At 43.9% G+C, this 144,179-nt stretch overlaps 2 protein-coding genes across 5 annotated transcripts in view; one reads left to right on the top strand and one right to left on the bottom strand.

Moving 5' to 3' along the window:
* Positions 1-45,585, top strand: part of LOC110534810 (multidrug and toxin extrusion protein 1) — a 69,589-nt gene extending 24,004 nt beyond the window's left edge. Inside the window, exons 8-17 of the mRNA XM_036989479.2 lie at positions 1,085-1,182; positions 1,285-1,398; positions 1,984-2,051; positions 3,588-3,696; positions 6,419-6,494; positions 8,836-8,905; positions 9,440-9,572; positions 41,176-41,270; positions 43,641-43,754; positions 44,310-45,585. Of these exons, the coding sequence (XP_036845374.2) occupies positions 1,085-1,182; positions 1,285-1,398; positions 1,984-2,051; positions 3,588-3,696; positions 6,419-6,494; positions 8,836-8,905; positions 9,440-9,572; positions 41,176-41,270; positions 43,641-43,754; positions 44,310-44,621 (1,189 nt within the window). The 3' untranslated portion in view covers positions 44,622-45,585. The remainder of the gene's footprint in view (positions 1-1,084; positions 1,183-1,284; positions 1,399-1,983; positions 2,052-3,587; positions 3,697-6,418; positions 6,495-8,835; positions 8,906-9,439; positions 9,573-41,175; positions 41,271-43,640; positions 43,755-44,309) is intronic.
* Positions 45,586-71,775: 26,190 nt separating this feature from the next.
* Positions 71,776-126,980, bottom strand: LOC110514419 (multidrug and toxin extrusion protein 1). 4 transcript variants are annotated; one of them, XM_090188751.1, is made up of 17 exons: positions 126,593-126,980; positions 126,243-126,344; positions 121,413-121,481; positions 121,039-121,187; positions 117,487-117,529; positions 117,198-117,242; positions 115,687-115,784; positions 111,491-111,588; positions 99,546-99,659; positions 97,228-97,295; positions 93,127-93,235; positions 92,613-92,688; positions 91,806-91,875; positions 83,541-83,673; positions 83,298-83,392; positions 82,917-82,983; positions 71,776-76,670 (listed from the first exon to the last, which is right to left on the bottom strand). In XM_090188751.1, exons 1-17 carry the CDS (start codon positions 126,785-126,787, stop codon positions 76,420-76,422), a joined length of 1,782 nt encoding a protein of 593 aa, XP_090044877.1. In that variant the 5' UTR covers positions 126,788-126,980; the 3' UTR covers positions 71,776-76,419. The 4 variants fall into 4 exon arrangements, with proteins under 4 accessions (XP_090044877.1, XP_090044876.1, XP_090044879.1 ...); XM_090188753.1 differs by lacking the exon at positions 126,243-126,344 and having other exon boundaries at positions 76,293-76,670; positions 126,593-126,966; XM_090188750.1 differs by lacking the exon at positions 126,593-126,980 and having other exon boundaries at positions 75,813-76,670; positions 121,413-126,344.
* Positions 126,981-144,179: the final 17,199 nt, after the last annotated feature.

Raw genomic sequence — 144,179 nt, 5'->3', positions numbered from 1 at the left:
TCTTCCTCTCCTGCTCTTATCCTCTTCTTCCTTTCCTGCTCCTATCCTCTCCTGCTCCTATCCTCTTCTTCCTCTCCTGCACCTATCCTCTCTTGCTCCTATCCTCTTCTTCCTCTCCTGCTCCTATCCTCTCCTGCTCCTATCCTCTTCTTCCTCTCCTGCTCCTATCCTCTTCTTCCTCTCCTGCTCCTATCCCCTCCTGCTCCTATCCTCTTCTTCCTCTCCTGCTCCTATCCTCTCTCTCCCTTCTCTCTCTCTACTCCTCCTCTATTCTCTTTTCCTCCGCCTTTCCCTCTCCTCCTTCTCTCCTCTTACTTCTCTTCCTCTCCTCCTTCTCTTCCCCTCTTCCTCCTTCTCCCCTCCTCCTTCTCTTCCTCCCCTCCTCCTTCTATTCCTCCCCTCCTCCTTTTCTTCCTCCCCTCCCCTTCTCTTCTTCCCCTCCTCCTTCTCTTCCTTCTCTTCCTCTCCTTCTCATTCTCTTCCTCTCCTCCTTCTCGTCCTCCTATCCTCCTTCTCTTCATCCTCTCCTCCTTCTCTTCCTCCCCTCCTCCTTCTATTCATCCCCTCCTCCTTTTCTTCCTCCTCTCCCCCTTCTCTTCTTCCCCTCCTCCTTCTCTTCCTTCTCTTCCTCCTATCCTCCTCTTCATCCTCTCCTCCTTCTCTTCCCCCCCTCCTCCTTCTCTTCCTCCCATCCTCCTTCACTCCCCTCTTCCTTCTCTTCCTCTCCTCCTTCTCTTCCTCCTATCCTCCTTCTCTTCCTCCTATCCCCCTTCTCTTCCTCCCCTCCTCCTTCTCTTGCTCCCCTCCTTCACTCCCCTCTTCCTTCTCTTCCTCCTCTCCTCCTTCTCTTCCTCCTATCCCCCTTCTCTCCCTCCCCTCCTCCTTCTCTTGCTCCCCTCCTTCACTCCCCTCTTCCTTCTCTCCCCTCCTTCTCTCACCCTCCTCCTCCTTCTCATTTCCTCCTCCTTCTCTCCCCTTCCTCCTCTCAATTACTGTAAATGTGTTGTTGTGTGTTATAATTTCTGAGTGTGTGTGTGTGTGTGTGTGTTTATTGATCCTGTGCCTGTGTTGTTGTGTTGTGTAGAGGCTCTGCTATAGCAAACAGCCTGTCTCAGATCACCATCAGTCTGCTCCTCTACTTATATATCTGTTGGAGAGGCCTCCACAAGAACACCTGGGCAGGTCAGAAACATACTCTCTGTCCCTCCCCCTGCTGGCCATATGTGGTTATGGATGTCTATAGATACGTATTTCGCGATGACTGATGTGTGGGTGCTCCTCCAGGCTGGTCCAGTGAGGCCCTCCAGGAGTGGGGTTCCTACATGCAGCTGGCCATCCCCAGTACCCTGATGGTCTGCTTCGAGTGGTGGGTCTGGGAGATAGGAGGCTTCCTCGCTGGTCAGTGTGTGTGTGTGTGTGTGTGTGTGTGTGTCACAGGGTTAATTCCGTGTGGTTACAGGGTTAATTCCGTGTGGTTACAGGGTTAATTCTCCATGGTCACAGGGTTAATTCCGTGTGGTTACAGGGTTAATTCTCCATGGTTAAAGGGTTAATTCTCCATGGTTACAAGGTTAAAACAGAAACAACAGCTTAGGCATTCATTCTGAGTGGTTAAGGTTAGGGCTATGGTTTGGGGAAGACTTTAAAAAGACGCGCTATTACCATCAGGTCTATTTCTAGTCATCAGGCTGCTCTCTCCCCACACCATAGAATCTAAAAGAGTTCTATCTGGAATCTAAAAAGGTTCTTCGGCCGTCCCTGTGGGAGAACCTTTTGAAGAACCCTTTTTGGTTCCAGGTAGAACCCTTTTGAGTTCCATGTTGAACCCTTTCCACAAAGGATCTAAAAGGGTTCTACCTGGAAGCACAAAGGGTTATCCTACAGGGACAGCCAAATAACCCTTTTTTTCTAGTAGTGCACATCAATCTCTCTAGCTCACTAGCTCTCTCGCTCTCTTTCTCTCTCTTTTGTTTATCTCTCTAGGTATGCTAGGAGAGGTAGATCTTGCAGCACAGCATGTGCTGTTGGAGATAGGAGCCATTACCTACATGGTGAGAAACACACCTACCTAGTTACCTCTTCCCCATAACTCTCCTCACCCCTTCCTCACTCTGAACTTCAAGATCACCTTCTCCCCATTCACCCACCTCCCACTGTCTTTCTGTCTCAGTGTGAATCAGCAGGGATAGTATGCACTAGGGATAGTATACACCAGGGATACACCAGGGATCGTATACACCAGGGATAGTATACACCAGGGATAGTATACACTAGGGATAGTATACACCAGGGATACACCAGGGATACACCAGGGATCGTATACACCAGGGATAGTATACACCAGGGATACACCAGGGATAGTATACACCAGGGATAGTATACACCAGGGATACACCAGGGATAGTATACACCAGGGATAGTATACACCAGGGATAGTATACACCAGGTATATTATACACCAGGGATATTATGCACCAGGGATAGTATACACCAGGGATAGTATACACCAGGGATAGTATACACCAGGGATATTATACACCAGGGATAGTATGCACTAGGGATAGTATACACCAGGGATACACCAGGGATACACCAGGGATCGTATACACCAGGGATAGTATACACCAGGGATACACCAGGGATAGTATACACCAGGGATAGTATACACCAGGGATACACCAGGGATACACCAGGGATACACCAGGGATCGTATACACCAGGGATAGTATACACCAGGGATACACCAGGGATAGTATACACCAGGGATAATATACACCAGGGATACACCAGGGATAGTATACACCAGGGATAGTATACACCAGGGATACACCAGGGATAGTATACACCAGGGATAGTATACACCAGGGATAGTATACACCAGGGATAGTATACACCAGGGATAGTATACACCAGGCATAGTATACACCAGGGATAGTATACACCAGGGATAGTATACACCAGGGATAGTATACACCAGGGATAGTATACACCAGGCATAGTATACACCAGGGATAGTATACACCAGGGATAGTATACACCAGGGATAGTATACACCAGGGATATTATACACCAGGGATATTATGCACCAGGGATATTATGCACCAGGGATAGTATACACCAGGGATGGGCAATGCTGAAGGCAGCGTTGAGCCGTCACCACGCATGTATTGTACTCGCAGAAAATGGTTGGATGGAAACCTGGTTCCACTCACTAATTGATATGTTGTGTTTTTCATCAACTTTTCTAAACACTGCCATGTTGCACTGAGCCTTTCCAATGGAAAACCACATCAGTGTCCTACTTCTGTCTATTGCAGATAATCTTCACTCGACTTCATTCGGTTGCTTTTGTTTTACCATTAAAACAAGCCCTATGTCTCTAGAGCAACAGTGGGGTCCTTGTCCAGTTCCCTCTAGGTGTCCATGCCGATGCCTGTGTGGTAACTAACTGTGGGGTCCTTGTCCAGTTCCCTCTAGGTGTCCATGTGACAACCTGTGTGGTAACTAACTGTGGGGTCCATGCCTGTGTGGTAACTAACTGTGGGGTCCTTGCCTGTGTGGTAACTAACTGTGGGATCCTTGTCCAGTTCCCTCTAGGTGTCCATGCCGCTGCCTGTGTACGGGTGGGGAACGCTCTGGGAGCAGGAGACACCTCCAGGGCTCTACTCACCTGCAAAGTAGCCCTGGTGCTCTCAGGTAAATCCATGCTTAGCATTGTATTGTTAATTTGCTGGATATAATTTTTTTAAATTACCTTTAATTTATTTAGTTTTTTCTCATCTCTTTTTCAAGAGAGACCTGGTCCAAAAGCAGCAGGGGGAACAAAGTTTCAGACAAAACAATTTACATACTTTACTAACACAACATTAAACAAAACTATAGACACACATATAGTACAACAATTACATATTACGTTAAAAACACACGAATGTCATGACTTAAAAACAGCTGCCCTAAAGACACTCTTCTATGATATTTACATCCATCAAGTGCTTAAACTTCAACATGTTCAGGAGAGAATCCCAGGACCACAGAGCTGAGTAACTAAAATGATTTCTACCATGACCTGTTGTAATTCTTGACACTGTTAGAAGCAAATATTGGCGGGAACTGGAACACGCTGTCGTATACCCGTTGATCCAGAGCATTCCAAACATGCTCAAAGAGATGTCTGCTCAGTATGCAGACCATGGAAGAACTGGGACATTTTCAGCTTCCAGGAATTGTGTCCAGATCCTTGTGACATGTATCATGCTGAAACATGGACATACTAAGAACCTCTCTAAAACAACTTTGGAAGCGGCTTATGGTAGTGAAGTTAACGTTTAATTCTCTGGCAACAGCCAGACATTCCTGCAGTCAGTATGCCAACTGCACGCTCTCTCAAATCTGGAGACATCTGTGGCAATGTCTTGTGTGACAAAACTGCACATTTTAAAGTGGCCTTGTATTGTCCCCAGCACAAAACAGTTTTTGTGTTGACTGACCATGTCTTAAAGTAATGATGGACTGTCGTTTCTCTTTGCTTATTTGAGCTGTTCTTGCCAGGATATGGAATTTGTCTTTTATCAAATAGAGCTATCTTCTGTATACCACCTCTACCTTGTCACAACACAACTGATTGGCTCAAATACATTAACCTCTCTGGGATCGTTCGGGATGCTAGCGTCCCACCTCGCCAACAGCCAGTGAAAGTGCAGGAAAGAGCCAAATTCAAAACAACAGAAATGTCATAATTAAAATTCCTTAAACATACAAGTATTTTACACCATTTTGAAGATAAACTTCTCGTTAATCCAACCACAGTGTCCGATTTCAAAAAGGCTTTTCGGCGAAAGCAGAACATATTGTTAGGTCAGCAACTAGTCACAGAAAGCATTCAGCCATTTTCCAATCAAAGAGAGGTGTCACAAAAAGCAGAAATATAGATTAAATGAATCACTAACCTCTGACAATCTTCATCAGATGACACTCCCAGGACTCAATGTTACACAATACATGTACGTTTTGTTCGATCAAGTTCATATTTATATCCAAAAAACCTCAGTTTACATTGGCGCCATGTTCAGAAATGCCTCCAAAAACATCCGGAGAAATTGCAGAGAGCCACATCAAATAACAAAAATACTCATCATAAACTTTGATGAAAGATACATGTTTTACATAGAATTAAAGATAAACTTGTTCTTAATGCAACCGCTACGGCAAAAGCACAATGTTCAATAATCTGAGAACAGCGTTCAGCCACAAAAGCAAGCCATACAGTTACCTGCCAAATTGTGGAGTCAACAAAAGTCATAAATAGCATTATAAATCTTCACTTACCTTTGCTGATCTTCGTCGGAATGCACTCCCAGGACTCCTGCAAGAAATGTTTGTTTTGTTCGATTACGACCATATTTATGTCCAAATACCTCCGTTTTGTTCGTGCATTTAGTTCACTATTCCAAAGGCAGAATGCGTGAGCACAAACTCCAGACGAAAAGTCAAAAGATCTCCGTTACAGTTTGTAGAAACATGTCAAACGATGTTTACAATCAATCCTTAGGGTCGTTTTATAATAAATCTTCAATAATATTCCATCCGGACCATAGCGTATTCATTACAGAGGAAAAAGGAATGGTGTGCCCATGTGACCGCGCAGTAAACAACTGATTGGCCACAGCCTAGTCCACTTGTTGAAACAGCTCTTATTCGACCACCTTCCACAATAGAAGCCTCAAACAACTTTCTAAAGACTGTTGACATCTGCTGCAAGCCTTGGGAAGTGCAATCTGGCCCCATAGACACAGCATACTTAAATGAAACTACAAACCTCAGATTTCCCACTTCCTGGTTGGATTTGTCTCAGGTTTTCGCCTGCTATATGAGTTCTGTTATACTCACAGATATCATTCAAACAGTTTTAGAAACTGCAGAGTGTTTTCTATCGAATACTACTAATAATATGCATATATTCGCATCTGGCACAGAGTAGCAGGCAGTTTACTCTGGGCACCTTATTCATCCAAGCTACTCAATACTGCCCCCCTGTCACCAAGAAGTTTTAAGAAGTAAAGAAATTGCACATATTAACTTTTAGCACCTGTGAATTGAAATGCATTCCAAGTGACTACCTCATGAAGCTGGTTGAGAGAATGCAAAGAGTGTGCAAAGCTGTCATCAAGGCAAAGGGTGGCTACTTTGAAGAATCTAAAATCTAAAAATATATTTTGATTTGTTTAACACTGTTTTGGTTACAAAATGATTTCATATGTGTTATTTCATGTCTTCACTTATATTCCACAATGTGGAAAATAGTAAAAAAATAAATTTAAAAAAACTTTGAAAGTGTGTCCAAACCTTTGACTGGTACTGTATATTGTTTAATATATTGTTGTATATATTATTAATATAGTTTGTGTTGTTTGTGGTGCAGGAGTGCTGGCTGTGTTCCAGGGTATTGCCATCGGTAACTCCAGGCATGTGTTAGGCTACATCTTCACCTCAGATCAGTGAGTGTTAGACAATATATCATTTATTATTAATAGACCAGTGTGGTCTGAAATGATTGAAACCCTTGTGAGTAGACGAGTAAAAAGTATTGTAATGAATATAGAATTCATGTACATAGCACATATTATGTATACACCAAAAAATTGAGAGATTATATTATTTTCAAATCAAATGTTATTAATCACATGATTGATAAATAACAGGTGTAAACATACAGTGAAGTGCTTACAGCCCTTCCCAACAATGCAGAGAGAGAGAAAATAATATGTAAATAGTGGCATGAGGAATATGTGGATGTGAAGGTCTACAGGGTAATGGAGATACGCACATATCGGCAGGGATAAAGGATAGATAATAGACAGTAACAGCAGTATACTGTAGGTAGGGATAAAGGATAGATAATAGACAGTAACAGCAGTATACTGTAGGTAGGGATAAAGGATAGATAATAGACAGTAACAGCAGTATACTGTAGGTAGGGGTAAAGGATAGATAATAGACAGTAACAGCAGTATACTGTAGGTAGGGGTAAAGGATAGATAATAGACAGTAACAGGAGTATACTGTAGGTAGGGGTAAAGGATAGATAATAGACAGTAACAGGAGTATACTGTAGGTAGGGGTAAATGATAGATAATAGACAGTAACAGCAGTATACTGTAGGTAGGGGTAAAGGATAGATAATAGACAGTAACAGCAGTATACTGTAGGTAGGGGTAAAGGATAGATAATAGACAGTAACAGCAGTATACTGTAGGTAGGGGTAAATGATAGATAATAGACAGTAACAGCAGTATACTGTAGGTAGGGGTAAATGATAGATAATAGACAGTAACAGCAGTATACTGTAGGTAGGGGTAAAGGATAGATAATAGACAGCAACAGCAGTATACTGTAGGTAGGGGTAAAGGATAGATAATAGACAGTAACAGCAGTATACTGTAGGTAGGGGTAAAAGATAGATAATAGACAGTAACATTAGTATACTGTAGGTAGGGGGTAAATGATAGATAATAGACAGTAACAGCAGTATACTGTAGGTAGGGGTAAAGGATAGATAATAGACAGTAACAGGAGTATACTGTAGGTAGGGGTAAAATATAGATAATAGACAGTAACATTAGTATACTGTAGGTAGGGGGTAAATGATAGATAATAGACAGTAACATTAGTATACTGTAGGTAGGGGGTAAATGATAGATAATAGACAGTAACAGCAGTATACTGTAGGTAGGGGTAAAGGATAGATAATAGACAGTAACAGCAGTATACTGTAGGTAGGGGTAAAGGATATATAATAGACAGTAACAGCAGTATACTGTAGGTAGGGGTAAAGGATATATAATAGACAGTAACAGCAGTATACTGTAGGTAGGGGTAAAGGATGGATAATAGACAGTAACAGCAGTATACTGTAGGTAGGGGTAAAGGATAGATAATAGACAGTAACAGCAGTATACTGTAGGTAGGGGTAAAGGATAGATAATAGACAGTAACAGCAGTAGACTGTAGGTGGGGGTAAAGGATAGATAACAGACAGTAACAGCAGAGCAGCAGTATACTGTAGGTAGGGGTAAAGGATAGATAATAGACAGTAACAGCAGTAGACTGTAGGTAGGGGTAAAGGATATATAATAGACAGTAACAGCAGTATACTGTAGGTAGGGGTAAAGGATATATAATAGACAGTAACAGCAGTAGACTGTAGGTGGGGGTAAAGGATAGATAACAGACAGTAACAGCAGAGCAGCAGTATACTGTAGGTAGGGGTAAAGGATAGATAATAGACAGTAACAGCAGTATACTATAGGTAGGGGTAAATGATAGATAATAGACAGTAACAGCAGTAGACTGTAGGTGGGGGTAAAGTGACTAGACAACAGGATAGATAATAGACAGTAACAGCAGTAGACTGTAGGTGGGGGTAAAGGATAGATAACAGACAGTAACAGCAGAGCAGCAGTATACTGTAGGTAGGGGTAAAGGATAGATAATAGACAGTAACAGCAGTAGACTGTAGGTGGGGGTAAAGTGACTAGACAACAGGATCGATAATAGACAGTAGACTTGTGGGAGGAGTGCTGATGAGCTTTTGGTACTCTGATTGTGTCCAGTCTGAGAAGAAATCTGCACACAATGCATCCCTAACCAGCTTCTGAAGTGGTCTGCAGATCTGAACACAATCAGACCACAAAGGGACTTTTGACCCGTCTTTTAAATGTGATCTTTATGTTCTGATAGCTGAAGTTGCATGTAAGTGTCAAGTGTAGACAGACAGGACCTAAGTGATCTCTCAGTAGTTAATAGTCCCCCTCCTGAGTCCTGTCCTGTCCTCTCCAGAGCCATAGTGGACAACGTGTCAGTGAACCTGGGGCTCTACACCTTCATACAGTTCTTTGATGCTCTACTGGTGAGTACCTTTACTGGTGAGTACCTTTAATGGTGAGTACCTCTACTGGTGAGTACCTTTACTGGTGAGTACCTTTACTGGTGAGTACCTCTACTGGCGAGTACCTTTACTGGTGAGTACCTTTACTGGTGAGTACCTCTACTGGTGAGTACCTGGGTCCCTACACCATTCATACAGTTATCTCTACTGGTGAGTACCTGGGTCCCTACACCATTCATACAGTTATCTCTACTGGTGAGTACCTGGGTCCCTACACCATTCATACAGTTATCTCTACTGGTGAGTACCTGGGTCCCTACACCATTCATACAGTTATCTCTACTGGTGAGTACCTGGGTCCATACACCATTCATACAGTTATCTCTACTGGTGAGTACCTGGGTCCCTACACCATTCATACAGTTATCTCTACTGGTGAGTACCTGGGTCCCTACACCATTCATACAGTTATCTCTACCGGTGAGTACCTGGGTCCCTACACCATTCATACAGTTGTCTCTACTGGTGAGTCTAACCAGTTGTGTGTGTGTGTAGTGTGTGTGCTCAGGTATCCTGGTTGGAGCAGGAAAACAGAAGATAGCTGCGCTGTCTAACCTGGTCTCATACTATTGCATTGGGCTTCCGGTCGGCATCGCTTTGATGTTCGCTGCTAAGCTCAGGATACTAGGTATTCTTCCTCTACTACGTCTATCCTGACCTCTACCTCTACCACAACCTCTATCTCTAAATCTACCTCTACCACTACCACAACCTCTATCTCTACTACGTCTATCCTGACCTCTACCACAACCTCTATCTCTAAATCTACCTCTACCTCTACCTCAACCTCTATCTCTACTACGTCTATCCTGACCTCTATCTCTAAATCTACCTCTACCACAACCTCTATCTCTAAATCTACCTCTACCACAACCTCTATCCTGAACTCAACCTCTATCTCTACTACGTCTATACTGACCTCTATTTCTAAATATACCACTACCTCTACCACAACCTCTATCTCTAAATCTAGCTCTACCACAAGCACTATCTCTACTACGTCTATCCTGACCTCTACCTCTAAATCTACCTCTACCTCTACCACAACCTCTATCTCTAAATCTACCTCTACCACTACCACAACCTCTATCTCTACTACGTCTATCCTGACCGCTACCACAAACTCTATCTCTAAATCTACCTCTACCTCTACATCAACCTCTATCTCTACAATGTCTATCCTGACCTCTACCTCTAAATCTACCTCTACCTCTACCACAACCTCTATCTCTACAACGTCTATCCTGACTTCTACCTCTACCTCTATCTCTAAATCTACCTCTACCTCAACCTCTATCTCTACAATGTCTATCCTGACCTCTACCTCTAAATCTACCTCTACCACTACCACAACCTCTATCTCTACTACGTCTATCCTGACCTCTACCTCTAAATCTACCACTACCTCTACCACAACCTCTATCTCTAAATCTACCTCTACCACAACCTCGATCTCTACCACGTCTAGCCTGACCTCTATCTCTAAATCTACCTCTACCTCTACCACAACCTCTATCTCTACTACGTCTATCCTGACCTCTACCTCTACCACAACCTCTATCTCTACTACGTCTATCCTGACCTCTACCTCTAAATCTACCACTACCACTACCTCTAAATCTATTACGTCTATCCTGACCTCTACCTCTAAATATACCACTACCACAACCTCTATCTCTAAATCTACCTCTACCACTACCACTATCTCTACTACGTCTATCCTGACCTCTACCTCTAAATCTACCTCGACCTCTACCACAACCTCTCTCTAAATCTACCTCTACCACTACTATGTCTATCCTGACCTCTACCTCTAAATCTACCTCTAACTCTACCTCTATCTCTAAATCTACCTCTACCACTACCACAACCTCTATCTCTACTACGTCTATCCTGACCTCTACCTCTAAATCTACCACTACCTCTACCACAACCTCTATCTCTAAATCTACCTCTACCACTACCACAACCTCTATCTCTACTATGTCTATCCCGACCTCTACTTCTAAATCTACCACTACCTCTACCTCTATCTCTAAATCTACCTCTACCACTACCACAACCTCTATCTCTACTACGTATATCCTGACCTCTACCTCTAAATCTACCTCTACCTCTACCACAACCTCTATCTCTAAATCTACCACTACCACTACTACTACCTCTAAATCTATTACGTCTATCCTGACCTCTACCTCTAAATATACCACTACCACAACCTCTATCTCTAAATCTACCTCTACCTCTACCACAACCTCTATCTCTAAATCTACCTCTACCACTACCACTACTATGTCTATCCTGACCCCTACCTCTAAATCTACCTCTACCTCTACCTCTATCTCTAAATCTACCTCTACCACTACCACAACCTCTCTCTACTACGTCTATCCTGACCTCTACCTCTAAATCTACCACTACCTCTACCACAACCTCTATCTCTAAATCTACCTCTACCACTACCACAACCTCTATCTCTACTACGTCTATCCCAACCTCTACCTCTAAATCTACCTCTACCGCAACCTCTATCTCGACTACGTCTATCCTGACATCTACCTCTTCCTCTACCTCTACCACAACCTCTATCTCTACTACGTCTATCCTGACCTCTACCTCTAAATCTACCACTACCTCTACCACAACCTCTATCTCTAAATCTACCTCTACCACTACCTCTATCTCTACTACGTCTATCCTGACCTCTACCTCTAAATCTACCTCTATCTCTACCACTACCTCTACCTCTACCACTACCTCTACCTCTACCACGTCTATCCTGACCTCTACCTCTAAATCTACCTCTACCACAACCTCTATCTCTAAATCTACCACTACCACTACTACTACCTCTAAATCTATTACGTCTATCCTGACCTCTACCTCTAAATATACCACTACCACAACCTCTATCTCTAATTCTACCTCTACCACTATCTCTACTATGTCTATCCTGACCTCTACCTCTAAATCTACCTCGACCTCTACCACAACCTCTCTCTAAATCTACCTCTACCACTACCACTACTTTGTCTATCCTGACCTCTACCTCTAAATCTACCTCTACCTCTACCTCTATCTCTAAATCTACCTCTACCACTACCACAACCTCTATCTCTACTACGTCTATCCTGACCTCTACCTCTAAATCTACCACTACCTCTACCACAACCTCTATCTCTAAATCTACCTCTACCACTACCACTACTATGTCTATCCTGACCTCTACCTCTAAATCTACCTCTACCTCTACCTCTATCTCTAAATCTACCTCTACCACTACCACAACCTCTCTCTACTACGTCTATCCTGACCTCTACCTCTAAATCTACCACTACCTCTACCACAACCTCTATCTCTAAATCTACCTCTACCACTACCACAACCTCTATCTCTACTACGTCTATCCCGACCTCTACCTCTAAATCTACCACGACCACAACCTCTATCTCTAAATCTACCTCTACCGCAACCTCTATCTCGACTACGTCTATCCTGACATCTACCTCTTCCTCTACCTCTACCACAACCTCTATCTCTACTACGTCTATCCTGACCTCTACCTCTAAATCTACCACTACCTCTACCACAACCTCTATCTCTAAATCTACCTCTACCACTACCTCTATCTCTACTACGTCTATCCTGACCTCTACCTCTAAATCTACCTCTATCTCTACCACAACCTCTATCTCTAAATCTACCTCTACCACGTCTATCCTGACCTCTACCTCTAAATCTACCTCTACCACAACCTCTATCTCTAAATCTACCACTACCACTACTACTACCTCTAAATCTATTACGTCTATCCTGACCTCTACCTCTAAATATACCACTACCACAACCTCTATCTCTAAATCTACCTCTACCACTATCTCTACTACGTCTATCCTGACCTCTACCTCTAAATCTACCTCGACCTCTACCACAACCTCTCTCTAAATCTACCTCTACCACTACCACTACTATGTCTATCCTGACCTCTACCTCTAAATCTACCTCTACCTCTACCTCTATCTCTAAATCTACCTCTACCACTACCACAACCTCTATCTCTACTACGTCTATCCTGACCTCTACCTCTAAATCTACCACTACCTCTACCACAACCTCTATCTCTAAATCTTCCTCTACCACTACCACAACCTCTATCTCTACTACGTCTATCCCGACCTCTACCTCTAAATCTACCACGACCACAACCTCTATCTCTAAATCTACCTCTACCACAACCTCTATCTCTACTACGTCTATCCTGACCTCTACCTCTAAATCTACCACTACATCTACCACAACCTCTATCTCTAAATCTACCTCTACCACAACCTCTATCTCTACTATGTCTATCCTGACCTCTATCTCTAAATCTACCTCTAAGTCTACCACAACCTCTACCTCTAAATCTACCTCTACCACAACCTCTATCTCTACTACATCTATCCTGACCTCTACCTCTAAATCTACCTCTACCTCTACCACAACCTCTATCTCTAAATCTACCTCTACCACTACCACAACCTCTATCTCTACTATGTCTATCCTGACCTCTACCTCTAAATCTACCACTACATCTACCACAACCTCTATCTCTAAATCTACCTCTACCACAACCTCTATCTCTAAATCTACCTCTACCACTACCACTACCACAACCTCTATCTCTACTACGTCTATCCTGACCTCTACGTCTAAATCTACCACTACCTCTACCACAACCTCTATTTCTAAATCTACCTCTACCACTACCACAACCTCTATCTCTACTACGTCTATCCTGACCTCTACCTCTAAATCTACCTCTACCACTACCTCTATCTCTAAATCTACCTCTACCACTACCACAACCTCTATTTCTACTACACCTCTCCTGACCTCTACCTCTACCACAACATCTCTCTCTACTACGACTGTCCTGACATCTACCTCTACCTCTACCACAACCTCTATCTCTACTACGTCTATCCTGACCTCTACCTCTACCTCTAAATCTACCTCTACCACAACCTCTATCTCTAATACTTCTATCCTGACCTCTACCTCTAAATCTACCTATACCTATACCTCTACCGCTACCTCTACCTCTAAATCTACCTCTACCTCTACCACAACCTCTATCTCTATATCGTCTATCCTGACCTCTACCTCTAAATCTACCTCTACCACAACCTCTATCTCTACCTCTAAATCTACCTCTACCACTATCTCTACTACTTCTATCCTGACCTCTATCTCTACCTCTACCTCTAAATCTACATCTACCACCACATCTCTATACCTCCTACTCTACCTCTATCTCTGCCTCAAAATCTCTACCTCAACATCTCTAACCTCTATCTCTATCTCAACCTGTATCTCTAGCTCTACTTCAACATCTCAACCTCTATCTCTACCTCTACATCTCTAACCTCTATATCTATCTATCTCAACCTCTATCTCTACCTCTACTTCAACAACTCTAACCTCTATCTCAACCTCTACTTCAACATCTCAACCTCTATCTCAACTTCTTTCTCTACCTCTACTTCAACATCTCAACATCTATCTCTATCCTCTATCTATATCTCTACCTCTATCTCTACCTCTACTTTCAAATGTCAACCTCTATCTCTGTCTCTACCTCTACTACTTCTATCTCTACAATGTCTATCCTGACCTCTACCTCTAAATCTACCTCTACCTCTACCACAACCTCTATCTCTACAACGTCTATCCTGACTTCTACCTCTACCTCTATCTCTAAATCTACCTCTACCTCAACCTCTATCTCTACAATGTCTATCCTGACCTCTACCTCTAAATCTACCTCTACCACTACCACTACTATGTCTATCCTGACCTCTACCTCTATATCTACCTCTACCACTACCACGACCTCTATCTCTACTACGTCTATCCTGACCTCTACCTCTAAATCTACCACTACCTCTACCACAACCTCTATCTCTAAATCTACCTCTACCACTACCACAACCTCTATCTCTACTATGTCTATCCCGACCTCTACCTCTAAATCTACCACTACCTCTACCTCTATCTCTAAATCTACCTCTACCACTACCACAACCTCTATCTCTACTACGTATATCCTGACCTCTACTTCTAAATCTACCTCTACCTCTACCACAACCTGTATCTCTAAATCTACCACTACCACTACTACTACCTCTAAATCTATTACGTCTATCCTGACCTCTACCTCTAAATATACCACTACCACAACCTCTATCTCTAAATCTACCTCTACCTCTACCACAACCTCTATCTCTAAATCTACCTCTACCACTACCACTACTATGTCTATCCTGACCTCTACCTCTAAATCTACCTCTACCTCTACCTCTATCTCTAAATCTACCTCTACCACTACCACAACCTCTCTCTACTACGTCTATCCTGACCTCTACCTCTAAATCTACCACTACCTCTACCACAACCTCGATCTCTAAATCTACCTCTACCACTACCACAACCTCTATCTCTACTACGTCTATCCCGACCTCTACCTCTAAATCTACCACGACCACAAGCTCTATCTCTAAATCTACCTCTACCGCAACATCTATCTCGACTACGTCTATCCTGACATCTACCTCTTCCTCTACCTCTACCACAACCTCTATCTCTACTACGTCTATCCTGAACTCTACCTCTAAATCTACCACTACCTCTACCACAACCTCTATCTCTAAATCTACCTCTACCACTACCTCTATCTCTACTACGTCTATCCTGACCTCTACCTCTAAATCTACCTCTATCTCTACCACAACCTCTATCTCTAAATCTACCTCTACCACGTCTATCCTGACCTCTACCTCTAAATCTACCTCTACCACAACCTCTATCTCTAAATCTACCACTACCACTACTACTACCTCTAAATCTATTACGTCTATCCTGACCTCTACCTCTAAATATACCACTACCACAACCTCTATCTCTAAATCTACCTCTACCACTATCTCTACTACGTCTATCCTGACCTCTACCTCTAAATCTACCTCGACCTCTACCACAACCTCTCTCTAAATCTACCTCTACCACTACCACTACTATGTCTATCCTGACCTCTACCTCTAAATCTACCTCTACCTCTACCTCTATCTCTAAATCTACCTCTACCACTACCACAACCTCTATCTCTACTACGTCTATCCTGACCTCTACCTCTAAATCTACCACTACCTCTACCACAACCTCTATCTCTAAATCTTCCTCTACCACTACCACAACCTCTATCTCTACTACGTCTATCCCGACCTCTACCTCTAAATCTACCACGACCACAACCTCTATCTCTAAATCTACCTCTACTGCAACCTCTATCTCGACTACATCTATCCTGACATCTACCTCTTCCTCTACCTCTACCACAACCTCTATCTCTACTACGTCTATCCTGACCTCTACCTCTAAATCTACCACTACCTCTACAACAACCTCTATCTCTAAATCTACCTCTACTACTACCACAACCTCTATCTCTACTATGTCTATCCTGACCTCTACCTCTAAATCTACCACTACATCTACCACAACCTCTATCTCTAAATCTACCTCTACCACAACCTCTATCTCTACTATGTCTATCCTGACCTCTATCTCTAAATCTACCTCTAAGTCTACCACAACCTCTACCTCTAAATCTACCTCTACCACAACCTCTATCTCTACTACATCTATCCTGACCTCTACCTCTAAATCTACCTCTACCTCTACCACAACCTCTATCTCTAAATCTACCTCTACCACTACCACAACCTCTATCTCTACTATGTCTATCCTGACCTCTACCTCTAAATCTTCCACTACATCTACCACAACCTCTATCTCTAAATCTACCTCTACCACAACCTCTATCTCTAAATCTACCTCTACCACTACCACAACCTCTATCTCTACTACGTCTATCCTGACCTCTACCTCTAAATCTACCACTACCTCTACCACAACCTCTATCTCTACCTCTAAATCTACATCTACCACCACATCTCTATACCTCCTACTCTACCTCTATCTCTGCCTCAAAATCTCTACCTCTCTACTTCAACAGCTCAACCTCTATCTCTACCTCTACATCTCTAACCTCTATATCTATCTCAACCTCTATCTCTACCTCTACTTCAACAACTCTAACCTCTATCTCAACCTCTACTTCAACATCTCAACCTCTATCTCAACATCTTTCTCTACCTCTACTTCAACATCTCAACATCTATCTCTATCCTCTATCTATATCTCTACCTCTATCTCTACCTCTACTTTCAAATGTCAACCTCTATCTCTGTCTCTACCTCTACTTCAAAATCTCTATATCTATCTCTCTCTACCTTTATCTCTACCTCTTCGTCTTCCTCAACCTCTACCTCCAATTCTACCTCAACCTCCATATGTATCTCTACCTCTAAATCTACCTCTACCACTACCTCTACTCCCTCTATCCTGACCTCAACTTCTACCTCTAAATCTACCTCTACCACTACCTCTACAACTACGTCTATCCTGACCTCAACCTCTACCTATAAATCTACCTCTACCACTATCTCTACTACGTCTATCCTGACCTCTATCTCTACCTCTAAATCTACCTCCACCACTACCTCTATCTATATCTCTATACCTCTGCCTCAAAATATCTACCTCAACATCTCTAACCTCTATCTCTATCTCTACTTCAACATCTCTACCTCTATCTCTACCTCTACATCTCAACCTCAATCTCTATCTCTATCTCTATCTCTACCTCTACCTTTACCTCTCTACCTTTATCAACTCTACCTCTAAATCTACCACGACCACAACCTCTATCTCTAAATCTACCTCTACCGCAACCTCTATCTCGACTACGTCTATCCTGACATCTACCTCTTCCTCTACCTCTACCACAACCTCTATCTCTACTACGTCTATCCTGACCTCTACCTCTAAATCTACCACTACCTCTACCACAACCTCTATCTCTAAATCTACCTCTACCACTACCTCTATCTCTACTACGTCTATGCTGACCTCTACCTCTAAATATACCTCTACCTCTACCACAACCTCTATCTCTAAATCTACCTCTACCACTACCACTACTATGTCTATCCTGACCTCTACCTCTAAATCTACCTCTACCTCTACCTCTATCTCTAAATCTACCTCTACCACTACCACAACCTCTATCTCTACTACGTCTATCCTGACCTCTACCTCTAAATCTACCACTACCTCTACCACAACCTCTATCTCTAAATCTACCTCTACCACTACCACAACCTCTATCTCTACTACGTCTATCCCGACCTCTACCTCTAAATCTACCACGACCACAACCTCTATCTCTAAATCTACCTCTACCGCAACCTCTATCTTGACTACGTCTATCCTGACATCTACCTCTTCCTCTACCTCTACCACAACCTCTATCTCTACTACGTCTATCCTGACCTCTACCTCTAAATCTACCACTACCTCTACCACAACCTCTATCTCTAAATCTACCTCTACCACTACCACAACCTCTATCTCTACTACGTCTATCCCGACCTCTACCTCTAAATCTACCACGACCACAACCTCTATCTCTAAATCTACCTCTACCGCAACCTCTATCTCGACTACGTCTATCCTGACATCTACCTCTTCCTCTACCACAACCTCTATCTCTACTACGTCTATCCTGACCTCTACCTCTAAATCTACCACTACCTCTACCACAACCTCTATCTCTAAATCTACCTCTACCACTACTACAACCTCTATCTCTACTACGTCTATCCCGACCTCTACCTCTAAATCTACCACGACCACAACCTCTATCTCTAAATCTACCTCTACCGCAACCTCTATCTCGACTACGTCTATCCTGACATCTACCTCTTCCTCTACCACAACCTCTATCTCTACTACGTCTATCCTGACCTCTACCTCTAAATCTACCACTACCTCTACCACAACCTCTATCTCTAAATCTACCTCTACCACTACCTCTATCTCTACTACGTCTATCCTGACGTCTACCTCTAAATCTACCTCTACCTCTACCTCTATCTCTAAATCTACCTCTACCACTACCACAACCTCTATCTCTACTACGTCTATCCTGACCTCTACCTCTAAATCTACCACTACCTCTACCACAACCTCTATCTCTAAATCTACCTCTACCACTACCACAACCTCTATCTCTACTACGTCGATCCCGACCTCTACCTCTAAATCTACCACGACCACAACCTCTATCTCTAAATCTACCTCTACCGCAACCTCTATCTTGACTACGTCTATCCTGACATCTACCTCTTCCTCTACCTCTACCACTACCTCTATCTCTACTACGTCTATCCTGACGTCTACCTCTAAATCTACCTCTACCTCTACCTCTAAATCTACCTCTACCACTACCACAACCTCTATCTCTACTACGTCTATCCTGACCTCTACCTCTAAATCTACCACTACCTCTACCACAACCTCTATCTCTAAATCTACCTCTACCACTACCTCTATCTCTACTACGTCTATCCTGACGTCTACCTCTAAATCTACCTCTACCTCTACCTCTATCTCTAAATCTACCTCTACCACTACCACAACCTCTATCTCTACTACGTCTATCCTGACCTCTACCTCTAAATCTACCACTACCTCTACCACAACCTCTATCTCTAAATCTACCTCTACCACTACCACAACCTCTATCTCTACTACGTCGATCCCGACCTCTACCTCTAAATCTACCACGACCACAACCTCTATCTCTAAATCTACCTCTACCGCAACCTCTATCTTGACTACGTCTATCCTGACATCTACCTCTTCCTCTACCTCTACCACTACCTCTATCTCTACTACGTCTATCCTGACGTCTACCTCTAAATCTACCTCTACCTCTACCTCTAAATCTACCTCTACCACTACCACAACCTCTATCTCTACTACGTCTATCCTGACCTCTACCTCTAAATCTACCACTACCTCTACCACAACCTCTATCTCTAAATCTACCTCTACCACTAACCCAACCTCTATCTCTACTACGTCTATCCCGACCTCTACCTCTAAATCTACCACGACCACAACCTCTATCTCTAAATCTACCTCTACCGCAACCTCTATCTCGACTACGTCTATCCTGACATCTACCTCTTCCTCTACCACAACCTCTATCTCTACTACGTCTATCCTGACCTCTACCTCTAAATCTACCACTACCTCTACCACAACCTCTATCTCTAAATCTACCTCTACCACTACCTCTATCTCTACTACGTCTATCCTGACGTCTACCTCTAAATCTACCTCTACCTCTACCACAACCTCTTTCTCTAAATCTACCTCTACCACATCTATCCTGACCTCTACCTCTAAATCTATCTCTAGCTCTACCACAACCTCTATCTCTAAATCTACCACTACCACTACTACTACCTCTAAATCTATTACGTCTATCCTGACCTCTACCTCTAAATATACCTCTACCACAACCTCTATCTCTAAATCTACCTCTACCACGTCTATCCTGACCTCTACCTCTAAATCTACCTCTACCTCTACCACAACCTCTCTCTAAATCTACCTCTACCACTACCACTACTATGTCTATCCTGACCTCTACCTCTAAATCTACCTCTACCTCTACCTCTATCTCTATATTTACCTCTACCACTACCACAACCTCTATCTCTACTACGTCTATCCTGACCTCTACCTCTAAATCTACCACTACCTCTATCACAACCTCTACCTATAAATCTACCTCTACCACTATCTCTACTACGTCTATCCTGACCTCTATCTCTACCTCTAAATCTACCTCCACCACTACCTCTATCTATATCTCTATACCTCTGCCTCAAAATATCTACCTCAACATCTCTAACCTCTATCTCTATCTCTACTTCAACATCTCTACCTCTATCTCTACCTCTACTTCAACATCTCAACCTCTATCTCAATCTCTATCTCAATCTCAATCTCTATCTCTATCTCTATATCTATTTCTATCTCTACCTCTACCTCTACCTATCTACCTTTATCAACTCTAACTCTAAATCTACCACGACCACAACCTCTATCTCTAAATCTACCTCTACCGCAACCTCTATCTCGACTACGTCTATCCTGACATCTACCTCTTCCTCTACCTCTACCACAACCTCTATCTCTATTACGGTTATCCTGACCTCTACCTCTAAATCTACCACTACCTTCACCACAACCTCTATCTCTAAATCTTCCTCTACCACTACCACAACCTCTATCTCTACTACGTCTATCCCGACCTCTACCTCTAAATCTACCACGACCACAACCTCTATCTCTAAATCTACCTCTACCGCAACCTCTATCTCGACTACATCTATCCTGACATCTACCTCTTCCTCTACCTCTACCACAACCTATATCTCTACTACGTCTATCCTGACCTCTACCTCTAAATCTACCACTACCTCTACCACAACCTCTATCTCTAAATCTACCTCTACCACTACCACAACCTCTATCTCTACTACGTCTATCCTGACCTCTACCTCTACCTCTAAGTCTACCACAACCTCTACCTCTAAATCTACCTCTACCACTACCACAACCTCTATCTCTACTATGTCTATCCTGACCTCTACCTCTAAATCTACCACTACATCTACCACAACCTCTATCTCTAAATCTACCTCTACCACAACCTCTATCTCTACTATGTCTATCCTGACCTCTATCTCTAAATCTACCTCTACCACTACCACAACCTCTATCTCTACTACGTCTATCCTGACCTCTACCTCTAAATCTACCACTACCTCTACCACAACCTCTATCTCTAAATCTACCTCTACCACTACCACAACCTTTATCTCTACTACGTCTATCCTGACCTCTACCTCTAAATCTACCTCTACCACTACCTCTATCTCTAAATCTACCTCTACCACTACCACAACCTCTATCTCTACTAAACCTCTCTTGACCTCTACCTCTACCACAACCTCTCTCTCTACTACGTCTGTCCTGACATCTACCTCTACCTCTACCACAACCTCTATCTCTACTACGTCTATCCTGACCTCTACCTCTACCTCTAAATCTACCTCTACCACAACCTCTATCTCTAATACTTCTATCCTGACCTCTACCTCTAAATCTACCTATACCTCTACCGCTACCTCTACCTCAAAATCTACCTCTACCTCTACCACTATCTCTATATCGTCTATCCTGACCTCTACCTCTAAATCTACCTCTACCACTACCACAACCTCTATCTCTACCTCTAAATCTACCTCTACCACTATCTCTACTACTTCTATCCTGACCTCTATCTCTACCTCTAAATCTACATCTACCACCACATCTCTATACCTCCTACTCTACCTCTATCTCTGCCTCAAAATCTCTACCTCAACATCTCTAACCTCTATCTCTATCTCAACCTGTATCTCTAGCTCTACTTCAACATCTCAAACTCTATCTCTACCTCTACTTCAACATCTCTAACCTCTATATCTATCTCAACCTCTATCTCTACCTCTACTTCAACAACTCTAACCTCTATCTCAACCTCTACTTCAACATCTCAACATCTATCTCTATCCTCTATCTATATCTCTACCACAACCTCTACCTCTACTTCAAAATGTCAACCTCTATCTCTGTCTCTACCTCTACTTCAAAATCTCTATATCTATCTCTCTCTACCTTTATCTCTACCTCTTCGTCTTCCTCAACCTCTACCTCCAATTCTACCTCAACCTCCATATGTATCTCTACCTCTAAATCTACCTCTACCACTACCTCTACTCCCTCTATCCTGACCTCAACTTCTACCTCTAAATCTACCTCTACCACTACCTCTACAACTACGTCTATCCTGACCTCAACCTCTACCTATAAATCTACCTCTACCACTATCTCTACTACGTCTATCCTGACCTCTATCTCTACCTCTAAATCTACCTCCACCACTACCTCTATCTATATCTCTATACCTCTGCCTCAAAATATCTACCTCAACATCTCTAACCTCTATCTCTATCTCTACTTCAACATCTCTACCTCTATCTCTACCTCTACATCTCAACCTCTATCTCAATCTCTATCTCTATCTCTATCTCTACCTCTACCTCTACCTCTCTACCTTTATCAACTCTACCACGACCACAACCTCTATCTCTAAATCTACCTCTACCGCAACCTCTATCTCGACTACGTCTATCCTGACATCTACCTCTTCCTCTACCTCTACCACAACCTCTATCTCTACTACGTCTATCTTGACCTCTACCTCTAAATCTACCACTACCTCTACCACAACCTCTATCTCTAAATCTACCTCTACCACTACCTCTATCTCTACTACGTCTATCCTGACCTCTACCTCTAAATCTACCTCTACCTCTACCACAACCTCTATCTCTAAATCTACCTCTACCACTACCACTACTATGTCTATCCTGACCTCTACCTCTAAATCTACCTCTACCTCTACCTCTATCTCTAAATCTACCTCTACCACTACCACAACCTCTATCTCTACTACGTCTATCCTGACCTCTACCTCTAAATCTACCACTACCTCTACCACAACCTCTATCTCTAAATCTACCTCTACCACTACCACAACCTCTATCTCTACTACGTCTATCCCGACCTCTACCTCTAAATCTACCACGACCACAACCTCTATCTCTAAATCTACCTCTACCGCAACCTCTATCTTGACTACGTCTATCCTGACATCTACCTCTTCCTCTACCTCTACCACAACCTCTATCTCTACTACATCTATCCTGACCTCTACCTCTAAATCTACCACTACCTCTACCACAACCTCTATCTCTAAATCTACCTCTACCACTACCACAACCTCTATCTCTACTACGTCTATCCCGACCTCTACCTCTAAATCTACCACGACCACAACCTCTATCTCTAAATCTACCTCTACCGCAACCTCTATCTCGACTACGTCTATCCTGACATCTACCTCTTCCTCTACCACAACCTCTATCTCTACTACGTCTATCCTGAACTCTACCTCTAAATCTACCACTACCTCTACCACAACCTCTATCTCTAAATCTACCTCTACCACTACTACAACCTCTATCTCTACTACGTCTATCCCGACCTCTACCTCTAAATCTACCACGACCACAACCTCTATCTCTAAATCTACCTCTACCGCAACCTCTATCTCGACTACGTCTATCCTGACATCTACCTCTTCCTCTACCACAACCTCTATCTCTAAATCTACCTCTACCACTACCTCTATCTCTACTACGTCTATCCTGACGTCTACCTCTAAATCTACCTCTACCTCTACCTCTATCTCTAAATCTACCTCTACCACTACCACAACCTCTATCTCTACTACGTCTATCCTGACCTCTACCTCTAAATCTACCACTACCTCTACCACAACCTCTATCTCTAAATCTACCTCTACCACTACCACAACCTCTATCTCTACTACGTCTATCCCGACCTCTACCTCTAAATCTACCACGACCACAACCTCTATCTCTAAATCTACCTCTACCGCAACCTCTATCTTGACTACGTCTATCCTGACATCTACCTCTTCCTCTACCTCTACCACAACCTCTATCTCTACTACGTCTATCCTGACCTCTACCTCTAAATCTACCACTACCTCTACCACAACCTCTATCTCTAAATCTACCTCTACCACTACCACAACCTCTATCTCTACTACGTCTATCCCGACCTCTACCTCTAAATCTACCACGACCACAACCTCTATCTCTAAATCTACCTCTACCGCAACCTCTATCTCGACTACGTCTATCCTGACATCTACCTCTTCCTCTACCACAACCTCTATCTCTACTACGTCTATCCTGACCTCTACCTCTAAATCTACCACTACCTCTACCACAACCTCTATCTCTAAATCTACCTCTACCACTACCTCTATCTCTACTACGTCTATCCTGACGTCTACCTCTAAATCTACCACTACCACTACTACTACCTCTAAATCTATTACGTCTATCCTGACCTCTACCTCTAAATATACCTCTACCACAACCTCTATCTCTAAATCTACCTCTACCACGTCTATCCTGACCTCTACCTCTAAATCTACCTCTACCTCTACCACAACCTCTATCTCTAAATCTACCACTACCACTACCACTATCTCTACTACGTCTATCCTGACCTCTACCTCTAAATCTACCTCTACCTCTACCACAACCTCTCTCTAAATCTACCTCTACCACTACCACTACTATGTCTATCCTGACCTCTACCTCTAAATCTACCTCTACCTCTACCTCTATCTCTATATTTACCTCTACCACTACCACAACCTCTATCTCTACTACGTCTATCCTGACCTCTACCTCTAAATCTACCACTACCTCTATCACAACCTCTACCTATAAATCTACCTCTACCACTATCTCTACTACGTCTATCCTGACCTCTATCTCTACCTCTAAATCTACCTCCACCACTACCTCTATCTATATCTCTATACCTCTGCCTCAAAATATCTACCTCAACATCTCTAACCTCTATCTCTATCTCTACTTCAACATCTCTACCTCTATCTCTACCTCTACTTCAACATCTCAACCTCTATCTCAATCTCTATCTCAATCTCAATCTCTATCTCTATCTCTATTTCTATCTCTACCTCTACCTCTACCTATCTATCTTTATCAACTCTAACTCTAAATCTACCACGACCACAACCTCTATCTCTAAATCTACCTCTACCGCAACCTCTATCTCGACTACGTCTATCCTGACATCTACCTCTTCCTCTACCTCTACCACAACCTCTATCTCTATTACGTCTATCCTGACCTCTACCTCTAAATCTACCACTACCTTCACCACAACCTCTATCTCTAAATCTTCCTCTACCACTACCACAACCTCTATCTCTACTACGTCTATCCCGACCTCTACCTCTAAATCTACCACGACCACAACCTCTATCTCTAAATCTACCTCTACCGCAACCTCTATCTCGACTACATCTATCCTGACATCTACCTCTTCCTCTACCTCTACCACAACCTATATCTCTACTACGTCTATCCTGACCTCTACCTCTAAATCTACCACTACCTCTACCACAACCTCTATCTCTAAATCTACCTCTACCACTACCACAACCTCTATCTCTACTACGTCTATCCTGACGTCTACCTCTAAATCTACCTCTACCTCTACCACAACCTCTTTCTCTAAATCTACCTCTACCACATCTATCCTGACCTCTACCTCTAAATCTATCTCTAGCTCTACCACAACCTCTATCTCTAAATCTACCACTACCACTACTACTACCTCTAAATCTATTATGTCTATCCTGACCTCTACCTCTAAATATACCTCTACCACAACCTCTATCTCTAAATCTACCTCTACCACGTCTATCCTGACCTCTACCTCTAAATCTACCTCTACCTCTACCACAGCCTCTATCTCTAAATCTACCACTACCACTACCACTATCTCTACTACGTCTATCCTGACCTCTACCTCTAAATCTACCTCTACCTCTACCACAACCTCTCTCTAAATCTACCTCTACCACTACCACTACTATGTCTATCCTGACCTCTACCTCTAAATCTACCTCTACCTCTACCTCTATCTCTATATTTACCTCTACCACTACCACAACCTCTATCTCTACTACGTCTATCCTGATCTCTACCTCTAAATCTACCACTACCTCTATCACAACCTCTACCTATAAATCTACCTCTACCACTATCTCTACTACGTCTATCCTGACCTCTATCTCTACCTCTAAATCTACCTCCACCACTACCTCTATCTATATCTCTATACCTCTGCCTCAAAATATCTACCTCAACATCTCTAACCTCTATCTCTATCTCTACTTCAACATCTCTACCTCTATCTCTACCTCTACTTCAACATCTCAACCTCTATCTCAATCTCTATCTCAATCTCAATCTCTATCTCTATCTCTATTTCTATCTCTACCTCTACCTCTACCTATCTATCTTTATCAACTCTAACTCTAAATCTACCACGACCACAACCTCTATCTCTAAATCTACCTCTACCGCAACCTCTATCTCGACTACATCTATCCTGACATCTACCTCTTCCTCTACCTCTACCACAACCTATATCTCTACTACGTCTATCCTGACCTCTACCTCTAAATCTACCACTACCTCTACCACAACCTCTATCTCTAAATCTACCTCTACCACTACCACAACCTCTATCTCTACTACGTCTATCCTGACGTCTACCTCTAAATCTACCTCTACCTCTACCACAACCTCTTTCTCTAAATCTACCTCTACCACATCTATCCTGACCTCTACCTCTAAATCTATCTCTAGCTCTACCACAACCTCTATCTCTAAATCTACCACTACCACTACTACTACCTCTAAATCTATTACGTCTATCCTGACCTCTACCTCTAAATATACCTCTACCACAACCTCTATCTCTAAATCTACCTCTACCACGTCTATCCTGACCTCTACCTCTAAATCTACCTCTACCTCTACCACAGCCTCTATCTCTAAATCTACCACTACCACTACCACTATCTCTACTACGTCTATCCTGACCTCTACCTCTAAATCTACCTCTACCTCTACCACAACCTCTCTCTAAATCTACCTCTACCACTACCACTACTATGTCTATCCTGACCTCTACCTCTAAATCTACCTCTACCTCTACCTCTATCTCTATATTTACCTCTACCACTACCACAACCTCTATCTCTACTACGTCTATCCTGACCTCTACCTCTAAATCTACCACTACCTCTATCACAACCTCTACCTATAAATCTACCTCTACCACTATCTCTACTACGTCTATCCTGACCTCTATCTCTACCTCTAAATCTACCTCCACCACTACCTCTATCTATATCTCTATACCTCTGCCTCAAAATATCTACCTCAACATCTCTAACCTCTATCTCTATCTCTACTTCAACATCTCTACCTCTATCTCTACCTCTACTTCAACATCTCAACCTCTATCTCAATCTCTATCTCAATCTCAATCTCTATCTCTATCTCTATTTCTATCTCTACCTCTACCTCTACCTATCTATCTTTATCAACTCTAACTCTAAATCTACCACGACCACAACCTCTATCTCTAAATCTACCTCTACCGCAACCTCTATCTCGACTACGTCTATCCTGACATCTACCTCTTCCTCTACCTCTACCACAACCTCTATCTCTATTACGTCTATCCTGACCTCTACCTCTAAATCTACCACTACCTTCACCACAACCTCTATCTCTAAATCTTCCTCTACCACTACCACAACCTCTATCTCTACTACGTCTATCCCGACCTCTACCTCTAAATCTACCACGACCACAACCTCTATCTCTAAATCTACCTCTACCGCAACCTCTATCTCGACTACATCTATCCTGACATCTACCTCTTCCTCTACCTCTACCACAACCTATATCTCTACTACGTCTATCCTGACCTCTACCTCTAAATCTACCACTACCTCTACCACAACCTCTATCTCTAAATCTACCTCTACCACTACCACAACCTCTATCTCTACTACGTCTATCCTGACGTCTACCTCTAAATCTACCTCTACCTCTACCACAACCTCTTTCTCTAAATCTACCTCTACCACATCTATCCTGACCTCTACCTCTAAATCTATCTCTAGCTCTACCACAACCTCTATCTCTAAATCTACCACTACCACTACTACTACCTCTAAATCTATTACGTCTATCCTGACCTCTACCTCTAAATATACCTCTACCACAACCTCTATCTCTAAATCTACCTCTACCACGTCTATCCTGACCTCTACCTCTAAATCTACCTCTACCTCTACCACAGCCTCTATCTCTAAATCTACCACTACCACTACCACTATCTCTACTACGTCTATCCTGACCTCTACCTCTAAATCTACCTCTACCTCTACCACAACCTCTCTCTAAATCTACCTCTACCACTACCACTACTATGTCTATCCTGACCTCTACCTCTAAATCTACCTCTACCTCTACCTCTATCTCTATATTTACCTCTACCACTACCACAACCTCTATCTCTACTACGTCTATCCTGACCTCTACCTCTAAATCTACCACTACCTCTATCACAACCTCTACCTATAAATCTACCTCTACCACTATCTCTACTACGTCTATCCTGACCTCTATCTCTACCTCTAAATCTACCTCCACCACTACCTCTATCTATATCTCTATACCTCTGCCTCAAAATATCTACCTCAACATCTCTAACCTCTATCTCTATCTCTACTTCAACATCTCTACCTCTATCTCTACCTCTACTTCAACATCTCAACCTCTATCTCAATCTCTATCTCAATCTCAATCTCTATCTCTATCTCTATTTCTATCTCTACCTCTACCTCTACCTATCTATCTTTATCAACTCTAACTCTAAATCTACCACGACCACAACCTCTATCTCTAAATCTACCTCTACCGCAACCTCTATCTCGACTACGTCTATCCTGACATCTACCTCTTCCTCTACCTCTACCACAACCTCTATCTCTATTACGTCTATCCTGACCTCTACCTCTAAATCTACCACTACCTTCACCACAACCTCTATCTCTAAATCTTCCTCTACCACTACCACAACCTCTATCTCTACTACGTCTATCCCGACCTCTACCTCTAAATCTACCACGACCACAACCTCTATCTCTAAATCTACCTCTACCGCAACCTCTATCTCGACTACATCTATCCTGACATCTACCTCTTCCTCTACCTCTACCACAACCTATATCTCTACTACGTCTATCCTGACCTCTACCTCTAAATCTACCACTACCTCTACCACAACCTCTATCTCTAAATCTACCTCTACCACTACCACAACCTCTATCTCTACTACGTCTATCCTGACGTCTACCTCTAAATCTACCTCTACCTCTACCACAACCTCTTTCTCTAAATCTACCTCTACCACATCTATCCTGACCTCTACCTCTAAATCTATCTCTAGCTCTACCACAACCTCTATCTCTAAATCTACCACTACCACTACTACTACCTCTAAATCTATTACGTCTATCCTGACCTCTACCTCTAAATATACCTCTACCACAACCTCTATCTCTAAATCTACCTCTACCACGTCTATCCTGACCTCTACCTCTAAATCTACCTCTACCTCTACCACAGCCTCTATCTCTAAATCTACCACTACCACTACCACTATCTCTACTACGTCTATCCTGACCTCTACCTCTAAATCTACCTCTACCTCTACCACAACCTCTCTCTAAATCTACCTCTACCACTACCACTACTATGTCTATCCTGACCTCTACCTCTAAATCTACCTCTACCTCTACCTCTATCTCTATATTTACCTCTACCACTACCACAACCTCTATCTCTACTACGTCTATCCTGACCTCTACCTCTAAATCTACAACTACCTCTATCACAACCTCTACCTATAAATCTACCTCTACCACTATCTCTACTACGTCTATCCTGACCTCTATCTCTACCTCTAAATCTACCTCCACCACTACCTCTATCTATATCTCTATACCTCTGCCTCAAAATATCTACCTCAACATCTCTAACCTCTATCTCTATCTCTACTTCAACATCTCTACCTCTATCTCTACCTCTACTTCAACATCTCAACCTCTATCTCAATCTCTATCTCAATCTCAATCTCTATCTCTATCTCTATCTCTATTTCTATCTCTATCTCTACCTATCTACCTTTATCAACTCTAACTCTAAATCTACCACGACCACAACCTCTATCTCTAAATCTACCTCTACCGCAACCTCTATCTCGACTACGTCTATCCTGACATCTACCTCTTCCTCTACCTCTACCACAACCTCTATCTCTATTACGTCTATCCTGACCTCTACCTCTAAATCTACCACTACCTTCACCACAACCTCTATCTCTAAATCTTCCTCTACCACTACCACAACCTCTATCTCTACTACGTCTATCCCGACCTCTACCTCTAAATCTACCACGACCACAACCTCTATCTCTAAATCCACCTCTACCGCAACCTCTATCTCGACTACATCTATTCTGACATCTACCTCTTCCTCTACCTCTACCACAACCTATATCTCTACTACGTCTATCCTGACCTCTACCTCTAAATCTACCACTACCTCTACCACAACCTCTATCTCTAAATCTACCTCTACCACTACCACAACCTCTATCTCTACTACGTCTATCCTGACCTCTACCTCTACCTCTAAGTCTACCACAACCTCTACCTCTAAATCTACCTCTACCACTACCACAACCTCTATCTCTACTATGTCTATCCTGACCTCTACCTCTAAATCTACCATTACATCTACCACAACCTCTATCTCTAAATCTACCTCTACCACAACCTCTATCTCTACTATGTCTATCCTGACCTCTATCTCTAAATCTACCTCTACCACTACCACAACCTCTATCTCTACTACGTCTATCCTGACCTCTACCTCTAAATCTACCACTACCTCTACCACAACCTCTATCTCTAAATCTACCTCTACCACTACCACAACCTTTATCTCTACTACGTCTATCCTGACCTCTACCTCTAAATCTACCTCTACCACTACCTCTATCTCTAAATCTACCTCTACCACTACCACAACCTCTATCTCTACTAAACCTCTCTTGACCTCTACCTCTACCACAACCTCTCTCTCTACTACGTCTGTCCTGACATCTACCTCTACCTCTACCACAACCTCTATCTCTACTACGTCTATCCTGACCTCTACCTCTACCTCTAAATCTACCTCTACCACAACCTCTATCTCTAATACTTCTATCCTGACCTCTACCTCTAAATCTACCTATACCTCTACCGCTACCTCTATCTCAAAATCTACCTCTACCTCTACCACAACCTCTATCTCTATATCGTCTATCCTGACCTCTACCTCTAAATCTACCTCTACCACTACCACAACCTCTATCTCTACCTCTAAATCTACCTCTACCACTATCTCTACTACTTCTATCCTGACCTCTATCTCTACCTCTAAATCTACATCTACCACCACATCTCTATACCTCCTACTCTACCTCTATCTCTGCCTCAAAATCTCTACCTCAACATCTCTAACCTCTATCTCTATCTCAACCTGTATCTCTAGCTCTACTTCAACATCTCAAACTCTATCTCTACCTCTACTTCAACATCTCTAACCTCTATATCTATCTCAACCTCTATCTCTACCTCTACTTCAACAACTCTAACCTCTATCTCAACCTCTACTTCAACATCTCAACCTCTATCTCAACCTCTATCTCTACCTCTACTTCAACAACTCTAACCTCTATCTCAACCTCTACTTCAACATCTCAACATCTATCTCTATCCTCTATCTATATCTCTACCACAACCTCTACCTCTACTTCAAAATGTCAACCTCTATCTCTGTCTCTACCTCTACTTCAAAATCTCTATATCTATCTCTCTCTACCTTTATCTCTACCTCTTCGTCTTCCTCAACCTCTACCTCCAATTCTACCTCAACCTCCATATGTATCTCTACCTCTAAATCTACCTCTACCACTACCTCTACTCCCTCTATCCTGACCTCAACTTCTACCTCTAAATCTACCTCTACCACTACCTCTACAACTACGTCTATCCTGACCTCAACCTCTACCTATAAATCTACCTCTACCACTATCTCTACTACGTCTATCCTGACCTCTATCTCTACCTCTAAATCTACCTCCACCACTACCTCTATCTATATCTCTATACCTCTGCCTCAAAATATCTACCTCAACATCTCTAACCTCTATCTCTATCTCTACTTCAACATCTCTACCTCTATCTCTACCTCTACATCTCAACCTCTATCTCAATCTCTATCTCTATCTCTATCTCTACCTCTACCTCTACCTCTCTACCTTTATCAACTCTACCTCTAAATCTACCACGACCACAACCTCTATCTCTAAATCTACCTCTACCGCAACCTCTATCTCGACTACGTCTATCCTGACATCTACCTCTTCCTCTACCTCTACCACAACCTATATCTCTACTACGTCTATCCTGACCTCTACCTCTAAATCTACCACTACCTCTACCACAACCTCTATCTCTAAATCTACCTCTACCACTACCTCTATCTCTACTACGTCTATCCTGACCTCTACCTCTAAATCTACCTCTACCTCTACCACAACCTCTATCTCTAAATCTACCTCTACCACTACCACTACTATGTCTATCCTGACCTCTACCTCTAAATCTACCTCTACCTCTACCTCTATCTCTAAATCTACCTCTACCACTACCACAACCTCTATCTCTACTACGTCTATCCTGACCTCTACCTCTAAATCTACCACTACCTCTACCACAACCTCTATCTCTAAATCTACCTCTACCACTACCACAACCTCTATCTCTACTACGTCTATCCCGACCTCTACCTCTAAATCTACCACGACCACAACCTCTATCTCTAAATCTACCTCTACCGCAACCTCTATCTTGACTACGTCTATCCTGACATCTACCTCTTCCTCTACCTCTACCACAACCTCTATCTCTACTACGTCTATCCTGACCTCTACCTCTAAATCTACCACTACCTCTACCACAACCTCTATCTCTAAATCTACTTCTACCACTACCACAACCTCTATCTCTACTACGTCTATCCCGACCTCTACCTCTAAATCTACCACGACCACAACCTCTATCTCTAAATCTACCTCTACCGCAACCTCTATCTCGACTACGTCTATCCTGACATCTACCTCTTCCTCTACCACAACCTCTATCTCTACTACGTCTATCCTGACCTCTACCTCTAAATCTACCACTACCTCTACCACAACCTCTATCTCTAAATCTACCTCTACCACTACTACAACCTCTATCTCTACTACGTCTATCCCGACCTCTACCTCTAAATCTACCACGACCACAACCTCTATCTCTAAATCTACCTCTACCGCAACCTCTATCTCGACTACGTCTATCCTGACATCTACCTCTTCCTCTACCACAACCTCTATCTCTACTACGTCTATCCTGACCTCTACCTCTAAATCTACCACTACCTCTACCACAACCTCTATCTCTAAATCTACCTCTACCACTACCTCTATCTCTACTACGTCTATCCTGACGTCTACCTCTAAATCTACCTCTACCTCTACCTCTATCTCTAAATCTACCTCTACCACTACCACAACCTCTATCTCTACTACGTCTATCCTGACCTCTACCTCTAAATCTACCACTACCTCTACCACAACCTCTATCTCTAAATCTACCTCTACCACTACCACAACCTCTATCTCTACTACGTCTATCCCGACCTCTACCTCTAAATCTACCACGACCACAACCTCGATCTCTAAATCTACCTCTACCGCAACCTCTATCTTGACTACGTCTATCCTGACATCTACCTCTTCCTCTACCTCTACCACAACCTCTATCTCTACTACGTCTATCCTGACCTCTACCTCTAAATCTACCACTACCTCTACCACAACCTCTATCTCTAAATCTACCTCTACCACTACCACAACCTCTATCTCTACTACGTCTATCCCGACCTCTACCTCTAAATCTACCACGACCACAACCTCTATCTCTAAATCTACCTCTACCGCAACCTCTATCTCGACTACGTCTATCCTGACATCTACCTCTTCCTCTACCACAACCTCTATCTCTACTACGTCTATCCTGACCTCTACCTCTAAATCTACCACTACCTCTACCACAACCTCTATCTCTAAATCTACCTCTACCACTACCTCTATCTCTACTATGTCTATCCTGACGTCTACCTCTAAATCTACCTCTACCTCTACCACAACCTCTTTCTCTAAATCTACCTCTACCACATCTATCCTGACCTCTACCTCTAAATCTATCTCTAGCTCTACCACAACCTCTATCTCTAAATCTACCACTACCACTACTACTACCTCTAAATCTATTACGTCTATCCTGACCTCTACCTCTAAATATACCTCTACCACAACCTCTATCTCTAAATCTACCTCTACCACGTCTATCCTGACCTCTACCTCTAAATCTACCTCTACCTCTACCACAACCTCTATCTCTAAATCTACCACTACCACTACCACTATCTCTACTACGTCTATCCTGACCTCTACCTCTAAATCTACCTCTACCTCTACCACAACCTCTCTCTAAATCTACCTCTACCACTACCACTACTATGTCTATCCTGACCTGTACCTCTAAATCTACCTCTACCTCTACCTCTATCTCTATATTTACCTCTACCACTACCACAACCTCTATCTCTACTACGTCTATCCTGACCTCTACCTCTAAATCTACCACTACCTCTATCACAACCTCTACCTATAAATCTACCTCTACCACTATCTCTACTACGTCTATCCTGACCTCTATCTCTACCTCTAAATCTACCTCCACCACTACCTCTATCTATATCTCTATACCTCTGCCTCAAAATATCTACCTCAACATCTCTAACCTCTATCTCTATCTCTACTTCAACATCTCTACCTCTATCTCTACCTCTACTTCAACATCTCAACCTCTATCTCAATCTCTATCTCAATCTCAATCTCTATCTCTATCTCTATTTCTATCTCTACCTCTACCTCTACCTATCTACCTTTATCAACTCTAACTCTAAATCTACCACGACCACAACCTCTATCTCTAAATCTACCTCTACCGCAACCTCTATCTCGACTACGTCTATCCTGACATCTACCTCTTCCTCTACCTCTACCACAACCTCTATCTCTATTACGTCTATCCTGACCTCTACCTCTAAATCTACCACTACCTTCACCACAACCTCTATCTCTAAATCTTCCTCTACCACTACCACAACCTCTATCTCTACTACGTCTATCCCGACCTCTACCAATAAATCTACCACGACCACAACCTCTATCTCTAAATCTACCTCTACCGCAACCTCTATCTCGACTACATCTATCCTGACATCTACCTCTTCCTCTACCTCTACCACAATCTCTATCTCTATTACGTCTATCCTGACCTCTACCTCTAAATCTACCACTACCTCTACCACAACCTCTATCTCTAAATCTACCTCTACCACTACCACAACCTCTATCTCTACTACGTCTATCCTGACCTCTACCTCTACCTCTAAGTCTACCACAACCTCTACCTCTAAATCTACCTCTACCACTACCACAACCTCTATCTCTACTATGTCTATCCTGACCTCTACCTCTAAATCTACCACTACATCTACCACAACCTCTATCTCTAAATCTACCTCTACCACAACCTCTATCTCTACTATGTCTATCCTGACCTCTATCTCTAAATCTACCTCTACCACTACCACAACCTCTATCTCTACTACGTCTATCCTGACCTCTACCTCTAAATCTACCACTACCTCTACCACAACCTCTATCTCTAAATCTACCTCTACCACTACCACAACCTTTATCTCTACTACGTCTATCCTGACCTCTACCTCTAAATCTACCTCTACCACTACCTCTATCTCTAAATCTACCTCTACCACTACCACAACCTCTATCTCTACTAAACCTCTCTTGACCTCTACCTCTACCACAACCTCTCTCTCTACTACGTCTGTCCTGACATCTACCTCTACCTCTACCACAACCTCTATCTCTACTACGTCTATCCTGACCTCTACCTCTACCTCTAAATCTACCTCTACCACAACCTCTATCTCTAATACTTCTATCCTGACCTCTACCTCTAAATCTACCTATACCTCTACCGCTACCTCTACCTCAAAATCTACCTCTACCTCTACCACAACCTCTATCTCTATATCGTCTATCCTGACCTCTACCTCTAAATCTACCTCTACCACTACCACAACCTCTATCTCTACCTCTAAATCTACCTCTACCACTATCTCTACTACTTCTATCCTGACCTCTATCTCTACCTCTAAATCTACATCTACCACCACATCTCTATACCTCCTACTCTACCTCTATCTCTGCCTCAAAATCTCTACCTCAACATCTCTAACCTCTATCTCTATCTCAACCTGTATCTCTAGCTCTACTTCAACATCTCAAACTCTATCTCTACCTCTACTTCAACATCTCTAACCTCTATATCTATCTCAACCTCTATCTCTACCTCTACTTCAACAACTCTAACCTCTATCGCAACCTCTACTTCAACATCTCAACCTCTATCTCAACCTCTATCTCTACCTCTACTTCAACAACTCTAACCTCTATCTCAACCTCTACTTCAACATCTCAACATCTATCTCTATCCTCTATCTATATCTCTACCACAACCTCTACCTCTACTTCAAAATGTCAACCTCTATCTCTGTCTCTACCTCTACTTCAAAATCTCTATCTCTCTCTACCTTTATCTCTACCTCTTCGTCTTCCTCAACCTCTACCTCCAATTCTACCTCAACCTCCATATGTATCTCTACCTCTAAATCTACCTCTACCACTACCTCTACTCCCTCTATCCTGACCTCAACTTCTACCTCTAAATCTACCTCTACCACTACCTCTACAACTACGTCTATCCTGACCTCAACCTCTACCTATAAATCTACCTCTACCACTATCTCTACTACGTCTATCCTGACCTCTATCTCTACCTCTAAATCTACCTCCACCACTACCTCTATCTATATCTCTATACCTCTGCCTCAAAATATCTACCTCAACATCTCTAACCTCTATCTCTATCTCTATTTCAACATCTCTACCTCTATCTCTACCTCTACTTCAACATCTCAACCTCTATCTCAATCTCAATCTCTATCTCTATCTCTACCTCTACCTCTACCTCTCTACCTTTATCTCTACCTCTTCGTCTTCCTCAACCTCTATTTCTACCTCCAATTCTACCTCAACCTCATCCTCCATCTGTATTTCTACCTCTAACTCAACATCTCTGCCTCTTTTTCTATCTGTACCTCTATCTCTACCTGAACATTTCTACCTCTACCACTATCTCTATCTCTAATGACTTTTTCATTGGCAAGATTAACACACTTAGGGATGACATGCCAGCAACAAACACTGACACTACACATCCAAGTATATCTGACCAAATTATGAAAGACAGGAATTGTACTTTTCCATAGAGTCAGTGTGGAAGAGGTGAAAAAATGTTGTTGTCTATCAACACTGACAAGCCACCAGTCTTACAATCTAGATGGAAAATGACTGGGTATAATAAACAGATGATATTGCCACTCCTATTTGCCTCATCTTTAATTTAAGCCTACTAGAGAGCGTGTTCCCTCAGGCCTGGAGGGAAGCTAAAGTCATTCCGCTACCCAAGAATAGTAAAGCCCCCATTACTGTCTAAAATAACCACCCAATCAGTCTGTTACCAACCCTTGGTAAACTTCTGGAAAAAAAATCTATTTGATCAAATACAATGCTATTTCACACGAAACAAATCGACAACAGAATTTCAGCACGATTATAGGGAAGGACATTCAACAAGCACAGCACTTACACAAATGACTGATGATTGGCTGAGAGAAATTGATGATAAAATAATTGTGGGGGTTATGTTGTTAGACTTCAGTGCAGCTTTTGAAATGATTGATCATAGTCTGCTGCTGGAAAAATGTGTGTGTTATGGCTTTACACCCCCTGCTATAATGTGGATAAAGAGTCACTTGTCTAACAGAACACAGAGGGTGTTCTTTAATGGAAGCCGATCAAATATAATCCAGTTAGAATCAGGAGTTCCCCAGGATAGCTGTTTAGGCCTCTTGCTTTTTAACATTTTTACTAACGACTTGCCACTGATTTTGAGTAAAGCCAGAGCGTCTATGTATGCGGATGACTCAACACTATACACGTCAGCTGCTGAAATGACTGCAACACTCAACAAAGAGCTGCAGTTAGTTTCAGAGTGGGTGGCAAAGAATAAGTTAGCCCTAAATATTTATACAACTAAAAGCATTGAATTTGGAACAAAACACTCACTAAACCCTAAAACTCAACTAAATCTTGTAATAAATAATGTGCAAATTCAGCAAGTTGAGATGACTAAACTGCTTGGAGTAACACTAGATTATAAACTGTCATAATCAAAACATATTGATGCAGTAGTAGCTAAGATGGGGAGAAGTCTGTCTATAATAAAGCGCTACTCTGCCTTCTTAACAACACTATCAACAAGGCAGGTCCTACAGGCTCTAGTTTTGTCGCACCTGGACTACTGTTCAGTCGTGTGGTCAGGTGCCACAAAAAAGGACTTCGGAAAATTGCAATTGGCTGAGAACAGGGCAACACGGCTGGCCGTTGGATGTACACAGAGAACTAATATTAATAATATGCATGTCAATCTCTCCTGGCTCAAAGTGGCAGAGAGATTGACTTCATCACTACTGTTATTTATGAGAGGTATTGACATGTTGAATGCACCGAGCGGTCTGTTTGAACTACTGGCACACAGCTCGGACACATATGCATACCCCACAAGACATGCCAGCAGAGGTCTCTTCACAGTCCCCAAGTCCAGAACAGACTATGGGAGGCACACAGTACTACACAGGGCCATGTCTATATGGAACTCTATTCCACATCAAGTAACTGATGCAACCGCCATCAATTAAAGACAGTACTATACAGCCATCTTTATCGACCTGGCAAAGGCTTTCGACTCTGTCAATCACTGTATTCTTATCGGCAGACTCAACAGCCTTGGTTTCACTAATGACTGCCTCGCTTGGTTCACTAACTACTTGTCAGACAGAGTTCAGTGTGTCAAATCGGAGGGCCTGTTGTCCGGACCTCTGGCAGTCTCTATGGGGGTACCACAGGGTTCAATTCTCGAGCCGACTCGTTTCTCTGTATATATCAACGATGTTACGGGTGATTCCCTGATCCACCTCTACGCAGACGACACCATTCTGTATACATCTGGCCCTTCTTTGGACACTGTGTTAACTAACCTCCAAACGATATTCAATGCCGTACAACACTCCTTCCATGGCCTCCAACTGCTCTTAAACACTAGTAAAACCAAATACATGCTTTTCAACCGTTCGCTGCCCGCATCCGCCCGCCCGACTAGCATCACTACTCTGGACGGTTCAGAAATAGAATATGTGGACAACGACGAACACCTAGGTGTCTGGCTAGACTGTAAATTAGCAATGTAGATATGTGGTAGTGGTGGAGTGTGGCCTGAGGGAACACAGTGTGTTGTGAAATCTGTAAATGTATTGTAATGTTTTAAAATTGTATAATCAGCTTTAATTTTGCTGGACCCCAGGAAGAGTAGCTGCTACCTTGGTAGGTACTAATGGGGATCCATAATAAACCCCAGGAAGAGTAGCTGCTGCTTTGGCAGGAACTAATGGGGATCCATAATTAACCCCAGGAAGAGTAGCTGCTGCCTTGGCAGGAACTAATGGGGATCCATAATTAACCCCAGCGAGAGTAGCTGCTGCCTTGGCAGGAACTAATGGGGATCCATAATAAACCCAAGGAAGAGTAGCTGCTGCTTTGGCAGGAACTAACGGGGATCCATAATAAATACATATACGTCCATCTCCATCACTACCTCCACCTTAATCTCTAGCTTTACATCTACCTCTACCTCCATCTCTACCTCCACCTTAATATCTAGCTCTACATCTACCTCCATCTCTATCACTACCTCCACCTTAATCTCTAGCTCTACATATATCTCCATCTCTATCACTACCTCCACCTTAATCTCTAGCTCTACATCTACCTCTACCTCCATCTCTATCACTACCTCCACCTTAATCTCTAGCTCTACATCTACCTCCATCTCTATCACTACCTCCACCTTAATCTCTAGCTCTACATCTACCTCTACCACCATCTCTATCACTACCTCCAACTGAATCTCTAGCTCTACCTCCATCTCTCTATCTCTATTACTACCTCAGTCTTTATTTGACACTGATCTAGTGTGTGACAACTGATTGTGATTGCGTGAGGTGTGTGTGTGCTCTACATCTACCTCTATCTCTATCACTACCTCCACCTTAATCTCTAGCTCTACCTCTACCTCCATCTCTATCACTACCTCCAACTTAATCTCTAGCTCTACCTCTACCTCTCTATCTCTCTATCTCTATTACTACCTCAGTCTTTATTTGACACTGATCTAGTGTGTGACAACTCTGTGATTGTGTGACGTGTGTGTGTGCTCCACCTGTCAGGTTTGTGGGTAGGTCTCTTCATCTGTGTCATCCTCCAGACTGGGTTCTTCATCGTCATCATCTTCAAACTCAACTGGCAGCTTGTTGCCAAGGAGGTAGGGTACCCTGACCTCCCTGTTTGTCTGTCTGTCTGTCTGTCTGTCTGTCTGTCTGTCTGTCTGTCTGTCTGTCTGTCTGTCTGTCTGTTCTTCTCTTGTTGTTGGTATTGTCTGTCTGTCTCTGTCTGTCTGTCTGTCTGTCTGTCTGTCTGTCTGCCTGCCTGCCTGTCTGTTCTTCTCTTGTTGTTGGTATTGTCTGTCTGTCTGTCTGTCTGTCTGTCTGTCTGTCTGTCTGTCTGTCTGTTCTTCTCTTGTTGTTGGTATTGTCTGTCTGTCTGTCTGTCTGTCTGTCTGTCTGTCTGTTCTTCTCTTGTTGTTGGTATTGTCTGTCTGTCTGTCTGTCTGTCTGTCTGTCTGTCTGTCTGTCTGTCTGTTCTTCTCTTGTTGTTGGTATTGTCTGTCTGTCTGTCTGTCTGTCTGTCTGTCTGTCTGTCTGTCTGTCTGTCTGTCCGTTATTCTCTTGTTGTTGGTATTGTCTGTCTGTCTGTCTGTCTGTCTGTCCGTTATTCTCTTGTTGTTGGTATTGTCTGTCTGTCTGTCTGTTCTTCTCTTGTTGTTGGTATTGTCTGTCTGTCTGTCTGTCTGTCTGTCTGTCTGTCTGTCTGTTCTTCTCTTGTTGTTGGTATTGTCTGTCTGTCTGTCTGTCTGTCTGTCTGTCTGTCTGTCTGTCTGTCTGTCTGTCTGTGTCTGTTCTTCTCTTGTTGTTGGTATTGTCTGTCTGTCTGTCTGTCTGTCTGTCTGTCTGTCTGTCTGTCTGTCTGTCTGTCTGTCTGTGTCTGTTCTTCTCTTGTTGTTGGTATTGTCTGTCTGTCTGTCTGTCTGTCTGTCTGTCTGTCTGTCTGTCTGTCTGTCTGTCTGTCTGTCTGTCTGTCTGTTCTTCTCTTGTTGTTGGTATTGTCTGTCTGTCTGTCTGTCTGTCTGTCTGTCTGTCTGTCTGTCTGTTCTTCTCTTGTTGTTGGTATTGTCTGTCTGTCTGTCTGTCTGTCTGTCTGTCTGTCTGTCTGTCTGTCTGTCTGTCTGTCTGTCTGTCTGTCTGTTCTTCTCTTGTTGTTGGTATTGTCTGTCTGTCTGTCTGTCTGTCTGTCTGTCTGTCTGTCTGTCTGTTCTTCTCTTGTTGTTGGTATTGTCTGTCTGTCTGTCTGTCTGTCTGTCTGTCTGTCTGTCTGTCCGTTATTCTCTTGTTGTTGGTATTGTCTGTCTGTTCTTCTCTTGTTGTTGGTATTGTCTGTCTGTCTGTCCGTCCGTCCGTCTGTGGCAAATAAAATTCAAAACTGGATGGTGTTCAGAGATAAATGGGAGGGATTGAGTGGAGCTGAAAGATGGGACTGGATGGTGTTCATAGATAGATGGGAGGGATTGAGGGGAGCTGAAAGATGGGACTGGATGGTGTTCAGAGATAGATAGATGGGAGGGATTGAGGGGAGCTGAAAGATGGGACTGGATGGTGTTCAGAGATAGATAGATGGGAGGGATTGAGGGGAGCTGAGGGATGGGACGGGATGGTGTTCAGAGATAAATGGGAGGGATTGAGGGGAGCTGAAAGATGGGACGGGATGATGTTCAGAGATAAATGGGCTGGATTTAGGGGAGCTGAGGGATGGGACTGGATGGTGTTCAGAGATAGATTGAGGGGAGCTGAGGGAATGGACGGGATGGTGTTCAGAGATAGATGGGAGGGATTTAGGGGGGCTGAAGGATGGGACGGGATGGTATTCAGAGATAGATGGGAGGGATTTAGGGGAGCTGAAGGATGGGACTGGATGGTGTTCAGAGATAAATGGGAGGGATTTAGGGGGGCTGAAGGATGGGACTGGATGGTGTTCAGAGATAGATGGGAGGGATTGAGGGGAGCTGAGGGATGGGATGGGATGGTGTTCAGAGATAGATGGGAGGGATTTAGGGGAGCTGAAGGATGGGACTGGATGGTGTTCAGAGATAAATGGGAGGGATTTAGGGGGGCTGAAGGATGGGACTGGATGGTGTTCAGAGATAGATGGGAGGGATTTAGGGGAGCTGAAGGATGGGACGGGATGGTGTTCAGAGATAGATGGGAGGGATTTAGGGGGGCTGAAGGATGAGATTAAGAACAAATTTAAGATAACTATTGTAAAATACATTGTGTCTGTAAAATGTAGATAGTATGTATAAACTGGAAGTAGAAGCATAAATTCACTAGTTTACTACAATTAGGGGAGGGGTTGTAGGGTTAGGGGAAAATGATAAATATGGAAACTATACAATTTTTTATATATATGGGGCATTGGAAATGATGCAGCCAATTAAATTGATGGAAAATACAATCTATCTGCAATAATAAAGCTGATCTACCCCCCAAGTCTACTGGCTAACAACCAACTGATTCCTCAGGCCCAGGTGCGTGCTGGGAAGAGTGGGCTGGTAATGTGTGTTCCAGCAAAGCCTCCTATTGGACAGCCGCTGATTAAAACTCTGCTTCCAGAAGGTTCTCGAAGCAATGAAATGGTGAGGGAATATATCTGTGTGTCCAGCATCCATGTATATGTGCTCTGTAGTCTGTGTTAAATACCATGTGTCCTGCACCTCATCTTAATACCATGTGTCCTGTACCTCATCTTAATACCATGTGTCCTTTACCTCATCTTAATACCATGTGTACTGTACCTCATCTTAATACCATGTGTCCTTTACCTCATCTTAATACCATGTGTACTGTACCTCATCTTAATGCCATGTGTCCTGTACCTCATCTTAATACCATGTGTCCTGTACCTCATCTTAATACCATGTGTCCTTTACCTCATCTTAATACCATGTGTACTGTACCTCATCTTAATACCATGTGTCCTGTACCTCATCTTAATACCATGTGTCCTGTACCTCATCTTAATACCATGTGTCCTTTACCTCATCTTAATACCATGTGTACTGTACCTCATCTTAATGCCATGTGTCCTGTACCTCATCTTAATACCATGTGTCCTGTACCTCATCTTAATGCTGTGTGTTTAGTGAGTCCTGCACCTCATCTTAATGCTGTGTGTTTGTGTGCATCTCCAGTCCCAGCCAGAGAGCGATGAATCCAAACCACCTGGTTACACGCCAGTCAGCACCCAGGGAGGAGGAGGAAGTGGGGAAGAACAGCAGGAGGGCCCAGGTGTCCAGTCCAAAGGTCTGCTGTCTGCCTCCCAGCTGGTCCTGAGGAGAGGTTTCACTCTGCTGACTGCGTTATTCCTCCTGGCCACAGGGGTCGCTGTTCACCTGGCCTGTCCCCCTCCTGCACCCTCCATCCACAGCCTCTCCAACCTCACCCTGGACTGGACCAACTCTTCTACCCCCACACCCCTCCTGGAGCTCACCTCACCCCTCTGAGACAGGAGAGAGGGGGGAAGGAGGGGGGAGAGGAGAGGGGTAGAGGGACTGGGTTGAGTCTCTGCAGGGACCAATGGTGTCTGTATGAACTGAACAGCACAGTGCTGGGGTCCTGAGACTCTCCTGATCAGAGGAACTGCTGCCACCATCTTCCCCCCCCCCCCCCCCCCATGGCTGCCTGCACTGCAGTCCTCTCTTCTTCTATACTACTGTTCCTTCTAAAGATATATTTTTAGTCTCCCGACATGTTTCCATTATATTTGTCTTTCATTGTGATGTCTACTCAGTCTAATGTAGAACAGTTTTAATCTGGAAGCATGGAATCAGTGTAAATGTCTGATTTCCAATATATGAGATTATTTACTATTGTATGTTGATGTGTGTGTACTTGTTTCTACAGTGTAAAGTCACTGCACTTGGCCTATTACCAGTTGAAACAGTGCTTTCAAATTGTCAAATAAGAGACTAACCGTGAGTTCTCAATGAAATGTCCAGCCAAATGACCGGCGGTCAGATCAATAAAAAATACTCTATATGGGTGAGATGTCAGGTACATTGTCTGCCTAAGTATTCACTGTAAACATGCTCGGGACATTAGCATTGCATTTACAATAAACCTATTCTAGCGGCATTAGCATCGTATATAAACCCATGCAAGGGGCATTAGCATCATATAGCATTAGCATCATATACAGTATACACCCATGCTAGGGATGTTAGCATTGTATATAAACCCATGCAAGGGGCATTAGCATCATATAGCATTAGCATCATATGCAGTATAAACCCATGCTAGGGACATTGGAATGCCAAGAGTGTGCAAAATTTAAAATTTATTTTGAATTATTTAACACTTTTTTTAGTTGAAACATGATTCCATATGTGTTATTTCATAGTTTTGATGTCTCCACTTTATTCTACTTAATGTCGAAAATAGTAAAATAAAGAAAAAACATTGAAGGAGTAGGTGTGTTCAAATTCTTGACTGGTTCTGTATATATACACTACAGTTCAAAATTATGCGGTCACTTAGATATTTATTTGAACTTCCAGAACCAGAACCAAAATAAAATAAATGGGGAAATCAAAAGATGGAATGGCTTTGTGGACTCCTCTTCAGAATTTACAGTGGCTTGCAAAAGTATTCACCCCTTGTAATTTTTCCTATTTTGTTGCCTTACAACCTGGAATTAAAATATAATTTGTGGGGGTTTGTATCATTTGATTTACACAACATGCCTCTTTGAAACAAACAAGAAATAATACAAAAAAACAGAACTAGAGCGTGTATAACTATTCACCCCCCCAAAGTCAATACTTTGCAGAGCCACCTTTTGCAGCAATTACAGCTGCAAGTCTCTTGGGGTGTGTGTCTATAAGCTTGGCACTTCTAGCCACTGAGATTTATGCCCATTCTTCAAGGCAAAACTGCTCCAGCTCCGTCAAGTAGGATGGGTTCCGCTGGTGTACAGCAATTGTCATTCCAGAGTTGTTGACATCTGTGGAGCTGTCATTCCAGAGTTGTTGACATCTGTGGAGCTGTCATTCCAGAGTTGTTGACATCTGTGGAGCTGTCATTCCAGAGTTGTTGACATCTGTGGAGCTGTCATTCCAGAGTTGTTGACATCTGTGCAGCTGTCATTCCAGAGTTGTTGACATCTGTGGAGCTGTCATTCCAGAGTTGTTGACATCTGTGGAGCTGTCATTCCAGAGTTGTTGACATTCCAGACTTGTTGACATCTGTGGAGCTGTAATTCCAGAGTTGTTGACATCTGTGGAGCTGTCATTCCAGAGTTGTTGACATCTGTGGAGCTGTCATTCCAGAGTTGTTGACATCTGTGCAGCTGTCATTCCAGAGTTGTTGACATCTGTGGAGCTGTCATTCCAGAGTTGTTGACATCTGTGCAGCTGTCATTCCAGAGTTGTTGACATCTGTGGAGCTGTCATTCCAGACTTGTTGACATCTGTGGAGCTGTCATTCCAGAGTTGTTGACATCTGTGCAGCTGTCATTCCAGAGTTGTTGACATCTGTGGAGCTTTCATTCCAGAGTTGTTGACATCTGTGGAGCTGTCATTCCAGAGTTGTTGACATTCCAGAGTTGTTGACATCTGTGGAGCTGTAATTCCAGAGTTGTTGACATCTGTGGAGCTGTCATTCCAGAGTTGTTGACATCTATGGAGCTGTCATTCCAGAGTTGTTGACATCTGTGGAGCTGTCATTCCAGAGTTGTTGACATCTGTGGAGCTGTCATTCCAGAGTTGTTGACATCTGTGGAGCTGTCATTCCAGAGTTGTTGACATCTGTGGAGCTGTCATTCCAGAGTTGTTGTCATTCCAGAGTTGTTGACATCTGTGGAGCTGTCATTCCAGAGTTGTTGACATTCCAGAGTTGTTGACATCTGTGGAGCTGTCATTCCAGAGCTGTTGTCATTCCAGACTTGTTGACATCTGTGCAGCTGTCATTCCAGACTTGTTGACATCTGTGGAGCTGTCATTCCAGAGTTGTTGACATTCCAGACTTGTTGACATCTGTGGAGCTGTCATTCCAGAGTTGTTGACATCTGTGGAGCTGTCATTCCAGAGTTGTTGTCATTCCAGACTTGTTGACATCTGTGGAGCTGTCATTCCAGAGTTGTTGTCATTCCAGACTTGTTGACATCTGTGGAGCTGTCATTCCAGAGTTGTTGACATCTGTGGAGCTGTCATTCCAGAGTTGTTGTCATTCCAGAGTTGTTGACATCTGTGGAGCTGTCATTCCAGAGTTGTTGACATTCCAGAGTTGTTGACATCTGTGGAGCTGTCATTCCAGAGTTGTTGACATTCCAGACTTGCTGACATCTGTGGAGCTGACATTCCAGAGTTGTTGACATCTGTGGAGCTGTCATTCCAGAGTTGTTGACATCTGTGGAGCTGTCATTCCAGAGTTGTTGACATTCCAGACTTGTTGACATCTGTGGAGCTGTCATTCCAGAGTTGTTGTCATTCCAGAGTTGTTGACATCTGTGGAGCTGTCATTCCAGAGTTGTTGACATTCCAGACTTGTTGACATCTGTGGAGCTGACATTCACGGATCAAAAGCCAAACTTCAAGAAAATGTGGACATCGTTCATCATCTGGGAAGACTCAAGACAAGACACCGAGGACAACTACACTGGATCTTCTCTGTAGGCGAGCATAGAACTGTGAGTTCCTTATCAAGCAAAAATTGAGGTTCATGGAGGATCTGACCTGAACGGACAAAGTGACACGAGAGAAACTGGGGCGGATGGTGGCTGCAGCACGAAAGTCAGGGAAAACCGATTTTTTTGTCGGTGCAAGAGCGATCATCGTTGGGAAAGAAATGAGACCAAATCAGAACATTTGAGAGAGATCCAGAGTCCGACTCAGACAGAACTGGTAGACCTTAACACTGCCTAATTGCCAGGTGAAAAGCAGCCTTGAATGAGAAAAGGCTGATCTGAAAACTGGAAAACTAAACTCTACATTTGGGTGAATAACTGCTTATACAATGTCTCCCTCTTGTGGGAGTAAGAATAATTTGGTTACTTTATGACCAGTATTTCTTAGTGTTTTGTTGGAGGGGTTAATAATGGGATGAAATCCTTTAGAGTTACATGTCCTTAGGAAAAGCTGATATTAGCATAATAATATTGTTGGTTGAAGTTTATGTCTTCATCTCTTTGTTCAATGAATGTCAGGGGTATTCGTAACTTAGTCAAACGTAAGGCTATTTTCCTGTATTACATGTGGTTTAACGCAAACTTTAACTTTCTACAAGAGACTCATGTAGCAGTTTTAAGAGATGCATTTAAAGGGAATTAAAGGGAAGGTCATCAGTAGTAAGACTCACCACTCTGCAAGTGCAGCAGTTTTAAGAGGTGCATTTAAAGGGAAGGTCATCAGTAGTAAGACTCCCCACTCTGCAGGTGCAGCAGTTTTAAGAGGTGTGTTTAAAGGGAAGGTCATCAGTAGTAAGAATCACCACTCTGCAGGTGCAGCAGTTTGAAGAGGTGTATTTAAAGGGAAGGTCATCAGTAGTAAGAATCACCACTCTGCAGGTGTAGCAGTTTGAAGAGGTGTATTTAAAGGGAAGGTCATCAGTAGTAAGAATCACCACTCTGCAGGTGTAGCAGTTTGAAGAGGTGTGTTTAAAGGGAAGGTCATCAGTAGTAAGACTCACCACTCTGCAGGTGTAGCAGTTTGAAGAGGTGTGTTTAAAGGGAAGGTCATCAGTAGTAAGACTCCCCACTCTGCAGGTGTAGCAGTTTGAAGAGGTGCATTTAAAGGGAATGGCATCAGTAGTAAGACTCCCCACTCTGCAGGTGTAGCAGTTTTAAGAGATGCATTTAAAGGGAAGGTCATCAGTAGTAAGAATCACCACTCTGCAGGTGTAGCAGTTTGAAGAGGTGTATTTAAAGGGAAGGTCATCAGTAGTAAGACTCCCCACTCTGCAGGTGTAGCAGTTTGAAGAGGTGTATTTAAAGGGAAGGTCATCAGTAGTAAGAATCACCACTCTACAGGTGTAGCAGTTTTAAGAGATGCATTTAAAGGGAAGGTCATCAGTAGTAAGAATCACCACTCTGCAGGTGTAGCAGTTTGAAGAGGTGTATTTAAAGGGAAGGTCATCAGTAGTAAGAATCACCACTCTGCAGGTGTAGCAGTTTGAAGAGGTGTATTTAAAGGGAAGGTCATCAGTAGTAAGACTCCCCACTCTGCAGGTGTAGCAGTTTGAAGAGGTGTATTTAAAGGGAAGGTCATCAGTAGTAAGAATCACCACTCTACAGGTGTAGCAGTTTTAAGAGATGCATTTAAAGGGAAGGTCATCAGTAGTAAGAATCACCACTCTGCAGGTGTAGCAGTTTGAAGAGGTGTATTTAAAGGGAAGGTCATCAGTAGGAAGACTCACCACTCTGCAGGTGTAGCAGTTTGAAGAGGTGCATTTAAAGGGAAGGTCATCAGTAGTAAGACTCCCCACTCTGCAGGTGTAGCAGTTTGAAGAGGTGTATTTAAAGGGAAGGTCATCAGTAGTAAGACTCCCCACTCTGCAGGTGTAGCAGTTTTAAGAGGTGCATTTAAAGGGGATTAAAGGGAAGGTCATCGGTAGTAAGACTCCCCACTCTGCAGGTGTAGCAGTTTTAAGAGGTGCATTTAATGGGAAGGTCATCAGTGGTAAGACTCCCCACTCTGCAGGTGTAGCAATTTTAAGAGGTGCATTTAAAGGGAAGGTCATCAGTAGTAAGAATCACCACTCTGCAAGTGTAGCAGTTTTAAGAGGTGCATTTAAAGGGAAGGTCATCAGTAGTAAGACTCCCCACTCTGCAGGTGTAGCAGTTTTAAGAGGTGCATTTAAAGGGAAGGTCATTGTTACGGAGTCTAGTTGATAGGTAATCGACTAGCCGGTTCGTCCCCCGGGACTCCAGTTGTAGGGATTTGTACAATGCACAAACAAGGCTATTGAACCTGACATTGGTGTCTGTCTTTATTCCTTTATCTAACATATCATACTGAAACAGTCATCAGTAGTAAGACTCACCACTCTGGACGTTGGTTAATTTGTGTGAATTTGAACAGTGAAATGTTTTTAATAGGGAATATTTATGCATACAACAACAAACAAAACAGGGTATTATTTCAATAATTTGAAGAAGAGATTAATAGAGTTATAGGTGTATTTCAGGATATCAAAATCATTTTAGAGATGGACATTTTCATTCTGTATCGAATGTGATGATTGACAGATATCCCCCTCCTAACAGATCCAGCATAGTTAATCGTGAGTTTAATAACCTCCGGCTTGGTCTTGGATTAGTTAGTTAATCCTGAGTTTAATAACCGCCGGCTTGGTCTTGAATTAGTTAATTAATCCTGAGTTTAATAACCGCCGGCTTGGTCTTGCATTAGTTAGTTAATCCTGAGTTTAATAACCGCCGGCTTGGTCTTGGATTAGTTAGTTAATCCTGAGTCCTGAGTTTAATAACCGCCGGTTTGGTCTTGGATTAGTTAGTTAATCCTGAGTTTAATAACCTCCGGCTTGGTCTTGGATTAGTTAGTTAATCCTGAGTTTAATAACCGCCGTCTTGGTCTTGGATTAGTTAGTTAATCCTGAGTTTAATAACCGCCGGCTTGGTCTTGCATTAGTTAGTTAATCCTGAGTTTAATAACCGCCGGCTTGGTCTTGGATTAGTTAGTTAATCCTGAGTTTAATAACCGCCGGCTTGGTCTTGGATTAGTTAGTTAATCCTGAGTCCTGAGTTTAATAACCGCCGGTTTGGTCTTGGATTAGTTAGTTAATCCTGAGTTTAATAACCTCCGGCTTGGTCTTGGATTAGTTAGTTAATCCTGAGTTTAATAACCGCCGGCTTGGTCTTGGATTAGTTAGTTAATCCTGAGTTTAATAACCGCTGGCTTGGTCTTGCATTAGTTAGTTAATCCTGAGTTTAATAACCGCCGGCTTGGTCTTGGATTAGTTAGTTAATCCTGAATTTAATAACCGCCGGCTTGGTCTTGGATTAGTCGATATTTGGAGATGTAAATATCCTGATAAAAAGGACTTCACTTGGAGTAACAAGAACATGTCCAGACTGTCAAGAATTGACTTCTGGTTTATTTCTAATTCATTAGATAATTCTGTAGTCAAGGTATCCAATGAACCATAAATTCTTACTGATCATAAAGTCATATTCTTATCTTTAAATATTAATGGCTCTGAAGTTAATAAACTGAATTGGAAACTCAATAGTAGACTGTGGGAAGATGATAATTTCAAGATGGATGCCAAATATATTATACCAATCAATTGGAGGAAAGCCCAACTATTTAAGTCTTATGGGATATATTGGGAATTTTATGAAATATAAAATAAGACAAACAGCCATGAAGAGAGGTAATGAAATATGAAGTAAGACAAACAGCCGTGAAGAGAAGTAATGAAATATGAAATCAGACAAACAGCCATGAAGAGAGGTAAAGAAATGGCTGAACTTAAAAGATTGAGGGAAGATACACTTGTTAAGGAAATCCTTTCTCTAATCTCTATGGAGGACCTTGATGAAGAAGGAAAGGCTCAGTTATTCTCTTTACAACTAGAAATGGACCCAATGTATGAAGAGAGAGCAAAGGGGGCATTTGTAAAATCAAGGAGATGGTTGGAGGAAGGTGAAAAATACACAAAATACCTTTACAATTTAGAGAGAAAAAAATCCCAAATGTGCCTCTGTTCATAAGCTTAGTATAGATGGCAGAGAAAATGAAAATCCCAAAGATATTTAAAAATTCTATGATATTCTTCACACCAGTAATGCCTGTCCCATGTTTCAGAATTCTATGCTATTCTTTACACCAGTAATGCCTGTCCCATGTTTCAGAATTCTATGCTATTCTTCACACCAGTAATGCCTGTCCCATGTTTCAGAATTCTATGCTATTCTTTACACCAGTAATGCCTGTCCCATGTTTCAGAATTCTATGCTATTCTTTCTGTCAAAGACTATACAAAATTCATAGATGAAGACTCCCAATGACTAAAACAATGTATCAGCAAGTTAAAAGAACAAATCTCCAGGGAATAACGGCATTATCAGTGGATGCTATAAATATTTTCAGGAGGATATTGTCGAATTTCTATTTCATTTTTTAAATGTTTTATTTATTTAACCAGGTAAGAACAAGTTCTCATTTACAACTGTGACCTGGCCAAGATAAAGAAAAGCAGTTTGACACATACAACAACACAGATTTACACATGGAATGAACAAAACATAGTCAATAATAGAGTAGAAAAAAAGAAAACAAAGTCTATATACAGTGAGTGCAAATGAGGTAAGATAAGGTTAAGGCAATGAATAGGCCATGGTGGTGAAGTAATTACAATATAGCAATTAAACACTGGAATGGTAGATGTGCAAAATATGGATGTGCAAGTAGAGATTCTGTGGTGCAAAAGGAGCAAAATAAATAAATACAGTATGGGAATGAGGTAGATAGATGGGCTGTATACTGATGGGCTATGAACAGGTGCAGTGATCTGTGAGCTGCTCTGACAGCTGGTTCTTAAAGCTAGTGAGGGAGATGGGAATCTCCAGCTTCAGTTATTTTTGCAGTTTGTTCCAGTCAGTGGCAGCAGAGAACTGGAAGGAAAGGCGACCAAAGGAGGACTTGGCTTTGACCAGTGAGATATACCTGCTGGAGCGCGTGCAGCGAGTGGGTGCTCCTATGGTGACCAGCGAGCTGAGATAGGGCGGGGATTTATGAGTATGAAGTATGCTACGAGTATGAAGCGAGGGCCAGCCAACGAGAGTGTATAGGTCGCAGTAGTGAGTAGTGCATGGGGCTTTGGTGGCAAAACGGATGGCACTGTGATAGACTACATCCAGTTTGCTGAGTAGAGTGTTGGAGGCCATTTTATAGATGACATCACCGAAGTCAAGGATCGGTAGGATGGTCAGTTTTACAAGGGTATGTTTGGCAGCATGAGTGAAGGAAGCTTTGTTGCGAAATAGGAAGCCAATTCTAGATGTAATTTTTGATTGGAGATGCTTTTCATGTTCATGTTTTTAAGGAGGTAATTCATTTAAGGGTCCTGTCTGTTTCTAAGACACAATGCCTCTTTTCTGCAATCCCCAAACCAAACAAAGACGCTATGATGATAGAAAATTGGAGACCAATCACATTAATGAATAATGATGAAAAGCTGCTTGTATCCATCTTTATAGAAAGACTTAGAAAAGGTCTTGACCAAATAATTGATGATACCCAGTCTGGTTTTATTAAGGGCAGACATATGTGTAATAATATTCGACTCGTATTGGACTTGATAGACGACAATGAGCACATTATGGAAGATAGCTTTATTTTATTTGTAGACTTTTACAAGGCTCTTTTTGAGACTCAGATTTTTGTGGTTTTGGTCAATATTTTCAAAGTGTAATTAAGACACTTTACAGTAATAGTAACAGCTCTGTTAAATTATCCTATGGAACTTCAGAGATTCAACATTAGACGGATAATAAAACAAGAATGCCCAATTTCTCTTTTCTTATTGGACACACAAGTTATGGCACTTCATATCAGCAAGGATAGTTTTAGGGATATTCAGAGACAAGAGAAAGAGATCAAATGTTCACAACATCACCATTTAAAAAAAATATCATAATGAAGTCAGGAAAGCTATTGAGTGTATTAATGCCTTCTCACATGTTTCAGATTTATCTCTGAATATTAGGAAATGTGAATTATTTGCATTGGAAAGATGTGACTTTAACTCAGTATGTAATATCCCTGTAGAAGATGTGATCACATATCTTGGTTTTACAGTTAGCAAAGATCAGCAATACAGGGCCTCCATAATTTAATATCAACCATTTTAGCTCCTGACAGAGGAACAAGACAAGAGAGTTTTAAAAATGTAAAAATAAAAATAATTCTCTCCTATTGTTGAGGAAATTGGAAAGAGATTTAACTCCTGGTAAGAGATCTTTCTTCATCTGGACATGTACTTTTATCAATCTGAAGGTCCAGATTAGTGTATACCTCCCTTGCCTTGTTCCTCTGTCAGAAACTAAAATGGTTGATATTAAATTATGGAGGAAAAAACCTAATTACATATATTTTTTTTAACGGTAATATGTAGCACCCAAAGTGAGGGAGGAGGGTTGAATGCTCTGGATTGTAAAACCTCTAATATAATATTTCAGATGAAACTATTCCAACAGATTGGTGGTCTAGAAGTCTTACTCAAATGCAATTTTGATGTGGGTAAAATCCCTATTAAGCTTAGTAACTTTCATAAACATAGTTCTTCTAACTTGAAATCTCATGTACAAACACAATTTTTCCCCACATAGATATACAATCTGGAATAATAAAGACATAATATACAAAAAAAACATTTTTGTTTTTCCACAACTGGTTTGACAACAACATTATCTGGGTTAAACAATTATTGAATAATGACGGACACCTATATGATTACCCAGAATTCATGAGAACAACACCATGTTACATTCACTCCTGAGGAGTTCAAAATGGTTGGTAGAGCTGTCCCTAAAGGTGTTGTTAGAGCTGTCCCTAAAGGTGTTGTTGTCCCTAAAGGTGTTGTTAGAGCTGTCCCTAAAGGTGTTGTTAGAGCTGCCCCTAAAGGTGTTGTTAGAGCTGTCCCTAAAGGTGTTGTCCATAAAGGTGTTGTTAGAGCTGTCCCTAAAGGTGTTGTTAGAGCTGTCACTAAAGGTGTTGTCCCTAAAGGTGTTGTTAGAGCTGTCCCTAAAGGTGTTGTTAGAGTTGTCCCTAAAGGTGTTGGTAGAGCTGTCCCTAAAGGTGTTGTTAGAGCTGTCCCTAAAGGTGTTGCTAGAGCTGTCCATAAAGGTGTTGTTAGAGCTGTCCCTAAAGGTGTTGTTAGAGCTGTCCATAAAGGTGTTGTTGTCCCTAAAGGTGTTGTTAGAGCTGTCCCTAAAGGTGTTGTTAGAGATGTCCCTAAAGGTGTTGTTAGAGTTGTCCCTAAAGGTGTTGTTAGAGCTGTCCCTAAAGGTGTTGTTAGAGCTGTCCCTAACGGTGTTGCTAGAGCTGTCCCTAAAGGTGTTGCTAGAGCTGTCCCTAAAGGTGTTGCTAGAGCTGTCCCTAAAGGTGTTGTTAGAGATGTCCCTAAAGGTGTTGTTAGAGTTGTCCCTAAAGGTGTTGTTAGAGCTGTCCCTAAAGGTGTTGTTAGAGCTGTCCCTAACGGTGTTGCTAGAGCTGTCCCTAAAGGTGTTGCTAGAGCTGTCCCTAAAGGTGTTGCTAGAGCTGTCCCTAAAGGTGTTGTTAGAGCTGTCCCTAAAGGTGTTTTTAGAGCTGTCCCTAAAGGTGTTGTCCCTAAAGGTGTCATTAGAGCTGTCCCTAAAGGTGTTGTTAGAGATGTCCCTAAAGGTGTTGTCCCTAAAGGTGTTGTCCCTAAAGGTGTTGTTAGAGCTGTCCCTGAAGGTGTTGTTAATGCTGTCCCTAAAGGTGTTGTTAGAGCTGTCCCTAAAGGTGTTGTTAGAGCTGTTCCCAAAGGTGTTTTTAGAGCTGTCCCTAAAGGCGTTGTTGTCCCTAAAGGTGTTGTCCCTAAAGGTGTTTGTTAGAGCTGTCCCTAAACGTGTTGTTAGAGCTGTCCCTAAAGGTGTGGTCCCTAAAGGTGTTGTTAGAGCTGTCCCTAAAGGTGTTGTCCCTAAAGGTGTTGTTAGAGCTGTCACTAAAGGTGTTGTTAGAGCTGTCCCTAAGGTGTTGTCCCTAAAGGTGTTGTTAGAGCTGTCCCTAAAGGTGTTGTTAGAGCTGCCCCTAAAGGTGTTGTTAGAGCTGTCCCTAAAGGTGTTGTCCCTAAAGGTGTTGTTAGAGCTGTCCCTAAAGGTGTTGTTAGAGCTGTCACTAAAGGTGTTGTTGTCCCTAAAGGTGTTGTTAGAGCTGTCCCTAAAGGTGTTGTTAGAGCTGCCCCTAAAGGTGTTGTTAGAGCTGTCCCTAAAGGTGTTGTCCATAAAGGTGTTGTTAGAGCTGTCCCTAAAGGTGTTGTTAGATCTGTCACTAAAGGTGTTGTCCCTAAAGGTGTTGTTAGAGCTGTCCCTAAAGGTGTTGTTAGAGCTGTCCCTAAAGGTGTTGTTAGAGCTGTCCCTAAAGGTGTTGTCCATAAAGGTGTTGTTAGAGCTGTCCCTAAAGGTGTTGTTAGAGCTGTCACTAAAGGTGTTGTCCCTAAAGGTGTTGTTAGAGCTGTCCCTAAAGGTGTTGTTAGAGCTGTCCCTAAAGGTGTTGTTAGAGTTGTCCCTAAAGGTGTTGGTAGAGCTGTCCCTAAAGGTGTTGTTAGAGCTGTCCCTAAAGGTGTTGCTAAAGCTGTCCATAAAGGTGTTGTTAGAGCTGTCCCTAAAGGCGTTGTTGTCCCTAAAGGTGTTGTCCCTAAAGGTGTTTGTTAGAGCTGTCCCTAAACGTGTTGTTAGAGCTGTCCCTAAAGGTGTGGTCCCTAAAGGTGTTGTTAGAGCTGTCCCTAAAGGTGTTGTCCCTAAAGGTGTTGTTAGAGCTGTCCCTAAAGGTGTTGTTAGAGCTGTCCCTAAGGTGTTGTCCCTAAAGGTGTTGTTAGAGCTGTCCCTAAAGGTGTTGTTAGAGCTGCCCCTAAAGGTGTTGTTAGAGCTGTCCCTAAAGGTGTTGTCCATAAAGGTGTTGTTAGAGCTGTCCCTAAAGGTGTTGTTAGAGCTGTCACTAAAGGTGTTGTCCCTAAAGGTGTTGTTAGAGCTGTCCCTAAAGGTGTTGTTAGAGCTGTCCCTAAAGGTGTTGTTAGAGCTGCCCCTAAAGGTGTTGTTAGAGCTGTCCCTAAAGGTGTTGTCCATAAAGGTGTTGTTAGAGCTGTCCCTAAAGGTGTTGTTAGAGCTGTCACTAAAGGTGTTGTCCCTAAAGGTGTTGTTAGAGCTGTCCCTAAAGGTGTTGTTAGAGCTGTCCCTAAAGGTGTTGTTAGAGTTGTCCCTAAAGGTGTTGGTAGAGCTGTCCCTAAAGGTGTTGTTAGAGCTGTCCCTAAAGGTGTTGCTAGAGCTGTCCATAAAGGTGTTGTTAGAGCTGTCCCTAAAGGTGTTGTTAGAGCTGTCCATAAAGGTGTTGTTGTCCCTAAAGGTGTTGTTAGAGCTGTCCCTAAAGGTGTTGTTAGCGATGTCCCTCAAGTTGTTGTTAGAGCTGTCCCTAAAGGTGTTGTTAGAGTTGTCCCTAAAGGTGTTGTTAGAGCTGTCCCTAAAGGTGTTGTTAGAGCTGTCCCTAACGGTGTTGCTAGAGCTGTCCCTAAAGGTGTTGCTAGAGCTGTCCCTAAAGGTGTTGTTAGAGCTGTCCCTAAAGGTGTTGTTAGAGCTGTCCATAAAGGTGTTGTTGTCCCTAAAGGCGTTGTTAGAGCTGTCCCTAAAGGTGTTGTTAGAGATGTCCCTAAAGTTGTTGTTAGAGCTGTCCCTAAAGGTGTTGTTAGAGTTGTCCCCAAAGGTGTTGTTAGAGCTGTCCCTAAAGGTGTTGTTAGAGCTGTCCCTAACGGTGTTGCTAGAGCTGTCCCTAAAGGTGTTGCTAGAGCTGTCCCTAAAGGTGTTGCTAGAGCTGTCCCTAAAGGTGTTGTTAGAGCTGTCCCTAAAGGTGTTTTTAGAGCTGTCCCTAAAGGTGTTGTCCCTAAAGGTGTCATTAGAGCTGTCCCTAAAGGTGTTGTTAGAGATGTCCCTAAATTTGTTGTCCCTAAAGGTGTTGTCCCTAAAGGTGTTGTTAGAGCTGTCCCTGAAGGTGTTGTTAATGCTGTCCCTAAAGGTGTTGTTAGAGCTGTCCCTAAAGGTGTTGTTAGAGCTGTTCCCAAAGGTGTTTTTAGAGCTGTCCCTAAAGGCGTTGTTGTCCCTAAAGGTGTTGTCCCTAAAGGTGTTTGTTAGAGCTGTCCCTAAACGTGTTGTTAGAGCTGTCCCTAAAGGTGTGGTCCCTAAAGGTGTTGTTAGAGCTGTCCCTAAAGGTGTTGTCCCTAAAGGTGTTGTTAGAGCTGTCCCTAAAGGTGTTGTTAGAGCTGTCCCTAAGGTGTTGTCCCTAAAGGTGTTGTTAGAGCTGTCCCTAAAGGTGTTGTTAGAGCTGCCCCTAAAGGTGTTGTTAGAGCTGTCCCTAAAGGTGTTGTCCATAAAGGTGTTGTTAGAGCTGTCCCTAAAGGTGTTGTTAGAGCAGTCACTAAAGGTGTTGTCCCTAAAGGTGTTGTTAGAGCTGTCCCTAAAGGTGTTGTTAGAGCTGTCCCTGAAGGTGTTGTTAGAGTTGTCCCTAAAGGTGTTGTTAGAGATGTCCCTAAAGGTGTTGTCCCTAAAGGTGTTGTCCCTAAAGGTGTTGTTAGAGCTGTCCCTGAAGGTGTTGTTAATGCTGTCCCTAAAGGTGTTGTTAGAGCTGTCCCTAAAGGTGTTGTTAGAGCTGTTCCCAAAGGTGTTTTTAGAGCTGTCCCTAAAGGCGTTGTTGTCCCTAAAGGTGTTGTCCCTAAAGGTGTTTGTTAGAGCTGTCCCTAAACGTGTTGTTAGAGCTGTCCCTAAAGGTGTGGTCCCTAAAGGTGTTGTTAGAGCTGTCCCTAAAGGTGTTGTCCCTAAAGGTGTTGTTAGAGCTGTCCCTAAAGGTGTTGTTAGAGCTGTCCCTAAGGTGTTGTCCCTAAAGGTGTTGTTAGAGCTGTCCCTAAAGGTGTTGTTAGAGCTGCCCCTAAAGGTGTTGTTAGAGCTGTCCCTAAAGGTGTTGTCCATAAAGGTGTTGTTAGAGCTGTCCCTAAAGGTGTTGTTAGAGCTGTCACTAAAGGTGTTGTCCCTAAAGGTGTTGTTAGAGCTGTCCCTAAAGGTGTTGTTAGAGCTGTCCCTAAGGTGTTGTCCCTAAAGGTGTTGTTAGAGCTGTCCCTAAAGGTGTTGTTAGAGCTGCCCCTAAAGGTGTTGTTAGAGCTGTCCCTAAAGGTGTTGTCCATAAAGGTGTTGTTAGAGCTGTCCCTAAAGGTGTTGTTAGAGCAGTCACTAAAGGTGTTGTCCCTAAAGGTGTTGTTAGAGCTGTCCCTAAAGGTGTTGTTAGAGCTGTCCCTGAAGGTGTTGTTAGAGTTGTCCCTAAAGGTGTTGTTAGAGATGTCCCTAAAGGTGTTGTCCCTAAAGGTGTTGTCCCTAAAGGTGTTGTTAGAGCTGTCCCTGAAGGTGTTGTTAATGCTGTCCCTAAAGGTGTTGTTAGAGCTGTCCCTAAAGGTGTTGTTAGAGCTGTTCCCAAAGGTGTTTTTAGAGCTGTCCCTAAAGGCGTTGTTGTCCCTAAAGGTGTTGTCCCTAAAGGTGTTTGTTAGAGCTGTCCCTAAACGTGTTGTTAGAGCTGTCCCTAAAGGTGTGGTCCCTAAAGGTGTTGTTAGAGCTGTCCCTAAAGGTGTTGTCCCTAAAGGTGTTGTTAGAGCTGTCCCTAAAGGTGTTGTTAGAGCTGTCCCTAAGGTGTTGTCCCTAAAGGTGTTGTTAGAGCTGTCCCTAAAGGTGTTGTTAGAGCTGCCCCTAAAGGTGTTGTTAGAGCTGTCCCTAAAGGTGTTGTCCATAAAGGTGTTGTTAGAGCTGTCCCTAAAGGTGTTGTTAGAGCTGTCACTAAAGGTGTTGTCCCTAAAGGTGTTGTTAGAGCTGTCCCTAAAGGTGTTGTTAGAGCTGTCCCTGAAGGTGTTGTTAGAGTTGTCCCTAAAGGTGTTGTTAGAGATGTCCCTAAAGGTGTTGTCCCTAAAGGTGTTGTCCCTAAAGGTGTTGTTAGAGCTGTCCCTGAAGGTGTTGTTAATGCTGTCCCTAAAGGTGTTGTTAGAGCTGTCCCTAAAGGTGTTGTTAGAGCTGTTCCCAAAGGTGTTTTTAGAGCTGTCCCTAAAGGCGTTGTTGTCCCTAAAGGTGTTGTCCCTAAAGGTGTTTGTTAGAGCTGTCCCTAAACGTGTTGTTAGAGCTGTCCCTAAAGGTGTGGTCCCTAAAGGTGTTGTTAGAGCTGTCCCTAAAGGTGTTGTCCCTAAAGGTGTTGTTAGAGCTGTCCCTAAAGGTGTTGTTAGAGCTGTCCCTAAGGTGTTGTCCCTAAAGGTGTTGTTAGAGCTGTCCCTAAAGGTGTTGTTAGAGCTGCCCCTAAAGGTGTTGTTAGAGCTGTCCCTAAAGGTGTTGTCCATAAAGGTGTTGTTAGAGCTGTCCCTAAAGGTGTTGTTAGAGCTGTCACTAAAGGTGTTGTCCCTAAAGGTGTTGTTAGAGCTGTCCCTAAAGGTGTTGTTAGAGCTGTCCCTAAAGGTGTTGTTAGAGCTGCCCCTAAAGGTGTTGTTAGAGCTGTCCCTAAAGGTGTTGTCCATAAAGGTGTTGTTAGAGCTGTCCCTAAAGGTGTTGTTAGAGCTGTCACTAAAGGTGTTGTCCCTAAAGGTGTTGTTAGAGCTGTCCCTAAAGGTGTTGTTAGAGCTGTCCCTAAAGGTGTTGTTAGAGTTGTCCCTAAAGGTGTTGGTAGAGCTGTCCCTAAAGGTGTTGTTAGAGCTGTCCCTAAAGGTGTTGCTAGAGCTGTCCATAAAGGTGTTGTTAGAGCTGTCCCTAAAGGTGTTGTTAGAGCTGTCCATAAAGGTGTTGTTGTCCCTAAAGGTGTTGTTAGAGCTGTCCCTAAAGGTGTTGTTAGAGATGTCCCTAAAGTTGTTGTTAGAGCTGTCCCTAAAGGTGTTGTTAGAGTTGTCCCTAAAGGTGTTGTTAGAGCTGTCCCTAAAGGTGTTGTTAGAGCTGTCCCTAACGGTGTTGCTAGAGCTGTCCCTAAAGGTGTTGCTAGAGCTGTCCCTAAAGGTGTTGCTAGAGCTGTCCCTAAAGGTGTTGTTAGAGCTGTCCCTAAAGGTGTTTTTAGAGCTGTCCCTAAAGGTGTTGTCCCTAAAGGTGCCATTAGAGCTGTCCCTAAAGGTGTTGTTAGAGATGTCCCTAAAGGTGTTGTCCCTAAAGGTGTTGTCCCTAAAGGTGTTGTTAGAGCTGTCCCTGAAGGTGTTGTTAATGCTGTCCCTAAAGGTGTTGTTAGAGGTGTCCCTAAAGGTGTTGTTAGAGCTTTTCCCAAAGGTGTTTTTAGAGCTGTCCTTAAAGGCGTTGTTGTCCCTAAAGGTGTTGTCCCTAAAGGTGTTTGTTAGAGCTGTCCCTAAACGTGTTGTTAGAGCTGTCCCTAAAGGTGTGGTCCCTAAAGGTGTTGTTAGAGCTGTCCCTAAAGGTGTTGTCCCTAAAGGTGTTGTTAGAGCTGTCCCTAAAGGTGTTGTTAGAGCTGTCCCTAAGGTGTTGTCCCTAAAGGTGTTGTTAGAGCTGTCCCTAAAGGTGTTGTTAGAGCTGCCCCTAAAGGTGTTGTTAGAGCTGTCCCTAAAGGTGTTGTCCATAAATGTGTTGTTAGAGCTGTCCCTAAAGGTGTTGTTAGAGCTGTCACTAAAGGTGTTGTCCCTAAAGGTGTTGTTAGAGCTGTCCCTAAAGGTGTTGTTAGAGCTGTCCCTGAAGGTGTTGTTAGAGTTGTCCCTAAAGGTGTTGTTAGAGATGTCCCTAAAGGTGTTGTCCCTAAAGGTGTTGTCCCTAAAGGTGTTGTTAGAGCTGTCCCTGAAGGTGTTGTTAATGCTGTCCCTAAAGGTGTTGTTAGAGGTGTCCCTAAAGGTGTTGTTAGAGCTTTTCCCAAAGGTGTTTTTAGAGCTGTCCTTAAAGGCGTTGTTGTCCCTAAAGGTGTTGTCCCTAAAGGTGTTTGTTAGAGCTGTCCCTAAACGTGTTGTTAGAGCTGTCCCTAAAGGTGTGGTCCCTAAAGGTGTTGTTAGAGCTGTCCCTAAAGGTGTTGTCCCTAAAGGTGTTGTTAGAGCTGTCCCTAAAGGTGTTGTTAGAGCTGTCCCTAAGGTGTTGTCCCTAAAGGTGTTGTTAGAGCTGTCCCTAAAGGTGTTGTTAGAGCTGCCCCTAAAGGTGTTGTTAGAGCTGTCCCTAAAGGTGTTGTCCATAAATGTGTTGTTAGAGCTGTCCCTAAAGGTGTTGTTAGAGCTGTCACTAAAGGTGTTGTCCCTAAAGGTGTTGTTAGAGCTGTCCCTAAAGGTGTTGTTAGAGCTGTCCCTGAAGGTGTTGTTAGAGTTGTCCCTAAAGGTGTTGTTAGAGATGTCCCTAAAGGTGTTGTCCCTAAAGGTGTTGTCCCTAAAGGTGTTGTTAGAGCTGTCCCTGAAGGTGTTGTTAATGCTGTCCCTAAAGGTGTTGTTAGAGCTGTTCCCAAAGGTGTTTTTAGAGCTGTCCCTAAAGGCGTTGTTGTCCCTAAAGGTGTTGTCCCTAAAGGTGTTTGTTAGAGCTGTCCCTAAACGTGTTGTTAGAGCTGTCCCTAAAGGTGTGGTCCCTAAAGGTGTTGTTAGAGCTGTCCCTAAAGGTGTTGTCCCTAAAGGTGTTGTTAGAGCTGTCCCTAAAGGTGTTGTTAGAGCTGTCCCTAAGGTGTTGTCCCTAAAGGTGTTGTTAGAGCTGTCCCTAAAGGTGTTGTTAGAGCTGCCCCTAAAGGTGTTGTTAGAGCTGTCCCTAAAGGTGTTGTCCATAAAGGTGTTGTTAGAGCTGTCCCTAAAGGTGTTGTTAGAGCTGTCCCTAAGGTGTTGTCCCTAAAGGTGTTGTTAGAGCTGTCCCTAAAGGTGTTGTTAGAGCTGTTCCCAAAGGTGTTTTTAGAGCTGTCCCTAAAGGCGTTGTTGTCCCTAAAGGTGTTGTTCCTAAAGGTGTTTGTTAGAGCTGTCCCTAAACGTGTTGTTAGAGCTGTCCCTAAAGGTGTGGTCCCTAAAGGTGTTGTTAGAGCTGTCCCTAAAGGTGTTGTCCCTAAAGGTGTTGTTAGAGCTGTCCCTAAAGGTGTTGTTAGAGCTGTCCCTAAGGTGTTGTCCCTAAAGGTGTTGTTAGAGCTGTCCCTAAATGTATTGTTAGAGCTGTTCCTAAAGGTGTTGTTGTCCCTAAAGGTGTTGTCCCTAAAGGTGTTGTTAGAGCTGTCCCTGGAGGTGTTGCTGGAGCTGTCCCTAAAGGTGTTGTTAGAGCTGTCCCTAAAGGTGTTGTCCCTAAAGGTCTTGTTAGAGCTGTCCCTAAAGGTGTTGTTAGAGCTGTCCCTGAAGGTGTTTATAGAGCTGCCCCTAAAGGTGTTGTCCCTAAAGGTGTTGTTAGAGCTGTCCCTAAAGGTGTTTTTAGAGCTGTCCCTAAAGGTGTTGTCCCTAAAGGTGTCATTAGAGCTGTCCCTAAAGGTGTTGTTAGAGATGTCCCTAAAGGTGTTGTCCCTAAAGGTGTTGTCCCTAAAGGTGTTGTTAGAGCTGTCCCTGAAGGTGTTGTTAATGCTGTCCCTAAAGGTGTTGTTAGAGCTGTCCCTAAAGGTGTTGTTAGAGCTGTTCCCAAAGGTGTTTTTAGAGCTGTCCCTAAAGGCGTTGTTGTCCCTAAAGGTGTTGTCCCTAAAGGTGTTTGTTAGAGCTGTCCCTAAACATGTTGTTAGAGCTGTCGCTAAAGGTGTGGTCCCTAAAGGTGTTGTTAGAGCTGTCCCTAAAGGTGTTGTCCCTAAAGGTGTTGTTAGAGCTGTCCCTAAATGTGTTGTTAGAGCTGTCCCTAAGGTGTTGTCCCTAAAGGTGTTGTTAGAGCTGTCCCTAAAGGTGTTGTTAGAGCTGCCCCTAAAGGTGTTGTTAGAGCTGTCCCTAAAGGTGTTTTTAGAGCTGTCCCTAAAGGTGTTGTTGTCCCTAAATGTGTTGTCCCTAAAGGTGTCATTAGAGCTGTCCCTAAAGGTGTTGTTAGAGATGTCCCTAAAGGTGTTATCCCTAAAGGTGTTGTCCCTAAAGGTGTTGTCCCTAAAGGTGTTGTTAGAGCTGTCCCTGAAGGTGTTGTTAATGCTGTCCCTAAAGGTGTTGTTAGAGCTGTCCCTAAAGGTGTTGTTAGAGCTGTTCCCAAAGGTGTTTTTAGAGCTGTCCCTAAAGGCGTTGTTGTCCCTAAAGGTGTTTTTCCTAAAGGTGTTTGTTAGAGCTGTCCCTAAACGTGTTGTTAGAGCTGTCCCTAAAGGTGTGGTCCCTAAAGGTGTTGTTAGAGCTGTCCCTAAAGGTGTTGTCCCTAAAGGTGTTGTTAGAGCTGTCCCTAAAGGTGTTGTTAGAGCTGTCCCTAAGGTGTTGTCCCTAAAGGTGTTGTTAGAGCTGTCCCTAAATGTATTGTTAGAGCTGTTCCTAAAGGTGTTGTTGTCCCTAAAGGTGTTGTCCCTAAAGGTGTTGTTAGAGCTGTCCCTGGAGGTGTTGCTGGAGCTGTCCCTAAAGGTGTTGTTAGAGCTGTCCCTAAAGGTGTTGTCCCTAAAGGTCTTGTTAGAGCTGTCCCTAAAGGTGTTGTTAGAGCTGTCCCTAAAGGTGTTTATAGAGCTGCCCCTAAAGGTGTTGTCCCTAAAGGTGTTGTTAGAGCTGTCCCTAAAGGTGTTTTTAGAGCTGTCCCTAAAGGTGTTGTCCCTAAAGGTGTCATTAGAGCTGTCCCTAAAGGTGTTGTTAGATATGTCCCTAAAGGTGTTGTCCCTAAAGGTGTTGTCCCTAAAGGTGTTGTTAGAGCTGTCCCTGAAGGTGTTGTTAATGCTGTCCCTAAAGGTGTTGTTAGAGCTGTCCCTAAAGGTGTTGTTAGAGCTGTTCCCAAAGGTGTTTTAGAGCTGTCCCTAAAGGCGTTGTTGTCCCTAAAGGTGTTGTCCCTAAAGGTGTTTGTTAGAGCTGTCCCTAAACGTGTTGTTAGAGCTGTCGCTAAAGGTGTGGTCCCTAAAGGTGTTGTTAGAGCTGTCCCTAAAGGTGTTGTCCCTAAAGGTGTTGTTAGAGCTGTCCCTAAAGGTGTTGTTAGAGCTGTCCCTAAGGTGTTGTCCCTAAAGGTGTTGTTAGAGCTGTCCCTAAAGGTGTTGTTAGAGCTGCCCCTAAAGGTGTTGTTAGAGCTGTCCCTAAAGGTGTTGTCCATAAAGGTATTGTTAGAGCTGTCCCTAAAGGTGTTGTTAGAGCTGTCACTAAAGGTGTTGTCCCTAAAGGTGTTGTTAGAGCTGTCCCTAAAGGTGTTGTTAGAGCTGTCCCTAAAGGTGTTGTTAGAGCTGTCACTAAAGGTGTTGTCCCTAAAGGTGTTGTCCCTAAAGGTGTTGTTAGAGCTGTCCCTAAAGGTGTTGTCCATAAAGGTGTTGTTAGAGCTGTCCCTAAAGGTGTTGTTAGAGCTGTCACTAAAGGTGTTGTCCCTAAAGGTGTTGTTAGAGCTGTTCCTAAAGGTGTTGTTAGAGCTGTCCCTGAAGGTGTTGTTAGAGTTGTCCCTAAAGGTGTTGTTAGAGATGTCCCTAAAGGTGTTGTCCCTAAAGGTGTTGTCCCTAAAGGTGTTGTTAGAGCTGTCCCTGAAGGTGTTGTTAATGCTGTCCCTAAAGGTGTTGTTAGAGCTGTCCCTAAAGGTGTTGTTAGAGCTGTTCCCAAAGGTGTTTTTAGAGCTGTCCCTAAAGGCGTTGTTGTCCCTAAAGGTGTTGTCCCTAAAGGTGTTTGATAGAGCTGTCCCTAAACGTGTTGTTAGAGCTGTCCCTAAAGGTGTGGTCCCTAAAGGTGTTGTTAGAGCTGTCCCTAAAGGTGTTGTCCCTAAATGTGTTGTTAGAGCTGTCCCTAAAGGTGTTGTTAGAGCTGTCCCTAAGGTGTTGTCCCTAAAGGTGTTGTTAGAGCTGTCCCTAAAGGTGTTGTTAGAGCTGCCCCTAAAGGTGTTGTTAGAGCTGTCCCTAAAGGTGTTGTCCATAAAGGTGTTGTTAGAGCTGTCCCTAAAGGTGTTGTTAGAGCTGTCACTAAAGGTGTTGTCCCTAAAGGTGTTGCTAGAGCTGTCCCTAAAGGTGTTGTTAGAGCTGTCCCTAAAGGTGTTGTTAGAGTTGTCCCTAAAGGTGTTGGTAGAGATGTCCCTAAAGGTGTTGTTAGAGCTGTCCCTAAAGGTGTTGCTAGAGCTGTCCATAAAGGTGTTGTTATAGCTGTCCCTAAAGGTGTTGTTAGAGCTGTCCATAAAGGTGTTGTTGTCCCTAAAGATGTTGTTAGAGCTGTCCCTAAAGGTGTTGTTAGAGCTGCCCCTAAAGGTGTTGTTAGAGCTGTCCCTAAAGGTGTTGTCCCTAAAGGTGTTGTCCCTAAAGGTGTTGTTAGAGCTGTCCCTAAAGGTGTTGTCCATAAAGGTGTTGTTAGAGCTGTCCCTAAAGGTGTTGTTAGAGCTGTCACTAAAGGTGTTGTCCCTAAAGGTGTTGTTAGAGCTGTTCCTAAAGGTGTTGTTAGAGCTGTCCCTGAAGGTGTTGTTAGAGTTGTCCCTAAAGGTGTTGTTAGAGATGTCCCTAAAGGTGTTGTCCCTAAAGGTGTTGTCCCTAAAGGTGTTGTTAGAGCTGTCCCTGAAGGTGTTGTTAATGCTGTCCCTAAAGGTGTTGTTAGAGCTGTCCCTAAAGGTGTTGTTAGAGCTGTTCCCAAAGGTGTTTTTAGAGCTGTCCCTAAAGGCGTTGTTGTCCCTAAAGGTGTTGTCCCTAAAGGTGTTTGATAGAGCTGTCCCTAAACGTGTTGTTAGAGCTGTCCCTAAAGGTGTGGTCCCTAAAGGTGTTGTTAGAGCTGTCCCTAAAGGTGTTGTCCCTAAATGTGTTGTTAGAGCTGTCCCTAAAGGTGTTGTTAGAGCTGTCCCTAAGGTGTTGTCCCTAAAGGTGTTGTTAGAGCTGTCCCTAAAGGTGTTGTTAGAGCTGCCCCTAAAGGTGTTGTTAGAGCTGTCCCTAAAGGTGTTGTCCATAAAGGTGTTGTTAGAGCTGTCCCTAAAGGTGTTGTTAGAGCTGTCACTAAAGGTGTTGTCCCTAAAGGTGTTGCTAGAGCTGTCCCTAAAGGTGTTGTTAGAGCTGTCCCTAAAGGTGTTGTTAGAGTTGTCCCTAAAGGTGTTGGTAGAGATGTCCCTAAAGGTGTTGTTAGAGCTGTCCCTAAAGGTGTTGCTAGAGCTGTCCATAAAGGTGTTGTTATAGCTGTCCCTAAAGGTGTTGTTAGAGCTGTCCATAAAGGTGTTGTTGTCCCTAAAGATGTTGTTAGAGCTGTCCCTAAAGGTGTTGTTAGAGCTGCCCCTAAAGGTGTTGTTAGAGCTGTCCCTAAAGGTGTTGTCCATAAAGGTGTTGTTAGAGCTGTCCCTAAAGGTGTTGTTAGAGCTGTCACTAAAGGTGTTGTCCCTAAAGGTGTTGTTAGAGCTGTCCCTAAAGGTGTTGTTAGAGCTGTCCCTAAAGGTGTTGTTAGAGTTGTCCCTAAAGTTGTTGTTAGAGATGTCCCTAAAGGTGTTGTCCCTAAAGGTGTTGTCCCTAAAGGTGTTGTTAGAGCTGTCCCTAAAGGTGTTGTCCATAAAGGTGTTGTTAGAGCTGTCCCTAAAGGTGTTGTTAGAGCTGTCACTAAAGGTGTTGTCCCTAAAGGTGTTGTTAGAGCTGTCCCTAAATGTGTTGTTAGAGCTGTCCCTGAAGGTGTTGTTAGAGTTGTCCCTAAAGGTGTTGTTAGAGATGTCCCTAAAGGTGTTGTCCCTAAAGGTGTTGTCCCTAAAGGTGTTGTTAGAGCTGTCCCTGAAGGTGTTGTTAATGCTGTCCCTAAAGGTGTTGTTAGAGCTGTCCCTAAAGGTGTTGTTAGAGCTGTTCCCAAAGGTGTTTTTAGAGCTGTCCCTAAAGGCGTTGTTGTCCCTAAAGGTGTTGTCCCTAAAGGTGTTTGTTAGAGCTGTCCCTAAACGTGTTGTTAGAGCTGTCCCTAAAGGTGTGGTCCCTAAAGGTGTTGTTAGAGCTGTCCCTAAAGGTGTTGTCCCTAAAGGTGTTGTTAGAGCTGTCCCTAAAGGTGTTGTTAGAGCTGTCCCTAAGGTGTTGTCCCTAAAGGTGTTGTTAGAGCTTTCCCTAAAGGTGTTGTTAGAGCTGCCCCTAAAGGTGTTGTAGAGCTGTCCCTAAAGGTGTTGTCCATAAAGGTGTTGTTAGAGCTGTCCCTAAAGGTGTTGTTAGAGCTGTCACTAAAGGTGTTGTCCCTAAAGGTGTTGTTAGAGCTGTCCCTAAAGGTGTTGTTAGAGCTGTCCCTAAAGGTGTTGTTAGAGTTGTCCCTAAAGGTGTTGGTAGAGATGTCCCTAAAGGTGTTGTTAGAGCTGTCCCTAAAGGTGTTGCTAGAGCTGTCCATAAAGGTGTTGTTATAGCTGTCCCTAAAGGTGTTGTTAGAGCTGTCCATGAAGGTGTTGTTGTCCCTAAAGATGTTGTTAGAGCTGTCCCTAAAGGTGTTGTTAGAGATGCCCCTAAAATTGTTGTTAGAGCTGTCCCTAGAGGTGTTGTTAGAGTTGTCCCTAAAGGTGTTGTTAAAGCTGTCCCTAAAGGTGTTGTTAGAGCTGTCCCTAAAGGTGTTGCTAGAGCTGTCCCTAAAGGTGTTGCTAGAGCTGTCCCTAAAGGTGTTGTTAGAGCTGTCCCTAAAGGTGTTTTTAGAGCTGTCCCTAAAGGTGTTGTTGTCCCTAAATGTGTTGTCCCTAAAGGTGTCATTAGAGCTGTCCCTAAAGGTGTTGTTAGAGATGTCCCTAAAGGTGTTATCCCTAAAGGTGTTGTCCCTAAAGGTGTTGTCCCTAAAGGTGTTGTTAGAGCTGTCCCTGAAGGTTTTGTTAATGCTGTCCCTAAAGGTGTTGTTAGAGCTGTCCCTAAAGGTGTTGTTAGAGCTGTTCCCAAAGGTGTTTTTAGAGCTGTCCCTAAAGGCGTTGTTGTCCCTAAAGGTGTTGTTCCTAAAGGTGTTTGTTAGAGCTGACCCTAAACGTGTTGTTAGAGCTGTCCCTAAAGGTGTGGTCCCTAAAGGTGTTGTTAGAGCTGTCCCTAAAGGTGTTGTCCCTAAAGGTGTTGTTAGAGCTGTCCCTAAAGATGTTGTTAGAGCTGTCCCTAAGGTGTTGTCCCTAAAGGTGTTGTTAGAGCTGTCCCTAAATGTATTGTTAGAGCTGTTCCTAAAGGTGTTGTTGTCCCTAAAGGTGTTGTCCCTAAAGGTGTTGTTAGAGCTGTCCCTGGAGGTGTTGCTGGAGCTGTCCCTAAAGGTGTTGTTAGAGCTGTCCCTAAAGGTGTTGTCCCTAAAGGTGTTGTTAGAGCTGTCCCTAAAGGTGTTTTTAGAGCTGTCACTAAAGGTGTTGTCCCTAAAGGTGTCATTAGAGCTGTCCCTAAAGGTGTTGTTAGAGATGTCGCTAAAGGTGTTGTCCCTAAAGGTGTTGTCCCTAAAGGTGTTGTTAGAGCTGTCCCTGAAGGTGTTGTTAATGCTGTCCCTAAAGGTGTTGTAGAGCTGTCCCTAAAGGTGTTGTTAGAGCAGTTCCCAAAGGTGTTTTTAGAGCTGTCCCTAAAGGCGTTGTTGTCCCTAAAGGTGTTGTCCCTAAAGGTGTTTGTTAGAGCTGTCCCTAAACGTGTTGTTAGAGCTGTCGCTAAAGGTGTGGTCCCTAAAGGTGTTGTTAGAGCTGTCCCTAAAGGTGTTGTCCCTAAAGGTGTTGTTAGAGCTGTCCCTAAAGGTGTTGTTAGAGCTGTCCCTAAGGTGTTGTCCCTAAAGGTGTTGTTAGAGCTGTCCCTAAAGGTGTTGTTAGAGCTGCCCCTAAAGGTGTTGTCCATAAAGGTGTTTTTAGAGCTCTCCTTAAAGGTGTTGTTAGAGCTGTCACTAAAGGTGTTGTCCCTAAAGGTGTTGTTAGAGCTGTCCCTAAAGGTGTTGTTAGAGCTGTCCCTAAAGGTGTTGTTAGAGTTGTCCCTAAAGTTGTTGTTAGAGATGTCCCTAAAGGTGTTGTCCCTAAAGGTGTTGTCCCTAAAGGTGTTGTTAGAGCTGTCCCTAAAGGTGTTGTTAGAGCTGTCCCTAAAGGTGTTGTTAGAGCTGTCCCTAAAGGTGTTGTTAGAGCTGTCCCTAAAGGTGTTGTTAGAGCTGTCCCTAAGGTGTTGTCCCTAAAGGTGTTGTTAGAGCTGTCCCTAAAGGTGTTGTTAGAGCTGCCCCTAAAGGTGTTGTTAGAGCTGTCCCTAAAGGTGTTGTCCATAAAGGTGTTGTTAGAGCTGTCCCTAAAGGTGTTGTTAGAGCTGTCACTAAAGGTGTTGTCCCTAAAGGTGTTGTTAGAGCTGTCCCTAAAGGTGTTGTTAGAGCTGTCCCTAAAGGTGTTGTTAGAGTTGTCCCTAAAGGTGTTGGTAGAGCTGTCCCTAAAGGTGTTGTTATAGCTGTCCCTAAAGGTGTTGCTAGAGCTGTCCATAAAGGTGTTGTTAGAGCTGTCCCTAAAGGTGTTGTTAGAGCTGTCCATGAAGGTGTTGTTGTCCCTAAAGGTGTTGTTAGAGCTGTCCCTAAAGGTGTTGTTAGAGTTGTCCCTAAAGGTGTTGTTAGAGCTGTCCCTAAAGGTGTTGTTAGAGCTGTCCCTAAAGGTGTTGCTAGAGCTGTCCCTAAAGGTGTTGTTAGAGCTGTCCCTAAAGGTGTCATTAGAGCTGTCCCTAAAGGTGTTGTTAGAGATGTCCCTAAAGGTGTTATCCCTAAAGGTGTTGTCCCTAAAGGTGTTGTCCCTAAAGGTGTTGTTAGAGCTGTCCCTGAAGGTGTTGTTAATGCTGTCCCAAAGGTGTTGTTAGAGCTGTTCCCAAAGGTGTTTTTAGAGCTGTCCCTAAAGGCGTTGTTGTCCCTAAAGGTGTTGTCCCTAAAGGTGTTTGTTAGAGCTGTCCCTAAACGTGTTGTTAGAGCTGTCCCTAAAGGTGTGGTCCCTAAAGGTGTTGTTAGAGCTGTCCCTAAAGGTGTTGTCCCTAAAGGTGTTGTTAGAGCTGTCCCTAAAGGTGTTGTTAGAGCTGTCCCTAAGGTGTTGTCCCTAAAGGTGTTGTTAGAGCTGTCCCTAAATGTATTGTTAGAGCTGTTCCTAAAGGTGTTGTTGTCCCTAAAGGTGTTGTCCCTAAAGGTGTTGTTAGAGCTGTCCCTGAAGGTGTTGCTGGAGCTGTCCCTAAAGGTGTTGTTAGAGCTGTCCCTAAAGGTGTTGTCCCTAAAGGTGTTGTTAGAGCTGTCCCTAAAGGTGTTGTTAGAGCTGTCCCTAAAGGTGTTGTTAGAGCTGCCCCTAAAGGTGTTGTCCCTAAAGGTGTTGTTAGAGCTGTCCCTAAAGGTGTTGTCCCTAAAGGTGTTGTGAGACCTGTCCCTGAAGGTGTTGTTAGAGCTGTCCCTAAAGGTGTTGTCCCTAAAGGTGTTGTTAGAGCTGTCCCTAAAGGTGTTGTTAGAGCTGTCCCTAAAGGTGTTGTTGTCCCTAAAGGTGTTGTCCCTAAAGGTGTTGTTAGAGCTGTCCCTGAAGGTGTTGTTAAAGGTGTTGTTAGAGCTGTCCCTAAAGGAGTTGTTAGAGCTGCCCCTAAAGGTGTTGTTAGAGCTGCCCCTAAAGGTGTTGTCCCTAAAGGTGTTGTTAGAGCTGTCCCTAAAGGTGTTATAGGACTTGTGTCCTATAAACCCATGCTAGGGACTTGTGTCCTATAAACCCATGCTAGGGACTAGCATCCTATAAACCCATTCTAGGGACTAGCATCCTATAAACCCATTCTAGGGACTAGCATCCTGTAAACCCATTCTAGGGACTGGCATCCTATAAACCCATGCTAGGGACTAGCATCCTATAAACCCATTCTAGGGACTAGCGTCCTATAAAACCATGCTAGGGACTAGCATCCTATAAACCAATGCTAGTGACTAGCATCCTATAAACCCATGCTAGGTACTAGCGTCCTATAAACCCATGCTAGGGACATCAGCCAGTGAAACAAGAAGAGCACAGCACAGTTTATGCAAATTTAATTTAATGATGACAGAACGTGAAAAGCAGAATAGGGAACCAGCTCCACTTCAAAACACAACAGACTTGTTGTTATTAGTAGCCACCAGAAAAACATCTCCTTAAAAAAGAGCTTTGTTACCGAACACACATCTCCTTATCTAATTAAGAGCATTGTTTCCACGACCTTCTCAAGTCAGTGGAAGCCATTCCGACATGCCCTGCAATGCTAACAGTGTTAATAACCTTCAAGGGATGACCAACCCTGAACCTGTTCCCAGTGGGCAAAACTGGTCAGGTTGTATACCGGTTGTAGGAAGTTTCCTTAACGTCTTTTTACCAACCAGGAAAATACTGTCTGTAATCTGATAACAACCAAAATGAAAGGTCCTTCCCATCCTGATCTTGTCAAGATATGTCTAACTGGTAACAGAGACCAGGGTTGTCATCTGGCTATACAAATTCTTATCCAGTTAATAACCAGTAAATTACATTATTAAGACGACATAATGTGCCAAATGTTGCCTTCTGGGTTAGTGATCATTCCCTTCTATTGTCCATGATTAAATGTCCACAGCAGGGAACCCTTTGGGTCATACAGTAACTCCTGTATGGCTGTGTGAGTACCATCTTTGGTTTAAATACATATGGCTCATGTATATGTGGTTGACTGTAACCTCCTGTACTGTATATGTATATTTGGGTCATACAGTAACTCCTGTATGGCTGTGTGAGTACCATCTTTGGTTTAAATACATATGGCTCATGTACTGTATATGTGGTTGCCTAATCTCCTGTACTGTATATGTGGTTGACTGTAACCTCCTGTATATGTGGTTGTGAGTAACCTCCTGTATATGTGGCTGTGGGTAACCTCCTGTACTGTATATGTGGCTGTGGGTAATCTCCTGTATTGTAAATCTGACTGTAGTAACCTCCTGTATAGTATATGTGGCTGTGGGTAACCTCCTGTATTGTATATGTGGCTGTGGTAACCTCCTGCACTGTATGTGTGGCTGTGGGTAATCTCCTGTACTATGGGTAACCTCCTGTACTATATATGTGGCTGTGGGTAACCTCCTGTACTGTGGGTAACCTCCTGTACTGCATATGTGGTTGACTGTAATCTCCTGTACTGTATATGTGGTTGACTGTAACCTCCAGGATATGTGGTCGACTGTAACCTCCTGTTTATGTGGTTGTGAGTAACCTCCTGTATATGTGGCTGTGGGTAACCTCCTGTACTGTATATGTGGCTGTGGGTAACCTCCTGTATTGTAAATGTGACTGTAGTAACCTCCTGCACTGTATGTGTGGCTGTGGGTAATCTCCTGTACTATGGGTATTCTCCTGTACTATATATGTGGCTGTGGGTAACCTCCTGTACTGTGGGTAACCTCCTGTACTGCATATGTGGCTGTGGGTAACCTACTGTACTGTATATCTGGCTGTGGGAAAGCTCCTGTACTATATATGTGGCTGTGGGTAACCTTCTGTACTGTGGGAAACCTCCTGTACTGCATATGTGGCTGTGGGTAATCTCCTGCACTGCATATGTGGCTGTGGTAACCTCTTGTATTGAATATGTGGCTGTGGTAACCTCCTGTACTGTATATGTGGTTGTGTGTAACCTCCTGTATATGTGGTTGACTGTAGCTCCCTGTACTATATATGTGGTTGACTGTAACCTCCTGTATATGTGGTTGTGGGTAACCTCCTGTACTGTGTATGTGGTCGACTGTAACCTCCTGTATATGTGGTTGACTGTAGCTCCCTGTACTATATATGTGGTTGACTCCTGTACTGCATATGTGGCTGTGGGTAACCTCCTGTACTGTATATCTGGGTGTGGGAAAGCTCCTGTACTATATAAGTGGCTGTGGGTAACCTCCTGTACAATGGGTAACCTCCTGTACTGCATATGTGGCTGTGGGTAACCTCCTGTACTGTATATGTGGCTGTGGGTAACCTCCTGTACTGTGGGAAACCTCCTGTACTGTATATGTGGCTGTGGTAACCTCCTGTACTGTGGGAAACCTCCTGTACTGTATTTGTCGCTGTGAGTAACCTCCTGTACTGTATATCTGGCTGTGGGTAACCTCCTGTACTGTACATGTGGCTGTGGGTAATCCCCTGCACTGTATATGTGGCTGTGGTAACCTCTTGTATTGAATATGTGGCTGTGGTAACCTCCTGTACTGTATATGTGGCTGTGGGTAACCTCCTGTACTGTGGGTAAACTCCTGTACTGTATATGTGGCTGTTGGTAACCTCCTGTACTGTGGGTAACCTCCTGTACTGTATATGTGGCTGTGGGTAACCTCCTGTACTGTATATGTGGCTGTGGGTAACCTCCTGTACTGTATATGTGGTTGTGTGTAGCCTCCTGTACTGTATATGTGGTTGTGTGTAACCTCCTGTATATGTGGTTGACTGTAACCCCCTGTACAGTATATGTGGTTGAGTGTAATCTCCTGTATATGTGGTTGAGGGTATCCTCCTGTACTGTATATGTGGTTGACTGTAAAGTCCTGTATATGTGTTTGACTGTAACCTCCTGTATATGTGGTTGTGAGTAACCTCCTGTACTGTATATGTGGCTGTGGGTAACCTCCTGTATTGTATATGTGGCTGTGGTAAACTCCTGTACTGCATATGTGGCTGTATAACCTCCTGTACTGTATATGTGGCTGTAGTAACCTCCTGTACTGTATATGTGGCTGTAGTAACCTCCTGTACTGTGGGTAACCTCCTGTACTGTATATGTGGCTGTGGTAACCTCCTGTACTGTATATGTGGCTGTGGTAACCTCCTGTACTGTATATGTGGCTGTGGTAACCTCCTGTACTGTATATGTGGCTGTAGTAACCTCCTGTACTGTATATGTGGCTGTGGTAACCTCCTGTACTGTATATGTGGCTGTAGTAACCTCCTGTACTGTATATGTGGCTGTGGTAACCTCCTGTACTGCATATGTGGCTGTGGGTAACCTCCTGTACTGCATATGTGGCTGTGGTAACCTCCTGTACTGTATATGTGGCTGTGGTAACCTCCTGTACTGTATATGTGGCTGTGGTAACCTCCTGTACTGTATATGTGGCTGTGGTAACCTCCTGTGCTGTATATGTGGCTGTAGTAACCTCCTGTACTGTATATGTGGCTGTGGTAACCTCCTGTACTGTATATGTGGCTGTGGTAACCTCCTGTACTGTATATGTGGCTGTGGTAACCTCCTGTACTGTATATGTGGCTGTGGTAACCTCCTGTACTGCATATGTGGCTGTAGTAACCTCCTGTACTGCATATGTGGCTGTGGTAACCTCCTGTACTGTATATGTGGCTGTGGTAACCTCCTGTACTGTATATGTGGCTGTAGTAACCTCCTGTACTGTATATGTGGCTGTAGTAACCTCCTGTACTGTATATGTGGCTGTGGTAACCTCCTGTACTGTATATGTGGCTGTAGTAACCTCCTGTACTGTATATGTGGCTGTGGTAACCTCCTGTACTGTATATGTGGCTGTGGTAACCTCCTGAACTGTATATGTGGCTGTAGTAACCTCCTGTACTGTATATGTGGCTGTGGTAACCTCTTGTACTGTATATGTGGCTGTGGTAACCTCCTGTACTGCATATGTGGCTGTATAACCTCCTGTACTGCATATGTGGCTGTATAACCTCCTGTACTGTATATGTGGCTGTGGTAACCTCCTATACTGTATATGTGGCTGTAGTAACCTCCTGTACTGTATATGTGGCTGTAGTAACCTCCTGTACTGTATATGTGGCTGTAGTAACCTCCTGTACTGTATATGTGGCTGTATAACCTCCTGTACTGTATATGTGGCTGTGGTAACCCTTTGTACTGTATATGTGGCTGTATAACCTCCTGTACTGTATATGTGGCTGTGGTAACCTCCTGTAATGTATATGTGGCTGTAGTAACCTCCTGTACTGTATATGTGGCTGTGGTAACCTCCTGTACTGTATATGTGGCTGTGGTAACCTCCTGTACTGTATATGTGGCTGTGGTAACCTCCTGTACTGTATATGTGGCTGTAGTAACCTCCTGTACTGTATATGTGGCTGTAGTAACCTCCTGTACTGTATATGTGGCTGTAGTAACCTCCTGTACTGTATATGTGGCTGTGGTAACCTCCTGTACTGTATATGTGGCTGTAGTAACCTCCTGTACTGTATATGTGGCTGTGGTAACCTCCTGTACTGTATATGTGGCTGTAGTAACCTCCTGTACTGTATATGTGGCTGTGGTAACCTCCTGTACTGTATATGTGGATGTAGTAACCTCCTGTACTGTATATGTGGCTGTGGTAACCTCCTGTACTGTATATGTGGCTGTGGTAACCTCCTGTACTGTATATGTGGCTGTGGTAACCTCCTGTACTGTATATGTGGCTGTGGTAACCTCCTGTACTGTATATGTGGCTGTAGTAACCTCCTGTACTGTATATGTGGCTGTGGTAACCTCCTGTACTGTATATGTGGCTGTAGTAACCTCCTGTACTGTATATGTGGCTGTATAACCTCCTGTACTGTATATGTGGCTGTGGGTAACCTCCTGTACTGTATATGTGGCTGTGGGTAACCTCCTGTACTGTATATGTGGCTGTGGGTAATCTCTTTGGCTCAGTTTATCCGAGCAGCAGGCTGGTGAGCAGTTCACTGAGGAGGATTCCAGCGGTGAGGATGAGGAACATGAGGATGACAACTAGCCCACGACGAAGCACCAGCTGTCTGACAGTCAACCTCACCGTACTGACCACCGGCCCCGCCTCAGCCTCTAACTCCCCCCCGCCTTGCCCCCTGTCCCCACCCAGCCCCTCCACGTCCGTCTTTCCCTCCCCAGGGCTCTCGTCGCTGGGTGGGACCGCCTCCGACCAGCCTAGAGGGTTACACACCATGTAAAGTTACACACCATGTAAAGACATAGGGCTGCTGTAAAAAAAACAAGCATGGCAAAGCTTTCAGAGCTCTATATGTCAAGTGTCATACTGTATATGTAATCATGGAACTTGGAATATATGGAACCGTGGGATTTAGAATATATGGAACTGTGGGATTTAGAATATATGGAACCGTGGGATTTAGAATATATGGAACCGTGGGATTTAGAATATATGGAACCGTAAAACTTGGAATATATGGAACCGTGGGATTTAGAATATAAGGAACCGTAAAACTTGGAATATATGGAACCGTGGGATTTAGAATATATGGAACCGTGGGATTTAGAATATATGGAACTGTGGGATTTACAATATATGGAACAGTGGGATTTAGAATATATGGAACCGTGGGATTTAGAATATATGGAACCGTGGGATTTAGAATATATGGAACCGTGGGATTTAGAATATATGGAACCGTGGGATTTAGAATATATGGAACTGTGGGATTTAGAATATATGGAACTGTGGGATTTAGAATATATGGAACTGTGGGATTTAGAATATATGGAACCGTAAAACTTGGAATATATGGAACCGTGGGATTTAGAATATAAGGAACCGTAAAACTTGGAATATATGGAACCGTGGGATTTAGAATATAAATTGTATCAGCATATCGATTGCGCAACCAGGGCTGGAAAAACCTTGGATCATTGCTATTCTAACTTCCGCGACGCATATAAGGCCCTGCCCCGCTCTCCTTTCGGAAAAGCTGACCACGACTCCATTTAGTTGATTCCTGCCTACAGACAGAAACTAAAACAAGAAGCTCCCACGCTGAGGTCTGTTCAACGCTGGTCCGACCAATCTGATTCCACACTCCAAGACTGCTTCCATCACGTGGACTGGGATATGTTTCGTATTGCGTCAGACAACAACATTGACGAATACGCTGATTCGGTGAGCGAGTTCATTAGAACGTGCGTTGAAGATGTCGTTCCCATAGCAACGATTAAAACATTACCAAACCAGAAACCGTGGATTGATGGCAGCATTCGCGTGAAACTGAAAGCGCAAACCACTGCTTTTAATCAGGGCAAGGTGACCGGAAACATGACCGAATACAAACAGTGTAACTATTCCCTCTGCAAGGCAATCAAACAAGCTAAGCGTCAGTATAGAGACAAAGTAGAAATAAATAACTTTTTTGCCTGCTTTGAGGACAATACAGGGCCACTGACACGGCCCGCAACTAAAACATGCGGACTCTCCTTCATTGCAGCCGACGTGAGGAAAACATTTAAACGTGTTAACCCTCGCAAGGCTGCATGCCGCACCCTCAGAGCATGCGCAGCTGGCTGGTGTGTTTACGGACATATTCAATCAATCCCTATCCCAGTCTGTTGTTCCCACATGCTTCAAGAGGGCCACCATTGTTCCTGTTCCCAAGAAAGCTAAGGTAACTGAGCTAACCGACTACCGTAGCACTCACTTCCGTCATCAAGAAATGCTTTGAGAGACTAGTCAAGGACCATATCACCTCCACCCTACCTGACACCCTAGACCCACTCCAATTTGCTTACCGCCCAAATAGGTCCACAGACGATGCAATCTCAACCACACTGCACACTGCCCTAACCCATCTGGACAAGAGGAATACCTATGTGAGAATGCTGTTCATCGACTACAGCTCGGCATTTAACACCATAGTGCCCTCCAAGCTCGTCATCAAGCTCGAGACCCTGGGTCTCGACCCTGCCCTGTGCAACTGGTTCCTGGACTTCCTGACGGGCCGCCCCCAGGTGGTGAGGGTAGGCAACAACATCTCCACCCCGCTGATCCTCAACACTGGGGCCCCCACAAGGGTGCGTTCTGAGCCCTCTCCTGTACTCCCTGTTCACCCACGACTGCGTGGCCACGCACGCCTCCAACTCAATCATCAAGTTTGCGGACGACACAACAGTGGTAGGCTTGATTACCAACAACGACGAGACGGCCTACAGGGAGGAGGTGAGGGCCCTCGGAGTGTGGTGTCAGGAAAATAACCTCACACTCAACGTCAACAAAACTAAGGAGATGATTGTGGACTTCAGGAAACAGCAGAGGGAACACCCCGCTATCCACATAGATGGAACAGTAGTGGAGAGGGTAGTAAGTTTTAAGTTCCTCGGCGGACACATCACAGACAAACTGAATTGTTCCACCCACACAGACAGCATCGTGAAGAAGGCGCAGCAGCGCCTCTTCAACCTCAGGAGGCTGAAGAAATTCGGCTTGTCACCAAAAGCACTCACAAACTTCTACAGATGCACAATCGAGAGCATCCTGTCGGGCTGTATCACCGCCTGTTACGGCAACTGCTCCGCCCACAACCGTAAGGCTCTCCAGAGGGTAGTGAGGTCTGCACAACGCATCACCGGGGGCAAACTACCTGCCCTCCAGGACACCTACACCACCCGATGTCACAGGAAGGCCATAAAGATCATCAAGGACATCAACCACCCGAGCCACTGCCTGTTCACCCCGCTATCATCCAGAAGGCGAGGTCAGTACAGGTGCATCAAAGCTGTGACCGAGAGACTGAAAAACAGCTTCTATCTCAAGGCCCTCAGACTGTTAAACAGCCACCACTAACATTGAGTGGCTGCTGCCAACACACTGACTCAACTCCAGCCACTTTAATAATAGGAATTGATGGGAAATTATGTAAAATATATCACTAGCCACTTTAAACAATTCTCCCTAATATAATGTTTACATACCCTACATTATTCATCTCATATGTATACGTATATACTGTACTCTATATATATCATCGACGGTATCCTTATGTAATACATGTATCACTAGCCACTTTAACTATGCCACTTTGTTTACATACTCATCTCATATGTATATACTGCACGCAATACCATCTACTGTATCTTGCCTATGCCGCTCTGTACCATCACTCATTCATATATATTTATGTACATATTCTTTATCCCCTTAGACTTGTGTCTATAAGGTAGTAGTTTTGGAATTGTTAGCTACAGTGCCTTGCGAAAGTATTCGGCCCCCTTGAACTTTGCGACCTTTTGCCACATTTCAGGCTTCAAACATAAAGATATAAAACTGTATTTTTTTGTGAAGAATCAACAACAAGTGGGACACAATCATGAAGTGGAACGACATTATTGGATATTTCAAACTTTTTTAACAAATCAAAAACTGAAAAATTGGGCGTGCAAAATTATTCAGCCCCTTTACTTTCAGTGCATCAAACTCTCTCCAGAAGTTCAGTGAGGATCTCTGAATGATCCAATGTTGACCTAAATGACTAATGATGATAAATATAATCCACCTGTGTGTAATCAAGTCTCCGTATAAATGCACCTGCACTGTGATAGTCTCAGAGGTCCGTTAAAAGCGCAGAGAGCATCATGAAGAACAAGGAACACACCAGGCAGGTCCGAGATATTGCTGTGAAGAAGTTTAAAGCCGGATTTGGATACAAAAAGATTTCCCAAGCTTTAAACATCCCAAGGAGCACTGTGCAAGCGATAATATTGAAATGGAAGGAGTATCAGACCACTGCAAATCTACCTGGCCGTCCCTCTAAACTTTCAGCTCATACAAGGAGAAGACTAATCAGAGATGCAGCCAAGAGGCCCATGATAACTCTGGATGAACTGCAGAGATCTACAGCTGAGGTGGGAGACTCTGTCCATAGGACAACAATCAGTCGTATATTGCACAAATCTGACCTTTATGGAAGAGTGGCAAGAAGAAAGCCATTTCTTAAAGATATCCATAAAAAGTGTTGTTTAAAGTTTGCCACAAGCCACCTGGGAGACACACCAAACATGTGGAAGAAGGTGCTCTGGTCAGATGAAACCAAAATTGAACTTTTTGGCAACAATGCAAAACGTTATGTTTGGCGTAAAAGCAACACAGCTCATCACCGTGAACACACCATCCCCACTGTCAAACATGGTGGTGGCAGCATCATGGTTTGGGCCTGCTTTTCTTCAGCAGGGACAGGGAAGATGGTTCAAATTGATGGGAAGATGGATGGAGCCAAATACAGGACCATTCTGGAAGAAAACCTGATGTAGTCTGCAAAAGACCTGAGACTGGGACGGAGATTAGTCTTCCAACAAAACAATGATCCAAAACAAAAAGCAAAATCTACAATGGAATGGTTCAATAATAAACATATCCAGGTGTTAGAATGGCCAAGTCAAAGTCCAGACCTGAATCCAATCGAGAATCTGTGGAAAGAACTGAAAACTGCTGTTCACAAATGCTCTCCATCCAACCTCACTGAGCTCGGGCTGTTCTGCAAGGAGGAATGGGAAAAAATGTCAGTCTCTCGATGTGCAAAACTGATAGAGACATACCCCAAGCGACTTACAGCTGTAATCGCAGCAAAATAATAATTTTGCACGCCCAATTTTTCAGTTTTTGATTTGTTAAAAAAGTTTGAAATATCCAATAAATGTCGTTCCACTTCATGATTGTGTCCCACTTGTTGTTGATTCTTCACAAAAAAATACAGTTTTATATCTTTATGTTTGAAGCCTGAAATGTGGCAAAAGTTCGCAAAGTTCAAGGGGGCCGAATACTTTCGCAAGGCACTGTATATTACTTGTTGGTTATTACTGCATTGTTGGAACTAGAAGCACAAGCATTTCGCTACACTCGCATTAACATCTGCTAACCATGTGTATGTGACAAATAAAATTAGATTTGATTTGATTTGATATGGAACCGTAAAACTTGAAATATATGGAACCGTGGGATTTAGAATATATGGAACCGTGGGATTTAGAATATATGGAACCGTGAGATTTAGAATATATGGAACCGTGAGATTTAGAATATATGGAACCGTGTGATTTAGAATATATGGAACCGTGGGATTTAGAATATAAGGAACCGTGGGATTTAGAATATATGGAACCGTGGGATTTAGAATATATGGAACCGTGGGATTTAGAATATATGGAACCGTGGGATTTAGAATATATGGAACCGTGAGATTTAGAATATATGGAACTGTGGGATTTAGAATATATGGAACCGTGGGATTTAGAATAAATTGAAACGTGGGATTTAGAATATATGGAACCGTGGGATTTAGAATAAATTGAAACGTGGGATTTAGAATATATGAAAGCTTGGGATTTAGAATATATGGAACCGTGGGATTTAGAATAAATTGAAACGTGGGATTTAGAATATATGAAACCGTGGGATTTAGAATATATGGAACCGTGGGATTTAGAATATATGGACCAGTGGGATTTAGAATATATGGAACCATGGGATTTAGAATATATGGAACCGTGGGATTTAGAATATATGGAACCGTGAGATTTAGAATATATGGAACCGTGTGATTTAGAATACATGGAACCGTAAAACTTGGAATATATGGAACCGTGTGATTTAGAATATATGGAACCGTGGGATTTAGAATATATGGAACCGTGGGATTTAGAATATATGGAACCTTGGGATTTAGAATATATGGAACCGTAAAACTTGGAATATATGGAACCGTAAAACTTGGAATATATGGAACCGTGGGATTTAGAATATATGGAACCGTGAGATTTAGAATATATGGAACCGTGTGATTTAGAATATAAGGAACCGTAAAACTTGGAATATATGGAACCGTGGGATTTAGAATATATGGAACCGTGGGATTTAGAATATATGGAACCGTGGGATTTAGAATATATGGAACCGTGGGATTTAGAATATGTGGAACCGTGGGATTTAGAATATATGGAACCGTGGGATTTAGAATATATGGAACCGTGGGATTTAGAATATGTGGAACCGTGGGATTTAGAATATGTGAAACCGTGGGATTTAGAATATGTGAAACCGTGGGATTTAGAATATGTGGAACCGTGGGATTTAGAATAAGTGGAACCGTGGGATTTAGAATAAGTGGAACCGTGGGATTTAGAATAAGTGGAACCGTGGGATTTAGAATAAGTGGAACCGTGGGATTTAGAATATATGGAACCGTGGTATTTAGAATATGTGGAACTGTGGGATTTAGAATATGTGGAACCGTGGGATTTAGAATATGTGGAACCGTGGGATTTAGAATAAGTGGAACCGTGGGATTTAGAATAAGTAGAACCGTGGGATTTAGAATAAGTGGAACCGTGGGATTTAGAATATATGGAACCGTGGGATTTAGAATGTATGGAACCGTGGGACTGCTGGAATGTTACCTCTCTTCTCCAGTCCAAACTGCTCTTCTTTCATTTCAGGGAGCTGGACTCCTGCCCTCACCAGAGCCTGACAACACACACATGTTGGTTTTACTATCCTTTTGGGAACCTAACAAATGATTCGCATTCAAAATACTATTTTCCTTAACCCCAACCTAACACTACAATTGCATTGTTCCTTGTGGGGTCTGGTGAAATGTCCCCACTTGTGCGAATTTTCAAAGTTTTACTATCCTTGTGGGTACCAGAACCCCCTCACCACACACACACACACACACACACACACACACACACACAGAGAGAGAGCAGGGCCTGACAAAACAAATCAGCTGTTAGAGGCAACTAGTGAGGTTAAAACACAGGACATAAATATTGACTGACCTCTTGACTGGCTTTTTTCCAGTCCAGTTTACACAGCAGAACTACCAAGAACAAGGACTGGATTAACACACAGGTGAATAGGCCTATCCACAAACCTGAGAGAAAGAGAGAGGGAGGGGGAAAAGAGGGAGAATAGGGGAGGCAGAGAGAGAGAATAGAGAGAGAGAGAGGGTATATTACCATGTTGTCTCTCCTTTACTCACCTCTGATATATTACCATGCTGTTATTTATCCTCTACTCACCTATGATGCCCATCTTGTTAGGGAACATGAGGGAGACTCCGATGGGGAAGCCAATGAAGTAGTACCCCACCAGATTACACAACGCTCCAATCTTCTGCTTTCCTGCTCCACGCACGACACCGCCCATTACGCCCTGTCACGACAAACATTACGCCCTGTCAGGACACACACATCACGCCCTGTCACAACAAACATTACGCCCTGTCAGGACACACACATCACGCCCTGTCACGACACACACATCATGCCCTGTCACGACAAACATTACGCCCTGTCAGGACACACACATCACGCCCTGTCACGACACTGCCCATCACTCTCTGTCACGACACACACATTATGCCCTGTCACGACACACACATCATGCCCTGTCACGACACACACATCACGCCCTGTCACGACACACATCACGCCCTGTCACACACATCACGCCCTGTCACGAGACTGCCCATCACTCCCTGTCACGACACACATATCACGCCCTGTCACGACACACAAATTACGCCCTGTCACGACACACACACCACGCACTGTCACGACACTGCCCATCACGCCCTCTCACTACACACAGATTACGCCCTGTCACGGCACCGCCCATCACACCCTGTCACGACACACACATCACACCCTGTCACGACACACACATCACGCCCTGTCACGACACACACATCACGCCCTGTCATGACACACACCACGCACTGTCACGACACTGCCCATCACGCCCTCTCACTACACACAGATTACGCCCTGTCACGGCACCGCCCATCACACCCTGTCACGACACACACATCACGCCCTGTCACGACACACACATCACGCCCTGTCACGACACACACATCACGCCCTGTCACGACACACACCACGCACTGTCACGACACTGCCCATCACGCCCTGTCACGACACACACATCACGCCCTGTCACGACACACACATCACGCCCTGTCACGACACACGCATCACACCCTGTCACGACACACGCATCACGTCCTGTCACGACACACGCATCACGTCCTGTCACAACACACGCATCACGCCCTGTCACGACACACGCATCACGCCCTGTCACGACACACGCATCACGCCCTGTCACGGTACACACATTAGGGCCCTGTCACGACACCACCCATCACGACACACACATCACGCCCTGTCACGACACACATATTACGCCCTGTCACGACACACACATCACGCCCTGTCACGACACACACATCACGCCCAGTCACGACACACACATTAGGCCCTGTCACGACACACACATTACGCCCTGTCACGACACACACCACGCCCTGTCACGACACACACATTAGGACCTGTCACGACACACACATTAGGCCCTGTCACGACACACACATTAGGCCCTGTCACGACACACACATCACGCCCTGTCATGACACACATATCACGCCCTGTCACGACACACACATCACGCCCTGTCATGACACTGCCCATCACGCCATGTCACGACACACACATCACGCCCGTCACGACACACACATTACGCCCAGTCACGACACACACATCACGCCCTGTCACGACACACACATTACGCCCTATCACGACACCACCCATCACGCCCTGTCACGACACACACATCACGCCCTGTCACGACACACACATTACACCCTGTCACGACACACACATTACGCCCTGTCACGACACACACATCACGCCCTGTCAGGACACTGCCCATCACTCCCTGTCACGACACACACATCACGCCCTCTCACGACACACAGATTACGCCCTGTCACGACACCGCCCATCACGCCCTGTCACGACACACACACATTACGCCCTGTCACGACACACACATCACGCCCTGTCACGACATACACATTACGCCCTGTCACGACACACACATCACGCCCTGTCACGACACTGCCCATCACTCCCTGTCACGACACACACATTATGCCCTGTCACGACACACACATCATGCCCTGTCACGACACACATCACGCCCTGTCACACACATCACGCCCTGTCACGACACTGCCCATCACTCCCTGTCACGACACACACATCACGCCCTGTCACGACACACAAATTACGCCCTGTCACGACACACACACCACGCACTGTCACGACACTGCCCATCACGCCCTCTCACTACACACAGATTACGCCCTGTCAAGACACCGCCCATCACACCCTGTCACGACACACACGTCACGCCCTGTCACGACACACACATCACGCCCTGTCACGACACACACCACGCACTGTCACGACACTGCCCATCACGCCCTGTCACGACACACATCACGCCCTGTCACGACACACACATTACGCCCTGTCATGACACATACATCACGCCCTGTCACGACACACACATTACGCCCTGTCACGACACACACATTACGCCCTGTCACGACACACACATTACGCCCTGTCACGACACATACATTACGCCCTGTCACGACACACATCACGCCCTGTCACGACACCGCCCATCACTCCCTGTCACGACACACACATCACACGCTGTCACGACACACACATCATGCCCTGTCACGACACACACATTATGCCCTGTCACGACACACACACATCACTCCCTGTCACAACACCACCTATCACGCCCTGTCATGACACACACATTATGCCCTGTCACGACACACACATCACGCCCTGTCACGACACACACATTATGCCCTGTCACGACACACACATCACGCCCTGTCACGAGTCACACATTACGCCCTCTCACGAGTCACACATCACGCCCTGTCACGACACACATCACGCCCTGTCACGACACACATTATGCCCTGTCACGACAGACACATTACTCCCTGTCACGACACACACATCACGCCCTGTCACACACACATTAGGCCCTGTCACGACACTGCCCATCACGCCCTCCCACTACACACAGATTACGCCCTGTCACGACACCGCCCATCACACCCTGTCCCGACACACACATCACGCCCTGTCACGACACACACATTACGCTCTGTCACGACACACACATTACGCCCTGTTACGACACACACATTACGCCCTGTCACGACACACACATTACACCCTGTCACGACACACACATCACGCCCTGTCACGACACCGCCCATCACTCCCTGTCACGACACACACATCACGCGCTGTCACGACACACACATCTCCACTCCAAGATCGCATAGCAGTTCAGACGTCTTTTGTCCTCGTCTTGTCGTGTCCTGTATATATATATATATATTTACAACTTTTTTCACATACATTTTATTTTTATTTTCCATCAACTCATCTTCTAAACACTCTCCTGCAACCAGCCTCACCAATTTATATTTATAAAAAAGTATTATTTACCTCAGATCTGTAATCCTCCAAGAAGCTAGCCAGAAACTCCAAGAAGCTAGCCAGAAACTAGCCAGAAGCTAGCCAGGAGCTAGCCCAGAAGCTAATCCAGAAGCTAATCAGAAGCTAGTTAGCTTCTTTACTGGCAAATCGTTAGTATTCAGCTAACCACGGTTTGTGGTTATCAGCTATCCTTTAGCTCGAAAATCTATCGAAAATCTATCGCCAGTTTTGTACGGCGCAGCGCGGCTCGGAACGGAACATACCGGACCAATTTTTCTCTCCATGTCCCTGGATTTCAACTGCTCTCTGGACATTCATACCCGGATCTCACAGCTAGCTAGCTGCTATCCGTGTGACAGTCGGCTTTCGTCGATTCCGGAGCAAACATCGATTGTTCCGGTGCTAGCCAGCTCCGTCAATCACTCCTGAGTTCCATCATTCACTCCTGGGCTGCAGTCACCTATCTGGACCCGTTTCACTGCCTACGCGGAGCCCCACCGGGCCTTCACAACTGGACTGCCGACGTTATCTACCTGAATGAGATCCGGCTGGCTCCTCTGTCGCGACGTTACCTGAACGCCCATCTGCGGCCCGCTAACCGTTAGCTGTCTTACCGGCTGCTATCTGAATAGACAATCGGACAATTTATTTATTTTTATTATTATTATTATGTTTTCTTCTCGGGCCTCTATAACTATATCTATTGTTCTTATTTTTGTTGTTGTTGTGTGATTTGGATTAATCCCCTCTACCACACGGAACCCCACTAATCTACTGACCGAACGCAAGAGGTGGCTAACAACAGACTCCATCCTATGCTAGCTTGCTACCGGTTGGCCTGGCTAGCTGTCTAAATCGCCGTGACCCTCAACCAACCTCTCCACTCACTGGACCCTTTTGATCACTCGACTAAGCATGCCTCTCCTTAATGTCAATATGTCTTGTTCATTGCTGTTCTGGTTAGTGTTTATTGGCTTATTTCACTGTAGAGCCTCTAGTCCTGCTCACTATACCTTATCCAACCTATTAGTTCCACCACCCACACATGCAATGACATCTCCTGGTTTCAATGATGTTTCTAGAGACAATATCTCTCTCTTCATCACTCAATACCTAGGTTTACCTCCACTGTATTCACATCCTACCTTACCTTTGTCTGTACATTATACCTTGATGCTATTTTATCGCCCCCAGAAACCTCCTTTTACTCTCTGTTCCAGACTTTCTAGACGACCAATTCTTATTGCTTTTAGCCGCACCCTTATTCTACTCCTCCTATGTTCCTCTGGCGATGTAGAGGTGAATCCAGGCCCTGCAGTGCCTAGCTCCACTCCTATTCCCCAGGCGCTCTCTTTTGACGACTTCTGTAACCGTAATAGCCTTGGTTTCATGCATGTTAACATTAGAAGCCTCCTCCCTAAGTTTGTTCTATTCACTGCTTTAGCACACTCTGCCAACCCGGATGTTCTAGCTGTGTCTGAATCCTGGCTTAGGAAGACCACCAAAAATTCTGACATTTTAATTCCAAACTACAACATTTTCAGACAAGATAGAACTGCCAAAGGGGGCGGTCTTGCAATCTACTGCAAAGATAGCCTGCAGAGTTCTGTCCTACTATCCAGGTCTGTACCCAAACAATTTGAACTTCTACTTTTAAAAATCCACCTCTCTAAAAACAAGTCTCTCACCGTTGCCGCCTGCTATAGACCACCCTCTGCCCCCAGCTGTGCTCTGGACACCATATGTGAACTGATTGCCCCCCCATCTATCTTCAGAGCTCGTGCTGCTAGGCGACCTAAACTGGAACATGCTTAACACCCCAGCCATCCTACAATCTAAACTTGATGCCCTCAATCTCACACAAATTATCAATGAACCTACCAGGTACCTCCCCAAAGCCTTAAACACAGGCACCCTCATAGATATCATCCTAACCAACTTCCCCTCTAAATACACCTCTGCTGTCTTCAACCAAGATCTCAGCGATCACTGCCTCATTGCCTGCATCCGTAATGGGTCAGCGGGTCAAACGACCTCCTCTCATCACTGTAAAACGCTCCCTGAAACACTTCAGCGAGCAGGCCTTTCTAATCGACCTGGCCGGGGTATCCTGGAAGGATATTGACCTCATCCCGTCAGTAGAGGATGCCTGGATATTTTTTTTAAATGCCTTCCTAACCATCTTAAATAAACATGCCCCATTCAAGAAATTTAGAACCAGGAACAGATATAGCCCTTGGTTCTCCCCAGACCTGACTGCCCTTAACCAACACAAAAACATCCTATGGCGTTCTGCATTAGCATCGAACAGCCCCCGTGATATGCAGCTGTTCAGGGAAGCTAGAAACCATTATACACAGGCAGTTAGAAAAGCCAAGGCTAGCTTTTTCAAGCAGAAATTTGCTTCTTGCAACACTAACTCAATAAAGTTCTGGGACACTGTAAAGTCCATGGAGAATAAGAACACCTCCTCCCAGCCTCCCACTGCACTGAAGATAGGAAACACTGTCACCACTGATAAATCCACCATAATTTAAAATTTCAATAAGCATTTTTCTACTGCTGGCCATGCTTTCCACCTGGCTACTACTACCCCTGTCAACAGCACTGCACCCCCAACAGCAACTCGCCCAAGCCTTCCCCATTTCTCCTTCTCCCAAATCCATTCAGCTGATGTTCTGAAAGAGCTGCAAAATCTGGACCCCTACAAATCAGCCGGGCTAGACAATCTGGACCCTTTCTTTCTAAAATTATCTGCCGAAATTGTTGCCACCCCTATTACTAGCCTGTTCAACCTCTCCTTCGTGTCGTCTGAGATTCCCATAGATTGGAAAGCAGCTGCGGTCATCCCCCTCTTCAAAGGGGGGGACACTCTTGACCCAAACTGCTACAGACCTATATCTATCCTACCATGCCTTTCTAAGGTCTTCGAAAGCCAAGTCAACAAACAGATTACCGACCATTTTGAATCTCACCATACCTTCTCTGCTATGCAATCTGGTTCCAGCGCTGGTCATGGGTGCACCTCAGCCACGCTCAAGGTCCTAAACGATATCTTAACCGCCATCGATAAGAAACATTACTGTGCAGCCGTATCCATTGATCTGGCCAAGGCTTTCGACTCTGTCAATCACCACATCCTCATCGGCAGACTCAACAGCCTTGGTTTCTCAAATGATTCCCTCGCCTGGTTCACCAACTACTTCTCTGATAGAGTTCAGTGTGTCAAATCGGAGGGTCTGTTGTCCGGACCTCTGGCAGTCTCTATGGGGGTGCCACAGGGTTCAATTCTTGGACCGACTCTCTTCTCTGTATACATCAATGAGGTCGCTCTTGCTGCTGGTGAGTCTCTGATCCACCTCTACGCAGACGACACCATTCTGTATACTTCCGGCCCTTCTTTGGACACTGTGTTAACAACCCTCCAGGCAAGCTTCAATGCCATACAACTCTCCTTCCGTGGCCTCCAATTGCTCTTAAATACAAGTAAAACTAAATGCATGCTCTTCAACCGATCGTTGCCTGCACCTACCCGCCTGTCCAACATCACTACTCTGGACGGCTCTGACTTAGAATACGTGGACAACTACAAATACTTAGGTGTCTGGTTAGACTGTAAACTCTCCTTCCAGACCCATATCAAACATCTCCAATCCAAAGTTAAATCTAGAATTGGCTTCCTATTTCGCAACAAAGCATCCTTCACTCATGCTGCCAAACATACCCTTGTAAAACTGACCATCCTACCAATCCTCGACTTTGGCGATGTAATTTACAAAATAGCCTCCAATACCCTACTCAACAAATTGGATGCAGTCTATCACAGTGCAATCCGTTTTGTCACCAAAGCCCCATATACTACCCACCATTGCGACCTGTACGCTCTCGTTGGCTGGCCCTCGCTTCATACTCGTCGCCAAACCCACTGGCTCCATGTCATCTACAAGACTCTGCTAGGTAAAGTCCCCCCTTATCTCAGCTCGCTGGTCACCATAGCATCTCCCACCTGTAGCACACGCTCCAGCAGGTATATCTCTCTAGTCACCCCCAAAACCAATTATTTCTTTGGCCGCCTCTCTTTCCAGTTCTCTGCTGCCAATGACTGGAATGAACTACAAAAATCTCTGAAACTGGAAACACTTATCTCCCTCACTAGCTTTAAGCACCAACTGTCAGAGCAGCTCACAGATTACTGCACCTGTACATAGCCCACCTATAATTTAGCCCTATCAACTACCTCTTTCCCAACTGTATTTAATTTATTTATTTATTTTGCTCCTTTGCACCCCATTATTTTTATTTCTACTTTGCACATTCTTCCATTGCAAAACTACCATTCCAGTGTTTTACTTGCTATATTGTATTTACCTTGCCACCAAGGCCTTTTTTGCCTTTACCTCCCTTCTCACCTCATTTGCTCACATTGTATATAGACTTGTTTATACTTTATTATTGACTGTATGTTTGTTTTACTCCATGTGTAACTCTGTGTTGTTGTATCTGTCGAACTGCTTTGCTTTATCTTGGCCAGGTCGCAATTGTAAATGAGAACTTGTTCTCAACTTGCCTACCTGGTTAAATAAAGGTAAAATAAATAAATAAATAAATAAATAAAATGCCCTGTCACGACACACACATTATGTCCTGTCACGACATACACATCACGCCCTGTCACGACACACACATCACGCCCTGTCACGACACTGCCCATCATGCCCTGTCACGACACACACACATCACTCCTTGTCACAATACCACCCATCACGCCCTGTCACGACACACACATTATGCCCTGTCACGACACACACATCACGCCCTGTCACGACACACATTATGCCCTGTCACGACAGACACATTACTCCCTGTCACGACAGACACATTACTCCCTGTCACGACACACACATCACGCCCTGTCACACACACATTAGGCCCTGTCACACACACACAGTGTAATCTCACCACGAAGGTGTCTGCCAGATGGAAGAAGCCATACAGGATCATGATGTCAGCCACCCTCTTCACAATGTCCCTGGAACACACAGAGAGACAGGTTCTTTCAGGGCTAAGGGGCCACTGGGTTCTACTAGAGTGGTCCCAGACCTGTTGGTGCTAACATTCCAAACAAACTGGCCCCCAGGCTAAGGGGCCACTGGGTTCTACTAGAGTAGTCCCAGACCTGTTGGTGCTAACATTCCAAACAAACTGGTCCCCAGGCTAAGGGGCCACTGGGTTCTACTAGAGTGGTCCCAGACCTGTTGGTGCTAACATTCCAAACAAACTGGCCCCCAGGCTAAGGGGCCACTGGGTTCTACTAGAGTGGTCCCAGACCTGTTGGTGCTAACATTCCAAACGAACTGGCCCCCAGGCTAAGGGGCCACTGGGTTCTACTAGAGTGGTCCCAGACCTGTTGGTGCTAACATTCCAAACAAACTGGCCCCCAGGCTAAGGGGCCACTGGGTTCTACTAGAGTAGTCCCAGACCTGTTGGTGCTAACATTCCAAACAAACTGGCCCCCAGGCTAAGGAGCCACTTGGTTCTACTAGAATGGTCCCAGACCTGTTGGTGCTAACATTCCAAACAAACTTGCCCCCAGGCTAAGGGGCCACTGATTACTGGATGTTACGGAAGTTATGTGATGTCTGTGTGTCTACAAGATGTCACACACACGCACAGACACACACACACACACACACACACACACACACACACACAGACACACAAGGTTTCTAAAGTTAATCAGTGTGGTGGGTGTGTGTCTGTACTCACTGCTCTGTGGTAAAGATGTACCCCATCACGTCTTTAGTCACGAGGACAAACGTACTGACAAAACACGAGACGATGACTGGACAGAAAAGACAAAGCGTTAGTAACCATTCTGACAATCATTCATATTATTCAAGAAACAAAGTCACCCTCCATATACAGTGCATTCGGAAAGTATTCAGACCCCTTGACCTTATCCACACTTTGTTACATTACGGCCTTCTTCTAAAATGGATTAAATAAAACTTTTTCCTCATAATGACAAAAAGAAAACAAGTTTTTTTTTTTTTGTTGAAATTCTGACAGAGCTCTAGAGTTGAACTGACCCCACTCCTGCAGGCAGTCAGCTGACCAGCCTAGGGGTAAGAAGTCAGGGATCACCCCCACCAATAGAAACGTCTCAGAATGCGTAGATGGCAGGTTAGTGGAGTGATACAGAACCTGTCATGCTTGGTCCATTAAGATCTGGCCCATACTAGAGCCATGCTAGCATCACTAGCTAGTTGCTGCTACGTACATGCACAGATGGAGGCAACCTTCCCAGACAGCTTGGCCTGTTCTGTGTTCCCTGCACCCAGAGCGTTGCCCACCCTCACACTGGCTGCTACTGAGAATCCAAGAGGAAACTGAAAGGGGACGATGTGGGGAGAGAAGGAGAGAGAGAGAGAGAGAGAGAGAGAGAGAGCGAGAGAGAGAGAGAGAGAGACAGACAGATGTGAGCTAGAAAAATAACATTTTTGTTCTAAATATCATGATGTAATGTATCTTAGTGTAATGTTAGCTGGCTGATAGACATTGTGATGTTACCATGGTAGAGAGCTGATAGACAGTGTGATGATACCATGGTAGCTAGCTGATAGACAGTGTGATGATACCATGGTAGCTAGCTGATAAACAGTTTCATGTTACCATGGTAGCTAGCTGATAGACAGTGTGATGTTAGCATGTAGGTGATGGTAGCTAGCTAATAGACTGTGTGATGTTACCATGGTAGCTAGTTGACAGACAGTGTGATGTAACCATGATAGATAGCTGATAGACAGTGTGATGTTACCATGGTAGCTAGCTGATAGACAGTGTGACGTTACCATGATAGATAGCTGATAGACAGTGTGATGTTACCATGGTAGTTAGCTGATAGACAGTGTGATGTTACCATGTTAGCTAGCTGATAGACAGCGTGATGTTACCATGGTAGTTAGCTGATAGACAGTGTGATGTTACCATGTTAGCTAGCTGATAGACAGTGTGATGTTACCATGTTAGCTAGCTGATAGACAGTGTGAAGTTACCATGGTAGATAGCTGATAGACAGTGTGATGTCAGCATGTAGGTGATGGTAGATAGCTGATAGAAAGTGTGATGTTAGCATGTAGGTGATGGTAGATAGCTGACAGATATTGTGATGTTACCATGGTTGATAGCTGATAGCCAGTGTGATGTTACCATGGTAGCTAGCTAATAGACAGTGTGATGTTACCATGTTAGCTAGCTAATAGACAGTGTGATGTTACCATGGTAGCTAGCTGATAGACAGTGTGATGTTACCATGGTAGCTAGCTAATAGACAGTGTGATGTTACCATGGTAGCTAGCTGATAGACAGTGTGATGTTAGCATGTAGGTGATGGTAGCTAGCTAATAGACAGTGTGATGTTACCATGGTGGCTAGCTGATAGACAGTGTGATGTTACCATGGTAGCTAGCTGATAGACAGTGTGATGTTAGCATGTAGGTGATGGGAGCTAGCTGATAGACAGTGTGATGTTACCGTGGTAGATAGCTGATAGAGAGTATTATGTTACCATGGTAGCTAGCTGATAGACAGTGTGATTTTAGCATGTAGGTGATGGTAGATAGCTAATAGACAGTGGGATGTTACCATGGTGGCTAGCTGATAGACAGTGTGAAGTTACCATGGTAGCTAGCTGATAGACAGTGTGATGTTACCATGGTAGCTAGCTGATAGACAGCTTATAGACAGTGTGATGTCAAACTATCAACCATGGTAACATCACACTGTCTATCAGCTATCTACCATGGTAACATCACACTGTCTATCAGCTATCTATCATGGTAACATTATACTGTCTATCAGCTATCAACCATGGTAACATCACACTGATAGACAGTGTGATGTTAGCATGATAGATAGCTGATAGACAGTGTGATGTTAGCATGTAGGTGATGATAGCTAGCTGGTAGACAGTGTGATGTTACCATGATAGATAGCTAAAAGACAGTGTGATGTTACCATGATAGGTAGCTGATATAAAGTGTGATGTTACCATGGTAGATAGCTGATAGACAGTGTGATGTTAGCATGTAGGTGATGGTAGCTAGCTGATAGACAGTGTGATGTTATCATGATAGATAGCTGATAGACAGTGTGATGTTACCATGGTAGATAGCTAATAGGCAGTGTGATGTTAGCATGTAGGTGATGGTAGCTAGCTGATAGACAGTGTGATGTTAGCATGATAGATAGCTGACAGACAGTGTGATGTTACCATGGTAGATAGCTAATAGGCAGTGTGATGTTAGCATGTAGGTGATGGTAGCTAGCTGATAGACAGTGTGATGTTAGCATGATAGATAGCTGATAGACAGTGTGATGTTAGCATGTAGGTGATGATAGCTAGCTGGTAGACAGTGTGATGTTACCATGGTAGATAGCTAATAGACAGTGTGATGTTACCATGATAGATAGCTGATATAAAGTGTGATGTTACCATGGTAGATAGCTGATAGACAGTGTGATGTTACCATGGTTGATAGCTGATAGACAGTGTGATGTTACCATGGTAGCTAGCTGATAGACAGTGTGATGTTACCATGGTAGCTAGCTGATAGACAGTGTGATGTTACCATGGTAGCTGGCTGCTAGACAGTGTGATGTTAGCATGTAGGTGATGGTAGCTAGCTAATAGACAGTGTGATGTTACCATGGTGGCTAGCTGATAGACAGTGTGATGTTACCATGGTAGATAGCTGATAGACAGTGTGATGTTACCATGGTAGCTAGATAATAGACAGTGTGATGTTACCATGGTAGCTAGCTAATAGACAGTGTGATGTTACCATGGTAGCTAGCTGATAGACAGTGTGATGTTAGCATGTAGGTGATGGTAGCTAGCTAATAGACAGTGTGATGTTACCATGGTGGCTAGCTGATAGACAGTGTGATGTTACCATGGTAGATAGCTAATAGGCAGTGTGATGTTACCATGGTTGCTAGCTGATAGACAGTGTGATGTTACCATGGTTGCTAGCTGATAGACAGTGTGATGTTACCATGGTAGATTGCTAATAGACAGTGTGATGTTACCATGGTAGTTAGCTGATAGACAGTGTGATGTTACCATGGTAGTTAGCTGATAGACAGTGTGATGTTACCATGTTAGCTAGCTGATAGACAGTGTGATGTTACCATGTTAGCTAGCTGATAGACAGTGTGAAGTTACCATGGTAGATAGCTGATAGACAGTGTGATGTCAGCATGTAGGTGATGGTAGATAGCTGATAGAAAGTGTGATTTTAGCATGTAGGTGATGGTAGATAGCTGACAGATATTGTGATGTTACCATGGTTGATAGCTGATAGCCAGTGTGATGTTACCATGGTTTTGATAGCTGATAGACAGTGTGATGTTACCATGGTAGCTAGCTGATAAACAGTGTGATGTTACCATGGTAGCTAGCTGATAAACAGTGTGATGTTACCATGGTAGACAGTTGATAGACAGTGTGATGATACCATGGTAGCTAGCTGGTAGACAGTGTGATGTTACCATGGTAGCTAGCTGATAGACAGTGTGATGTTAGCATGTAGGTGATGGTAGATAGCTGATAGACAGTGTGATGGTACCATGGTTGATAGCTGATAGACAGTGTGATGTTACCATGGTAGCTAGCTGATAGACAGTGTGATGTTACCATGGTTGCTAGCTGATAGACAGTGTGATGTTACCATGGTAGATTGCTAATAGACAGTGTGATGTTAGCATGTAGGTGATGGTAGCTAGCTGATAGACAGTGTGATGTTACCATGGTAGTTAGCTGATAGACAGTGTGATGTTACCATGTTAGCTAGCTGATAGACAGTGTGATGTTACCATGTTAGCTAGCTGATAGACAGTGTGAAGTTACCATGGTAGATAGCTGATAGACAGTGTGATGTCAGCATGTAGGTGATGGTAGATAGCTGATAGAAAGTGTGATTTTAGCATGTAGGTGATGGTAGATAGCTGACAGATATTGTGATGTTACCATGGTTGATAGCTGATAGCCAGTGTGATGTTACCATGGTTTTGATAGCTGATAGACAGTGTGATGTTACCATGGTAGCTAGCTGATAAACAGTGTGATGTTACCATGGTAGCTAGCTGATAAACAGTGTGATGTTACCATGGTAGACAGTTGATTGACAGTGTGATGATACCATGGTAGCTAGCTGGTAGACAGTGTGATGTTACCATGGTAGCTAGCTGATAGACAGTGTGATGTTAGCATGTAGGTGATGGTAGATAGCTGATAGACAGTGTGATGGTACCATGGTTGATAGCTGATAGACAGTGTGATGTTACCATGGTAGCTAGCTGATAGACAGTGTGATGTTACCATGTAGGTGATGACAGCTAGCTGATAGACAACAGACTGAGCCCCCAACTCCACCTCACTGATAAGACCTAAGAGAGGGGAGAGGCAGAAGATGGGAAGATAAGGAGAGATGAAGAAATGGGAGAGGGGAGAGATGGAGAGAGAAGGGGACATAGGGAGAGAGGGAAGATACATAAGATAGAGAAGGGAAGGGGGAAGAGAGAAAGGGAGCGAGAATGGAGAGACAGGAGAGAATCGAGAGTGGGAAGATATGGAGAGAGGGGAGATCAGGAGAGAGACGAGAGAGGGGAAAGAGGGGGAGGGAGAGAGGAGTAAGAGAGAGAGGGGGTGTGAGGCAGAGGGAAATAGAGGGAAGATATGGAGAGGGGTGATGAGGAGAGAGGGGAGAAGGGTGATGAGAAGAGAAAGGGAAGATATGGAGAGAGGGGTGATGAGGAGAGAGGTGAAAGAAGGTGAGTGGGAAGATATGGAGAGAGGGGTGATGAGGAGAGAGTGATGATGAGGAGACGGGGAGAGGGGTGATGAGGAGAGAAAGGGAAGATATGGAGAGAGGGGTGATGAGGAGAGAGTGATGATGAGGAGACGGGGAGAGGGGACTGGGGTGAAGAGGAGAGAAAGGGAAGATATGGAGAGAGGGGTGATGAGGAGAGAGTGATGATGAGGAGAGAGTGATGATGAGGAGACGGGGAGAGGGAAGAGGGGTGATGAGGAGAGAAAGGGAAGATATGGAGAGAGGGGTGATGAGGAGACAGGGGTGATGAGGAGAAAGGGAACATATGGAGAGAGGGGTGATGAGGAGAGAGGAGAGCGGGAAGAGAGGAGAGCGGGGAGAGAGGAGAGAGGAGAGCGGGGAGAGAGGAGAGAGGAGAGCGGGGAGAGAGGAGAGCGGGGAGAGAGGAGAGTGGGGAGAGAGGAGAGCGGGGAGAGAGGAGAGCGGGGAGAGAGGAGAGGGGGGAGAGAGGAGAGCGGGGGGAGAGAGGAGAGCGGGGAGAGAGGAGAGCGGGGAGAGAGGAGAGCGGGGGGAAAGAGGAGAGAGGGGAGAGGGGGGAGAGAGGGGAGATGGGGGAGAGAGGGAGGAGAGAGAGGAGAGAGGGGAGAGAGGGGAGAGAGGGGAGCGGGCAGAGAGGAGAGAGGGGGGAGAGAGGGGAGCGGGGAGAGAGGAGAGGGGAGAGAGGAGAGCGGGGAGAGCAGAGCGGGGAGAGGAGAGCGGGGAGAGCGGGGAGAGAGGGGAGAGAGGGGAGAGCGGGGGGAGAGAGGGGAGAGAGGAGAGCGGGGAGAGAGGAGAGAGAGGGGAGAGCGGGGAGAGAGGAGAGAGAGGGGAGAGCGGGGAGAGAGGAGAGAGAGGGGAGAGCGGGGAGAGAGGAGAGAGGGGAGAGAGGGGAGAGAGGAGAGCGAGGAGAGCGGGGAGAGAGGAGAGAGGAGAGCGGTGAGAGAGTGGAGAGAGGAGAGCGGGGAGAGAGTGGAGAGAGGAGAGCGGGGAGAGAGGAGAGAGGGGAGAGCGGGGAGAGAGGGGAGAGAGGAGAGCGGGGAGAGAGGAGAGCGGGGAGAGAGGAGAGCGGGGAGAGAGTGGAGAGAGGAGAGCGGGGAGAGAGGAGAGCGGGGAGAGAGGAGAGCGGGGAGAGAGGGGAGAGAGGGGAGAGAGGAGAGCGGGGAGAGAGGGGAGAGAGGAGAGCGGAGAGCGGGGAGAGAGTGGAGAGAGGAGAGCGGGGAGAGAGGAGAGCGGGGAGAGAGGAGAGAGAGGAGAGCGGGGAGAGAGGAGAGCGGGGAGAGAGGAGAGCGGGGAGAGAGGAGAGCGGGGAGAGAGTGGAGAGAGGAGAGCGGGGAGAGAGGAGAGCGGGGAGAGTAGAGCCGAACATATTGAAAAGTCACCTTGTTCTATAGATTTACATGGTTATCAAAACGCCAGGGTAAACCTACACTGAACACAGCCCTTATTTCAAGTGTTTTTAAATCCTATATGTGAAAAATGCATTGTGGAAAAACGATTGGACGAAAAAACGATTCCCTGTTTGGCTGCTAGGTTTTATGGGTATTATGACACTTCCAGTGTGGGGCTGTATATATGGAATAGGGCAGAAACTTTCCCAAACTCGGTCCTAGGGACCGCAATGGGTGCACGTTTTGGTTATTGCCCTAACACTAAACAGCTGATTGAAATCATCATGAAGCTTTGATAATTTAAATCAGCTGTGTAATGTTGGGGCATTAACTAACCGTGCACCCCTTGGGCTCCCGGCCACCAACATTTGGGAAACGCTGGAATAGGGTGCCATTTTGGACATAGGCGGAATTATTCTTATTATGATATACAACAGTACCTGCCAGGAAACCGCCGATCTCATAGGTCCACCATTCCAAACACAGCATTAGCATACTTGGGATGGCCAGTGTGATGAACTGACCCCACTCCTGCAGGCAGTCAGCTGACCAACCTAGGGGTAAGAGGTGAGGATGAGGAACTGACCCCATTCCTGCAGGTAGTCAGCTGACCAACCTAGGGGTAAGAGGTCAGGGTGAGGAACTGACCCCATTCCTGCAGGCAGTCAGCTGACCAACCTAGGGGTAAGAGGTTAGGGTGAGGAACTGACCCCATTCCTGCAGGTAGTCAGCAGACCAACCTAGGGGTAAGAGGTCAGGGATCACACCCACCAATAGAAATGTCTCAGAATGCGTAGATGGCAGGTTAGTGGAGTGATACAGAACCTTTGATATGGCAGGTTAGAGGTGATACAGAACCTTTGATATGGCAGGTTAGAGGTGATACAGAACCTTTGAGATGGCAGGATAGTGGAGTGATACAGAACCTTTGAGACGGCAGATTAGAGGTGATACAGAACCTTTGATATGGCAGGTTAGAGGTGAAACAGAACCTTTGAGATGGCAGGTTAGTGGAGTGAAACAGAACCTTTGAGATGGCAGGTTAGTGGAGTGATACAGAACCTTTGAGATGGCAGGTTAGTGGAGTGATACAGAACCTTTGAGATGGCAGGTTAGTGGAGTGATACAGAACCTTTGAGATGGCAGGTTAGAGGTGAAACAGAACCTTTGATATGGCAGGTTAGTGGAGTGGTACATAACCTTTGAGATGGCAGGTTAGAGGTGAAACAGAACCTTTGAGATGGCAGGTTGGAGGTGAAACATAACCTTTGAGATGGCAGGTTAGTGGAGTGGTACAGAACCTTTGAGATGGCAGGTTAGAGTTTAAACAGAACCTTTGAGATGGCAGGTTAGAGGTGATACAGAACCTCTGAGATGGCAGGTTAGAGGTGATACGAGAACCTTTGATACGGCAGGTTAGTGAAGTGGAACAGAACCTTTGATACGGCAGGTTAGTGGAGTGGTACAGAACCTTTGATACGGCAGGTTAGTGGAGTGGTACAGAACGTTTGAGATGGCAGGTTAGAGGTGAAACAAAACCTTTGAGATGGCAGGTTAGTGGAGTGATACAGAACCTTTGATATGGCAGGTTAGAGGTGAAACAGAACCTTTGAGATGGCAGGTTAGAGGTGAAACAGAAACTTTGAGACGGCAGGTTAAAGGTGAAACAGAACCTTTGAGATGGCAGGATAGTGGAGTGATACAGAACCTTTGAAATGGCAGGTTAGAGGTGAAACAGAACCTTTGAGATGGCAGGTTAGAGGTGATACAGAACCTTTGAGACGGCAGGTTAGAGGTGAAACAGAACCTTTGAGATGGCAGGATAGTGGAGTGATACAGAACCTTTGATATGGCAGGTTAGAGGTGAAACAGAACCTTTGAGATGGCAGGTTAGAGGTGAAACAGAACCTTTGAGATGGCAGCTTAGAGGTGAAACAGAACCTTTGAGATGGCAGGATAGTGGAGTGATACAGAACCTTTGATTTGGCAGGTTAGAGGTGATACAGAACCTTTGAGACGGCAGGTTAGTAGAGTGATACAGAACCTTTGAGATGGCAGGATAGTGGAGTGATACAGAACCTTTGATTTGGCAGGTTAGAGGTTATACAGAACCTTTGAGACGGCAGGTTAGTGGAGTGATACAGAACCTTTGAGATGGCAGGTTAGTGGAGTGGTACAGAACCTTTGATACGGCAGGTTAGTGGAGTGGTACAGAACGTTTGAGATGGCAGGTTAGAGGTGAAACAAAACCTTTGAGATGGCAGGTTAGTGGAGTGATACAGAACCTTTGATATGGCAGGTTAGAGGTGAAACAGAACCTTTGAGATGGCAGGTTATGTCACGCCCTGACCATAGTTTACTTTGTATTTTCTATGTTTTGATTGGTCAGGGTGTGATCTGAGTGGGTATTCTATGTTTCATGTCTTGTTTGTCTATTTCTATGTTCAGCCTGATATGGTTCTCAGTCAGAGGCAGGTGTTCGTCATTGTCTCTGATTGGGAACCATATTTAGGTAGCCTGGGTTTCACTGTGTGTTTGTGGGTGATTGTTCCTGTCCTTAGTGTTAGTTTGCACCAGTTTAGGCTGTTTCGGTTTTCATTACGTTTATTATTTTGCACTGTTTGTATTTAGATTCGTGTTGCTATAGTCAATAAACATGGATCGTAATCTACACGCCGCATTTTGGTCCGACTCTCCTTCACATACAGAAAACCGTGACAGAATCACCCACCACAAAAGGACCAAGCAGCGTGTCAACAGGCAGGAGCAGCGCGAGGAGATGCGCAATAAGGATTTCTGGACATGGGAGGAAATCCTCGACGGGAGAGGACCCTGGGCTAAACCAGGGGAGTGTAGCCGCCCAAAGGTGCAGCGGGAGAAGAAACAACAGGAGCAGCCCAAAGAGGAGTGCAGTATGGAGTATACGACTTGGGAGGAGATCGACAGGTGGGCGGCCGACCCAGGGAGAGTGCCGGAGCCCGCCTGGGATTCGATGGAGCAGTGCGCGGAAGGATATAGGAGAATGGAGTTTGCGAAGCAAGCAAGGCGGCGCGGACGGAGGCCTCATAGTCAGCCCCAAAAATTTCTTGGGGGGGGGCTCAGGGAGAGTGTGGCAGAGTCAGGAGCCAGACCTGAGCCAACTCTCCCTGTTTATCGTGAGGAGCCAAGGAGGAGAGCAGAACCAGAGCCGGTGTTGGAGGTGAGTGAAACAGAGACTGTGAAGGAGTTAATGGGGAAATTGGAGGAGAGAGAAATGAGGGAGTTGCTGTGTTGGTGCATTTTGCATAGAATTCGCCTGACGGAACGTGTCAGGGATTTGATGGCACCTGGGTTAGCGCTCCATACTCGTCCTGAGGTCCGTTTTAGTTGGCTGGTGAAGTTGGTTCCAGTCTCACGCATCAGGCCTCCTGTGCCCATCCCTAGCCTTGCACGTCCTGTGTCAGCACTATGCATCAGGCCTACAGTGCGCCTCGCCTGTTCAGCGCAGCCAGAGCCTCTCTCATCTCATGCGCTATCGGAGTCTTCCGCCTGTTCAGCGCAGCTAGAGCCTCTCTCCTCTCCTGCGCTGCCGGAGTCTCCCGCCTGTTCAGCGCAGCCAGAGCCTCTCTTCTCTACTGCGCTATCGGAGTCTCCCGACTGTTCAGCGCAGCCAGAGCCTTCCTACTCTCCTGCGCTGCCGGAGTCTCCCGCCTGTTCAGCGCAGCCAGAGCCTTTCTACTCTCCTGCGCTGCCGGAGTCTCCCGCCTGTTCAGCGCAGCCGGAGCCTCTCTCCTCTCCTGCGCTGTCGGAGTCTCCCGCCTGTTCAGCGCAGCCAGAACTGCCAGTCTGCATGAAGCAGCCCGAGCTGCCAGTCTGCAATGAGCTGCCAGTCTGCAAGGAGCTGCCAGTCTGCAAGGAGCTGCCAGTCTGCAAGGAGCTGCCAGTCTGCAAGGAGCTGCCAGTCTGCAAGGAGCAGCCTGAGCTGTCAGTCTGCATGGAGCAGCCTGAGCTGTCAGTCTGCATGGAGCAGCCTGAGCTGTCCGTCTGCATGGAGCAGCCTGAGCTGTCAGTTTGCAAGGAGCAGCCAGAACTGTCAGTCTACATGAAGCAGCCAGAGCTGCCAGTCTGCAAGGAGCTGCCAGTCTGCAAGGAGCTGCCAGTCTGCAAGGAGCTGCCAGTCTGCAAGGAGCTGTCAGTCTGCAAGGAGCTGCCAGTCTGCAAGGAGCTGCCAGCCTGCAAGGAGCTGCCAGTCTGCAAGGAGCCGCCAGAGCTGCCTGTCTGCAGGATGCCGCTAAAGCTGCCAGCCTGCAAGGAGCTGCCAGCCTGCAAGGAGCTGCCAGTCTGCAAGGAGCTGTCAGTCTGCATGGAGCAGCCTGAGCTGTCAGTCTGCATGGAGCAGCCTGAGCTGTCCGTCTGCATGAAGCAGCCCGAGCTGTCAGTTTGCAAGGAGCAGCCAGAGCTGTTAGTCTACATGAAGCAGCCAGAGCTGCCAGTCTGCAAGGAGCTGCCAGTCTGCAAGGAGCTGCCAGTCTGCAAGGAGCTGCCAGTCTGCAAGGAGCTGCCAGTCTGCAAAGAGCTGCCAGCCTGCAAGGAGCTGCCAGCCTGCAAGGAGCTGTCAGTCTGCATGGAGCTGCCAGTCTCCAAGGAGCCGCCAGAGCTGCCTGTCTGCAGGATGCCGCAAAAGCTGCCAGTCTGCAAGGAGCCGCCAGAGCTGCCAGTCTGCAAGGAGCCGCCAGAGCTGCCAGTTAGCATGGAGCAGCCAGGGCCGCCAGTCAGCATTGAGCAGCCAGTCAGCATGGAGCAGCTGGAGCTGCCAGTCGGCATGGAGCTGCCAGTCAGTATGGAGCAGCCAGAGCCGCCAGTCAGCATGGAGCAGCCAGTCAGCATGGAGCAGCCAGAGCTGCCAGTCGGCATGGAGCTGCCAGTCAGCATGGAGCAGCCAGAGCTGCCAGTCAGCATTGAGCAGCCAGTTAGCATGGAGCAGCCAGATCTGCCGGTCGACCAGACTCTCCCAGATCTGCCGGTCGACCAGACTCTCCCAGATCTGCCGGTCGACCAGACTCTCCCAGATCTGCCGGTCGACCAGACTCTTCCAGAGCTGCCGGTCGACCAGACTCTTCCAGATCTGCCCGTCGACCAGACTCTTCCAGATCTGCCCATCGTCCAGACTCTTCCAGATCTGCCAGTCGCTCAGACTCTTCCAGATCTGCCAGTCGTCCAGACTCTTCCAGATCTGCCAGTCGTCCAGACTCTTCCAGATCTGCCAGTCGTCCAGACTCTTCCAGATCTGCCAGTCGTCCAGACTCTTCCAGATCTGCCAGTCGACCAGACTCTTCCAGATCTGCCAGTCGACCAGACTTTTCCAGATCTGCCAGTCGACCAGACTCTTCCAGATCTGCCAGTCGACCAGACTCTTCCAGATCTGCCAGTCGTCCAGACTCTTCCAGATCTGCCAGTCGTCCAGACTCTCTCAGATCCGCCAGTCGTCCAGACTCTCCCAGATCCGCCAGTCGACCAGATTCTCCCAGATCCGCCAGTCGACCAGATTCTTCCAGATCTGCTAGTCGACCAGGATCTGCTGAAACCGCCAGCCAGCCAGGTTCTGGTAGTTTCTACTACCTGCCTGGGCTTCTTCTCAGTGCTGAGCTTCTTCTCAGTGCTGAGCTTCCTCTCAGTGCTGAGCTACCCATCTGTCCCGAGTTACCTCTGTCCCGAGCTGTCCCTCTGTCCCATGTTATCTTTGTGGTGGGTAACCTATTTAGGGACGTTTAGGAGGGGGATTAAAACTGTCATGGAGTGGGGTCCACGTCCAGTGCCAGAGCCGCCACCGCGGACAGATGCCCACCCAGACCCTCCCCTATAGGTTCAGGTTTTGCGGCCGGAGTCCGCACCTTGGGGGGGGGGTACTGTCACGCCCTGACCATAGTTTACTTTGTATTTTCTATGTTTTGATTGGTCAGGGTGTGATCTGAGTGGGTATTCTATGTTTCATGTCTTGTTTGTCTATTTCTATGTTCAGCCTGATATGGTTCTCAGTCAGAGGCAGGTGTTCGTCATTGTCTCTGATTGGGAACCATATTTAGGTAGCCTGGGTTTCACTGTGTGTTTGTGGGTGATTGTTCCTGTCCTTAGTGTTAGTTTGCACCAGTTTAGGCTGTTTCGGTTTTCATTACGTTTATTATTTTGCACTGTTTGTATTTAGATTCGTGTTGCTATAGTCAATAAACATGGATCGTAATCTACACGCCGCATTTTGGTCCGACTCTCCTTCACATACAGAAAACCGTGACAGGTTAGAGGTGAAACAGAACCTTTGAGATGGCAGGATAGTGGAGTGATACAGAAACTTTGATTTGGCAGGTTAGAGGTTATACAGAACCTTTGAGACGGCAGGTTAGTGGAGTGATACAGAACCTTTGAGATGGCAGGATAGTGGAGTGATACAGAACCTTTGAGATGGCAGGATAGTGGAGTGATACAGAACCTTTGAGATGGCAGGATAGTGGAGTGATACAGAACCTTTGATATGGCAGGATAGTGGAGTGATACAGAACCTTTGAGATGGCAGGTTAGAGGTGAAACAGAACCTTTGAGACGGCAGGTTAAAGGTGAAACAGAACCTTTGATATGGCAGGATAGTGGAGTGATACAGAACCTTTGAAATGGCAGGTTAGAGGTGAAACAGAACCTTTGAGATGGCAGGTTAGAGGTGATACAGAACCTTTGAGACGGCAGGTTAGAGGTGAAACAGAACCTTTGAGATGGCAGGATAGTGGAGTGATACAGAACCTTTGATATGGCAGGTTAGAGGTGAAACAGAACCTTTGAGATGGCAGGTTAGAGGTGAAACAGAACCTTTGAGATGGCAGCTTAGAGGTGAAACAGAACCTTTGAGATGGCAGGATAGTGGAGTGATACAGAACCTTTGATTTGGCAGGTTAGAGGTGATACAGAACCTTTGAGACGGCAGGTTAGTGGAGTGATACAGAACCTTTGAGATGGCAGGATAGTGGAGTGATACAGAACCTTTGAGATGGCAGATTAGAGGTGATACAGAACCTTTGATATGGCAGGTTAGAGGTGAAACAGAACCTTTGAGATGGCAGGTTAGTGGAGTGAAACAGAACCTTTGAGAAGGCAGGTTAGTGGAGTGATACAGAACCTTTGAGATGGCAGGTTAGTGGAGTGATACAGAACCTTTGAGATGGCAGGTTAGTGGAGTGATACAGAACCTTTGAGATGGCAGGTTAGAGGTGAAACAGAACCTTTGAGACGGCAGGTTAAAGGTGAAACAGAACCTTTGATATGGCAGGATAGTGGAGTGATACAGAACCTTTGAAATGGCAGGTTAGAGGTGAAACAGAACCTTTGAGATGGCAGGTTAGAGGTGATACAGAACCTTTGAGACGGCAGGTTAGAGGTGAAACAGAACCTTTGAGATGGCAGGATAGTGGAGTGATACAGAACCTTTGATATGGCAGGTTAGAGGTGAAACAGAACCTTTGAGATGGCAGGTTAGAGGTGAAACAGAACCTTTGAGATGGCAGCTTAGAGGTGAAACAGAACCTTTGAGATGGCAGGATAGTGGAGTGATACAGAACCTTTGATTTGGCAGGTTAGAGGTGATACAGAACCTTTGAGACGGCAGGTTAGTGGAGTGATACAGAACCTTTGAGATGGCAGGATAGTGGAGTGATACAGAACCTTTGAGATGGCAGGTTAGTGGAGTGATACAGAACCTTTGAGATGGCAGGTTAGTGGAGTGATACAGAACCTTTGAGATGGCAGGATAGTGGAGTGATACAGAACCTTTGATATGGCAGGTTAGTGGAGTGATACAGAACCTTTGATATGGCAGGTTAGTGGAGTGATACAGAACCTTTGAGATGGCAGGTTAGAGGTGAAACAGAACCTTTGAGATGGCAGGTTAGAGGTGATACAGAACCTTTGAGATGGCAGGTTAGAGGTGATACAGAACAATTTGATACGGCAGGTTAGTGAAGTGGTACAGAACCTTTGATACGGCAGGTTAGTGGAGTGGTACAGAACCTTTGATACGGCAGGTTAGTGGAGTGGTACAGAACGTTTGAGATGGCAGGTTAGAGGTGAAACAGAACCTTTGAGATGGCAGGTTAGTGGAGTGATACAGAACCTTTGATATGGCAGGTTAGAGGTGAAACAGAACCTTTGAGATGGCAGGTTAGAGGTGAAACAGAAACTTTGAGACGGCAGGTTAAAGGTGAAACAGAACCTTTGAGATGGCAGGATAGTGGAGTGATACAGAACCTTTGATGTGGCAGGTTAGAGGTGAAACAGAACCTTTGAGATGGCAGGATAGTGGAGTGATACAGAACCTTTGATATGGCAGGTTAGAGGTGAAACAGAACCTTTGAGATGGCAGGTTAGAGGTGATACAGAACCTTTGAGACGGCAGGTTAGAGGTGAAACAGAACCTTTGAGATGGCAGGATAGTGGAGTGATACAGAACCTTTGATATGGCAGGTTAGAGGTGAAACAGAACCTTTGAGATGGCAGGATAGTGGAGTGATACAGAACCTTTGAGATGGCAGGATAGTGGAGTGATACAGAACCTTTGAGATGGCAGGATAGTGGAGTGATACAGAACCTTTGATATGGCAGGTTAGTGGAGTGATACAGAACCTTTGAGATGGCAGGATAGTGGAGTGATACAGAACCTTTGAGATGGCAGGTTAGAGGTGAAACAGAACCTTTGAGATGGCAGGTTAGAGGTGATACAGAACCTTTGAGATGGCAGATTAGTGGAGTGATACAGAACCTTTGATATGGCAGGTTAGAGGTGAAACAGAACCTTTGAGATGGCAGGTTAGAGGTGAAACAGAACCTTTGATATGGCAGGTTAGAGGTGAAACAGAACCTTTGAGATGGCAGGTTAGAGGTGAAACAGAACCTTTGAGATGGCAGGTTAGAGGTGAAACAGAACCTTTGAGATGGCAGGTTAGAGGTGATAAAGAACCTTTGATATGGTAGGTTAGTGGAGTGATACAGAACCTTTGATATGGCAGGTTAGAGGTGATACAGAACCTTTGATATGGCAGGTTAGAGGTGAAACAGAACCTTTGACATGGCAGGTTAGAGGTGATACAGAACCTTTGAGATGGCAGGTTAGTGGAGTGATACAGAACCTTTGATATGGCAGGTTAGAGGTGATACAGAACCTTTGAGATGGCAGGTTAGTGGAATGATACAGAACCTTTGATATGGCAGGTTAGAGGTGATACAGAACCTTTGAGATGGCAGGTTAGAGGTGAAACAGAACCTTTGAGACGGCAGGTTAGTGGAGTGATACAGAACCTTTGATATGGCAGGTTAGAGGTGAAGCAGAACCTTTTACTGTAGGGTTTCTCAATCCTGATCCTTAGCACTCAGCCCTAGTGCTACACACCGGATTCAAATTTAAGGCTTGATGATACATTGATTAGTTGAATCAAGTATGTTAGTGCTACGGCCAAAACCAGAAATGTGCATCCCTTTGGGTTCCCAGGAGCAGGATTGGGAAACCATATAGTGCATGGGAACAGAACAGACTGCTACTCCTCTCTCAGATAGATGATCTGTTCACACACAGTTGGACTCTGGCCTGGGACCGGAGCTCAAATACAACCTCAACATTATAGACCATCTCTGACCAAACTACAACTAAAGGTGACCAGTTATGTCATAACGTGAACAAAGCCTTCCTGTCCTGTTCTGACCTCCCTCCCTCGCTCCCTCCCAGGTGGTTAAAGACTAACCTTGTGATATAACATCTCCTGTCACGTATTACTATTAAACTGAGACACTAAGGTCAATTTAGGCTGACCAGGAGAGGACATCTGCCCTGAGATCACTGCTTTTAAGTGTACGTGGTAGGGGCTAGGTCGTAGTGGCTAGGGGAAGGTGCTGTGGACTACGGCGTAGTGGCTTGGGGAATGTGGTGGGGATTAGGGCATAGTGGCTAGGGGAAGGTGTTAGGGATTAGGGCGTAGTGGCTAGGAGAAGGTGCTAGGGATTAGGGCGTAGTGGCTAGGGGAATGTGCTGGGGATTAGGGCGTAGTGGCTAGGGGAAGGTGCTGGGGATTAGGGCGTAGTGGCTAGGGGAAGGTGCTGGGGATTAGGGCGTAGTGGCTAGGGGAAGGTGCTAGGGACTAGGGCGTAGTGGCTAGAGGAATGTTGGGGTTTAGGGCGTAGTGGCTAGGAGAATATGCTAGGGATTAGGGCGTAGTGGCTAGGGGAATGTGCTAGGGATTAGGGCGTAGTGACTAGGGGAATGTGCTAGCGATTAGGGCGTAGCGGCTAGGGGAAGGTGTTGGGGGTTAGGGCGTAGTGGCTAGGAGAAACTGTTGGGGGTTAGGGTGTAGTGGCCAGGGGAATGTGCTGGGGATTAGGGAGTAGTGGCTAGGAGAATGTGCTAGGGATTAGGGCGTAGTGGCTAGGGGAATGTGCTAGGGATTAGGGCGTAGTGGCTAGGGGAATGTGCTGGGGATTAGGGCGTAGTGGCTAGGGGAAACTGTTGGGGGATTAGGGCGTAGTGGCTAGGGGAATGTGGTGGGGATTAGGGCATAGTGGCTAGGGGAAGGTGCTAGGGATTAGGGTGTAGTGGCTAGGAGAAGGTGCTAGGGATTAGGGCGTAGTGGCTAGGGGAATGTGCTGGGGATTAGGGCGTAGTGGCTAGGGGAAGGTGCTGGGGATTAGGGCGTAGTGGCTAGGGGAAGGGGCTGGGAATTAGGGCGTAGTGGCTAGGGGAAGGTGCTGGGGATTAGGGCGTAGTGGCTAGGGGAAGGTGCTAGGGACTAGGGCGTAGTGGCTAGAGGAATGTTGGGGGTTAGGGCGTAGTGGCAAGGGGAATATGCTAGGGATTAGGGCGTAGTGGCTAGGGGAATGTGCTAGGGATTAGGGCGTAGTGGCTAGGGGAAGGTGCTAGGGACTAGGGCGTAGTGGCTAGAGGGATGTTGGGGGTTAGGGCGTAGTGGCTAGGGGAATGTGCTGGGGATTAGGGCGTAGTGGCTAGGGGAAACTGTTGGGGGATTAGGGCGTAGTGGCTAGGGGAATGTGGTGGGGATTAGGGCATAGTGGCTAGGGGAAGGTGCTAGGGATTAGGGTGTAGTGGCTAGGAGAAGGTGCTAGGGATTAGGGCGTAGTGGCTAGGGGAATGTGCTGGGGATTAGGGCGTAGTGGCTAGGGGAAGGTGCTGGGGATTAGGGCGTAGTGGCTAGGGGAAGGGGCTGGGAATTAGGGCGTAGTGGCTAGGGGAAGGTGCTGGGGATTAGGGCGTAGTGGCTAGGGGAAGGTGCTAGGGACTAGGGCGTAGTGGCTAGAGGAATGTTGGGGGTTAGGGCGTAGTGGCAAGGGGAATATGCTAGGGATTAGGGCGTAGTGGCTAGGGGAATGTGCTAGGGATTAGGGCGTAGTGGCTAGGGTAAGGTGCTAGGGACTAGGGCGTAGTGGCTAGAGGGATGTTGGGGGTTAGGGCGTAGTGGCTAGGGAAATATGCTAGGGATTAGGGCGTAGTGGCTAGGGGAATGTGCTAGGGATTAGGGCGTAGTGGCTAGGGGAATGTGCTAGAGATTAGGGCGTAGCGGCTAGGGGAAGGTGTTGGGGGTTAGGGCGTAGTGGCTAGGAGAAACTGTTGGGGGTTAGGGTGTAGTGGCAAGGGGAATGTGCTGGGGATTAGGGCGTAGTGGCTAGGGGAATGTGCTAGGGATTAGGGCGTAGTGGCTAGGGGAATGTGCTGGGGAATAGGGCGTAGTGGCTATTGGAAACTGTTGGGGAGTTAGGGCGTGTGGCTAGGGGAATGTGCTGGAGATTAGTGCGTAGTGGCTAGGGGAATGTGCTAGAAATTAGGGTGTAGGGGCTAGGGGAATGTGCTAGGGATTAGGGCGTGGTGGCTAGGGGAATGTGCTGGCGATTAGGGCGTAGTGGCTAGGGGAATGTGCTGGGGATTAGGGCGTAGTGGCTAGGGGAATATGCTAGGGATTAGGGCGTAGTGGATAGGGGACTGTGCTGGGGATTAGGGCGTAGTGGCTAGGGGAATGTGCTAGGGATTAGGGTGTAGTTGCTAGGGGAATGTGCTAGGGATTGGGGCGTAGTAGCTAGGGGAATGTGGTAGGGATTAGGGCGTAGTGGCTAGGGGAAGGTGTTGGGGGTTAGGGCGTAGTGGCTAGGGGAATGTGCTAGGGATTAGGGCGTAGTGGCTAGGGGATTGTGCTAGGGATTAGGGCGTAGTGGCTAGGGGAATGTGCTAGGGATTAGGGCGTAGTGGCTAGGGGAATGTGCTAGGGATTAGGGCGTAGTGGCTAGGGGAATTTGCTGGGGATTAGGGCGTAGTGGCTAGGGGCTAGTGTTTAGGTAATAGGTGCTTGTGGTTAGGGGTTAGAGTTACACTTACCTTCCCAGGTGGCCTTGTGCAGACCCTGCCAGACAATATAGCAGTAGAGAAAGACAGCCAGGGAGTACTGGGAGATGGAGTTGGCTGCAGCAGATCCACTGAGATAGACAGAGATTTATAAAGTCAAGTAGTACTGGGAGATGGAGTTAAAACAGACAGAGAAATATATATATACACTACCAGTCAAAAGTTTGGACACACCTACTCATACTAGGGTTTTTCTTTATTTTAACTACTTTCCACATCGTATAATTATTATAATTTTTTTACCTTTATTTAACTAGGCAAGTCAGTTAAAACCTCTTATGGATAGGGGAGACGCTAGCGTCTCAACTGGCCAATTGCCAGGGGAAATGCAGAGCGCGAGATTCAAATAAAATGCTATAAAATTCAAACTTTCATTAAATCACACATGTAAGATACTCAATTAAAGCTACACTCGTTGTGAATCCAGCCAACATGTCAGATTTTAAAAATGCTTTTCGGCAAAAGCATAAGAAGCTATTATCTGATAGCCTGCACCCATCTGCACCAGCAGTAAACAAAGGAGCTAGCATAGCAGGCGCTACACAAAACGCTGAAATAAAATATAAAATATGCATTACCTTTGACGAGCTTCTTTTGTTGGCACTCCAATATGTCCCATAAACATCACAATTGGTCCTTTTGTTCGATTAATTCCGTCCATATATATGCAAAATGTCCATTTATAAAGCGCTTTTGATCCAGAAAAAGACAGCTTACAAAAACGCAACGTCACTACAAAATGTTTCAAAAGTTGCCTATAAACTTTGCCAAAATATTTCAAACTACTTTTGTAATAGAACTGTAGGTATTTTTAAACGTTAATAATCGATCAAATTGTAGACGGGGCAATCTGTATTCAATATAGGAACGAAAACAAACCAGCATTGCTGTTCACGTGAAAAGTGTCCCCAGTTCCGAGTTGGCCTACTTCTTCATAGCACAAAGGAATAACCTCAACCATATTCCAAAGACTGGCGATATCGTGTGGAAGCGGTAGGAACTGAAAATATGTTCCTATTAAATATCCAATGGCAAAGACAATATAGTGAACAGAGAGGGGGGAAAAAAAATCTGAACAGTTAGTCCTCAGGGTTTTGCCTGCTACATAAGTTCTATTATACTCACAGACATGATTCAAACAGAAACTTTTCTATCCAAATCTATGAATAATATGCATATCTTATATTCTTAGCATGAGTAGCAGGAAGTTGAAATTGGGCACACTATTTATCCAAAAGTGAAAATTCTGCCCCTTAGCTTTAAGAGGTTTTAAGAACAAATTGTTATTTTCATTGACGGCCTAGGAACAGTGGGTTAACTGCCGTGTTCAGGGGGAGAACGACAGATTTGTACATTGTCAGTTCGGGGATTTGACACTGCAACCTTTCGGTTACCATTCCAACGTTCTAACCACTAGGCTACCTTCCGGTTACTAGTCCAATGTTCTAACCACTAGGCCGCATGCCTAAGGCAGGTTCACACAGATGAGCAGGGACCCTGGCCATCTTTCTTTTGGTGTTTTTCAGAGTCAGTAGAAAGGCCTCCTTAGTGTCCTAAGTTTTCATGACTGTGACCTTGATTGCCTGCCGTCTGTAAGCTGTTAGTGTCTTAACGACCGTTCCACAGGTGCATGTTTATTAATTGTTTATGGTTCATTGAACAAGCATGGGAAACAGTATTAAAACCCTTTAAAATGAAGATCTGTGAAGTTATTTGGATTTTTATGAATTATCTTTGAAAGACAGGGTCCTGAAAGTGGCTGTGTTTAAATGCATGTCAACGGAAAAGCAAAACTATTTAGATTAGTGTTTATTTGAAGAGGAAAATCTGAGCACTTAATTAACACAAACAAAACATACTGTATAGGAAACACAGCAGGAAAAAACAGACAGAAACAGTCAGACAGATACCTACCCTCCCATAATAGAAACAGTCAGACAGATACCTACCCTCCCATCCCATAATAGAAACAGTCAGACAGATACCTACCCTCCCATCCCATAATAGAAACAGTCAGACAGATACCTACCCTCCCATCCCATAATAGAAACAGTCAGACAGATACCTACCCTCCCATCCCATAATAGAAACAGTCAGACAGATACCTACCCTCCCATCCCATAATAGAAATAACCCCTGAGATGAAACTCCTCCCGGAGGTCGCAGACATTTAATTGGCTGATTTCTCTGAGCTGATGGGAGATGAAAACAGTGTCGGAATGGGTGGTGTGGGCTGGAGATCATTTGGCTGGCTGGGTTTGTGCTGTATAGCACGTTTGTTCAGTAGAGAGAGTTTTGGAGAGGGGTATCCAATCAGTTTAGATGCCGTGAACAAATGAAATAGTATAGCTTAGCCTACTTCAATGACATGTAGTCTAATAGCCTAGTGTAGCTAACCTACTCCTACAAGAACTGTTCCAAAATGGCGTAGCAGTCGGTTGTGTGTTTGGTCTTGTCCTGTCCTGTCCCGTGTAAATATCGTTTTCCTCGTTTTTTCCGTGTATACTTTAATCTCACTTTCCATCTAAGGACTGAATATACTCTCCTGCAACCCGCCTCACCCAATGTGGTACAGATCTGCTATTTCTATTACCGGAACCCCCTTCAGAGGCTAGCCAGCTAACTAGCTACTAGTTAGTAGTCATCTAGCTGGTCTGTCATAATGGGGCGGCAGGGTAGCCTAGTGGTTAGTAACCGGAAGGTTGCAAGTTCAAACCCCCGAGCTGTCGTTCTGCCCTTGAACAGGCATTTAACCCACTGTTCCTAGGCCGTCATTGAAAATAAGAATTTGCTCTTACTGACTTGCCGAGTTAAATACTGTTCAACTGTTCTGCCTTATTATTATTCGACCATGCTGGTCATTTATGAACATTTGAACATCTTGGCCATGTTCTGTTATAATCTCCACCCGGCACAGCCAGAAGAGGACTGGCCACCCCACATAGCCTGGTTCCTCTCTAGGTTTCTTCCTAGGTTTTGGCCTTTCTAGGGAGTTTTTCCTAGCCACCGTGCTTCTACACCTGCATTGCTTGCTGTTTGGGGTTTTAGGCTGGGTTTCTGTACAGCACTTTGAGATATCAGCTGATGTACGAATGAATAGCCTGAGTAGGTATTAAATAGAGACATTGGTGATTTTACCGCTGTAAATCAGATGGAAATGATTAGGTTATTGTCATTGATTTGACCACTAATTACAAGTGTTAAATGTGTAGTGTAGGCCTATGAACTGGGCAGCTAGTAGGCTATTGCTAATAGTAATGTTCTGGCCAGCCGAATAGCAACAAACTCAGAAAAAAATTTGTCTGAAGGCCAAACCTAGTTGCCAACCTCTGTTGTATTTTTAACTAATAAGGCCCGAGGAGGTGTGGTATATATGGCTGATATACCACGGCTAAGGGCTGTTCTTAACCACGACGCAATGTGGAGTGCCTGGACACAGCCCTTAGCCGTGGTATATCGACCATATATCGCAAACCCCCGAGGTGCCTTACTAAAATACATGTTTTGTCAAACCCGTGGTATACGGTCTGCCATACCATGGCTTTCAGCCAATCAGAATTCAGGGCTCAAACCACCCAGTTTCTAATGTAAATTCAATCACCCCCTTCACCATCATCATCATTCAGATAATTCAACATGTGTAGATACAGTGCTAAACTTGAAGTTCAATTATTTTGTTTCTCACCAGTGTGCTCTGAAGAGGAAACAAAGATTAAACATAGCCTAACAACATGGCTCGCAAACGGGACAATTGTGACATTCGTTTCAATAGAATCACTACATTTTAAATTCAGGTTTGCCTAACAAAATATTGAAGGGCATAGCAGATGGTCTGCTTTGCTCATATCAGCCACACCAAGCATAGGGTTGCCACGAGATTGAAATGGGGAAATAAAAGACCCGTGGAAAAAATATATAACATAGCTCCACTACGACGAAATGTATATATTTAATGTATTAATTGAATGGTGATGACAGCCTTTCAGAAGATACATTTAGAATCATGTTTTAATGGGATTTTCTCCACCCTGCTCCATGAATACTATTTCAAATGTGTCTCCCAGTGTGGCTGGTCCTGGGGGGGAAATGATGCATCTGGCAGTGTGTTCCTCGATCCAGAGGTGGAAACCTCTGGTATCTACACTGAATGGATAGTATGTATGACTCACGCTACACCCAGGTCCAGCACATAGAGGAAGATGTAGTTGATGAGAGCATTGAGAATGTTCCCCACCACTCCTACTAGCACGGTAGGCCAGATGATACCCTGTAGGACGAAACACAACATTATCTATAGACCCACCACTCACTCCTATTACCACTGTAGGGACAGATGAAACCCTGTAGGACGAAACACAACACTATCTATAGACCCACCACTCCTATTACCACTGTAGGGACAGATGTTATCTATAGACCCTCCACTCCTATTACCACTGTAGGGACAGATGTTGTTATCTATAGACCCTCCACTCCTATTACCACTGTAGGGACAGATGTTATCTATAGACCCACCACTCCTATTACCACTGTAGGGACAGATGTTATCTATAGACCCTCCACTCCTATTACCACTGTAGGGCCAGATGTTATCTATAGACCCTCCAATCCTACTACCACTGTAGGGCCAGATGTGGGTCTATAGAGAACAACCACTCCTATTACCACTGTAGGGCAAGATGTTGTTATCTATAGACCCTCCACTCCTATTACCACTGTAGGGCCAGATGTTTTCTATAGACCTACCACTCCTATTACCACTGTAGGGCCAGATGTGTTATCTATAGACCAAGCACTCCTATTACCTAGCCACCGTGCTTCTACACCTGCATTGCTTGCTGTTTGGGGTTTTAGGCTGGGTTTCTGTACAGCACTTTGAGATATCAGCTGATGTACGAAGGGCTATATAAATAAATTTGATTTGATTTGATGTTATCTATAGACCCTCCACTCCTATTACCACTGTAGGGCCAGATGTTATCTATAGACCCTCCACTCCTATTACCACTGTAGGACCAGATGTTGTTATCTATAGACCCACCACTCCTATTACCACTGTAGGTCTAGACTTTGTTATCTATAGACCCACCACTCCTATTACCACTGTAGGGCCAGATGTTGTTATCTATAGACCCTCCACTCCTATTACCCTCCACTCAATACATTACAGATATAGAGACCTGTCAGCTGTCCAGAACATTAGACATGTCCTCATGATCAATACATTTTCTAAAGACCTGTTCTGATCAATACATTTTCTAAAGACCTGTCCTCCTGATCAATACATTATCTAAAGACATGTCCTCCTGATCAATACATTTTCTAAAGACATGTTCTCCTGATCAATACGTTTTCTAAAGATATGTCCTCCTGAATACATTATCTAAAGACATGTCCTTCTGATCAATACATTATCTAAAGACCTGTCCTCCTGATCAATACATTATCTAAAGACATGTCCTCCTGATCAATACATTATCTAAAGACATGTCCTCCTGATCAATACATTATCTAAAGACCTGTCCTCCTGATCAATACATTATCTAAAGACCTGTCCTCCTGATCAATACATTATCTAAAGACATGTCCTCCTGATCAATACATTATCTAAAGACATGTCCTCCAGATCAATACATTATCTGAAGACCTGTCCTGATGATGGGGCTGTAATACACTGCACCTGATTCTGCAGATATTTCCCCTGCAGCAGGAACATGAAGGCAGCCTGCAGAGACAGAGAGGAGTCTGAGATGAGAAGAGAGAGTGAAAAGAAAGAGAAAAGGCATGTAGAGAGAGGAGGCCGAGATATATATATGAGAGAGAGAGAGAGAAAGAGAGAGAGAGAGAGAGAGAGAGAGAGAGAGAGAGAGAGAGAGAGAGAGAGAGAGAGAGAGAGAGAGAGAGAGAGAAGAGAGAAGAGAGGAGAGAGAGGAGAGAGAGAGAGAGAGAGAGAGAGAAGCAAGACTCACCGGCAAGGCTGGCATGAAGATCATCACATACAGCTGGGAGAGCCTGGAACACAATATGTTGAATCACAATGAATCATGATGCTATATGCTCTATGTAGTCAGATGGTTCAGTCAGTACAGCACAGTGACGTTATGTAGTCAGATGGTTCAGTTAGTAAAGCACAGTGACAATATGTAGTCAGATGGTTCAGTCAGTAAAGCACAGTTACAATATGTAGTCAGATGGTTCAGTCAGTAAAGCACAGTGACATTATGTAGTCAGATGGTTCAGTCAGTACAGCACAGTGACGTAATGTAGTCAGATAGTTGAGTTAGTACAGTGACGTTATGTAGTCAGATGGTTCAGTTTGTAGAGTGACGTAATGTAGTCAGATGGTTCAGTTTGTAGAGTGACGTAATGTAGTCAGATGGTTCAGTTAGTACAGTGACGTTATGTAGTCAGATGGTTCAGTTAGTACAGTGACGTTATGTAGTCAGATGGTTCAGTTAGTACAGTTACATTATGTAGTCAGATGCTTCAATTAGTACAGTGACATTATGTAGTCAGATGGTTCAGTTAGTACAGTGACATTATGTAGTCAGATGCTTCAATTAGTACAGTGACGTAATGTAGTCAGATGGTTCAGTTACATTATGTAGTCAGATGGTTCAGTTAGTACAGTGACGTTATGTAGTCAGATGGTTCAGTTTGTAGAGTGACGTAATGTAGTCAGATGGTTCAGTTAGTACAGTTACATTATGTAGTCAGATGGTTCAGTTAGTACAGTGACATTATGTAGTCAGATGCTTCAATTAGTACAGTGACGTAATGTAGTCAGATGGTTCAGTTACATTATGTAGTCAGATGGTTCAGTTAGTACAGTGACGTAATGTAGTCAGATGGTTCCGTTAGTACAGTGACGTAATGTAGTCAGATGGTTCAGTTTGTAGAGTGACGTAATGTAGTCAGATGGTTCAGTTAGTACAGTGACGTAATGTAGTCAGATGGTTCAGTTTGTAGAGTGACGTAATGTAGTCAGATGGTTCAGTTAGTACAGTGACGTTATGTAGTCAGATGGTTCAGTTAGTACAGTGACGTAATGTAGTCAGATGGTTCAGTTAGTACAGTGACGTAATGTAGTCAGATGGTTCAGTTAGTACAGTTACATTATGAAGTTAGGTGGTTTAGTTAGAACAGCACAGTGACAATATGTAGTCAGATGGTTCAGTCAGTACAGTACAGTGACATAATGTAGTCAGATGGTTCAGTTTGTAGAGGGACGTTATGTAGTCAGATGGTTCAGTTACATTATGTAGTCAGATGGTTCAGTTACATTATGTAGTCAGATGGTTCAGTTAGATTATGTCGTCAGATGGTTCAGTTACATTATGTAGTCAGATGGTTCAGTTAGTACAGTTACATTATGTAGTCAGATGGTTCAGTTTGTACAGTGACGTAATGTAGTCAGATGGTTCAGTTTGTACAGTGACGTAATGTAGTCAGATGGTTCAGTTAGTAGAGTGACGTAATGTAGTCAGATGGTTCAGTTAGTACTGTGACGTTATGTAGTCAGATGGTTCAGTTACATTATGTAGTCAGATGGTTCAGTTAGTACAGTGACATAATGTAGTCAGATGGTTCAGTTAGTACAGTGACGTTATGTAGTCAGATGGTTCAGTTAGTACAGTGACGTAATGTAGTCAGATGGTTCAGTTAGTACAGTGACGTAATGTAGTCAGATGGTTCAGTTAGTACAGTTACATTATGTAGTCAGATGCTTCAGTTAGTACAGTGACGTAATGTAGTCAGATGGTTCAGTTAGTACTGTGACATTATGTAGTCAGATGGTTCAGTTAGTACAGTGACGTAATGTAGTCAGATGGTTCAGTTAGTACAGTGACGTAATGTAGTCAGATGGTTCAGTTAGTACAGTGACGTAATGTAGTCAGATGGTTCAGTTAGTACAGTGACGTAATGTAGTCAGATGGTTCAGTTAGTACTGTGACATTATGTAGTCAGATGGTTCAGTTAGTACAGTGACGTAATGTAGTCAGATGGTTCAGTTAGTACAGTGACGTAATGTAGTCAGATGGTTCAGTTAGTACAGTGACGTAATGTAGTCAGATGGTTCAGTTAGTACAGTGACGTAATGTAGTCAGATGGTTCAGTTAGTACTGTGACATTATGTAGTCAGATGGTTCAGTTAGTACAGTGACGTAATGTAGTCAGATGGTTCAGTTAGTACAGTGACGTAATGTAGTCAGATGGTTCAGTTAGTACAGTGACGTAATGTAGTCAGATGGTTCAGTTAGTACAGTGACGTAATGTAGTCAGATGGTTCAGTTAGTACAGTGACGTAATGTAGTCAGATGGTTCAGTTACATTATGTAGTCAGATGGTTCAGTTAGTACAGTGACGTAATGTAGTCAGATGGTTCAGTTAGTACAGTGACGTAATGTAGTCAGATGGTTCAGTTAGTACAGTGACGTAATGTAGTCAGATGGTTCAGTTAGTACAGTTACATAATGTAGTCAGATGGTTCAGTTAGTACAGTTACATTATGTAGTCAGATGGTTCAGTTAGTACAGTGACGTAATGTAGTCAGATGGTTCAGTTAGTACTGTGACATTATGTAGTCAGATGGTTCAGTTAGTACAGTGACGTAATGTAGTCAGATGGTTCAGTTAGTACAGTGACGTAATGTAGTCAGATGGTTCAGTTAGTACAGTGACGTAATGTAGTCAGATGGTTCAGTTAGTACAGTGACGTAATGTAGTCAGATGGTTCAGTTAGTACTGTGACATTATGTAGTCAGATGGTTCAGTTAGTACAGTGACGTAATGTAGTCAGATGGTTCAGTTAGTACAGTGACGTAATGTAGTCAGATGGTTCAGTTAGTACAGTGACGTAATGTAGTCAGATGGTTCAGTTAGTACAGTGACGTAATGTAGTCAGATGGTTCAGTTAGTACAGTGACGTAATGTAGTCAGATGGTTCAGTTACATTATGTAGTCAGATGGTTCAGTTAGTACAGTGACGTAATGTAGTCAGATGGTTCAGTTAGTACAGTGACGTAATGTAGTCAGATGGTTCAGTTAGTACAGTGACGTAATGTAGTCAGATGGTTCAGTTAGTACAGTTACATAATGTAGTCAGATGGTTCAGTTAGTACAGTTACATTATGTAGTCAGATGGTTCAGTTAGTACAGTGACGTAATGTAGTCAGATGCTTCAGTTAGTACAGTGACGTAATGTAGTCAGATGGTTCAGTTTGTAGAGTGACGTAATGTAGTCAGATGGTTCAGTTAGTACAGTGACGTTATGTAGTCAGATGGTTCAGTTAGTACAGTGACATTATGTAGTCAGATGGTTCAGTTAGTACAGTTACATTATGTAGTCAGATGGTTCAGTTAGTACAGTTACATTATGTAGTCAGATGGTTCAGTTAGTACTGTGACGTAATGTAGTCAGATGGTTCAGTTAGTACAGTGACGTAATGTAGTCAGATGCTTCAGTTAGAACAGCACAGTGACATTTTGTGTGCGTGGTGAGTGAGTGTGTTTGGGTCTGACCTGGCGACCTCCGGGCTCTGTTTAACAGCCAATAGGATGGGTTCAGTGTTGATGAGGAGAGCCCAGCAGGGGAAGCAGGCCAGGAGGAGAATCAGAACCCCCCTTTGTAGAATCATGCCAACACGATTCATATTACCACTGCCAAATGTCTACACACAGAGAGAGAGAGAGAGAGAGAGGGGGGGGGGGGCTCAGAGAGAGAGCGAGAAGATTAACGCTCCCAAACTTTTCCATAAAAGACTAACTCTGGATGGCCTTGATTGATATATTCACACGTTGATAAGAGTGACCATCCCAATCCACCAACGACCACAGAAAGACAGAACATCAACAGTAAACCAATTCAGGTAAGCACACCTGTCCAGGAAACATACCTGAGATATGAGAGTGTCACAGGCTGATGCCAAGCCAGAGCCAATGGAGAGGCCGGTGACATTGATCACCTGGAGACAATCAGAACAGGCAGGTACATATGAACCAGGTTGGTGGATATGAACCAGGTATAGACTTGGTGGATATGAACCAGGTTGGTGGATATGAACCAGGTATAAACTTGGTGGATATGAACCAGGTATAGACTTGGTGGAAATGAACCAGGTTTGTGGATATGAACCAGGTATAGACTTGGTGGATATGAACCAGGTTTGTGGATATGAACCAGGTATAGACTTGGTGGATATGAACCAGGTTTGTGGATATGAACCAGGTATAAACTTGGTGGATATGAACCAGGTATAGACTTGGTGGATATGAACCAGGTAGAGACTTGGTGGATATGAACCAGGTATAGACTTGGTGGATATGAACCAGGTATAGACTTGGTGGATATGAACCAGGTGTAGACTTGGTGGATATGAACCAGGTATAGACTTGGTGGATATGAACCAGGTATAGACTTGGTGGATATGAACCAGGTTTGTGGATATGAACCAGGTATAGACTTGGTGGATATGAACCAGGTATAGACTTGGTGGATATGAACTAGGTATAGACTTGGTGGATATGAACCAGGTATAGACTTGGTGGATATGAACCAGGTATAGACTTGGTGGATATGAACCAGGTATAGACTTGGTGGATATGAACGAGGTATAGGCTTGGTGTATATGTTCCATCTATACAGAGAACACTAACAAAATTACACTGAAGATAACTGGAAAAACTACAGCCTAACTTTCATTAATTAAATTAAGGAAAGTTATTTAGAATACATCCCGTTTACATAAAGCATATTAACTAAGATCTGGGTTAAAGAGACATCCTTTTCTATGTTATTGTTTGTGAGATATTAACTGCTATGGACCTATTATTAATTACCAACAATTGTCAAAGAGCAAACCAAGAGATAATCCCTGCTCTGCTCGATAAATAGACGTGTCCTGTATTCTGTTTAACTGTATTGTGAAGGTTGTCTTTCCTCACAGCTATAGCCAGCGCCAACCCAGCCATACATACACACTACCTTTCAAAAGGTTGTGGTCACTTAGAAATGTCCTTGTTAACACAATGTGTCATTGGAACACAGGAGTGATGGTTGCTGATTATTGGCCTCTGTACGACTATGTAGATATTCCATAAACAATCAGCCGTTTCCAGCCACAATAGTCATTTACAACATTAACCATGTCTACACTGTATTTCTGATCAAGTTGATGTTATTTTAATGGACAAAAAAAAGTTTTTCTTTCAAAAACAAGGACATTTCTAAGTGACCCCAACTTTTGTTAGTATGGATGGATGGATAAGATAGATGGATAAGATAGATGGATAAAATAGATGGATAAATAGATAGATGGATAGATGGATAGATGGATAAAATAGATAGATGGATAAAATAGATGGATAAATAGATAGATGGATAAAATAGATGGATAAATAGATAGATGGATAGATGGATAGATAAAGTTGTAAGAAAAAGTATGTGAACCCTTTGGAATTACCTGGTTCTGATCTTCCTCTAAGTCACAACAACAGACAGACACAGTGTGCTTAAACTAATAACACACAAATTGCATTTTTTTTTGTCTATATTGAATACATAATCACAGCGTAGGTTGGTAAAAGTATGTGAACCCCCCTAGGCTATTTGGAGTCAGGAGTCACCTATCCTGGAGTCCAATCAATGAGATGAGTGGAGATGTTGGTTCGAGCTGCACTGCAATATAAAATAGACTCACAAAATGTGAGTTTACTATTCACATGAAGCATTACCTGATGTGAACTATGCCTCGAACAAATGAGATCTCAGAAGACCTAAGATTAAGAATTGTTGACTTGCATAAAGCTGGAAAGGGTTACAAAAGTATTTCTAAAAGCCTTGATGTTCATCAGTCTTTGCTGCCTCAGGGCCTGGATAGCTTGATATCATCGACTGACTACCTGTTCACACCGCTACCATCCAGAAGGCGAGGTCAGTACAGGTCCATCAAAGCTGGGACCGAGAGACTGAAAAACAGCTTCAGCTCAAGGCCACCAGACTGTTAAACAGCAATCACTTAGAGTGGCTGCTGCCTACATTGAGACCCAATCACAGGCCACTTTAATAAATGGATCACAAGTCACTTTATAAAATGCACACTAAATAATACAACTTTAATAATGTTTACATATCTTACATTACTCATATTATATGCATATACAGTATTTTCATCATAGCACTGGGACTGCACTTGTAAAGGTGGTAAATTACCTTCTAATGGCGTCAGACCGAGACTCTGCATCTGTCCACGTGCTCCTAGACCTTAGTGCTGCTTTTGATACCATCGATCACCACATTCTTTTGGAGAGATTGGAAACTCAAATTGGTCTACATGGACAAGTTCTAGCCTGGTTTAGATCTTATCTGTAGGAAAGATATCAGTTTGTCTCTGTGAATGGTTTGTCCTCTGACAAATCAACTGTACATTTCAGTGATCCTCAAAGTTCCGTTTTAGGACCACTATTGTTTTCACTATATATTTTACTTCTTGGGGATGTCATTCGTAAACATAATGTTAACTTTTTACTGCTATGCGGATGACACACAGCTGTACATTTCAATGAAACAAGGTGAAGCCCCAAAATTGCCCTCCCGGGAAGCCTGTGTTTCAGACATAAGGAAGTGGATAGCTGCAAATGTTCTACTTTTAAACTCGGACAAAACAGAGATGCTTGTTCTAGGTCCCAAGAAACAAAGAGAACTGCTGTTGAATCTGACAATTAATCTTAATGGTTGTACAGTCGTCTCAAATAAAACTGTGAAGGACCTCAGCATTACTCTGGACCCTGATCTCTCTTTTGACGAACATATCAAGACTTAAAAGGACAGCTTTTTTTTCCATCTTTGTAACATTGCAAAAATCAGAAACTTTCTGTCCAAAAATTATGAGGAAAAATTAATCCATGCTTTTGTCACTTCTAGGTTAGACTACTGCAATGCTCAACTTTCCGGCTACCCGGATAAAGCACTAAATAAAATTCAGTTAGTGCTTAACACGGCTGCTAGAATCTTGACTTGAACCAAAAAAATGTATCATATTACTCTAGTGCTAGCCTCTCCACACTGGCTTGCTGTTAAGGATAGGGCTGATTTCAAGGTTTTACTGATAAACTACACAGCATTACATGGGCTTGCTCCTACCTATCTTTCCGATTTGGTCCTGCCGTACATACCTACACGTACGCTAAGGTCACAAGACGCAGGCCTCCTTACTGTCCCTAGAATTTCTAAGCGAACAGCTGGAGGCAGGGCTTTCTCCTATAGAGCTCAATTTTTATGGAATGGTCTGCCTATCCAAGTGAGAGACGCAGACCTTAGTCTCAACCTTTAAGTCTTTACTGAAGACTCATCTCTTCAGTGGGTCATATGATTGAGTGTAGTCTGGCCCAGGAGTGGGAAGGCGAACGGAAAGGCACTGGAGCAACGAACCTCTGCCTGGCCAGTTCCCCTCTTTCCACTGGGATTCTCTGCCTCTAACCCTATTACAGGGGCTGAGTCACTGGCTTACTGGTGCTCTTCCATGCTGTCTCTAGGAGGGGTACGTCGCTTGAGTGAGTTGAGTCACTGACGCGACCCCCCCCCCTTGGGTTGTGCCGTGGCGGAGGTCTTTGTGGGCTATACTCAGCCTCGTCTCAGGATGGTAAGTTGGTGGTTGAAGATATCCCTCTAGTGGTGTGGGGGCTGTGCTTTGGCAAAGTGGGTGGGGTTATATCCTGCCTGTTTAGCCATGTCCGGGGGTATCGTCGGATGAGGCCACGGTGTCTCCCGACCCTTCCTGTCTCAGCCTCCAGTATTTATGCTGCAGTAGTTTGTGCCGGGGGGCTAGGGTCAGTCTGTTATATCTGGAGTACTTCTCCTGTCTTATCCGGTGTCCTGTGTGAATTTAATCATGCTCTCTCTAATTCTCTCTCTCTCTTTCTTTCTCTCAGAGGACATGAGCCCTAGGAGCATGCCTGATGACTCCTTGCTGTCCCCAGTCCATCTGGTCATGCTGCTGCTCCAGTTTCAACTATTCTTCCTGTGGCTATGAACCCTGACCTGTTCACCGGAAGTGCTACCTGTCCCAGGCCTGCCGTTTTCAACTCTCTAGAGACCGCAGGAGCGGTAGAGATACTCTGAATGATCGGCTATGAAAAGCTAACTGACATTTACTCCTGAAGTGCTGACCTGTTGCACCCTCGACAACCACTGTGATTTTTATTATTTGACCCTGCTGGTCATCTATGAACATTTGAACATCTTGGCCATGTTCTGTTATAATCTCCATCCGCCCAGTCCAGAAGAGGACTGGCCACCCCACATAGCCTGGTTCCTCTCTAGGTTTCTTCATAGGTTCTGGCCTTTCTAGGGAGTTTTTCCTAGCCACCGTGCTTCTACACCTGCATTGCTTGCTGTTTGGGGTTTTAGGCTGTGTTTCTGTACAGCACTTTGAGATATCAGCTGATGTAAGACGGGCTATATAAATTAATTGGATTGATTGTTTGATTTACATGGTTTGTTCAATAAAGAAATAAAAATGTATAATTGTTTGTGTGTTATTAGTTTAACCAGACTGTGTTTGTCTATTGTTGTAATTTAGAGGAAGATCAGATTGACCAATTTATGCAGAAATCCAGGTAATTCCAAAGGGTTCACATTATTTTTCTTACCACTGTAGGTAGGTAAGTAGGTAGGTAGGTAGATAGATAGATAGAGACAGATAGACAGATCGATAGGATTGTATCACCGCTATAGCCAGTGCCACCCCAGCCAGCTCAGTCTTCCCCAGGTGACCACAGAACACAGTGCTGACAAAACTGATCAGAAAGATCATCAGCTGGGATATAACCTGGAGAGAACAGAGGAAATTATCACCATCATCATCCCTCATGTGAGCAGAAGAAAAGCAGTTCAGCAACACTCCTATATATTATAAGAAAATATATGGAACAACTAAAGATTCAGAAAAAAATACATTATCACCACCATAACAACGGACCAATCACTGCAACAGTTACTTTGGTATGAACTAAAGGAATGACATTTCAGCAACACCCGGTAATTATTAGAGACAACGTTCTTAGCCTGCAGTCTCACCACCGGTCCCGTTAGTTTCAGAATTTGGCCAATCTCTTCTTTATAATGCACGGGGATCCAGCCTCTGATCCGCCTCAGACAGCCGCAGCAAAACACGGGTGACTCTACGGTGGATTCGGTTACCGAAGCTTCATCACTTTTAGAATGTCCGTTCACTACGTTAACCGCGACAGCATTTGATTTAGAATGATCCATTATGTGGAAGAGAGAGCGCGCAAAGGAGATATATGCGGCTGTAAGGTTTGCCCAACCAACTTCAGAAACTCTTGTTGATACAGAACGGTCCTTTGGCGTGTCTGAGTGTAGAGTAACAAACGAAAAATGTAGAGCGCTCAGTCGGCTACAGCAGGGGGTCGACACCGCCGCACGTGTTGTAGTTTGGGGCGTATTCTCGTCACCGTTAGCCCCGTCACGAGGATATTGCGTAAGGAGCCTACAGCCCTGTTGAAGAGACCTTTTGGTGGGATGTCTTGTGGGGAATGTATGGGTATCCGAGCGGTGTGTTAGTAGTTTAAAACAGACGCCTCGGTGCATTCAGCATGTCAACACTTCTTGCAAAAACGAGTAGTGCTGAAGTCAATCTCTCCTCCACTTTGAGCCTTGTCAGATTTACATGCATAATACCAGTGGTGGAAAAAGTACTCAATTGTCAGTCTTGAATAAAAGTAAAGATACCTTAATACAAAATGAAAGTCGCCCAGTAAAATACTACTTGAGTAAAGGTATTTGGTTTTAAATATATTTAAGTATCAAAAGTAAAAATATAAATCATGTTAACTTCCTTATATTATGCAAACCAACCAAACCTTGTTTTTATTTTATTTACAGATAGCCAGGGGCACACTCCAACACTCAGACATAATTTACATATGAAGCATTTGTGTTTAGTGAGTCCACCAGATCAGAGGCAGTGTGGATGACCAGGGATGTTCTCTGGTTAGTGAGTCCACCAGATCAGAGGCAGTGTGGATGACCAGGGATGTTCTCTGGTTAGTGAGTCCACCAGATCAGAGGCAGTGTGGATGACCAGGGATGTTCTCTGTTTAGTGAGTCCACCAGATCAGAGGCAGTAGGGATGACCAGGGATGTTCTCTGTTTAGTGAGTCCACCAGATCAGAGGCAGTAGGGATGACCAGGGATGTTCTCAGTTTAGTGAGTCCACCAGATCAGAGGCAATAGGGATGACCGGGGATGTTCTCTGTTTAGTGAGTCCTCCAGATCACAGGCAGTAGGGATGACCAGGGATGCTCTCTGTTTAGTGAGTCCACCAGATCAGATGCAGTAGGGATGACCAGAGATGTTCTCTGTTTAGTGAGTCCTCCAGATCAGAGGCAGTAGGGATGACAAGAGATGTTCTCTGTTTAGTGAGTCCTCCAGATCAGAGGCAGTATGGATGACCAGGGATGTTCTCTGTTTAGTGAGTCCACCAGATCAGAGGCAGTATGGATGACCAGGGATGTTCTCTGGTTAGTGAGTCCTCCAGATCAGAGGCAGTAGGGATGACCAGAGATGTTCTCTGTTTAGTGAGTCCACCAGATCAGAGGTAGTAGGGATGACCAGAGATGTTCTCTGTTTAGTGAGTCCTCCAGATCAGAGGCAGTAGGGATGACCAGAGATGTTCTCTGTTTAGTGAGTCCACCAGATCAGAGGCAGTATGGATGACCAGGGATGTTCTCTGTTTAGTGAGTCCACCAGATCAGAGGCAGTATGGATGACCAGGGATGTTCTCTGGTTAGTGAGTCCTCCAGATCAGAGGCAGTAGGGATGACCAGAGATGTTCTCTGTTTAGTGAGTTCTCCAGATCAGAGCAGTAGGGATGACCAGGGATGTTCTCTGTTTAGTGAGTCCTCCAGATCAGAGGCAGTAGGGATGACCAGAGATGTTCTCTGTTTAGTGAGTCCACCAGATCAGAGGTAGTAGGGATGACCAGGGATGTTCTCTGTTTAGTGAGTCCTCCAGATCAGAGGCAGTAGGGATGACCAGGGATGTTCTCTTGATAAGTGTGTGACCTTTAACCTGTCAAAATGTAAAGAGTACTTTTCGGGAAATGTATGGAGTAGAAAGTATATTGTTTTGAAGGTAGAAACTAGAGCCTGTAGGACTTGCCTTGTTGATAGTGTTGTTAAGAAGATAGAAACTAGGGCCTGTAGGACCTGCCTTGTTGATTGTGTTGTTAAGAAGGTAGAAACTAGAGCCTGTAGGACTTGCCTTGTTGATATTGTTGTTAAGAAGATAGAAACTAGAGCCAGTAGGACCTGCCTTGTTGATAGTGTTGGTAAGAAGGTAGAAACTGGAGCCTGTAGGACCTGCCTTGTTGATAGTGCTGTTAAGAAGGTTGAAACTCTGGTCTGTAGGACCTGCCTTGTTGATAGTGCTGTTAAGAAGGTAGAAACTAGGGCCTGTAAGACCTGCCTTGTTGATAGTGTTGTTAAGAAGGTAGAAACTAGAGCCTGTAGGACCTGCCTTGTTGATTGTGTTGTTAAGATGGTAGAAACTAGGGCCTGTAGGACCTGCCTTGTTGATAGTGCTGTTAAGAAGGTAGAAACTAGGGCCTGTAGGACCTGCCTTGTTGATAGTGCTGTTAAGAAGGTAGAAACTAGGGCCTGTAGGACCTGCCTTGTTGATAGTGCTGTTAAGAAGGTAGAAACTAGAGCCTGTAGGACCTGCCTTGTTGATAGTGCTGTTAAGAAGGTAGAAACTAGAGCCTGTAGGACCTGTCTTGTTGATAGTGCTGTTAAGAAGGTAGAAACTAGAGCCTGTAGGACCTGCCTTGTTGATAGTGCTGTTAAGAAGGTAGAAACTAGAGCCTGTAGGACCTGCCTTGTTGATAGTGTTGTTAAGAAGGTAGAAACTAGGGCCTGTAGGACCTGCCTTGTTGATAGTGCTGTTAAGAAGGTAGAAACTAGAGCCTGTAGGACCTGCCTTGTTGATAGTGCTGTTAAGAAGGTAGAAACTAGGGCCTGTAGGACCTGCCTTGTTGATAGTGCTGTTAAGAAGGTAGAAACTAGGGCCTGTAGGACCTGCCTTGTTGATAATGCTGTTAAGAATGCAGAGCAGCGCTTTATTATAGACAGACTTCTCCCCATCTTAGCTACTGTTGTATCAATATGTTTTGACCATGACAGTTTACAATCCAGGGTCATCTCAACTTGCTCAATTTCCACATTATTCATTACAAGATTTAGTTGAGGTTTAGTGTTTAGTGAATGATTTGTCCCAAATACAATGCTTTTAGTTTTTTAAATATTTAAGATTAACTTATTCCTTGCCACCCATTCTGAACCTAACTGCAGCTCTTTGTTGACTGCGCTTCCGAGTAGGCTCCCCACGTCACTACAGACACGGGTTCGATTCCAGGCTGTATCACAACCGGCCGTGATTGGGATTCCCATAGGGAGGCGCACAATTGGCCCAGCGTCGTCCGGATTTGGTCGCTGTAGGCCGTCATTGTAAATAATATTTTTTTTCTCTACTGACTTGCCTAGTTAAATAAAGGTTCAATAAAATAAATAAATACAAACCTAGTGGTGCCAGAGGAGCACTGGGAGTCAGGTGAGGAATAAGGAATAAAGCACGGAGGCTATGCTTGGGGGAACAGGAATAAAGCACGGAGGCTATGCTTGGGGGACCAGGAATAAAGCACGGAGGCTATGCTTGGGGGAACAGGAATAAAGCACGGAGGCTATGCTTGGGGGAACAGGAATAAAGCACGGAGGCTATGCTTGGGGGACCAGGAATAAAGCACGGAGGCTATGCTTGGGGGACCAGGAATAAAGCACGGAGGCTATGCTTGGGGGACCAGGAATAAAGCACGGAGGCTATGCTTGGTGGGACCAGGAATAAAGCACGGAGGCTATGCTTGGGGGACCAGGAATAAAGCACGGAGGCTATGCTTGGGGGACCAGGAATAAAGCACGGAGGCTATGCTTGGGGGACCAGGAATAAAGCACGGAGGCTATGCTTGGGGGACCAGGAATAAAGCACGGAGGCTATGCTTGGGGGACCAGGAATAAAGCATGGAGGCTATGCTTGGGGGACCAGGAATAAAGCGAAAGTGAATTTGTAAATGGACTTTTTCATAATACAGTGCCACTGACGCGGCCTGCTACCAAGGACTTAGGCCCCCCCTCTCCTTCTCTACGGCCGATGTGAGTAAGACATTTAAACATGTTAACCCTCACAAGGCTGCCGGCCCAGAAGGCATGTCTAGCCGCGTCCTCAGAGCATGTGCAGACCAGCTGGCTGGTGTGTTTACGGATATATTCAATCTCTCCCTATCCCAGTCTGCTGTCCCCACATGCTTCAAGATGGCTACCATTGTTCCTGTAGCCAAGAAAGGAAAAGGTAACTTAACTAAATGACTATCACCCCTTAGAACTCACTTCTGTCATCATGAAGTGCTTTGAGAGACTAGTCAAGGATCATATTACCTCCACCTTACCTGTCACCCTAGACCCACTTCAATTTGCGTACTTCCCCAATGGGTCCAAAGACAATGAAATCGCCATCACACTGCCCTATCCCATCTGGACAAGAGGAATACCTATGTAAGAATGCTGTTCATTGACGACAGCTCAGCATTCAACACCATAGTACCCACCAAACTCATCATTAAGTTTGAGTCGCTGGGTCTTGACCCCGTCCTGTGCAACTTAATCCTGGACTTCCTGACGGGCCACCCCCAGGTGGTGAAGGTAGGAAACAACATCTCCACTCCTGCTGATCCTCAACACTGGGGCCCCACAAGGGTGCTCATTCCCTTCCTTTACTCCCTGTCCACCCATGTTAGATACTGCTGCACTGTCAGAACTAGAAGCACAAGCATTTTGTTACACTCACAATAACATCTGCTAACCATGTGACCAATAACATCTGCTAACCATGTGACCAATAACATTTGATTTGATTTGTGTATTTCCCACCGTGAAGCATGGAGGAGGAGGTGTGATGGTGTGAGAGTGCTTTGTTGGTGACACTGTTGGTGATTTATTTAGATTTCAAGACACACTTAACCATCATGGCTACCACAGCATTCTGCAGCGATGCCACAGCATTCTGCAGCGATACGCCATCCCATCTGGTTTGCGCTTAGTGGGACTATCATTTGTTTTTCAACAGAACAATGACCCAAAACACATCTCTAGACTGTGTAAGGGCTATTTGACCAAGATGGAGAGTGATGGAGTGCCGTATCAAATGACCTGGCCTAGACAATCACCCAACCTCAACCCAATTGAGATGGCTTGGGATGAGTTGGACCGCAGAGTGAAGGAAAAGCAGTCAGCAAGTGCTCAGCATATGTGGGAACTCCTTCAAGACTGTTGGAAAAGCATTCCAGGTGAAGCTGGTTGAGAGAATGCCAATAGTGTGCAAACCTGTCATCAAGACAAACGATGGCTACTTTGAAGAATATAAAATGTATTTTAATTTGTTTAAATTTTTTTGGTTACTACATGATTCCATGTGTGTTATTTCATAGTTTTGATGTCTTCACTACTATTCTACAATGTAGAAAATAGTAAAAGTAAAGAAAAACCTTTGAATGAGTAAGTGTGTCCAAACTATTTACTGGTACTGTGTATACACTGTAGTGTACACTCAGGTACATCCACCTAGTGCCGGGTCAGACCCCTCTTTACCTCCAGAACAGCATTAATTCTTCAAGACATGGAAACAGTGCTTAATTGCTGTCAAGGGATGGAACTTTTGCCAGGAAAACATTCCCCTCACCATTACACCACCCTGTACCATTGACACCATGCAAGATGGGGCCATGGGCTCATGCTTCTTTTGACAAATCCTAACTCTGCCATCAGCATGATGCAACAGGAACCAGGATCAGAACGTGAGAACGTCAGAACGTGCAACATTTCTCCACTCCTCAATTGTCCAGTGTTGGTGTTCTCGTGCCAACTGGAGCCACTTATTCTTGTTTTTAGATGATAGGAGTGGTTGTCTACTGCAATAGCACATCTGGGACAATGACCGACGAGTTGTGCGTTCCGAGAGGCCTTTCTTCTCCCCACTGTTGTCCTGCACAGTTATTTGCCTGTTTGTGGCCTGCCTGTTAGCTTGCAAGATTCTAATCCCTAGACACTGTCCTGTGTGAAAAGCTGTTTCTGAGATAATAAACCAACGCGCCTCTCGCCGACGATCATACCATGCTTAAAGTCGTTTAGGTCACTCGTTTTACCCATTCTATCATTCAATCCAACATTAACTGAATGCCTTGATGCCTGTCTGCCTGCTTTATATAGTAAGCCGTTGGCCACGTGACTCACTGTCTGTAGGAGCGAACCATTTTTGTGAAAGGGGAGGTAATAAATAATAATAAACTGGACCCTGAGTTTATATTCCTGTTTGATGTGTATTTATATAATTATATTGGACATGTTATCCTTTTTCACATGCCAGTGTTTTTCTCTCCAATCTATGTATCTTACATTAGGATGAGGTATTTTAGACCTTAGACCAATCTAGTTAGATTGCATCATATTACCTTTTCAATATTAGTCATCGATCACAATAAAACTGTTATCTTGAGCAGCATTGTCATTTAATAATATGCCTGGGTATGATAGTTGTATGAATTAATCACAATGTAAACCTACTCATTAGAAGAAAACAACATTAGCAGCCCTGATGCAATATTAGCTTCAAAGTGAAACACCACTATTCTGGCTATTAATAATTCCTAAACAGTCAGTAAAATAGCTTATTTAGCCATACAAAACATGTTGTAGCCTGTCTGATATCATGCATGCAAGTTGACCTGTCATGTCCACAATGATGAAGTAGCAGACCAAGCAATACCCTATATGAGAGGAGGACCCTGCACCATAGGATCATTATTCTGGTAGGTGTCAACTTCATTCATTAACAGGTCCTGAGAAGATTGATTTTGTTACTTGGGGCGGCAGTTTGTCTAGAGGTTAAGAGCATTGAACTAGTAACTGAAAGGTTGCTGATTTGAATCCCTTAGCCGATTAGGTGAAAATCTCTCTGTGCCATTGAGCAAGGCACTTAACCCTCGCTCTGGATAAGAGTGTCTGATAAATGATACAAATGTCTACTTGTTATTCGTGATGTTTCCATTTTGGGATGTTTGTTCACTAGTAGCTCATGCTGCTAGAGTGACTACTATGTAAAGGTAGATATGTATAGGGGTGGAATGCATTATGTAAAGGTAGATATGTATAGGGGTGGAATGCATTATGTAAAGGTGGATATGTATAGGGGTGGAATGCATTATGTAAAGGTAGATATGTAGGGTGGAATGCATTATGTAAAGGTGGATATGTAGGGTGGAATGCATTATGTAAAGGTAGATATGTATAGGGGTGGAATGCATTATGTAAAGGTGGATATGTATAGGGGTGGAATGCATTATGTAAAGGTGGATATGTAGGGTGGAATGCATTATGTAAAGGTAGATATGTATAGGGGTGGAATGCATTATGTAAAGGTAGATATGTAGGGTGGAATGCATTATGTAAAGGTAGATATGTAGGGTGGAATGCATTATGTAAAGGTAGATATGTAGGGTGGAATGCATTATGTAAAGGTAGATATGTAGGGTGGAATGCATTATGTAAAGGTGGATATGTATAGGGGTGGAATGCATTATGTAAAGGTAGATATGTAGGGTGGAATGCATTATGTAAAGGTAGATATGTAGGGTGGAATGCATTATGTAAAGGTAGATATGTATAGGGGTGGAATGCATTATGTAAAGGTAGATATGTAGGGTGGAATGCATTATGTAAAGGTAGATATGTAGGGTGGAATGCATTATGTAAAGGTGGATATGTATAGGGGTGGAATGCATTATGTAAAGGTAGATATGTATAGGGGTGGAATGCATTATGTAAAGGTGGATATGTAGGGTGGAATGCATTATGTAAAGGTAGATATGTATAGGGGTGGAATGCATTATGTAAAGGTGGATATGTATAGGGGTGGAATGCATTATGTAAAGGTGGATATGTATAGGGGTGGAATGCATTATGTAAAGGTAGATATGTATAGGGGTGGAATGCATTATGTAAAGGTAGATATGTATAGGGGTGGAATGCATTATGTAAAGGTGGATATGTATAGGGGTGGAATGCATTATGTAAAGGTGGATATGTATAGGGGTGGAATGCATTATGTAAAGGTGGATATGTATAGGGGTGGAATGCATTATGTAAAGGTGGATATGTATAGGGGTGGAATGCATTATGTAAAGGTGGATATGTATAGGGGTGGAATGCATTATGTAAAGGTGGATATGTATAGGGGTGGAATGCATTATGTAAAGGTGGATATGTAGGGTGGAATGCATTATGTAAAGGTGGATATGTATAGGGGTGGAATGCATTATGTAAAGGTAGATATGTATAGGGGTGGAATGCATTATGTAAAGGTAGATATGTATAGGGGTGGAATGCATTATGTAAAGGTGGATATGTAGGGTGGAATGCATTATGTAAAGGTAGATATGTATAGGGGTGGAATGCATTATGTAAAGGTGGATATGTAGGGTGGAATGCATTATGTAAAGGTAGATATGTATAGGGGTGGAATGCATTATGTAAAGGTAGATATGTATAGGGGTGGAATGCATTATGTAAAGGTGGATATGTAGGGTGGAATGCATTATGTAAAGGTGGATATGTAGGGTGGAATGCTTTATGTAAAGGTAGATATGTAGGGTGGAATGCATTATGTAAAGGTAGATATGTATAGGGGTGGAATGCATTATGTAAAGGTAGATATGTATAGGGGTGGAATGCATTATGTAAAGGTGGATATGTAGGGTGGAATGCATTATGTAAAGGTGGATATGTAGGGTGGAATGCATTATGTAAAGGTGGATATGTAGGGTGGAATGCATTATGTAAAGGTGGATATGTATAGGGGTGGAATGCATTATGTAAAGGTGGATATGTATAGGGGTGGAATGCATTATGTAAAGGTAGATATGTATAGGGGTGGAATGCATTATGTAAAGGTGGATATGTAGGGTGGAATGCATTATGTAAAGGTGGATATGTAGGGTGGAATGCATTATGTAAAGGTAGATATGTATAGGGGTGGAATGCATTATGTAAAGGTAGATATGTATAGGGGTGGAATGCATTATGTAAAGATGGATATGTAGGGTGGAATGCATTATGTAAAGGTAGATATGTATAGGGGTGGAATGCATTATGTAAAGGTGGATATGTATAGGGGTGGAATGCATTATGTAAAGGTGGATATGTATAGGGGTGGAATGCATTATGTAAAGGTAGATATGTAGGGTGGAATGCATTATGTAAAGGTAGATATGTATAGGGGTGGAATGCATTATGTAAAGGTGGATATGTAGGGTGGAATGCATTATGTAAAGGTAGATATGTATAGGGGTGGAATGCATTATGTAAAGGTGGATATGTATAGGGGTGGAATGCATTATGTAAAGGTGGATATGTATAGGGGTGGAATGCATTATGTAAAGGTAGATATGTAGGGTGGAATGCATTATGTAAAGGTGGATATGTAGGGTGGAATGCATTATGTAAAGGTAGATATGTAGGGTGGAATGCATTATGTAAAGGTAGATATGTATAGGGGTGGAATGCATTATGTAAAGGTAGATATGTAGGGTGGAATGCATTATGTAAAGGTAGATATGTATAGGGGTGGAATGCATTATGTAAAGGTAGATATGTAGGGTGGAATGCATTATGTAAAGGTAGATATGTATAGGGGTGGAATGCATTATGTAAAGGTGGATATGTATAGGGGTGGAATGCATTATGTAAAGGTGGATATGTAGGGTGGAATGCATTATGTAAAGGTAGATATGTAGGGTGGAATGCATTATGTAAAGGTAGATATGTATAGGGGTGGAATGCATTATGTAAAGGTAGATATGTATAGGGGTGGAATGCATTATGTAAAGGTAGATATGTAGGGTGGAATGCATTATGTAAAGGTAGATATGTATAGGGGTGGAATGCATTATGTAAAGGTAGATATGTATAGGGGTGGAATGCATTATGTAAAGGTGGATATGTATAGGGGTGGAATGCATTATGTAAAGGTGGATATGTAGGGTGGAATGCATTATGTAAAGGTAGATATGTAGGGTGGAATGCATTATGTAAAGGTAGATATGTATAGGGGTGGAATGCATTATGTAAAGGTAGATATGTATAGGGGTGGAATGCATTATGTAAAGGTGGATATGTAGGGTGGAATGCATTATGTAAAGGTGGATATGTATAGGGGTGGAATGCATTATGTAAAGGTGGATATGTAGGGTGGAATGCATTATGTAAAGGTGGATATGTAGGGTGGAATGCATTATGTAAAGGTAGATATGTAGGGTGGAATGCATTATGTAAAGGTAGATATGTAGGGTGGAATGCATTATGTAAAGGTGGATATGTAGGGTGGAATGCATTATGTAAAGGTAGATATGTATAGGGGTGGAATGCATTATGTAAAGGTAGATATGTAGGGTGGAATGCATTATGTAAAGGTAGATATGTAGGGTGGAATGCATTATGTAAAGGTAGATATGTAGGGTGGAATGCATTATGTAAAGGTAGATATGTAGGGTGGAATGCATTATGTAAAGGTAGATATGTATAGGGGTGGAATGCATTATGTAAAGGTGGATATGTATAGGGGTGGAATGCATTATGTAAAGGTAGATATGTATAGGGGTGGAATGCATTATGTAAAGGTGGATATGTAGGGTGGAATGCATTATGTAAAGGTAGATATGTATAGGGGTGGAATGCATTATGTAAAGGTAGATATGTATAGGGGTGGAATGCATTATGTAAAGGTAGATATGTATTGGGGTGGAATGCATTATGTAAAGGTGGATATGTATAGGGGTGGAATGCATTATGTAAAGGTAGATATGTATAGGGGTGGAATGCATTATGTAAAGGTAGATATGTAGGGTGGAATGCATTATGTAAAGGTAGATATGTAGGGTGGAATGCATTATGTAAAGGTAGATATGTAGGGTGGAATGCATTATGTAAAGGTAGATATGTAGGGTGGAATGCATTATGTAAAGGTAGATATGTATAGGGGTGGAATGCATTATGTAAAGGTAGATATGTAGGGTGGAATGCATTATGTAAAGGTAGATATGTATAGGGGTGGAATGCATTATGTAAAGGTGGATATGTAGGGTGGAATGCATTATGTAAAGGTGGATATGTATAGGGGTGGAATGCATTATGTAAAGGTGGATATGTAGGGTGGAATGCATTATGTAAAGGTGGATATGTAGGGTGGAATGCATTATGTAAAGGTAGATATGTAGGGTGGAATGCATTATGTAAAGGTAGATATGTAGGGTGGAATGCATTATGTAAAGGTAGATATGTATAGGGGTGGAATGCTTTATGTAAAGGTAGATATGTAGGGTGGAATGCATTATGTAAAGGTAGATATGTATAGGGGTGGAATGCATTATGTAAAGGTAGATATGTAGGGTGGAATGCATTATGTAAAGGTAGATATGTAGGGTGGAATGCATTATGTAAAGGTAGATATGTATAGGGGTGGAATGCATTATGTAAAGGTGGATATGTATAGGGGTGGAATGCATTATGTAAAGGTAGATATGTAGGGTGGAATGCATTATGTAAAGGTGGATATGTAGGGTGGAATGCATTATGTAAAGGTAGATATGTAGGGTGGAATGCATTATGTAAAGGTAGATATGTATAGGGGTGGAATGCATTATGTAAAGGTAGATATGTAGGGTGGAATGCATTATGTAAAGGTAGATATGTAGGGTGGAATGCATTATGTAAAGGTAGATATGTATAGGGGTGGAATGCATTATGTAAAGGTAGATATGTATAGGGGTGGAATGCATTATGTAAAGGTGGATATGTAGGGTGGAATGCATTATGTAAAGGTAGATATATAGGGTGGAATGCATTATGTAAAGGTGGATATGTAGGGTGGAATGCATTATGTAAAGGTAGATATGTAGGGTGGAATGCATTATGTAAAGGTGGATATGTAGGGTGGAATGCATTATGTAAAGGTAGATATGTAGGGTGGAATGCATTATGTAAAGGTAGATATGTATAGGGGTGGAATGCTTTATGTAAAGGTAGATATGTATAGGGGTGGAATGCATTATGTAAAGGTAGATATGTATAGGGGTGGAATGCATTATGTAAAGGTGGATATGTATAGGGGTGGAATGCATTATGTAAAGGTGGATATGTAGGGTGGAATGCATTATGTAAAGGTAGATATGTATAGGGGTGGAATGCATTATGTAAAGGTAGATATGTATAGGGGTGGAATGCTTTATGTAAAGGTAGATATGTAGGGTGGAATGCATTATGTAAAGGTAGATATGTATAGGGGTGGAATGCATTATGTAAAGGTAGATATGTATAGGGGTGGAATGCATTATGTAAAGGTAGATATGTATAGGGGTGGAATGCATTATGTAAAGGTGGATATGTAGGGTGGAATGCATTATGTAAAGGTGGATATGTAGGGTGGAATGCATTATGTAAAGGTAGATATGTATAGGGGTGGAATGCATTATGTAAAGGTAGATATGTAGGGTGGAATGCATTATGTAAAGGTGGATATGTATAGGGGTGGAATGCATTATGTAAAGGTAGATATGTAGGGTGGAATGCATTATGTAAAGGTGGATATGTATAGGGGTGGAATGCATTATGTAAAGGTAGATATGTAGGGTGGAATGCATTATGTAAAGGTGGATATGTATAGGGGTGGAATGCATTATGTAAAGGTAGATATGTAGGGTGGAATGCATTATGTAAAGGTGGATATGTAGGGTGGAATGCATTATGTAAAGGTGGATATGTAGGGTGGAATGCATTATGTAAAGGTAGATATGTATAGGGGTGGAATGCATTATGTAAAGGTAGATATGTAGGGTGGAATGCATTATGTAAAGGTGGATATGTATAGGGGTGGAATGCATTATGTAAAGGTAGATATGTAGGGTGGAATGCATTATGTAAAGGTGGATATGTATAGGGGTGGAATGCATTATGTAAAGGTAGATATGTAGGGTGGAATGCATTATGTAAAGGTGGATATGTATAGGGGTGGAATGCATTATGTAAAGGTAGATATGTAGGGTGGAATGCATTATGTAAAGGTGGATATGTAGGGTGGAATGCATTATGTAAAGGTGGATATGTAGGGTGGAATGCATTATGTAAAGGTAGATATGTATAGGGGTGGAATGCATTATGTAAAGGTAGATATGTAGGGTGGAATGCATTATGTAAAGGTAGATATGTATAGGGGTGGAATGCATTATGTAAAGGTAGATATGTATAGGGGTGGAATGCATTATGTAAAGGTAGATATGTATAGGGGTGGAATGCATTATGTAAAGGTGGATATGTAGGGTGGAATGCATTATGTAAAGGTGGATATGTAGGGTGGAATGCATTATGTAAAGGTAGATATGTATAGGGGTGGAATGCATTATGTAAAGGTAGATATGTAGGGTGGAATGCATTATGTAAAGGTGGATATGTATAGGGGTGGAATGCATTATGTAAAGGTAGATATGTAGGGTGGAATGCATTATGTAAAGGTGGATATGTATAGGGGTGGAATGCATTATGTAAAGGTAGATATGTAGGGTGGAATGCATTATGTAAAGGTGGATATGTATAGGGGTGGAATGCATTATGTAAAGGTAGATATGTAGGGTGGAATGCATTATGTAAAGGTGGATATGTAGGGTGGAATGCATTATGTAAAGGTGGATATGTAGGGTGGAATGCATTATGTAAAGGTAGATATGTATAGGGGTGGAATGCATTATGTAAAGGTAGATATGTAGGGTGGAATGCATTATGTAAAGGTGGATATGTATAGGGGTGGAATGCATTATGTAAAGGTAGATATGTAGGGTGGAATGCATTATGTAAAGGTGGATATGTATAGGGGTGGAATGCATTATGTAAAGGTAGATATGTAGGGTGGAATGCATTATGTAAAGGTGGATATGTATAGGGGTGGAATGCATTATGTAAAGGTAGATATGTAGGGTGGAATGCATTATGTAAAGGTGGATATGTAGGGTGGAATGCATTATGTAAAGGTGGATATGTAGGGTGGAATGCATTATGTAAAGGTAGATATGTATAGGGGTGGAATGCATTATGTAAAGGTAGATATGTAGGGTGGAATGCATTATGTAAAGGTGGATATGTATAGGGGTGGAATGCATTATGTAAAGGTAGATATGTAGGGTGGAATGCATTATGTAAAGGTGGATATGTATAGGGGTGGAATGCATTATGTAAAGGTAGATATGTATAGGGGTGGAATGCATTATGTAAAGGTGGATATGTAGGGTGGAATGCATTATGTAAAGGTGGATATGTAGGGTGGAATGCATTATGTAAAGGTAGATATGTAGGGTGGAATGCATTATGTAAAGGTAGATATGTATAGGGGTGGAATGCATTATGTAAAGGTAGATATGTATAGGGGTGGAATGCATTATGTAAAGGTGGATATGTAGGGTGGAATGCATTATGTAAAGGTGGATATGTATAGGGGTGAAATGCATTATGTAAAGGTAGATATGTAGGGTGGAATGCATTATGTAAAGGTAGATATGTAGGGTGGAATGCATTATGTAAAGGTGGATATGTATAGGGGTGGAATGCTTTATGTAAAGGTGGATATGTATAGGGGTGGAATGCATTATGTAAAGGTAGATATGTAGGGTGGAATGCATTATGTAAAGGTGGATATGTAGGGTGGAATGCATTATGTAAAGGTAGATATGTAGGGTGGAATGCATTATGTAAAGGTAGATATGTAGGGTGGAATGCATTATGTAAAGGTGGATATGTAGGGTGGAATGCATTATGTAAAGGTAGATATGTAGGGTGGAATGCATTATGTAAAGGTAGATATGTATAGGGGTGGAATGCATTATGTAAAGGTGGATATGTATAGGGGTGGAATGCATTATGTAAAGGTAGATATGTAGGGTGGAATGCATTATGTAAAGGTGGATATGTAGGGTGGAATGCATTATGTAAAGGTGGATATGTAGGGTGGAATGCATTATGTAAAGGTAGATATGTATAGGGGTGGAATGCATTATGTAAAGGTAGATATGTAGGGTGGAATGCATTATGTAAAGGTGGATATGTAGGGTGGAATGCTTTATGTAAAGGTGGATATGTAGGGTGGAATGCATTATGTAAAGGTGGATATGTAGGGTGGAATGCATTATGTAAAGGTAGATATGTATAGGGGTGGAATGCATTATGTAAAGGTGGATATGTATAGGGGTGGAATGCATTATGTAAAGGTAGATATGTAGGGTGGAATGCATTATGTAAAGGTGGATATGTATAGGGGTGGAATGCATTATGTAAAGGTAGATATGTAGGGTGGAATGCATTATGTAAAGGTGGATATGTATAGGGGTGGAATGCATTATGTAAAGGTAGATATGTATAGGGGTGGAATGCATTATGTAAAGGTGGATATGTAGGGTGGAATGCATTATGTAAAGGTAGATATGTATAGGGGTGGAATGCATTATGTAAAGGTGGATATGTAGGGTGGAATGCATTATGTAAAGGTAGATATGTATAGGGGTGGAATGCATTATGTAAAGGTAGATATGTAGGGTGGAATGCATTATGTAAAGGTAGATATGTATAGGGGTGGAATGCATTATGTAAAGGTGGATATGTAGGGTGGAATGCATTATGTAAAGGTAGATATGTATAGGGGTGGAATGCATTATGTAAAGGTAGATATGTATAGGGGTGGAATGCTTTATGTAAAGGTAGATATGTAGGGTGGAATGCATTATGTAAAGGTAGATATGTAGGGTGGAATGCATTATGTAAAGGTAGATATGTAGGGTGGAATGCATTATGTAAAGGTAGATATGTATAGGGGTGGAATGCATTATGTAAAGGTAGATATGTATAGGGGTGGAATGCTTTATGTAAAGGTAGATATGTAGGGTGGAATGCATTATGTAAAGGTAGATATGTATAGGGGTGGAATGCATTATGTAAAGGTAGATATGTAGGGTGGAATGCTTTATGTAAAGGTAGATATGTATAGGGGTGGAATGCATTATGTAAAGGTAGATATGTAGGGTGGAATGCATTATGTAAAGGTGGATATGTATAGGGGTGGAATGCATTATGTAAAGGTGGATATGTAGGGTGGAATGCATTATGTAAAGGTAGATATGTATAGGGGTGGAATGCATTATGTAAAGGTAGATATGTATAGGGGTGGAATGCATTATGTAAAGGTGGATATGTAGGGTGGAATGCATTATGTAAAGGTAGATATGTATAGGGGTGGAATGCATTATGTAAAGGTAGATATGTATAGGGGTGGAATGCATTATGTAAAGGTAGATATGTATAGGGGTGGAATGCATTATGTAAAGGTAGATATGTAGGGTGGAATGCATTATGTAAAGGTAGATATGTAGGGTGGAATGCATTATGTAAAGGTAGATATGTAGGGTGGAATGCATTATGTAAAGGTGGATATGTAGGGTGGAATGCATTATGTAAAGGTGGATATGTAGGGTGGAATGCATTATGTAAAGGTAGATATGTAGGGTGGAATGCATTATGTAAAGGTGGATATGTATAGGGGTGGAATGCATTATGTAAAGGTGGATATGTAGGGTGGAATGCATTATGTAAAGGTAGATATGTATAGGGGTGGAATGCATTATGTAAAGGTAGATATGTAGGGTGGAATGCTTTATGTAAAGGTGGATATGTATAGGGGTGGAATGCATTATGTAAAGGTAGATATGTATAGGGGTGGAATGCATTATGTAAAGGTAGATATGTAGGGTGGAATGCATTATGTAAAGGTGGATATGTATAGGGGTGGAATGCATTATGTAAAGGTAGATATGTAGGGTGGAATGCATTATGTAAAGGTAGATATGTAGGGTGGAATGCATTATGTAAAGGTAGATATGTAGGGTGGAATGCATTATGTAAAGGTAGATATGTAGGGTGGAATGCATTATGTAAAGGTAGATATGTATAGGGGTGGAATGCATTATGTAAAGGTAGATATGTAGGGTGGAATGCATTATGTAAAGGTAGATATGTAGGGTGGAATGCTTTATGTAAAGGTAGATATGTATAGGGGTGGAATGCTTTATGTAAAGGTAGATATGTAGGGTGGAATGCATTATGTAAAGGTAGATATGTATAGGGGTGGAATGCATTATGTAAAGGTAGATATGTATAGGGGTGGAATGCATTATGTAAAGGTGGATATGTAGGGTGGAATGCATTATGTAAAGGTGGATATGTAGGGTGGAATGCATTATGTAAAGGTAGATATGTATAGGGGTGGAATGCATTATGTAAAGGTAGATATGTATAGGGGTGGAATGCATTATGTAAAGGTAGATATGTATAGGGGTGGAATGCATTATGTAAAGGTAGATATGTATAGGGGTGGAATGCATTATGTAAAGGTAGATATGTATAGGGGTGGAATGCATTATGTAAAGGTGGATATGTAGGGTGGAATGCATTATGTA

The sequence above is a fragment of the Oncorhynchus mykiss genome, chromosome 10, assembly GCF_057628025.1.
Source record: "Oncorhynchus mykiss isolate SJ-2025 chromosome 10, ASM5762802v1, whole genome shotgun sequence".
Classification (NCBI taxonomy): domain Eukaryota; kingdom Metazoa; phylum Chordata; class Actinopteri; order Salmoniformes; family Salmonidae; genus Oncorhynchus; species Oncorhynchus mykiss.
This window is presented reverse-complemented; position numbering and strand designations above follow the sequence as displayed.

Excerpts from the sequence above, each read along its gene's own strand:
- LOC110514419 (XM_090188750.1), bottom strand. The coding sequence starts at position 122,153 with ATGGAACATATACACCAAGCCTATACCTCGTTCATATCCACCAAGTCT. Across the intron at positions 115,785-117,197 it reads GGAAATATCTGCAGAATCAG|GGTATCATCTGGCCTACCGT; the intron begins GTGCAGTGTATT and ends TTCGTCCTACAG. Across the intron at positions 111,589-115,686 it reads GTGCTGGACCTGGGTGTAGC|TGGATCTGCTGCAGCCAACT; the intron begins GTGAGTCATACA and ends TGTCTATCTCAG.